Here is a 144,179-nt window from a genome sequence, read left to right on the forward strand (position 1 = left end):
ACTTTACACAAATCTACAGAGCAAAGTGAACTTGACCACTTTGCTCATTTGCATTCACTTGGCACCCCTTTTGTCAGCTCATTTAGGACTCCTTAGATGTTGGTGTAAACAAATCAACATCTAGATAGTGTACTAATGTGCTGCTGAGAAGGCCTTCTGAAGATAAGTACCTTTGATATGACCTCCTGTGACTCCCAGTGTCCCCAGCTTAGCCCCGCCAGCAGGAGCAAGACAATCCAATCCATTTGCCCCCCAGAGAGATCAAAGCCTCTGTCCCCACCACTCCATCCTTGTACCAAGGACTCCACCTTTGAAAAGTCCCAACACAAATGAGATTGCGCATCAGCCTTTGTCTTCTGTGGGGTTAAAGACTGTTTTTGAAAGGATGAAAAACAAGCAGGGACATTAAAGAGCTTGGCCGTTGAAGAAGAAGAGCCTGAGGAGGAGGAGGGCAGGATGGCATGAAAAGAGGTACTGAGTGGCAAAAAGCTCTGATTAAGACCTGATGGCTGTTAATGGGACAATCAGTAAACCACTGGGGCCATTAACGTGTCTTTGTCTGATAGCATGCTGCCCTGTTGTGTAAACCTTTGCCATTACACAACAGCTGGGGCTTTTGATGCTCTAACACAGAGACATTTGCCCATGTCTCAGGGATATACACCCATCTCCTGTTGTGGATGTTTTAAAGTATGACCAGCTCAGAGACATCTATTTCCTGCTTCCCATAAAAGCGATAGCCTGTCTGCCTTGGGCATGCCAGTCACAACCAATTCCTACTGATGGCATGAAATATGTTGGGGTTTGCCAGTCATTGCTTAAACTGTCTCTCCTCAGAGCTGCAAGTTGTTTCTCAAAGTATATGGTTTCTTTGTTACTCTCCACACAATCAGCTGTGCTAATTGACTGTGACTCCATAAGTCTGCCATCTTTCAGTGTAATATAACCAAATACAACTTTATTCTTTACTGAATAGTAACTCAGTCTGCAGAGGTTTTCCAACAAATATCTCACTGTGCAAAACAGTTTTTTTAACCTCTTTGAAACTTTGTAAATAATAAGAAAATTACATGTGTGAAGCAGCTTTGTGCAATGTGGTTGTGGCCGAGGCAGACTTTACATAGCAGCTAGGAACTGAGCCAGCTCTGGCCCTGGACCTTGTCCTAGTCTCAGCCTCAAGCTGCCAGCAGCAAGCTTTGGACCGACTATAATGAAGAGTAGGCATTTTTATCCACCGATGCAATGCTGCCCCACTCCTGTGCATCTGTTCAGTCCCCTGCTTTCCCTGGCAGAGTGGGCAGACATCGCATGCTTGGATATTTTTTTTAAAAAACAATAGTAAAATGATAGTATTTGTTTATGATGAAGTTATTGCAGCGATAGATATCTAAGGACTGGAGAGAAGGTGTGAAAGCAAGTGAAGGATACAGGTGGTGTGTGGTGAATTGCAATGCCAGGATTTTATGTTGTAATGTAGAAAGCTCCCATCCATCCATGTTCTGTACCCACTTAATCCTATACAGGGTCACAGGGGTCTGCTGGAGCCTATCCCAGCTCATTACAGGCAAGAGGCAGGGGTTCACCCATCACATATATATACAAATAACCATAACCTATAACCTAGCTTTCACACCTACGGGCAATTTAAAATCATCAATCAACCCAACATGCATGTTTCTGGACTGTAGGAGAAAGCCGTAGGGAACTCATGCAAGCACTGGAAGACCATGCAAACTCCACACAGAAAAGACTTCTGCTGGGCCTGGTAGGTGAACCAGGAACCTTGTTGCTGCAAGGCACCAATGCTAACCACTAAGCCACCATGCTGCCTGCACAAAGCTTATATAATTTAATGCAGCTACTTGTCCTGGTTAAAGCCCAACACATTTAAAGATTTTAGGCTTTTACAACTGAATTCAGAGCAGCAATTTCTCATTCATGTGGTAAATGGTCAACTCAGAAATGATATAACTTCATAGGAGATACAGTAGATCAGAGATCACACATGATAGATAGACTAACAGTGGGGATGGATCAAAGAAACCATCCATTAGCCTCCTCTGGTGAGTAAACCAGTCTCAGAACCCTTCATCTCTGACTAAAGTACGTATGAAACCAAATTAAAGACTTTGATTTCTAATTATTTTTTTATTCATGTTGTGCACTATACTGTATGTCACCTGTATGACAGCATACGGCCCAATAACATCACAAAGATTGCTTTATAGTTAATCTTAACCGAATTTCAGTGTTTATTTCCTGGAAAACAACTGACACATCCTGCACTGGGGGATATACACTAATATTTTGTCTGGTGAAACAATATCTTAGATCTTTGTCGTTTTTGAAAAACTGATTTGTAATAGTGTTGGCTGCCAGCAGCTAAGGCTACTGAAGAGGCTGAAATATAACTTACCACGCTTTTTGGGAGATGGAGACTGTTTGTTTAAAGCCATTTTCACACATCAACACAGAAATGTTAGCAGACTGAGGGGAAAGTGTTATTTTGATTATTTTTTTTCTATTTTCCTGTAGTTTCTTTTTACACTTGTAATTTGCACTTGTATTTTTCCTGTCAGCTTCTCTTACTCATGCAAATATGAGAAGAGGTATTCAAGGTGACATGTGTCTAAAGTGCTTAGTTGGCAAGACATGACGAAAAAATTATGGTAGGAAAATCAGTGAGTTTTCTTTACAGCACACCGCGAATAGTAAGTAAGTGAGTAGGGCTCCTGGAAGACTGTTATTTTAAATGTCAGTATATGATGGAAGAAAGCCCAAACATGGATGGACACAGCCTCCAATTCTGAAATCATGTTGCATTTTCTCATACATATATAGAAATATGAGACAATGACATATGCTGTTTAAAAAGGGAACTAGACAAATACTTCTGTAATGTCACCAATAGATTATTTTTTTTAAGAATGGCATTGAGACCAAATTTTCAGTGCTCTGAGTGAAACAAATGAGCAACAGACAAATTAAACAAAAACATCTGACAGCTGGTTGGATTATCCCTCACCTAACCTCACATACCAAGCCTATTTATTATCATTCTGATGGAATCCATCCATCCTTGTTTGCTGTTGGGAAAAGCTACATTTGAAGAATGTCCTGGCAGTATCGAAACAAAGACAACTGGCCTCAGGTCGAACTCCAGTATGTTTGACCTATCGGTAAGTTCCACCCCCTCCTTTGTTACTGTTGTTACTTTTTTTTTTTTTTTCTTACCTTGTCTACACACATATTAATGGTTGATACCATGCCGGTAAAAACGCAAGGCATATATATGTGCATTATTACTATATTTAATATATATCGAGGGCTGAAGAACATAACCTCCTATCTGCAAAATTGTCTGACTGGTGTTTTTCACTTTAGATGACATCACAAGGTGGGCTGCACCTAATCAGCCTGTCTGTACGTTATTTCCACCCATATAGGTATCCTTAAAACAACACAGTTTTTTGTGTTTTCCCAAAAAAGTGAAATTTTCAGATAGGAGGTTATGTTCTTCGGCCCTCGATATACATATACATACGAAACACGAAACCTCCTTTGTTACTGTTGCTAACGTCTTCTGGTGTTGTTTACAGTTTTACCTTAGGCAACTATCTATGCGAAAACTTTGTCCCACAAAGGACCACCAAGGAGCTTTCAAATGGGACAGGAGAGAAATGTACAAATGTTAAAATAGTTACAGTTGGTATTACGGTTAAATTGAAGGCGAGGCTTTGCAGATCCCAGTGCAAGTGTGAGATGCCTCATCTTTCAGTCATCCAGGATCAACTCTGCTCACGCACCACATAGTAAGATTAAATTGAGTTTTAATTAGTTTAATTTGGAAAAGCATAACATAAGATCTACTACTGAACTTCACATCTAGTGCAAGGAGTATATATGAAATTATAACACTACATAACTTCAGATATATTATTTGTTATCTGGCGCTAGAGCTGAAGTTATCTGAAGATAAGATGCAGCTCGCTACCTCACACTAGATTTAAAGAGGACCTATTATGAAAAACACGTTTTCTCTTGCTTTAACATATATAAAGTGGTCTCCCCTCAGCCTGCCAACTCAGAGAAGGAGGAAAGCAATCAAATTCTGCAGTGTCTGTACAGCCGCCTGGATGAGCCGTCCTGTGTGATGTGGCTTATACGAGCCGTTCAGATTCTGCTAGCGATTTACATCGGTTGGCCTCCGATGCGTGAAACCACGCCCACAACTAACTCCGCCTGCCATTTTTTGTAGCGGTGTATCGCGTCATTAAGGCAGCCAATCAGCACAGACAGGGCTGCTGAAGAGATAGTTCAGAGGCTGGATTTCTAATTTATTTAGCAAAAACAATCAAAAGCTTGTTTTTAAGACATTCAAGGCCTGTTTAAAATAGGTAGTAGATGCCATAATAGGTCCCCTTTAAAGTTATAACTTTGTGTCTGATGCTTGGTAGCCCACAATGTCAGTGGTGATTAATGTTGTCTATTTATAATTAAATAACTTCAGGAAACATTAGCAGAGTTAAAAGCATTTTTACTTTGATTAACATTACTGTATATTTCAGCTTAGATCATGGTAAGTTAAAAGTTAGCTAGCTTGCAATAAAATTGTCATTTTTGATTGTTCTTTTTGTACCATGTCAAGAGAATTTGTATGAAGCAATACGTGTTTTTTCTAATATGATTAATTTCACATTGGTCTCAGCCATGGCTGGTGATTATTTTTATTTCCTTATTTGTAATAGTCCTGCTCCCTATGTTACCGAAGCAATCCGCACTTTGTAATCACCCAGTGTTGGCTAAACACAACAGTTTTTTTATTTTGCCATCGAATCAACATGTGAAACAGAATATTCCGCTGTGATCGTCTGCCGACAGCTCTGTAGCTCTTTCGGCGGGGATCGGTTGAAGGAGGTGGTAGCCACGGCTAACTTTGATTGACATAGGGTGGGCGTGTTCCCTACGGCTTTCTGCAATGGCTGTGTGTAGTATGAGGTAAGAAGCTTCAAAACTGCTCTTCAAAAACCAATGGGTCATGTGACTTAATGCTTCATCCATTGTTCTTTTTACAGTCTATTTGAGGAAAGACTCCACAGAGCCGTGTGTAACCTACCCGCATAGCTGCTATGCAGGGGCATAAATCCGGCTTTAGACATAGCCTCCACAAATTCTTTGTAGAAACAGCTTGGCTCGTACCCAAGGATTTCAACAATAAGATTGACTCACTGTAAATACGCTATCCACCTTTAGTTAGTCATATTAAAAGAACAACCTCTTATCCAATGTTCAGAAATCCTTCTAAACCTGAGTGCTGCATCTCAGACTCGACAGGCCTCTGTTAGCAGTTAAATATTAGTTTGTGGCACTACATTCGCTGTACAATTATGTCTTGTTTGAAAGGTCCTTTCTAAAAGCAACATGGCAACACGAAGAAGAGTTTGCAAAGTTGCAGCTGAACAAACCACGAGACTTGTGGAATAATGTCTTTTGGACAAGCAAGACCAAAATGGAGATGTTTGACCATAATGCACGGTGCTGCATTTGGCATAAACCAAACGCTGCTTCTCAGCAAAAACACCTCATACCAACTGTCAAGCACAGTGGTGGTGGTGGGGTGATGATTTAGGTTTGTTTCACAGCAACAGGACCTGGGGCGACTTGCAGCCGCTCGCGCAGTCAGCCATGAACACCTCTGTTTACCAAAGTGCAATAATTCTTTATTTACTTATCTGTAAGTCATGTATCAAGAACTCGGCTGACACGAGGGATGATGATTTTAATCACGCTAAGAAAACAATATTTATGGCTTTGAATCATATTCTAATATACACAAAGAAAGAGAATTAAGGTGGAGTAGGAAAGAAAAAAAAAACAAACAATATACAAGAAGTGAGTGCGGATAATTATCACTATGAATTAACTGGAATGTAATATGAAACCCAATCACAGTGCAACCCACATCACCTTACTCTGTTAAACCCCTGTTTCCTCTGGTGTGTTGACATCACTCCTGTTCTACACCTGCATTCACACACTCAACACATTGTGCTGGATGAGTTGCCCTTTGTTTAATTACTATTTCCCAAGGACAGGGAGATTTACCCTTATTGCTCAATCAGACAGACAAATTCATCCCACAAAGATGAATAGTGGGCATTGTTTTTCTTTTCTACTACGTGATCAGTGCCATGAAGCAAAGGTTTGACACTTCCCAGTGAAATGTCGTTTATGTAATAGTTTGGTTTTCTTCCGAGTGCTCATTCGAGAAATATGCTATCTCTTTCATCTCACAAAATAACACGAACTGTGTCTGTGTACTCTGCCTCATTTCTTTACCCTTTTGATCTCTAATGGTTGACTTGTGAATTTGTTAACCCTGGGATGTCAGTCAGTGGTGTTTGGCAGCAGAGAGTAGCAACACCAGATACAGCAGGCCCTCCGGCACATAAAAGGTTTATTGTAAATCCTAAACTGTTAAGGGGAGATGGTATGCTTTAAGACAATGGTATGAACAAATACCAAGGATTTAAAGTTAACTTGCATTATATGTATCTTTTTATATTAAAGTCTGTTTTTTTTGTTCGTATTGTGAAAGTTAAACATTCAAGATTCACAACTTATCAAAAAGTGAGAGGTTTTCCAAGCATTTTCACGAGTTGTGGCATGTGTGTTGTTTAGACAGATCTTTGCTGGAGTTTTCAGTATGAAAACGCGTGCCGGTGGATATGCTGATTCATGGTTTGGTATGCTGTTCTTTTTAAACCGTTTAGACCCCAATATAACTCCTATAAGACTGGAAAAAGTATGCATGTGTTTGTAAAAGTGTAAAAAACTATTAAGTGTTATGTGGGGACTTGATTGTCTACATTTTGGCATTGTCGAGCATGAATTATCGCTCTTGTTCCACTGGGGTCCAAATAAAATACTGAACCTGTGTGCGTAAACCACGCACACACAAAAATATATGGCGGTCCTTGAGTTGGGGCACATGCCTGTGGCCTGTGTTAGTCTGTGGCTGGTGTAATGATGACAGGCTCACAAACACAAACACAGATTCCTGGACCCCCGCATACATGACTTGGCTGAGCCTGTGTGGTATTATTGTGCTGCTGACAGTGCTCCCATTACTCTCAATTACTCTAAAGAATGGACATTAAATTGTTTAAATAGATGTGTCTATCCGCAGCAGTGGTAAAATATAACAAAAATAGCAGAACCACAATGCAAAAATGCTCTTAAAAGTATAATGTAAAAAAAGAAGTCCTTAATGGCTTTAATTATATTCAGTTTAAGTATGATAGATACTTTTATGTAAGTAGTCATTATGCAGGAAGAATGGCTGATGGCAGCATTTGTTGCATACTATTTGGTTATTTAGTCATTATTTCTCATGCATTGACATGCACACTCTGACGGTTTGAGGCATGTGTAGTATTCAATAGATAATCATCAACTACAGCAAAATATACCTCGGAAGAGCATTTGGCTTGGGTCCTTGGTTATTTTCAATCAATAATCTTCAGTGACAATCATAGTAAACCTTACTTTATCTTCTTTACACAAACCTCAAACCTACGTCTGGGTTAAACAAATGAAGAGGTCGTTTGGTTTGCTCAGATATCAAAAGTGTCTTCTGCTGCTTTTGATCTGACAAGATAATCAAGCCAAAAGTACAGTCATTTCCTCACCATCTTCTAATCTAAACAGGTCTAATTACAGGCACCGAGGTGGATTCATAGGCTACATATTAAATCAATTCCATTGATCAACATGTCAGGAAATGGGTTGTGCTGTGCAATTGCAGAGACTGAGAGGCAAGTTTTTTTTTGTTTTTTGTTTTTTTATTTCTGGGTTGCATCACAGAAAAGTGCTACTTTACATCTCATGTCATGAATCCTTCTGCAGATTGAGTAAGCTGAAGTAATTAGAGGCTTCAGCTTGGATGGCTGGCTATCTGCTCTGCTGGACATAAAAGCATGGAAGTTATAACTAACACAAGCTAACACCGAAGATTCAACACTAATCAGGGCACACAAACTTTATTTATTATGTCTGCATCTATTTGATAAGACCCCTCCCGATCTGTAATTTAGTGTATCTGAGACAGAACCCGGGCCGACCATCTCCTGTTCCCTCAGCGGGGTGTGGACCTTTTGAGGCTTCGGTTCAGCTCTTGTTTTGTTGCAAGCATGTTTTCTGTGCATATTTCAACAATTGTGAGGGCTGGGAAGCTGGTTAGCAGATCTGGGCCAAGCCTTTAAACCATCCACCACAAAGTTTCTCTAATAACCCTTATTTTTCAGAAGCTAGCAGTCATTATTTTACTACAAGCATTTCTAACTTGTGTTGCATTCTTAGACTCAATCATTTTCACCCCAACTGCTACATTTATAGTCCCCACATACTGTGCTACAAAGAACATGTTTTCTGCAAAAAATGTAGATGAAATTGATAGACAGAAAGTTGAAATAAGGTTATCACAAGACATTTAATAAGACAAATATTCACATTTATCCATATAATTTCTTATAAAATAATATATAACATTATTTACAAACATGCAGCACTATGTCTTTATAATACTTGTGTTGATTTAATAGGACAAACAAGTGCCACCTGCAGGATATTATTTACACTACAGTAATTTACTGCAATAACTGTGGCTTGAAGTTCCATAAAAAGAGAAACAAAACAGCTCTGCCGCTACTGACGGCGTGAATCAACTCTCCAAATACTAACTTCTGATTCTTCATCTGTTGGTGGGAACTGGATCAGTTCGTGTCGCACTATTGCATCCCTCTGGGTGTATTACTTTTCCAGGATTCATGTCTATCCTTCCGGGTGATGCATTTATGTCAGCAACTCTGGCAGGAAGGAAAGTCTTAGGTATTGGGTGTCTTTTGCATGTGTCTGTCAGCATCTTTGGTGTATGCAAAGCCATGATGTATTCGTCAGTGGTTGTCACTGATTTATCGATGTGTGTCTGCTTGTGTGTGTGTGTGAGTGCATATTTCTGTCTCTGTGCATCCATGTGGTCGTGTCAGCGTCTCTGACAGGTGTGTAGGTTCCGGGCTGCAGTCCTGCTGACAGTGTGATCTCGCTCTCCTTTCTCTGGCCGGCAGACCAGGCCCTCGCCGCAGTCGCACCGCTGGAACAGCTCCAGGCCGTGGGTGCCTTTCCTGCGATGGCGTGTGCACACCTGGCCCTCTGACAGCACGGGCTTACAGATGCGAGACCAGAAGTGTCTGGCACAGCAGAGACCCTCGGAGCAGTCTGCCGATCTCAAGCACGTATCACCCTCTTGGCCTGGATATAGTCGGAGGAATGACGAGAAAACATGAAATGAAATAACTGCAAACGTGTTTAGGATTCTGTGAAATAAGATTATCGATCACGGACATGGTAACTCACCTTTGACGGGGTTAGGCTGATAGCCACTGGCATTTGGAGGCCTCTTGGCCTGATGCTCCATGGTGGTGTTGTATTTATGCCATCCAGTATAAGTGATGGATGCATCTGTGCTGTACACCTCGTTTGCCTGACACACACCTAAGGAGGTTCAATACAGTATTGGTGAGTGTTTGCCTCAGCACAGAAAGTGAAACACACTATAATCTATAAAATCAGCAACAGTATGATAATAAAAGTAGTTTTGCAGTATTTTTTTTCTTCTTCTGTGCTCACCATTGCTGCAGCGGTTTCCTGCACAACACATGGAGTCTCTTGCGCAACGCTTGCGGCTCTTCCGGCAGGGCAGGCAGACACCGCGGGCGTCGTTGCAGAACTCATCACCCCCGCACTCTTCATCATCCGTGCAAACGGCTGACTGCTGTAGTGAGATTAAAAACAACATCAGCATGCCATAAAATATATATTAGTTATGAACTTTACATTCGCAGCAGTTGGCACCGTGGCGCACGGACGTGACTTTCACACAGTTGAATGAATTAAGGCTGATTTATGGTTCCGCGTTACACCGACGCAGTAGAACCATGACTTAGGCTTTACCTGCAAGGTGTCTATCGGCACTCTGATCCCCGCGCTGCTGGACGGGGAGGTGCGCGGACTCGGGCTGACAGCAGCAGCACCAGGTAGGTTCTTGATGGAGTTGGAGTTCTTCAGGACTGCGCCCGCGTAAACATCCCCAGAGTATCCAAACAGCGTGAGAAAAACGGCCAAAAAGTGACGCGCTATCAGCATCTTCATTCTTGTCCTTTTTTTTTTTTGGTTCTGTTGCGAACAATCAAGAAAAAAGCAAATCCACCTCTGTTTTTTGTTTACAAAGAAAAAAAGAGCAGTCTACGTGACAAAAGTCCCAAACGGCCTCGATTCCTGAATCCCAAAAGTTTCCAGAGAGTTTTAGGCACGATGCTTGGAAGACTCCTGCAGGCTCTGTGAGCTGGGATGATCTCTTTATACATGCGGACCTGTTTGTCTTCCCGCCCCTCGCTGAGCGCAACAAAGGGAGGGATGGAGTTTCCAACAGAGACTCACTGTACGGAAACGAGCGTCCCTGCGCACGACCGCGTCTCCGCGCTGTTTGTGCAGCGATAAGTCCGTCTGAATACCCATGTCTAAGTCAGAGATGGGTATTCAAGTCAGTAAAAATAAATGAATAAATTAGAAACACAAGCCTCTCATATACTTTATTTTTCTCTCATCTGTTACTTGATATGGAAACCTATTTTACGTTTCTCTTTTTTCTCATTTTAATTGCCTTCATATAGGATCTCAGGTCTTGATTTCACTATTCAAAATGCACCTTAACCTTTTTTATATTATTTGTATTTCTTTTATTTCTATCTGTTTGCACTGGAGAGGTGATGCTGCTTTTAATCTCACTGTACCCATGTATAATGACAATAAAAGTATTCTATTCTATTCTATTCTATTCTATTCTATTCTATTCTATTCTATTCTATTCTATTCTATATAAAACAGAAATCAATTGTTATTTTCATATTCCCTAATTATCAGAACTCGTATTTGTCCACAGTGGTGAAGAACAGCCTTGAATCTCAAAATACTTTATTTATTTCAAATTGCACGAATTTGTCTTCATGATGGTGAATCTTTGAAGGCTGTTTTTTTTTTTTTTTTTAGGTTTCTTTGACATTTTAAGCAGACCTTTGGCTCCGTGAGGACTTGCGCTTGAAGTGACTTAGGTCGATAAACATCTTCATTTGATCCTCGTGATTGCAAAGGTGCCAATTATCCTCCAAAGAGCGCTTGATTACAGCAGGGTCGGACATCATAGTGTAGGATATGAAGACCATTAAGGGGTGTGAAAAGTTTACCGAATTAATAGACTTCCGCGGAGAGGCCTTTCAGGGCTGACTGGCACTTTGAGATTAAAGGAGACTCTGATCTGCGCCTCTTTGACCACTTTGGTGCTCCAACACCCCGGGAGTCGTCCACAGATGCTGTATTTGCTCACAGATATTCCAATTGGATCGCTTAATCCTGTCATTATTTAACATTTTCCTGGCAGATTTCCATTTTCCGGAATTGTATTTATTGTGAAGACATTTTTCAGAGTTTGGCTGAGCAGTAGACCCGCAGGTGCTGATGTGAACAGACGTGGCCAGATGTTGGCACGTGGACGTCATCTGCTGGTCGGATTTGGGTGCGAGGCCCCTCAAACTGAAGGCTGATTTATGGTTCCGCGTTACACCAACGCAGAGGCTACGCCATAGGTTACGGCGTAGCCTCTGCGTCGGTATCAGCCTTCATGCGTCAACACGCTGGATTCTCCGTGGAGGCACCGCGACTTTGCGCGTCTGAATTGCTGCATATCTTTTGAAGTACAGCATTTATCTCCACTCTACTAAATGTCAGAGCTGGCAAAGGTGAACTCCTTTGATGCACTTTGATCCCCTTTGATCTCCCAGAAGTGTCACCCTGTTGTTATGACTGCAGCCACCCTCCCTCACCCCCAACCAAACAGATTTGTTGTGCGAATAACATGGAGGCCATGAGAAGCTGAATCATCTCCACTTACCTCTAAGTGGATGACTTTAACTCCGGGGAGTGATCATTAGATCTCAGGTGATCTTAAAAGAGTTCACACCGGGCTGAGGAGGGTTTTCTTACCAGCAGCTCCCTCCTGTGGCACCAACAAGAAACTTCAAACTCCACAGCAAAAGCTTTCATTGCATTTGAAATAAGAAAGAGGCACACAGGACTCAAAAGTACTGTTTTTTTTACTCTATAATTTTAAAAATCTTACAGGTGGCACTTTGCAAATTTAATTTAAAGCTGAAAAAAAAAACAACACAAGGCGAATATCAGGTAACTTTGCAGAAGGCAGTCAAGAAAACTCAGAACCAGTGGTTGGGTAGGTGGTGACAAACACAAGGCTTTGTGACAGATACAACCTGAAGTTAACACCATAAAATACTTATATGTACAGAATCAGGATTTACACTCATTCCAGCTCTCGGCTGATAGATGCACAACTTGATTCCAAATCAGTTAGCTTGACTTCCTGAAGTCAAAATCTGCTTCTTTTTTTCATACTAAACAATGAAATGAGTTTGAATCATGATGAATTATGATGACTGCTATCCCACAGTAAAAGATTGTCAACAGTGGTAAACATGAGTTTTAAGTTCAAAACTGCAAATCATTCTCACCCTCTCTCAATGATTTCATGGCTAAAACAGGTGATGGATGTTCTGTCTGAGTTATGATTAATGCTCACTGGTGTTTATTTCAGGCCATTAGTGGGTAAGTTCTTAAGATCAGATGATAAGTAGAGAAAAGCATGTCATTGCAGCCACATCAGGAATGACAGGTTTGAATCATTTTACTGTGATTAAATGTTCCCATGAGTTAAATTAAAGGCGTAAGCAGGACATTTTATTAATGTACACTTCTGGCAGAGTTCAAATTACTAAGGATTCTCTTTTTCATGGTGATAAATGTGTTTATTAGACATAACAGAGGATGAAGAGCAGCTATCTAAGCGGGGATGTATTTGATGTGTACATGTGTCCATGCAGCATTGCAAAGGTCATGTGATATTAACTATATGCCATTGATTTAAGGCACTTGCAGTCTATTTATTCAATGTTATGGTCAGATTTTGAATGTGATGAGGTGGATGAGTTGGGATTGATGATGTATGTTTCTTTTGTTTTCTGTCTCTAGGAGGTCATTTAAAATTCCCATAAGATGATGTATAGTCAAGTACGTCTCATGATATTAAGTGTGGTCAGTTGTAGCTCCAAAAATAAGGGAATTGTACATTTGTAAAGGACAAACTTAACAAAAAAATGCCACTCACCACAATATAACATGGTCTTAAGTGATATAAAACAAGTCTTCAATCAAGTTTGCAAACTCCCGCAAGTCATCATCTTTTTAAAGAATGACGTCAAGTATTTTACAAAGTAATCAAGCACAAAATATAAGAAAAAAAAATCACGATACAAAAACAATAACCAGTACTGCCATCTCAGTATCACTCATCATAATTTATCAACAGCACCAAAGACATAGAAACCATTTTCACAGTTGTCAGAACTGTACATGAGCAAACAGAGGATGTCTGTTTGGCTTAATGGGAAGAGTCATTTAAGTGACTTAAAGACAAACCAAAGAAGAATGTAGGCAACAAAGCATTTATATGTGATTTAAAAGCGCATTTAACCCCCCCCCCCCCCCCCCCCCCCCCCAAAAAAAAAAGGAGAGTGACTTTTACTAAAGTTTAAGATGCGTTATAACTGCTAACTTTATCTGTTATGGTCTTAAGTGCATAATAACATATAGCTTCATGGAGATACTAGCTGAAATGTCATCTGCGCAGGTGTTTTATTCATCAAACTTTTAGCAGGGCACTTAATGATTCACGTCTCTTCTCACTGAATGCACAGTGTTTGTGCTTTTCAAGGTAGATTCATCTCAAATAAATTGTGCTAAGTATTGGATGTCGTCCCAGTTGTGTTCATGTGTGACAATATAACTCATAAATTCAAAGGTATGCATGTGTCATACATACTGTAAGCCATATAGGTATGTTAAATAAGGAGAAACATCAGAGACATTCAGTTTAGTCTTGAGCACTTGATACCAGCAAACTATAGTGTGTAGATCTCCGGACGTTATCATAGACTACAGAGAGCAGCTGCAAGTTGAAGACCAGGCAAAAACTGCAGCGGCGTCATATTCTCTCTCAAAGTCCATGAGATATCTCAGCAAACACTGCAGAGAAACAAGTCTAGGTAAGAAAGTCAGCCGTTTTTGCCTCTCTTTTCGGAGCATCCCTCTACCTTTTCACAAAGATGTATCCCGGAACAAAAACGTAGACAAACAATCATACATCCATTAAACATCTGGCTCCGCTATCAGCCTCTGTTGTGTGTTTGCGTGTGTGTTTGTATCCCTGCGCTTTCATTGCCTTTTAAAACTTGACACCGAAGAAGTGCTACAGCAGTCCCATTGTAAATGCTTTTTCCAGAGCCACAGTGAAATAAAGGCATATCGGTGACCCAGAAGGTTTCCCATCCATCCGTCTTCTTTTCGATTCCTTCTCTTTCATTATTTCTTTTAAAATGCAGTTTTTTGTTTGTTTTTAACAACCCGCCATGTCTTCTAAGACGGCCTCCACCCATCAAAAGCAAACAAAAGAATAGTTTCTTTTGGTTTTAAGTGGAAAGGAGGCCTTCAAAAGTCAACGTCCCAGCCAGAGTTGTCGTCGGGAGGTGGGTCCTCGTTGTCTTCTGGAAAGCTGTCGAAGTTACTTGTGTCAACTGCTGATGTGACCTGGTGACGAGGAGACAAATGAATCACTTACATACAGAATGAGCAACAATAACATCAAAAGGATTTTGGGTGTGAGAATGACCCAAGAAAAAGAGCAAATAAGGGCAACTGTAATGAGAGAGGCTGTGAAGATCAAACACTTACATTAGGGATAATAGGAGGCGTCAGTGTCCCCTTCTTCAAGCCCTCCCAATTAAAGCCCTCAAACCATCTGAACAGTAACAAAAAAAAAACATTAGCTTGTCATGACACACACAAACAGAGAAATGAATTAATAAATGTGTCTTACTTGTGCTTTTGGATGTCTTTGACTCCATTTTTCAAGTTCCCTAATCTTTCACAAGGGTTATCCCTGAAGTAGAAACACAACGTGAAGATTTAGCATAGAGACCCGATGAATGAATTTCCTGAATCAAACTGACAGAGCCTCCAGCACTTACCTGCATAGCTTCTTGATTAGGTTGGCAGCATTTTTGGTAATTTTCTTTGGAAATTCAATCATGTCAATGCCTCTCAGGATTATGTTGTAGGTTTTCATCGGATCAGGACCAGAGAATGGAGGACTGCACAACAGAGGCCAAGAAATTTAGCTTTAATTATAAAATGCATTAATGTTGACAATTTGCTTGTGCACTGGACCGTCACTTTGGAATTTGTCACATTTTTCAGAGTCTGATGGGGCTTCCAAACGGAGGTTTGCGAGGTAACGTGGGGCTTTGCATACAATACTTTATAATCATCTTTTTGCAAACATGCTCAGGCTTGTGTGTACCTGCCAGTTAAGAGCTCGAACATGAGGATTCCCAGAGACCAGTAGTCGGCTGAAATGTCATGGCCCTTGTTCAGAATGATCTCCGGTGCTACATACTCTGGTGTCCCACAGAAGGTCCACGTTTTCTTCCCAAACCCGATTTTTTTGGCAAAGCCAAAGTCCACCTAAGGAAAATTATTATTTTTATTGTCAAATTTGAAAATTAAATACATTTCACAGCAAATAAATCCTAATTTGATTCACTCATATTCTTAAACAGAATATGTTGCTGAAGAAAGTGGTTTTTCTGGCGGAATGATAAAAGGCAGTGTCAGTAGACGAATAAAAAAACTCAAAAAAACAAATCAAAGTTTTTATTTATTCAGTGATAATTCTAACATTTACAGCTGGTGTGTTCAAAATCATTTCAATATTTCTGTCTAACACTACCATATCATTACCTTTCTGTCTGTTTTCACCATTAAAGCAGGTATAAAAAAAAAAAGAAAAGAAAAGCCAGACAACCCTGTCAACATGGGCGGTGATTACATATTAAGCTCTTACCAGTTTTGCATAACCCCTGTGGTCCAAGATAAGATTCTCTGGTTTCAAGTCTCTGTAGATGATGCCTTTGGAATGCAGGTAAGCAAACGCCTCCACGACACAGGCTGTGTAAAACCTGGTGGTTGAATCCTCGAAAGATCCCCTACAAACGGACAACAGAGACCAATACATTTCAGATAAACTGAGTAAAGACGCAGGGCAGCGAAAATGATGGCTTTTCTTTTACCAACCAATCGGCTTGACTGCAGTTATAGATTCGCCGTTCAATTTCACATTATATATTTCAAAATATAAAAGAGTAAGCATAAACAGTCTCACTATAGTCATTCCAATCAACAGGTTTGATTTAACGGACCTATGTCTGATCTGGTGAGATGGAGCTTACCGGTCTCGGAGGATGGTCCACAGTTCTCCTCCTAAACACGCTTCCATCAACATGTAGAGGTACTTGCTGTCTTTGAAGGTTCTATATAGTCTGAGGGGAAAAAAAACAGTAGTTGTTGCTATTTCAAATAGCTGTGAAATTCACAGGAGGGTAAATCATTTTAGTTAATCAAATATCAAAATAAAAAGATGTTCTCTTACATCTAAAGTAATTGTTTCTATCAGCAATCTTATAGTACATCAGTGGATTTTGAGCATTGGATTGTTTAATAGAAAAATTGCAATCAAAATCAAGCTTTTGAAAAGGTGGTACCAAGTTTTTTGTTTTGTTTTAAATTGTATGTTAAAATATGGAAAGGTCATATTTTTAATACGGCCAAAGTTTCAAATATTGATCTTAATGTATTTATAACTATTTCCCCAACCAGCTGATGTTGCAACAGTTACTTTCAAACAGCCATTTCCTGCAGGGGCTACGCGCGTATGAAATACAGGCAGTACAGATCCTGCAGTCCCACAGGCTTCCTGAAGTTGAGGTTTATGGAGCGAGAGAGAAAACAGCTGAAATAATTTGTTCCAGACATGCAAAGCGACACCTGTAAATTTCCACATTTGGAAAATAGCATGAAAGCTTCCCTTAAGGATCAGAATACACATATTAAAATTTTATAATTTGCAAGTTAGAAAAATGTAAAGTTGGTTTTGGCAATTTTACACTGAAACTACTTTATAGGCTATATAAAGTAATTTTCCAAAACCTTTCATCTACATTACAGTTGCCAACACTGTCGCCAGATGAAAATGTATTCATAATATCAAGCAAATTATTACCTCTAAACTTGTCTCTTAAAGTATGCAAGAAAAAAAGAAAATAGAGAAGCCCACTTTGCACATCAAGAAAATCTAAAATATTTCCAAAATATGTTTTATTAAATTTAGTTTGCCAGACCTAGTTGGCCAGAGTTAAGTTTTCCCTTTTTCTTTGAGTAGAAACATGTCATGTTGTAAAATTTCTACCTGTGATTTTTTTTCTTATTTTTTATATTAAATGCTTAAGTATATAAGCCTGCATTCATAAAGCCATTGCCAATTAAAATCTTTTCTTGTACTTTTTCAAAGATCCCTCATTCATCTTTCATGACTTGCACGTGGCACTAGATAGACACCAAAACGGTTCTTGCCAGGACAAGTTGTGACAAAGTCAATTTGATTTTATTTCAACCAATTTATTTTGGGTTAATTTGACAAGTGAGCTGGGAAATTCATCATTATTCTCTTCATGGAACTTTGGCAAGTTTTGATCTTCAAATATTGTTAATTTTTTAGCAGCTGTTGAATATTTTGAAGGCTACCCTCATGTAGTATGTAGGACGGTTATATTAAAACATTTTTTGATGTTGACTGTGTAAAATCAGAACCACAATTACAAAAAATAAGAAACATCAAGCACGAGTATTGAATGATCTGCTGCTGGTAACACAGCTTCACCTTAACTTCTGCGCCACGGCTTCAGTTCATTATTCTTCTAATACTTGTGAAGTGTCTCCAGTATTTATGAGGTCTCTCCTTTTTTACTTGTTCAGGCAGTTCTTCGCCATGTTGAGACAAGTTAAATTAGACACTTACCCAGCCCAAACTGAGAAAGCTTATGTTCAAGCTGTCAGCCTTACTTTAAAATGGTTTAAGTACTTTTGGTGCAGTAGCCTGAAGTAAAGTGACTTCAGGCTATCGTATATGATAGGAAACCTTTATTAAAAAGGTCTGCAAGCCCCACAGAGGGCTCAGCTACTCTTGACTCGTAGGTAATTAAGCGTTGATCCTCATGGCATGCCAGGCTTATACAATTTATAGTCCATTGTGCTTTTCAAGGTAGCTGTTAAGGGCGTGTACCTAACAATAAAGTCAGAGTGGGCCTCTTGCATGATGAGCTTCTCTGAACGAATGTGCTCCTGCTGTCTTGTGTCAACAATGTGCCGCTTCTTCAGGATCTTCATGGCAAAGGTCTTGTTCTCATCACTCTTGAGCTGAACCTGCAGCCAGAGGGAAAGAAAGAGGTTCAAATGCACAGGTCGGGCTGTATGTGCGCCTCCAGTACCTGGTCTAGATAATAAAATCCCAGTTCTGGGTTCACATCATTTATAATGTTGCAGTCCGGCATCTCGTACCAACTCAACACGTCCAAAGCCACCGACTCCAAGAGTGTCAATGATGTTGAAGTCAGCCAGGTTGAGACTGAAGAAAAACGCATTCTCCGCTTCATACCTGCGGTGCCAGGAAAAGGGGGGAAAAGAAAACATGGGAAAAGGATTAGAGTCAAGATGAAGGATGAAAGGAGAGATAATCTACTTTCAACAACCTGAGACAAAATATCCGTTTCTCCCTGAGCTCATGTGTTTGCAAATCTTAGATGATTTAACTCTTAGTAATCTATCAAGGATGTTATTGAGGATGTGGAGTGTATAAATACCAACAAGTGAACAGGATGTGTTAGAGTTAAGTCCTGTGGCAAATCGCTTTGACCTCTATTTGAAGACGGACTAACTGTCCCCAGTATGTCTTGGCAGGAAAGAACAAAATGGGATGTTTGTCACACACTTGGCTGTGAAGACATGCCTCAGCTCTGCTACTGAACACTGCAATATGTCATTGTTGAGCTGCACATGCTGGCAGTGAAGGTTGTTTCCATGAGTTCATCACTTATCCTCAGATGCCTCCTGTCTTCTCTAGTTATTGTTTGATCCACACAAAGTTTCGCCAGCTTAATCTCCGGATTGGTGAGCTTAAGGCAGATTTGAGCCTGGACAGGCATTTTTGGGCCACTGAGAACAGAGGTATCGGCTCACCGTGAAGCTTTTTCAGTCACAATATCAGTCCAAAAAGGCAACTGACTGGAATGAAATAAAGAAATAAACTTCATTAAAGATTTGTTTAGATAAGTCAGTTGACTTCCTTCACGCAGCAGCAGGGATTATGTTTATTTGCCCAAAAGTAACAATGGCTCATTTTAAGCCATACTGTTCCAGCCTTGAATTGACTGAATAAAATGTCTTACTTTTGCCGAACTTTGTTTCGGATTATGTGGCCACTGCAGATGTGGGAAGGGAATTTCACTCGTTTCGGAGCCACCTCACTAATCAGTTAGACTGCATGCCAGAACAATTAAGACCTTTCCCTTCAGCCACATGCCAGTGGGAGGTGTGGTGGCACGTGTTGGCAGGTTACTGAGCACAATGTTTCTCAGAAACCCATCTGGTTACTAGGACACTCGCGGTTTATTTGTGTCTCCGTAGGCCCTACTGTAATCAAGTGACATTTGCAGGTGATCCTTTCATCTCTCTCTCTGTTCATCTGAGCTGGTCCGGAAAAGACTGTAAATCCAAAAATTATCTCTGTGCAATAAAATGACGGAAAGAAGAAACCAAGACTGAACGAATGACTTTGTTTGAGCAGGAATCTCATCAAAGTCGTGTTGAAAGATAAAGACTTTGAGGTTACACACAAAGAAGATGCATGTGAAGACTATATGATATAAATGTCTGTTCAAGCCCTATTAATAAAGGAATGTTCATAAATATATCGGAATGAATAGGAGCAGGAGTCAAAGGATGAACTGAAACGCTTAAAATAGTTTTAACAGTAGTGTTACTTGGCCAGCAGATGGCAGTGTAGATTCATTAACCGGCACAACAAAAACTTGCTGAGAAAAAACTCTATGTAACCCAGAGCTAAAACAAAATGAACCTTAGGTGTGAAGTTAGTTTTGGATGCATTGACCCATGGTTTCTGTGGAAACATTGAACGTTTCGTGAGATAGTGAAAAAGACCAGCCTTTCTACTGCAATGATTTGTGATCAATCTCAGTAGGGACACAAATCAATGATGATGTAAGGATTTTAGTAGTAAACACTGTCCACAGCTGTAGCATGAGATGTCAAAATCTGCAATATGACATTTAAAAGCAAATCTTGTTGGATTTTGACCACAATTACCTTAAAAAGATATTGAATGAAAATGCACACATGACTGAAAGGTAATCCTGGTTACTGAAAGTCTCTTACTTTACACTTGAAAAAACATGTTACTTATTCATGTTATTTGGAAAATCCATTACCAGGAATCAAATGCAGTTTCAGTGCTGGTCAAGTAGCCCCCAAGAGGGTGATAATCTATATCACTGAACGGATGAGGTCATAAAAATGATGCAATCCCCGTGGGTCTAAGTGTATGTGCGGTTTGTGTGTGTGTGTGTGTGCGAGTGCGTGTGTGCGAGTGCGTGCGTTTGTGTGTAATCATCCTCATTTACTCCACTTCCATTCTTCTTGCTCTCGTTTGACTCGAGGGACCTCAGCGAGCAGAAGAAAACACATTTGACCTTAAAGCTGGCACTCCTTCAATGCTGCTTTTTTATTTAAAAGTGTTTGCTTCTTCGTGAACTTCCACACTTTAATCTTCTGCGCTAGAGTTATATGTTGGATACAAATGAATCGAAGATAAGCAATAAAAAAAAATAATACCAGTTTCATAATAGAAAATAAAATAAAAAAAGGATTAAAGGGCAGTACAAATAACTTGTTTAATTTGAGAATAATAAACTTAGGTTTGTGGGTTGTTTTGTTTTAACAAGGCCAGTTAACAGCAAAGAGTGAGATCTCTGTAAATTTTCGATAACAATTTGTCATTCTAACGAGCCAGTTTTCATAGAAAAGTTGAAGTTACAAGTGAGTTGATCTGCTCTACTTTGTGAGACACAAAGCTTTTCTTCCCAACAGCAGAACAACAATCAAATACAATGTGTGCATACGGCATCAGCAGGGTGTCTTTGAAGAAGAAAGGCCTGCTGACCTCACAGGTGTACTTTGCTAGGTACTGTACTGCTGCAATGTGCTTATCTGCTGTGACCAATTAGAGGCAGTTTCCATCACTCAGATCTTGACTCAGGCTCTGTTCACCATGAGACAAATGTGCTCTGCCAGGGAGAGACTGACAGCAAGATACGAGACAGCATGCAGCGAGGAAAGCTACCTTAATCAGATAGAAAACTGCTTTGATGAGACGGATTGGAAGGAGTCGAGGGAACAGCAGTTCTATTTTAGGGTAAAGTTCTGTGAGAAAAACAGGACTGATGAATAGGTTACAGAGCATGCAAAGCATTGCATTGAATTAGATTTGGTCCCCAAAACACCTAGGGAAAGGGGGTACTGAGTAAAGAATGCATGAAGCAGGTTTCTGCATTTCCTCACATCAGCTGGCAGAACCACCATCACTTTTAACGAGGTATAAGAGGTACCTAAACTAGGATGAATGCCTTCTATGAACTTCTGGACCCCTATTTATGCAGTTTCCTCTTCGCTCTTTCCAATGTTATAAATGATATTGCATTGTGCTCTTTGATGACTAACTGCACTGACTGCAAAATAAAGTTGACACTCTCATCAGTCACACATTCACAGCATCATGCAGAAGTCTATCATTCCTGCAACTCATGATATTCTCTCACAAATTCACTCCACTGCAGCCATCTATCTGCATATCAGATAAGTAGTTCCAACTATCAAACCCTCTATACTCTTTCATCGCTGGGTTCTTGTCCCTCCTCACCTTGATTCACCAAATAACGCGGAGTGACTTAAGCATCAGACTGCATCAGATCCCTGAATCAACTCAAAGATCCCCGTCTGAAGGTGAACTCTGCGTTTAACGCTGCAATTGTTCCTGTTTCCATAGTGATAATAAATAAAGTGCTTTTATTTTTTTTCCTCTGCTGTTATGTTATGTAACACACCTCAAGGCACCAAGTATCAACAGCTGACCTGACGGGAGCATTCATGATATTTATGTAAGGCTTATATCTGTGAGTGAAAACTGCAAACAAGAAAGACCATGTGCATTGGTATTGATGTTATTAATACATATTCATGATTCACATTTCACTTACTTTGCTTTGGCATCAGCATCCTCATGGCCTTTAGTGGATACATCCTCCAAACCTCCAATCAGGTGCTTAAAGGAACTGAAATACAAATAGTAATCTTTTGTTTTTTTTTTTATTTCAAAAATTCACAATCCTTCCAGGTTAAAGTAATGCATTCTCCTGTAACGTACATGATGAGTTAATAGCTTAAGGGACGAAGGAATAAAGCGCACGCAGCTATTTGTTGCCTGCAGCCAATCTGTATGCATTACAGATTGCCATTAAAACACTACTAGTTATATTAAATATTCATGAGCCAGCTTTTAGAAACAAGGCTCTGAAAATCACAGGAGAGATGACGGAGCTTCCCTGAAGAGGTGTGAAACACTGAGTAGAGACTGCAGGTGAGACGAAACGCTGAGAAAAGTGTGTTGATCTCTTGACTGAATGAATTATAGAATAAAAACATGCCTTGCTCAGTGTCGAACAACCCACTGGTGTTTTATGTAAATCCTTATCAGGCACAAATGCTTGGTGATAATTCACTTCATGCTAAGATTTTCTTCCTTTTTAATGGCGTTATTGGAAAACTCACAGCAAACAAATCTTCAAACTCACATGTGTGAGTAAAGATGATGGAGTGCAGAATAATAAGATCTGAAAAATTCTACCCCACTGAAATAAAATCCAAAACAGCTGCAGCTGAGATTAGAAACATAGTTAGTTTTTCTATCATAACTCTTGTCCTTCAGTTTATCTTTCTGTGAAGTATCATCAGGAATAATTTTTACAGCAACGATAATGCCTGCTAGATTTTGTTAAGTGTCTGGCCTCTTACAGTGGCTCTTGAACTGAGTCAGGGACGGCCTGCTGCTGGTTTTGAGTACACCCTTCTTTCCCACAGCTCTTGCCATTATCTTTATTATCTTTGTCTTTCCACTTAAGCTGCACTGTTTTATGTTAAAGCATCCATGGACATACAGAAAATGAAAAAAAAAAAAGCTTGCAGAAGGTCAAAGGTTGGAAAAAGAACTGACCATTAGGTGACACATACAATGAGCTCCTTTTGAGAGGTGCAACAGTATTAGCTGCTTGTATGACAGGCAGTTGTAATCACATTTGCTGGATGACTCATTTACTCGCCTCTCTGATGCCTGTTCCCTGAGGCTAGAGGGAGGCCCTGGGCAAGATGATACCCCCCGCTCCCCACGCCAAACACACCTGCTTGTCTATTTTCACCACACTGCTTAATGCTAGAGTCTGAGATGCCGATAGACTTTTATTAGGTTTCATTAGGTATAAAGCTGTTATGAATGTATTTCAATGTGGAAATACTGCAGAATTTACTCTGGCATGGTGAAAATGTGCTATTTTCTTTGTGGTGATGAGTCCGTGCACTTATTCGGCATTCACCTAAACTCTAAATTGAACCTGGATTTAAAACCTGACACTCAAATATCGCTTGCAAAAGTGAGTGCAGCTCTCAAAAGGTTAGCTTTTTTGCACATTTGACAGGAAAATACAGATACAACCAGATCGGGCTGGCCGGACTGTAAATGTGTGTATATATATAATATATATATTTGTATATCTGGCGTATTTGGATTTGTTTGGTATGGCTGGCAGACGTTCGTTACTGTATGAGCGGGTAATGCTAAAAGCCATGAAACAACAGTGCCAAAAAGACATTATGTCAGGATGAACTTCACTAATACTCACTCTCGATCAATGACGAGACAGGTGACTGCTTCTGCTGCAATGACGCTGGCTGTCCTGATGTCCTCCCTGGTGAAATTAATATAAGACACCATAATTAGTATAGCTGTATCAGTTCTCAAACACCACATAGCTGTTATCGCATCCCATTATTACTTATTCTAAAGTCGACATTCACGGTGCGATGATGGATACAGATAAAACATCTTATTTCATGTAACTTCATTCACTCCAGGTGAAACTGGCACCCAGTGAAAGAGTTGTTTTCAGCAGATAATATTCGTACAAGACAGGCATTATTTTTTTATTGTACTTGACAGCAGGTTTGTCTTCCTCTGATGAGGATTCCTCTCCAGAGTCACCCCAGTCGCATGAATCTTCTGAGTCTGTGTCCCAAGACTCCATCCTTAACTATGAAAAATGTCCTAGAAATGGAGTCAAACGGTGCTCTGACACTGGAACAGCACGCTGAGAAGAGGCGCCCTCCAGCAAAAGACACCTTTCTGGTATTTTGGGGCAAATCTCCAGCCAAAGTGTGATGGCATCCACTCTAATATAAGCTTAAGAAATGCAAAAAAGGCAGAACAATTTTCCAGGAATATCCCATAAGGAGGGTGATTTGTGCTCTATATTCTTGAAAAATTCAAAAAGGAAAAATGTTCTGCTAATTTCCTGAATTCAGTATCCAGATGGAAGCCGATAAAAAACTCAAATAAATAGGCTATTCACTTGATTAAAAAAAGAAAAAAGAGACTGAAATGAGTTTAACTGAAGTACTACAGTAGCTGACAATCGCCTTCTGTGTCGGCTCTGATCCCACAGACATATGGCAACCTATTTCAATGAACTTAGGTGACAATTCCTCCTCGTGCCAGGTCAACACCCTCTTCTTTCCCCTCATCCAAACACACACAAGCGCAAGCCCTCTTTTTCTGGTACACTCTCAAATGCACACACACTCTGCCTATCTTTTTCTGTTGACCCCTGTTAATAAAGGTCACAGCCCCTGGGGGAACAATACATTTTAAGAATTGAAGACGAAAGCAGAAAACAGAAAACCCCCGCATCCCACTAGCTAGTCTACGCGTACAGTGTTAAATCCACCTTTGAAAAGCCTCTGGGGCTGGCAGACATGCTCTGAGCACAAAACTCTGGTAAATACCACTGACATAGACCTAATAATAGTATTAATAACTAGTTTAAATCCAGGTCAAACATTTTAACAATGTCAAATGTTGATGCCTGCTGTAAGATCCCATTTTGAAATGAGAAGTTTCTATGCAAATGTCAGATCACTCAATTCACCTCTCGCACATTTTTGTCAGTGATAATGAACTGCAGCGCCAGAGAAAAGAAAGTGTACACTGTTGCCACTAACCATGGTGACACAACAAAACAACGTAGCACATCGAGCTACAGGAAAATAGTGTTTATGTAAGCATAAATGATCCTTAAGAGACCTCAAGGGCTTGATGTTAGAGAGAGGACTGCTCCACCTGGCCCCCTACTGCCCGACTGTGGCTGAGGAAAACAACTTTGTGGTGCCCTGGCACTCATTTGTTCTATATGAAACCAAATCCCGAAACAGTATCCGTCAGTGGGATTCATTTGTACCCTGTTGAGCCAAAGTCATCCATGATGGCTCTGCACTTGTTAATCGAGGCACAAGAAGAAATGTATTGGCAAACAGACACATACGCACACTTACACAGGCACACTCAAAGCAGCTGCGCCTGGAATGTCCTTTGGACTTACACAGGAGCCTATGGTTTCGATTTCCAGTAGATAGTCACGGTGAACATAGTAATTGGACAGTGATCTGGTGTCCTGGGAAGGGGGTTATGGAAATATCGTGCGGAGGATGAGAGTGGGACTGCAGCGAGGGAGGTTTAGCCAGGGTCAGGGCCGGGGTAAGAGCAAGACAGGCCGTGAGAGTCAAGGCCAAAAATCCACACACAGAGGGCCACGGGCCAGTTTCTCAAAGGCAATTAAAGATCCTGTTTGGATTTTTCTACTTCCATACCATGGCTTCTTGCAGACAAATATGCCAACATGCCTAGTTAGGTGTTCTTGGATTTATTTCTTGTATTTTCTTGAGATTTATGGCTTTTCTTTGAACTAAAACACTTCTTTTGGAAAATAAATAATTAAATAAAACGCATTTCACAAGAGTTTGAATGCTATAGAGCTTCAGGGTTTCCTGCTGATTAGTTTTGTCACTTTTCAACATCTGTTGTAAGGAGTAACCATGACAACGGGAATGTTGTTTCCATCTGAGAACTTAGTTAAACTTTGTAAGACCCAAGAAATTCTTGAAGTATGACCCCAAATCCATGGTGTAAATATAGACGTGCTACTGCGGAGGAGCATGGCTGCAGCCTGGATACTGAACAGTTAACTTTAGGTTTCCATGTGTAATGTTGTTGTTTTAACCTTTTTATTTACTCTTATTTCCTTATGCGGGATATTCTGGGATGAGCTCGAGCTTCCCGTGACCCTGAACAGAGTTGATGCAGGTATGAAGGTGTCATGGTGTCATGGTGATAATAACGTCAAAGGACAAAGGATTTTTATGTTGGATTAGGTTCCTGACAAAACCCTCCTCATTAATCCATCTTTGGGACTGGCATGGTGAGTGGCAGTGGCAATCGGAGTGGGAGTTCAGTCTCCTGCCCACTGAGACAGTTTGACATTTTGGGAATGGGAATCAATATACAGCCACCCACTACAGCACAGCCATCTCCATCTATACAGGATGCTAACTGAAAATAAGTATTTTCCCTCAGTTTGAATAAAGTTATATATATTCCCATGTCTGAAGGTCTTGATGGGGAATGTGTTCTTATATTGCTAAGAACCTCATTTATAAGAACATTAAAATCTTCCGTTTAATGTTCTTATAAGTTATTTATTTATTTAGTATTCTTATGCTATGAGCTCTTCTTTGCTCTTCTTTATGATTCATAAAAAAAATAGAAATTGGAATACCACTCTTGTTATCTTCACACATTCTTTTGGTAGATGTATTACATTTCACAAGTTATGTTTTGTTCCATGTTTTGTTGTTCTAATAAAAAAAAAAAAAATGTGGAAAGTCTCACATGTCTGAGGTTGCCAAACATCAACAAAATTGGATTTATTTTTGTTGCCTGCTTGAAAATATAGCTTTTGTGTTGGTTTGTATTTTTGGTATGTCACACTTTAAAATCTCTGCCCAGATGTGCAGTTGACAGATGAGTCTGACACACTGGTACGCAATTGTGAAATTTTGTGTTAGTTTATGGATTATAGATAGACAAGGCTGAAACCACTTTGCAGCCCTGCGATCCCTCCTGTGGTTCTGACAAAACAAAAAACTAAATTAGCCAGTGAGAGACAGTGTTGAAATACTCCACGTTCAAAACTGCACATTGTATGCAAGAACTGTGTGTGCTTTCAATTAAAAAAGGCAAAATGGGATCTAGTTGAACAACATACTGATCTAAAAAAAATCCAAACTTTAGATCTCTCTTTTTTTCCGCTGTAGTGTACTGACTGTAGTGGTTTGATTACGTAATGTATTTAACAGCCAATGAAAAGAAATATACAGAGGATATTGATGGGAATATAAAAATGAGATGTCAAATAAGACTGGGAGTGAAAGGACAGGATATCCCAACACAGCCGTGTCCAGATCAATTAACTCCGCGTCGTCTGGTGCAGCAGAAAAACCAGTTTAAGAAACTCTTGTAAAATATAAAAATTCAGAGCCACAGTGCAAACTTGTTGGTGCTGGCTAAGCTTTTGCTACGGCCCCATGCCATGTCATCCATTAGTGAGCTCCGCTGGCAAATACGTTTTGTGAAGGGCACAGACCTTATAACAGGGGTAACATTAGCAGCCTGAGGGCTAAAGAACACCAGCACTGCCTTCAGCACTGATGTACAGCACTGAACGTTGGGATGAATGTTACATTTGTACAAAATTTAATTCCCATTTGCAATGGAGATGATGAAGCTTGTTTGCAGAGAGATTTATAAAAGACAGGCTCCATTGCAAGTGGGTTTCATGAATGGAAACTTCTGTTTGCAGAAATGCTGAATGATGACAGTGTGTATCTAGCAATCTGAAAATTAAAAATAAAATAAAAAAGGTTTTAAAATTCAGGTCCTCCATGAGGTGCTCTATTTCAACTTGGACACTTTTGCACTTGTTTTTTGTAATTTCAGTGTATAAATGTGTAAATGCTGTCAATCCTGTTGTCATACGGTACACTCCAAATACCTGGATGGTACACTGAGAGAGGAATGATGGTCACTCGATCTCTCAATGGTCACAATTAGAGATGCCCCAGACTACACGCAGGATGACTTTCGCCCTGGCTGGTATTTACTCATACTGGTTGCTGAAAATGTTTAATTCTCAAGAGTTTTATTAAGAATCCTGAGAAATCCATCTTTTCCCCATCAGTATGTAGAGCATGATGACACAGTCACTAGGGAGCATGTTGTTGAGGTTTTTCCACAGCCTGTGAGACACAAATGATAACTCATGGACTAAGAGCAAACAAAACGTTTGGGCCCACGGACTTAACCCAATGCTGTTGAGCATGCTTAAAGGAGCTTGAGGCCGGATTGTGGCAGGATTTATGAAAAAAATCCGTATACGTTTTAAGTTTTCTAGTAATAATGTCAGATGAAGCGTTCCAAACCCAAAAGAATGAGCCCTCTAGTGTATCTCTCCTTTGCCTTGAACAGGCTGTGTGCTGCAAAATGTGCTGCAATTCGGTCCCGATTTTCCCGCGCTGTCCTGCGGATGTGACGTCACATGACGCTGCATGCACGTTCTCCCCGTTCTCCCGTGCCGGCTTCACTGTTGGCTGCAGTACCCCCAACGGCTCATTTCTTAAAAGGAGCCTCATGCTCCTTTAATGTTGAAGCTAACAAACATAAAGAGGGCAAAAAAAGAGTGAGCAAAGATTTCAGCCTTTGCTATCTTTCATTGTTGATTAGGTTAATGTGTAATACTGATTACTAAAATAAAAAGAAAAGGAATTGACCAAAAAATCAGGTCTCTCCGAAAGAAAAATGCAGGCAGAGGATCTTTAGTTACCATCTTGCCGAAGTACTATACATGGTTGGACTTTCATTTATCATACTTTCAGTCAAAGAGACAACAGGAGTCCATCTTCAGCTCCAGAGATGGCACAAGCTTAATCTCTTATAAAAAGGCAAGTAAAGAAATTTGTGCCAATTTTTTTTTTTTTTTTACAATTAATGAAAATTGAAATTATGGCACAACTCAAGTAAAGTAAGTAAATAAGTAAGTAAGACTTATTTTATGAAGCACATTTCATGTTATGAGTTATAGTTCAAAGTGCTTTACATAAAATCAATAAAAACAAGCAGCAGGGGCAAAACATGGAGTAAGAAGAAAAAGAAAGTTTTAAATATCACATAGATAAATTGAAAATAATAACCCTTATGTAAAAAGAAGATATCAGTGCATTATTATTGAGGGGTTTGTGATTTAGATAGATTGTTTTTATCATGGATGGATGGATGGATGGATGGATGGATGGATGGATGGATGGATGGATGGATGGATGGATGGATGGATGGATGGATGGATGGATGGATGGATGGATGGATGGATGGATGGATGGATGGATGGATGGATGGATGGATGGATGGATGGATGGATGGATGGATGGACGACCACAGGAGGTCGCAGAGGCAGGTTGTTTGCCTATGAGTTGCCCAGCAATGGCCCTGCTGAACCCTCTGTGACCCTGAACAGAGATATGTGGGTAGGCAATAAATAACAGAAAGAAACAGGACTCTGCAGCTTCCTTCATATGTTAGCAGTTTCTTAAGAAATTCATGGTCTTAATCAGTAGTTTCACAGCGTACTTACTAGGGAATGAGGACCGTTTTCATGAGTCATTGTCCCATTTTGAATAAAGAGATATTTACATAAGGATAAGCATCGGGACATGGCTGTGTTGTGATTGGCTTGCCAGTATCTAATGGGATCAGAGCCAGACCTCCCTGAACTCCATGTGCTAAAACATCCCCAAAACAATGGCTGACAACATGATGACCATGTACATTTTAATCTATGCAGTCTACAAAATAAACTGGCACTACAACAACCCAGACCCAACACCATATACAATTTACCGGTAGTGGAAAAGGGCAAGAAAATAAGCACATTTTTCGCTGTAACTTTTCAACGACAGAAGATAATCAGTTATGTATGAGATACTGCTTATTAACCATTAGATTCTGGTTAATGATTCACAATGAACATTTAGAATTGAAATGTATTCGTATGGGTCTTTACTAGGCAACATATTACACTAACTGGGACAATAGCTGTCATTTGACAGAGGGCTAATGCTGGCCTAAAGGACTGACATGTATCACATTTCTGTCTTTTTTTTTAACTTCGCCTCAAGTCTGGAACATCCCCACAAGCACAGACAAAGTCCACTCAGCCAAAGAGGTCACGGCACATAAACTCTCTGCACTAAATGGACTCGACGCTTAAAAGTTTACACTTCTCCATGACCAGAAGAATGCATCATCGGATATGTTGTTGGCAACTTCCAAGCAGCATATCGACGTGGAAGCACATCTTTTCCTGGAACATGAGCCTACCGGCATGTACATCCAGAACAGTAGTGTTCAGTGCCATGATCACAGAGCCTCAAGAGAAAACATGTAATCCAATACTGTACTGGCAGTTTAAATACACAAACATCACACACCAGCACCACACTTAGGCTCCAACAAATCATTATGGCAAGCAGGAGGACGGACTTTGATTTGTAAATATGTTGTCCTTACAGATCAAAGACAGCACCTTCAGATGGATGGAGTAGCCTTTGAGAAGGGGTTATTGAGTTTCATGAGCAAGGAGACACATAACTAACTCCTAATTAGAAAGATGACCAGGCAGAAGAGCCCCCTGATCAAAAGCCTGCCATGAAGATGGCCAGCTCCTGCAGCATTTAAATTTGTGAGACATGCTTCACCATCAAAGGTGTAGTTGAATAAGCTTCTTTCCCTAAAGACACTCCAAGACAAAAGGGGTGAATGGAAACAATGCAAAGTAGGCAACTGGGAGGGAGCAGTGCTTCTTGAACAAATGACTGGGTTTCCTTGATTAGACAAAGCATGAGATGTCCTTGAAGATGCTTTTAAGAGCTCTCAGAATTGTACACTACTTCAGTTATCTTGTTTTTTTTTCTTTTTTGATAGAGATACACTACAAATGTAAATATACAATTATGTGGAAACACTCAAAGATGTGTGAAAAATGCTTTGTATCTATATCAATCTCGTACCGATGCTTTTAAGAAGATGGGGTTATTGACTTATTGACTGTTATTTTCTTATTTTCTACAGTAAGCTCAACAGCAGTTTCAATAAAGCGCTGAATTCCTTGATTATTCAAGCACTTCAAAACAAAAACCAGTAGAGTGACTCAAGACAGTGAAAAAATGTACTTTGTGTCATCCTCTCATTCATCAAACAAGGTATTTTTGCACCTAATTAATGTCAAATGATCACATTTCTGGTTAGAACAACATGCTCCTCCCACTACCCCTAGATCAAGCTTCCCCTGCCTGACAGGGCCCACATACATGTTAATGTTCTGTCATCTTTTATATCCTATGGTCATTAGTTTGAACATATGTGGAAAGCCCAGCCATCTGTGCAGCTCCAGCTGTTGCCTGATCGTTACATCCTGTAGTGCCGGTATCTCTTTTGAAAATGAACATGATTTTATTTGAACAATACAAACCAGGATTTATGTTCCTTGTGCTGCTGCTTTGCTTCCGTTTATCATATGTTTGTGTTTTAAAGTGATAAATGTTTGAAGCCTCGTTTGTTGCAACTATTACACGTAATGGCCACAGGATGGCGACATCCCCACTTATTTTCATGTTCATATTTTTGGCTATAGGCATGCAAATATTCAAATGTGTGTGCATGACTGCATATCTTCTGATTCCACCTGACCCTTTACAGACATAATACACTTGAGAATATTTCTGCCTCTGCACTCCCTCTGTTTGAATAATACATTTTCTTTGGAGAGGCACAGTCATGAAAAGGCAGAACAAACAGCAGGGTAAAAATATCCGTTCAGAGCACAGGTCTCTGATTCCAGTAGCTATGTGAAATATTTGTGTGCAATGTTCTTTAAGTTTAAGAGTTTGTTTTAGTAGTTGATATTTAGATGGCACTGCAGGGTGAAATGTGTTGTGACTAACTTGGCCCAGAGAACACAGTGGATGGATCAAACCCACACATCTAGAAGGATGTAGGGTCTGAAAATGATCCATAGGGCCTCTCCATAAGGGGCACCACCAAAGGTTGCTTATCAAACCACCTTAGCACACAGTTGGTTAGTGCTATGACTAATTGCAGCAACAGGGACGAAAATGAGTAAACGGGAGTTCTGTAGAATAGTAAATTAAACTTTCGCCGTAGCCCGCAGCAAAACAGCAAACACATCTACTTTGCAAAAGAACGATTTGAGTGCCGTCTCCAAAGTCTCAATCATTGATGAGTCTGAATCTTTAACTGTTGATGCCAAGGCAGATTCAAACGGACGTTGATCCTCAACTGCAGCCATCTACACTGCTTACATCCAGATTGTCACCACTCTCTTATCATCATGATGAGCCCACTCAGAGACTCTCCCTACAAGAACAGCTGGATTTGATTGGCTCCTCAAGACTTAGGGGCATATCGAATAAGCCCCAACGGATGGTAGCGGGACGTACCTTCAAAGCACATTTAGATGTGCCAGCGCTACGTCTAGTTTCAAAGACGTAGTGCCAATATCTTTGAAAAAAAACAACAACCCAAAATGAAAAGAAAAAAACAAACAAAGAAATACCTGTCAATGATCATTTTTCTGACCGCAACAGATGCTTCCACTTTGCAGTTATCCATTCCAGATGCATCAAAGGACAGACACACTGATGCCACATCTGGACGAGGTGTGATAAGGCTTCTTTTTTAGCAATAACGTGGTGTTTTTGAGTGTAGCCCATGTGGTTGCTGTATGGTGATGAGTGACGGTTCTTGAAGCAGCAATATCTGAGGGGTAACAGATCACAAACTTCCTCCAGATTCCTTGAATCACTGAATGATACTATGCACCGTACTCTAGACGACGAAATACACTGATTCCTTGCAATGTTTCACTGAATAACTTTGTTTTTTAACACTCCTCATACATTTCTTAACAAACTATAGATCTTCTGCCCATGTCTTCTGCAAAATGAATCAACCAGCTTGCAGAAAATCAACTTTGGATATGACTTGGTTGAAATAACATGATTAATATGTATTTTATTCCTTTTCTACTTCTAAATTGCCCCATGCCACCTTTTTGTCAATGTGTTGTAGGCTTAAAATGCAGAAATGAATGTATATGAATAAGTTAAATGAAGCTGACAATAAAAAGTCACATAATATTCATTTGTATTAATTCTATCTGCAAAGAAATTAAACTTAAAAACCTGCGTAAAATCCCAGTGTTTGTACATTCTACTGACTGTCCGTCTGATTTGGGATTGTGTAAAACATTTACTTCAAAATTCTTCACAGCAAGAATAGGAGTCATTGATACAAGCTTATATAGCACATGTGTATGATGTATAATGTTGACAAATCTTGGCTTTTATCAGCAAATCTCTGGTGTATCTCTGACAACATAAGCACAAGACAAAAAGAAGCTGTGAAAATTGGTAATATCTGCCAGTGACAGCCCAAATGGTTTCCTTGCTATTAAAATACTCTGACAGGCAAGAAATAATGTAAAAAGGAAAGCTAAAAGGCTGTTACATTATTGTGTGACTGAAGTTAATGGAATTCAATATGTAACCATCAAATACAAAACTTCAATGACTTATTCCCTGTGGTTTCTTTATCCGTGTAAAACTGGCTGGCACTTCATGAACATTTTTTTATATAAAAAAAAAACAAAAAACAAGAGGAGTGCAATAATCATGCTCTCATTTGTATATTTTGCCAGAAAGGCTTGAGGTTAAATAGCGGCATTTTTAAATAGTTATGGTGTTTATACAGAAGCCACTATGATTATATAAGCAATCGTCTTAAAACGCTCTTTGGGAAATTTGATCAAAACGTATTTTGAGCTGGAGGATAAATAATGGATTTCTTTGACAGTTCAAACTCTTGTTCACAAGTTCAAATGTAAACGTCGTTGCTTAAGAAAGATATAATACACTTACGCCATTTTAAATGAATGTCTCATCTGAAAAACCCAACTAACAACATTTTTCAAAAGGTTTTAAAGATTAGAAAATTCATAATAAAAAGGCTGTGACAAAAAGGGATGCAATTTTGGTTGTGTCTTATTGTATTGCAGAAAACTTTGCAGACTAGGAGAAAAAATAGTTTTAATGCAGCTTTTAGAATGATGATGTTTGCTTTCTGATGTCCAATTGAAGTTAAAGTAAGTTAAAACGTCGCTGGATCATGATGAGAATGCATTCAGCAGGTTAATCTCCCATGCATCTCACCAGAGCCCTGCTCAGTGGGTCTTACAGTTGTGGAGCTGTTACTGACAAAAAAGAGGATATTTTTCAAGCTTAAAGCTTCAAAAATAGTCTACAACTTCACAGTTTTGTTATGCAAAACAACTTCTCTGTTTCAACTTGTGAAACAGAGAGTGTGTCTGACTTTAAGCGGTTTCAAACATTTAGGAAGTGATCGCAGCTGTCAGGAAAAGTGAGTTGCAGCAACAACAAAAAAAGAAAAAAGAAACAATTGGTCAGGGCTGAAGTCTTCTAGAAATGAGAGATGAGTGGTTACTGGGATAGTTTGGAAAGAATGGAAAACAGAGGATTTAAACGAGAAGGGACAAGGTTATGAGGAACAATCTTACCCTTGCAGGGCTTTCTCTCCGAACCAGTCTCCCTTTCCGAGGGTGCGCAGGTACACAGGCTCGCCATTGGGCAAGTCCTCCCTGGTCACATTAACCTGCCAAAAGAAGAAAGAAAAAAATGTATAATAATTATAGTAATGTGGCATGAAGAGAATAAAGCAAAGCTGAAGAAAGATGTGTAGCAAGTGAAAAAAAAGGTGACGAGGATTAATTTTTTTGCCATGAAGTGACAAATTATCCGTCAAGCTGACAAATTAATCACATGAGTACACGCGAAAGGGATTGCTTCAGTGATGGATATTTCTGTGCATAATCTTTCACAAACAGGTGACTGGCAATATGCAGGACCTGAGTGCACTGCTGACCACTTCATTAGCCAGATAACATGCCAGTGATGGCACTCTGCTGTGCTCGAGCTCTTTACAAATCAAAGAAATGACACTTGAGGAGATTTATACAGGAAATTGATAGAGACAATCTTTTGGCCTAAAGAAGGGTCTTGTCTTGATCCATTAGGTGTAGCAGTGTATCCAGCAGCACACGCTGATTGACAGTGCAATTATTCACAGTCGTGTATAAACATGATTTAGCAGAGAGGATGCAGGAGAGGAAGTATATGAGCTAAACATACTCAACCAAAGAGCACAAAAGTTTTGATTTAGTAAAAAAATATCAATTATTCACAAAGGGATCAATTAACTGTAAATGTGAGGTGGCTTACATCTAACTGAAGTGAAACAAGAGGCAAAATAAAGTATCTATTCCCTACTTTGAACATTGGTGATAAAGCATACAACATCCACCTTTTTTTAAATTTCAAGGTCAGTCAAGAAACAGAAGGGAACGGTCACGACAGGGAAATGTAAATAGACTGGAATCAAGTTTTGTCAGAAGTGTGGGGAAGGCGTGTTGAACATGATAACCGGCAGAAAGAAAAAGAAGGAAAAAACCACAGGCAATAAGTGTGTGAAAGGCCCCCCATCAGCCATGAGACTATATACCCGTGAATGCAAACGTTGATTACTGTAAGGAAAAATCAAAGCGACTCCCTTCTCTAGACCACCCCCTTTGCTCCTGCGAGAGAAGCTGAACCAGACAGGATGATTGATGGCGGCCCAACATCTACCCCAAAATACCACCTCTTTGCTTCAAAGACGGGTCTTTTTCTTGTGTGTGCCAAGATGCTCTGCCTTGTGATGAGGATCATTTTGGCGTTGCAGCCTTGCGGTTCTGTCCTCACCTTTCCCTTACTGATAATGAAGAAGGTGTCTCCTCTGGCCCCTTGTCTGATGATGTACTCTCCATCTTCATAATGTGTCTGTCAGAAGGGAATAAAACACACACACACACACACACACACACACACACACACACACACACACACACACACACACACACACACACGCACACACACACACACACACACACACACACACACACACACACACACACACACACACACACACACACACACACACACACACACACACAAGAGGAGACCAAAGAAGGAGAAGCGTTATTAAGGCTAATTGTAATTATTTTGTCTCTTTTTCTCATTTTGTGTGTGAGGCCGTCTCTAAGCACTCTTAAGGGGGGAGTAAAACGGAATTGGGTGCAGTGAAATAAATCAAAATTAGACATGTTCTCTTGTTGAAACCGCAGAGCGGTGAGCTGTTATGCTGCCTTCCACCCACGGCCTGCTTTGACACGCTCTGCAACCTTTAATATGAGGACACGTGTAGAGAAAATAATTTAATAAATGAAAGCTACACCATCTCATATGAAAGGAAAATCACAGCTCCTTCCCGAGAGTGGCGTGAAAACAGGATATGCAGCCATCAATCTGTTTTCTATATCCTTAGCGGTTCTGTCCGGGGACGTGGCACCTGGAAGTTATCACAGCGTGCAACAGGCTCTGGACTGGTCATCATTCAAACATATGGCTGACACCCACATAGATAGTAAAATGCTCTTGCACTTGCAGATATGTGATGAACAGCTTTGAAAGTGGGGTATGAAATACACTGGCACACAGGTTAGAGTCATGTACGGTAAAGTAAATATAACTATATTTTAATAAGATTTAATAAGATTTGAACACTAAAAACTCCACCAGACAGTGTGTCTCACTGATGTACAAAAGTCGGTATTTGCTGAAGGATCAAAACGTAGATTCCCACTCAGTGACTCAGATTTGACATTTCATTATATTATCATACTATTTGACCAGGAAAGGTTTCCTACACCCTACACCAAGCAGTGTGGTGTTTTTCTGTCATCCGTTGTGCAAAAAAGCAGTATGTCGTTAGCACTGTGATGTAGATCTGATGCTTAATTTATCATCATTCAGTGCTGATTCTCAAGCATGCTTAAAAGATTTTTTTTTTAAGATTTACAGTAAATTTTAAAATATGCAGCACTACCATCTGAGTTTGGTTACACAAATTAAAGTTTATTTTTTTCTAAATTCGCCAAAAACCTTTTTGTGGGAAAAATGTTCACAGACATTTTTTTTTAACACTCTTAATTTGATTTTCAAGAAAAACACTTACATCTTAAATGACTCAAATTTAAAAAGTTTGTGTTTTATTTCAAGTTAAAATTTAGCATTAGGAAAGAACAGATGCTAGAGTTGCTAGAGTTGTTCTTCGCTGTAAAGGATGGGTACGCATGTAGTTATTCTTTTTGTGCTCATGCCTCACTCAATTCCTTTGTCTAAGTGAACTTGTTATAATTCTGGACTTGAAACAGTGGGTCCTTCCCAGAGACAGAGGTTTCTTTGTTTTGTTTTGCTTTTTTTTTGTTTTAACTTTTGTGCATTATAAAGAAATCAGTCTATTTAGTTTATTTATTTATTTATTTATATGTGTGTATGTGTGTGTGTGTGTGTGTGTGTGTGTGTGTGTGTGTGTGTGTGTGTGTGTGTGTGTGTGTGTGTGTGTGTGTGTGTGTATACACTTCCTAACAGGAAACCAGCTAACTGAAAATTGGATGCTAAACTTATCTTTTTAAATAGTAGAAAACCTTGATATATTCAGCTCTGCACTTTGTTGATGTTAATGCCTTACGGATAACTTGTGTATATCTCAATGCCGTTAGCACTCAGAAATCAATGTATACACAAATTAATCCTATCTCAAGTGTCTGCCCGCAGGCCTTCTCTCTTTCCATCTGCAGATGCACTCAAGGCTGGTCTGCTGCTTTTCCAATGAATATATACTTCCTCTAGGCACTATAAAAAATTTTTTTTTCCAAAGATGAGAAGAATCCTAGTTTGTCCTCTGCAAACCAAGAGGTCCTAAAACAAAAGACTGTTTTGCTTTGCCAACTTACACCTGTTGGATGACTTGTGCCCACTCAAAGTCAGATCAGGAATTGCAAGGCTGTTTCAGGTAAATGTTAAAATTATTGGTGGGAATGATTGGGAAGTTCCACTTTTCACAGTGAATAATGTAAAGCAAAAATGTAAACCTTTTTTTTCTTTAACGTTAAACTCTAAAAATAGCTTGTTAAATGCAGGTCACCATGGTAACATTTAAATCATAATGGATGATAAACTTCAGCACTGCATAATAGCATAAATGCATAACAATGTGCTTCATCTTGCTTGATTTACCCTGCTTGAAAGCTGAAAAGGCTTCTGGCTGCAGTGCACTGAATTCCTGATCAGGTTTGTGAGCTGTTGCTTAATAAGTGGGCCTTTTAGTTTGAAGCAATAACTTTTGCTTCCACTGAACCCACAGAATGTGCAGTCATTCTCCTTCTGGCTTCCTTTACTGAGTGTGATATAAAGCAAGGATGTATGTATGGTAATGTAACAGCTGGTCTATTTCAGGGTCCAGATGCAACAAACCTCCTCGAGGACATCAGCCAGCTTGCTCTGGATGTCTTCCTGTAGGCCGTGGAATGTGGGAACACTGCAAGAGAAAGAAAAGGGAGTTTTGAATCTGGTGATGTGTCAATATATCTGACTGAAACAGTCATGTTAACGCCTAAGTTGCAGTAGAAAACATTGTAGCTACTCGCTGTTAAAAGCTGTCTTAAAAAAAAAGAACAACAAAAAAAGAACAAAAAAGACTGGGTGTTGGCTTTATCAGCAAGCCCTAGACTGATATGCAAATATTCAATCCTCATTAAGATAGTGTTTGTAGTTAAAGGAGCATGAGGCTCCTTTTAAGAAATGAGACTCTCTAGCGCCACCCTTCACCACGACGGCCGTCGGGGGTACTGCAGCCAACAGTGAAGCCGGCACAGGAGAACGGGTAGAACGTGCATGCAGCGTCATGTGACGTCACATCCGCAGGACAGCGTGGGAAATTCGGGACCGAATTGCAGCACATTTTGCAGCACACAGCCTGTTCAAGGCAAAGGAGAGATACACTAGAGGGCTCATTCTTTTGGGTTTGGAACGCTTCATCTGACATTATTACTAGAAAACTTAAAATGTATACAGATTTTTTTCATAAATCTTGCCACAATCCGGCCTCAAGCTCCTTTAAATGTCATATATTTAAACGTGTGTTTTAATAAAATAATAATTTTTCACATTTTATGTAAATAAAAATGGATTTCCACACTATTTTGTATGCAGTCTGAACTATTAAGACTTATCACACCTTAAAATCCATGAAATAAGTCAGTAATGGAACATAATCTACCACTGACTATAACCACCTTCAGGACCAACAAGCAAGCCCAGTTGTCTCTTGACATCTAGGATCTTTGTTATCAAAGTATGTCCAGCCATCAGGCCTGGACCATAAAGCTCTCTGGGACTCAGACAGTGCAGGATGATGTCTGAGTCTCACAAGGTGTATAAAAAAACATTATTTGAAATTCGTCGTTCTCTCTCTCTCTATTTTCTATACCCATCTCATCCTGGGCTGGAGCATATACCATCTGTGACTGTGTGAGCGTGAGTGGCTGGAACAACCAGGAAGGAAAATCACCTGCAAGAGGCAAACCATTGATGTATAAGGTGTTTCCAAAAACTAAATGAAATTCAAGATGGGCTCTCCTTAAACTGTTTGTGTCTGACTGATTTGTATCAACAGTCCCTAATCAGAAAGAGCTGGGATATTATGGAAAATGTAGATTAAAAAAAAGTTTTTACAAATATTTATGTAGCCAAGTGAACAGGGGTTACTGTGTTTTTTGTGTAGCTGAGCCCTAATAAAATGTGTACTGTCACTTTAAGGCCAGCCAGGTTGAGAATCCTGTGAGAACCAGGAAGTCACGCGAGACCTGAATGCCTGCGAGACGTAAATGCCCGCGAACCGTCAAAGCCCGCGAATCGTCGTCTTTCTAATGCAAACAATGGCAGAGGTGTATTTCTTGTCTGTGAGAGTGTGTGATGGGTTTGAGCCGTGAAAACCTGTTATCACAGAGGAAATACGTGACAGAGTGAAAGAGTTGGAGTGGACCGGTAATTGAGCTGTCTGACGAGTGTGTGTGACTGAGAACGTCTTGTTTACTTCTCGTCGGTCGGGGTTTCATGTATTGTGTCCACGGTGTCGGGAGCCGCCATAGACGACCACGGGTCAGCGTAAGTGGCACAAAATGGCCTGAAATATTAGTTAGTTTTTAATTTCAGTGTTAAAGGCTGTTTATAAAGCTATATGTTGTGTTACCCATGTAGAGGGGAGACAGAGCCGTGTGAGCTGCATCCAGATGCAGGATGAGGCTCTGAAACTACAAGTTAGAGTAAGTGAGGACATTTTGGGTTTTGAATGTACAAGTTCATTAAAGGTCATTTAAAAGTATATTTTGCACTGAGATATTTAAGAATGTACATTAAAGTTAATTCATGGTGTTGATTAAATTATTTCATGAAGTTTACAGAGCTAAAACTTTATATGTATTGTAAAATGTGTCTGATAAGATGAGGAGAGTGGCTTAAAAATTTATTCATGTTAATTAATTTATTTTATTTCCTGTTTACCTAGGAATAGGCCACTACTGTTGTTTGTTAGTGTTTGGTTTTGATTTGTTTTTATTTTGTTTCATTGGTTTTGCTTATTTGAGACTGAGATATTCAGAGAGACAAGAAAGAACTTATTTTCATTTTTTATTTTGACTGTTACAAAGAACATTTCTCTCAAAATTAGAAAATTAATACTGTGCTCGTTTGAGGGCAGTCGGGGTAATAAAGATCCTACTAAAAAAATATTTTTGTGTCCGGTCTCCTCCCTCATTGACCTGGCCACACTAATTGGTGTCAGAAGTGGGATACCCTGTTTAATTTTGAGATTTTAGTCAGATAGAGAAACTACTTAGAGCAAACAAACAACAGTAGTGGTGAAGACTGGACCAGCGCGTGGTGCTGAAGTTGCTGTGCGGGCTGGTGATCCAGGACGAGAGGAGCGTCTGCATCGCTGACGTGGATCGCTGGAGGAGCTGATCGCCTGGTGTCCCGTCTCAGAGACATTGAACTTGAACTGTTATTTTCCTGCAATAAGATTTTTCAAAATGTCAAAAGAAGACAGGGGAGCGGCTGCTCCTGGAGCGTCCAGTGACGAGGAGGTGGACAGCGCCACTGCTTCTGTGCAGGGTGATGAAGGTAACCCTTTGGTACAGCAGCTGCAGTCACAAGTCCTGGAATTGAGTAAGAAACATAGTGAAGTTTTGTCCAGTATTGCCAATTTGGGTGATCTTCAAACAAGATCTGTTGTTTATATTCCAAGAGAAAAACACATTGTACCATTTAGTGGTGAACCAGGTAAAGATATTTACACTGTTGATGAGTTCATAGAGGAAGTAGAGAGGGCGATGAGAGCAAGGGGTTTCCGCAATCAGGATCAAGCAGATTTTGTCCTTTCACTGTTAAGAGGTGCAGCCTTAGAAGAAGTCAAGTTGTGTATGGGGGGACAGGTGTGGGAACCCAGTGACCTATTCACTTGCCTTAGGGGAGCCTTCAGGGAAAAGCGCAGCACCCCACAACTGTTGCATGCGTTCTATGCCCGTAGACAGTTAGAGGGAGAGGACCTAAGAGATTACTCCCATGCACTCTCGCAGCTGCTTAACTCCGCCCTTCAACAGTCCTCTGATGCAGTAGCTGACGCACAGTTAGCACTTAGAGACCAGTTCATTGAAGGTGTGCGTGACTCCGCCCTCCGACGCGAACTCCGAAGGCTCGTTAGAGGGAAACCGCGGTCTAGTTTGTTTGAGGTCCGTGAAGAAGCAATTTTGTGGGCTCTGGAAGACCGTCCTCAGAGCTCAAATGTAGCGAGAAGCAGAAATTTAGTCGGTGCTAGTCCCAGTGAGATGACACAACAGACCACTGACTCACCAACTGACTTGAGACTGACCTTGCAGGAAGTAGTGAAGATAATCGCACAGCAGGGTAAAGCTATTGGTGAGCTAACCAATGCAGTTCGTGAGCTCACTACCCAGAATCGCAGTACAGGTGTTGTTAATAAGGGTAGTAGACCCAAAGTGCAGCCTAAGTACACAAGCGATGGTCAGCCAATCTGTTTACGCTGTGAAGGGGTGGGGCATATTGCTAGACATTGCACTACACCGCATAGACAAGAGAGCAAGCCCAGTGTTACCTCTTCTCCTGCAACACAGGGAAACGAGATCCCTCCATTGCTATGAGCCGGGCAATGCGAGGCAAGTCAGAAGGCTCAGCAGACACTTTAACCAAAGAGCGTTTTTTTAAAAATGCTGTAGGCGAGTGTCCCGAGGTAGACATTCAGATAGATGGTGTCCCGCTGAGATGCCTTTTAGACACAGGAAGTAATGTTAGCACTTTGACAGAAGGTTTCTTCAGAGACCACCTCCATGGAGAAGAAAATGACATGCACTGCACTGCTAAATGGCTCAAGTTAACAGCTGCAAACAAGTTACCGATGCCATACTTAGGTTATGTTGAGCTTGACATACAGGTAGCTGGACTTACCATCCCAGAGTGTGGTTTTCTCATAATTAAAGACGAAGGAACAAACGAACCAGACTCCTCTCTACCTGGCATCATTGGAATGAACATTGCTAAACGGTGCAGGCAATTAATGCTTTCAGAGTTCGACACAACTCTACAGGGTGAGCTGGATTCTGTTTGGAGAGAAGCCTTCAACCGGGTGCAAGAGGCAGAGCTCATTGAGAAGGTGTCCGTGGCTCGTGTAGCTGGCAAAAACAAAGTACATGTACCTGCTTCATCCGTCTCCACCGTTCACGTGCGAGGCCGTAAAAACCAGACAGAGGGTGGGGGCGTCACGCTGTTCGAACCGGGGAACTTTCCACTGCCTGGTGGGTTGATAGTTGTTCCTACAGTGATAACATCCAACAATCACATTTTTACTGTTCAAGTAATCAACTTTTCACCAGAAGATGTCTGGCTCTCCCCGAAGAGTAGGCTTGGTATTCTTAGCCAGGGTCAGTGTGTTGAGGGTGACCCTTACGAAGTAAAGTTTCAGCGTATCTCTGCTAACCATGAGGAAGTGGTAGTTAACCGGAAAGAAGAGCAGGGATCTGACAGTGACGCACAGACTTTACTTGACCGCTTGCACTTGGGAGGTACACCAGAGCAACAGAAAGAGCTCGTGGCAGTTTTGATGAAGTACGTGGATGTGTTCGCAGCTAATGATGAAGATCTGGGATCCGCTGATCGGGTGAAACATGAAATCCCGCTACTGGATGAAACACCAGTCTCCCAACCGTACCGCCGTATACCACCTAATCAGTACAAAGAGGTTAAAGAGCACATTTCTGACCTGTTGAGAAAGGGAGTGATTCAGGAGAGTTCAAGCTCGTATGCTTCACCAATCGTTCTAGTGCGCAAGCCTGATGGAAGTTTGAGGCTATGCGTAGATTACCGGAGGCTGAATTCAAAAACAAGGCGTGATGCATTTCCACTTCCGCGCATCGACGAGAGTCTGGATGCCCTGAGTGGTGCGGCTTTCTTCTCAACCATCAATCTCGCAAGCGGATACCACCAGGTTGTGATGAATGAGAAGGATAGAGACAAAACAGCGTTCACAACACCTTTTGGGCTATACGAGTACCTAAGAATGCCCTTCGGGCTAACTAACGCCCCTGCAACGTTTCAGCGTTTGATGCAGGCCACGATGAGTGATTTAGCCTTCCAGATTGTGTTGGTTTATTTAGATGACTTGCTTGTGTTTTCTCCAACCTTCCAGGACCACTTGGAGAGACTTGAGACCGTTCTGAAGAGACTGAAAGAGACAGGTCTGAAAGTTAAAGTGGAAAAGTGTCATTTTCTCCAACCTGAGGTTAGGTTCCTTGGCCACCAGGTCTCAGCCCAAGGCATAGACACAGATCCAGAAAAGATAAGTGCAGTGAAGTCATGGCCCATCCCTAGCACTGTAAAAGATCTTAGGTCGTTTTTGGGGTTTTGCAGTTACTATAGGAGGTTCATAGAGGGGTTTTCACAGATTGCAGGGCCTCTTCATGATGTTGTAACTGCATGTGTCAAGGAAAGCAGCCAGGTCAGGGCTAATCAGCTGTTCAGGTCGTCATGGAGACCAGAGTGTCTAAGAGCTTTTGAGCATTTGAAAGAAAAGCTAACCAGTGCTCCCACACTAGGCTATGCAGATTTCACTCTTCCTTTTACACTAGAGACAGATGCCAGCAGCCTGGGTTTAGGGGCGGTTCTACATCAGGAACAAAGGGGAAGGAAGACAGTTATAGCATATGCCAGTAGGAGGCTCAGAGGGGCAGAAAAGAATGATCAGAACTATAGCAGCATGAAGCTTGAGCTCCTAGCCTTAAAGTGGGCAGTTACCGAAAAATTTAGGAGTTATCTTTTGGGGTCAAAGTTCACCATCATCACCGATAACAACCCCCTGTGCCACCTCTCCACAGCCAGTTTAGGAGCCATTCAGCAGCGGTGGGTTTCTCAGTTGGCCGTGTTTGATTTTGATGTAAAATATCGTCCCGGCAGGTGTAATACTGCTGCTGATGCCCTTTCTCGGCGACCATCAAATGGTGAGCCAGAACCCGATAGTGAGGATGCAGAATATGATGGGTGTGTAGCCATATGTAACACTCTCAAGACAGGTACAGCCCTAGACTTAGATCTAGTGACAGTAGGGGTTGAGTGTTGTAAACTCAGACAGTTAAGTGCAGCTGAGGTCAGCGAGACAGGAGCTAACAGTGTGGCGCAGGACAACACTCCCACACTCCCTGGATATTCCAAAGCAGAGCTCCAGAGCTTCCAAGAGTCTGATCCAGCGCTCAGAGTTTTGAGAGGGTTTTGGGATAAACGAAGGAAACCAACTTACCGGGAAAAGAAGACTCTAACAAAGCCAGTCTGCTCTTTGTTAAAACAGTGGTCGCGTCTACAGGAGAAAGATGGACTTCTGTACAGAGTGATTGAAGATGCTCACACTGGAACCTGCCATCAGCTCCTGCTGCCGGACTGTCTGAAGGAGCAGGTTTTCAAAAGCGTTCACGAGCAAATGGGACATCAAGGAATCGAAAGGACGTTGGGCCTGTTGAGACAAAGATGTTTTTGGGTGGGTATGTATGGTGATGTTGAGCAGTGGGTGAAGAAATGTCAGAGGTGTGTGTTAACAAAAATGCCACAGCCAAAGATTCAAGCACCACAGACTCCATTCTTGGCCACTCGCCCACTTGAGGTGGTTGCTATGGATTACACAACACTGGAACGTGCCACAGATGGTCGTGAAAATGTACTTGTAATGACAGACGTGTTTACTAAGTTCAGTCAGGCCTTTGCCACACGTGATCAGAAGGCAGAAACTACTGCTAAAGTCATCCTGAAAGAGTGGTTTCTAAAATATGGAGTACCAGAGCGCCTGCACTCTGATCAGGGCAGGAATTTTGAAAGTGCAGTGATTGCAGAGTTATGCAGATTGTATGGAGTGAAGAAAACCAGAACAACGCCACATCACCCACAAGGGAACCCCCAGTGTGAAAGGTTCAATCGCACTCTGCATGATCTTTTGCGTACACTTCCCCCTGAGAAGAAGCGGCGTTGGCCTGAACACCTGTCAGAGCTTGTGTATGCGTACAATGTCACACCACACTCGACCACGGGGTATTCACCCTATTATTTGTTGTTTGGAGTTCACCCTCATCTTCCCATTGATGCACTGCTGGGCCATGAACAGGAGAACAGTGATAAACCAGACTGGTTGGCTGTACACCAGGAGCGTCTTCAAGATGCACATGCCAGAGCAAGAGAATGTGCTGAACGAAAGGCTGAAGAGAGACTAGCTCAGCAGCAAGAGCGTGTGTACTGTCCGGACGTTGAGGTGGGACAGCTGGTTTACCTCCGCCATCGTCCACCAGGAAGGAACAAGATCCAAGACGTTTGGTCAGCCACGGCGTACAAAGTTGTTGAGATCCAAGGGACCACGTACACGGTGGAGCCCCTCGAGGGTGGGCCGGTAAAGAGGGTGCATAGGTCCAACCTGCGGCCATGTGTGGGTCCTGTGCCGGCGCCGAGGCGACGTCGCCAGTCAGCCACTCCTGTGGATGAACCTGCCCCAAGTCCCGAGTTGGAGATGGAATTCATGGAGCCTGAGTTCATTTTGGAGGAGAGAGTGACATATCCTGCAGCTGAGCCGGTTGCAACCCAGGAGATTGAGGATGTGGATCCAGTGGTTGAGACCGAATACCAGAAAGAGACTGAGAGAATAGAAGAGGGTGAGGATGGATGTGAAGAGGAGATGAGTGACGTACCTGAGGAGAGCTTAGAAACGGAAACATTGCCCTGTTCTCATCCTCTATCAGGATCTCCCTCTGCACCTGCAGAGAAGCCAGAGGAAAGGCCTGTGCCTGCTCCCAGGAGGAAAAAAGAGGGGTCGGTCAGTGGTGACACACCCATTTCCCCTCCACGAAGGAGCCAGAGAACAACAGCTGGAAAGAACAGAAACCCTTTTAACTTACCCGAGTCTGCATGCAACGCAGTGTCCTTTAGTCCAGATCTGCTATCTCAGGTGTTAGCTGGCATGGTCTTTTATTCATCACAACTTAAAGGGGCTATGGATACAGAAGTCACCGAGGACGTTGACTTGTAGCAGGGGAGAATGTAGCCAAGTGAACAGGGGTTACTGTGTTTTTTGTGTAGCTGAGCCCTAATAAAATGTGTACTGTCACTTTAAGGCCAGCCAGGTTGAGAATCCTGTGAGAACCAGGAAGTCACGCGAGACCTGAATGCCTGCGAGACGTAAATGCCCGCGAACCGTCAAAGCCCGCGAATCGTCGTCTTTCTAATGCAAACAATGGCAGAGGTGTATTTCTTGTCTGTGAGAGTGTGTGATGGGTTTGAGCCGTGAAAACCTGTTATCACAGAGGAAATACGTGACAGAGTGAAAGAGTTGGAGTGGACCGGTAATTGAGCTGTCTGACGAGTGTGTGTGACTGAGAACGTCTTGTTTACTTCTCGTCGGTCGGGGTTTCATGTATTGTGTCCACGGTGTCGGGAGCCGCCATAGACGACCACGGGTCAGCGTAAGTGGCACAAAATGGCCTGAAATATTAGTTAGTTTTTAATTTCAGTGTTAAAGGCTGTTTATAAAGCTATATGTTGTGTTACCCATGTAGAGGGGAGACAGAGCCGTGTGAGCTGCATCCAGATGCAGGATGAGGCTCTGAAACTACAAGTTAGAGTAAGTGAGGACATTTTGGGTTTTGAATGTACAAGTTCATTAAAGGTCATTTAAAAGTATATTTTGCACTGAGATATTTAAGAATGTACATTAAAGTTAATTCATGGTGTTGATTAAATTATTTCATGAAGTTTACAGAGCTAAAACTTTATATGTATTGTAAAATGTGTCTGATAAGATGAGGAGAGTGGCTTAAAAATTTATTCATGTTAATTAATTTATTTTATTTCCTGTTTACCTAGGAATAGGCCACTACTGTTGTTTGTTAGTGTTTGGTTTTGATTTGTTTTTATTTTGTTTCATTGGTTTTGCTTATTTGAGACTGAGATATTCAGAGAGACAAGAAAGAACTTATTTTCATTTTTTATTTTGACTGTTACAAAGAACATTTCTCTCAAAATTAGAAAATTAATACTGTGCTCGTTTGAGGGCAGTCGGGGTAATAAAGATCCTACTAAAAAAATATTTTTGTGTCCGGTCTCCTCCCTCATTGACCTGGCCACATTTAGTTTGACTTTTATTTCAGACAGTATGAAAGCAATATGGTTCATGTTTTGTCTAGTGAACTTAATTTAATTTGTTGGCATATTTCCATTCCTGCGTTTAAGACCTGCACCACATTCCAGTGGAAGCAGGCGTAATCATGAACCAATTCAATGCATATGTAGAAGTTTTAGCGTATAACAGACTGTAAGCCTGAGCTTAACATCTGCGATCCCTGATCCCTCAGACAACACTGTTTTAGGAACTGGTTTTCGTCAATAGCTGATGTAACCACATGGACATGAGTTACTTTAGGAAGCTACTGTCAAGACTACAATACAGTGTTATAAAATCAATGTAAAGTCAATCAATTAGTTCTTTCTTTTCTGATCACCCCAACCCCAAAGATTAAAGGGGACCTATTATGACATTTAATGTCTATTTTAAACAGGCCTTGAATGTCTTAAAAACAAGCTTTTGATTGTTTTTTCTATATAAATTAGAAATTCAGCCTCTGGGCCATGTCTTTATCTTTACCGTTTCTAACCTCATTCTCTATGAGGGATTCTGAGTGGGTAGGGAGGCTATGATGGTGAGGCACTGTGCTGATTGGCTGCCTGAATGACGCGATACACTGATATGAAAAAATGGCGGAAGCTCCGGCCGGCGGAGTTAAGCCTGAATTATGGTTCTGCGTTAAATCGACGCAGACCCTACGCCGTAGGCTCTGCGTTGGTTTAACGCGGAACCATAAATCAGCCTTTACACCGTGTCATGCATGCGATGCAAGCGAGCGTCAGCAACAAAATCAATTCCATTGCTTTATTTTCTATTGGACTGTCCTAACTGGCTGCAGCAACGCAGCGACGCAGCGATGCAGCGCTGCGCAGCCGTGGCGCGCCGTTTTGAGCTAAACATTTGTCGGACACCCTGCTTCTATTTTCTTCCTGTCGCTCACGTTGAAAGCCGATTGAAAGAGCTGTAGGAAACGGCCACGGATGGGGAACGGCTGATCCAGTTAGTTGAAATGAGAAGTTATCTCAAATCAAATCAAATCAAACTTTATTTATATAGCACTTCTCATACACATAATGCAACACAAAGTGCTTAACATAAAACAAATAAACATAAAACTTATTAATGCCCCCCCCCTCCCCCCTCCCCGCAGACACAAGCACACTACAATTCACCTAGGTTATACACACAGACACACACACAGACACACGGTGCAGACATGGCTAGGCACAGAGGATCCAAGTGAGGAAACGGTAACAGGGAGCCGTCCACGCCAGGAGGTCTCATAGCCCGCAGCTACAAGGGTTATGAGACCATCCCATCACAGAGACCATCCCGGCCCGGACGGATAGAGGAGTCCACACCACAGCGGTGAAGCCGTGGTGCAGAGCTCCACAACCATCCAGGCCAGAACCACCCCCAGGACGACCCCCTGCAGGCCAGAGTCACTCCCAGCATGGAGGCTCCCCATGAGGAAACACTGGAGATAAAAGCTGCAAGAAAGCAGGATAAGATACACTAAAAGAGTTTAAAAGAGTATAACATAACATAAAATCCTAAAAGTATGTCTAGAAAGCAAGACATTAAAAACCAAAAGAATAAGACAGTAGAATGTATAAAATAGACCATAAATAACGACTAAAATATTTAGATAAAACATGAGATTAAACAAAAATAAAATATGATAAAAAAGGATAAACTAAGTATAAAACAGAGCAGTAAGATCCAATAAAAATAAGGGCGAGCATAAGAAATTTAAAAGAGTTAAATGAGTCAGTTAAAAGCCTGATTAAAGAGATGGGTCTTGAGCCTCTTTTTAAAAACATCAACAGTCTCTGCGGCCCTGAGGTTCTCCGGGAGGCTGTTCCACAATCGGGGACCATAAAAACTGAATGCCGCCTCCCCGTGTGTCCTCTATGATTCCTCCTCATTTCACTACAAAAACCTCAATAAAGTGGCAGCTGCTGGAGGGAGATGGACAGAGAGCGTCCGATGTCACGCAGTGCGATGCGATAGTCGGACGCTCGCATGCAGTTACACGGTTTTATAGTTGTGGGCGTGGTTTCACGCATCGGAGGCCAACCTCTGCTCCTGTCGTGACGTCACGACAGGAGCAGAATCTGAACGGCTCGTAGAAGTCACATGACACTGGTAGGCTCATCCGGGCGGCTGTACAGACACTGCAGAATTTGGTTGCTTTCCTCCTTCTCTGAGTTGGCAGGCTGAGGGGAGACCACTTTATAAATGTTAAAGCAAGAAAAAACGTGTTTTTCATAATAGGTCCCCATTAAGTTGGTTTAGTCCAGCTCCTCTCACACGCAACAACCTGCCTTTGATCTTGGTTTATTAGAGCAGAGACAAGTGACTTTGACCTTAATCGTAGTCAAAAACATACTTCACATTAAGCACACATGCTGAATAAAGCTATTTGGCCCGCTGACTCAAATAATAAATTACTTGTAAGTAGAATCAATGCAGAACTGATGTGTCAGTCAAGTGAATCAACTGTGCCAGCCGGTTAACTTGGACAGATAACTTGTTCTGACAGCACTTGGCTATGTATGATGGTGAAGAAACTTAATCAGATTCAACAGTTTTAATCGCTATAAATGCTGCCATCTCTCACTGGTTATGAGTCAGAAAAAACAGAATAAACGACTCTAAAACATCACATTATTTTGGGGGGAAAGGAAAACATAGAAAATCTGTAATGATTATAATTTATTCCTCTTTTCCAGCGGCATGCACATGCAGGTGTGTGAACTAATGATACAGGGAGGCTCAGTGTTTCTGTCTTTCTGAAAAATGTCCCACAGCCAATTATGGCTTCTTGGGTTAGAAGGCTATACTAAAGGAAAATAATTTTATAAAGCACATAAATAATGAACTCTCATGTCAAACATCTGCTTTGGTGGTTAAGACATGAGACACCACTCATGTTTTGCAATTCAGTCTTTCAAATCTACACTAAAAAAAGAGAAAGTCTCGCTACTAAGATTTTATTAAAACTCCTAACAAAAAGTTTGGTCATGGCACATTTGCTTTTTGGGATTTAAAAAAAAAAATTTTGATAGAGGGAGGCGTTTTTTTTTTTCTTTTTACATTTTTTTTTTCTCACAATTACCAAAGATCATTGGGTTCATAGGCTGTACTTATGGAAATGAATTAAGTACTAATATAAGTAAAGGAACCTAATACAAAAACCATTGTACAAATTTAGTCAAGATAGTTTTGCTAACACTTTTTTTTAAGTGCATTTGATGTGCATTTGAAACAAATATTCAGTTGACACTGGCATGTATCATTTTGTTTATTTATTTGTTCATTTTTTTTATTTTAACAAGTATTTTGATGCTACTTTTTGCTCTCAGCATTCATGTTAAAATGCAAACATCTACAGCTCTAGGTAGGGTGTTATAACTGCTTCAGTTGGTCGTGTTGAAGGACTCTGTAACTAAAACCGTTGAAGCTTTATTCTTATACCCACTTAAGACACTTTAAATAATCTCTTTCTTAACTTTAGTACTTGTATGCACAGTCCACTGTTATGGAAATAGTACAAATGATGCCTTGAAATAGCTTTTTAAATTCAAAATGTGCTATAGCACCTCAGCAGTTGATATTAGAGATGAGATTAGAAAAGACGATGTTATGGTTTTGATAGTTCCTATTTTATTTTGAAGCCTGTGTCTTTGTGTTTGAGTTCTGTCTTGACTTCCCTGTGTCCCATCTGCCCTGATTGGCTGCACCTGTGTCTCGTTAACCCTTCTGGGTATATCTGGTCTTGTTTTCCCGTTGCTAATAGATCCATGGTTGCTCCGTGCTGGTCCGTAGTGTTTCCTCCCTCTGTGATTTCAGGTCTGGTTTTTTGTCGGCTTTCATGTTTGTTTGGTCAACCCTGCTCTACAGCGCTTTTGGTTTTGTTTTGGGGATAAATAAATCACCCTTTTTGAAACTCCTGCCTCCTGATCTCTCCTGCGTCTGTGTCCTAACCAACCTCCAACAGATGAGACTTTATTGGAAATTTGTGCGTAATCACAGCTCAAGAACAAAAAAAACAGAAGAGTAAGCAAAAAAGATTAGATAAAGATAAAAGATAAGATAAAAGATACAACATTACAGCGGTAGTTAGTGTTATGCATTAGAGCATCTCAGCAGCATATCAGTACACTGAGGGGAACAGCAAAACAGAAGGGAGCGACTGGTCAGCCAAGTGTGATGCAGAAATCAGATAACTGAAATAGTTGAGACAATGTAAGGGGGATGTCATATAATAGACATAAAACCAAGATTTCTCAATTCACAACTGATCAAAAAAATAGTTACATGTATAATTATTCTCATGAAATCTCATATACTGTGTTTTTGTTAAGAAGAGAGATTCAGAGTTAAGTGTTTAATTATTCCAAGTATACAGTACACAGTGATGTGTGTTATTTACTTCATATAAAAGGACTGTCTGGCTTTGAATTTGAGACATGTTCAATTGTGTTGAAGAGAAAATGAACATGAAGGAGGTTCAAGTAGCCTGCAACTAAATGAGACCACATCATGTTTTGATTACATTTTCAAATAAACATTATTACAATAATTATTTAGTGAGGTATTTTTGGATTTTATAACAACCTCCGTCTGACTAATCCAGACAAATCTGATGGATGGTTCTGGTTTAACCCAAAAATTCAGGTGGTATAAAAAAAATAGAAAATGAGCTTTGAATCGTTTTTTTTCTTCTTGATTTTGGGTTGTACAACCAAATGAAGATAAACAAATATGAACTTAATGAAATAATTTCTGTTAAAAGGTGCCTAAAATCACCATTAGAACAGAAATACAAGTTTATCTGGAAGGCACTGTATTATATTGTATCTTGGCCAAATATGTAAAACAACCCCCCCGGCAAATAAACAAAAACAAAATAAAATCCTGTTTTCACAGGATGTATCCAATTCATTTCCCAAATCCTATACTTGTGATCCGAGGTGAGAACAATAAAACCAGGAACCCCGAGAAGCAATACTTTTCTATGGAGGTAATACTGTGTTACAGTCCTACAGTATGCATCTATAAATAATTCAGAGCAAACAACAGATTGAATATAATATACGGCTGTAGTGTTTTATCTGGGCTTCCTGGCAGCTTGAATGAATGCAATATGTCTGTTATCAAGCAGACTAAATAAAACTGGCCTAATGTTTATAAAGGAGGAGAGAAAATAACCCATGCTGGTGAGCAAAGGCCTTATCTTCCCATAGCATCTCTCCGTGTTTCTCCATCTGTCCTCCCTCATTTTCCATGTTTTATTACAGTAATCTGGACCATCTTGACTCAGCCTCCAAACCCAGACCCCGACCACTGTGCTGATCCGTGTAAATGTTGCTTGCTCTACAGAGGAACTTGATAAGCAGCTAGAAAAAACACAGGCAGCTACACTTGACACAAAATGCATAGAATCCGTTGACCTGTGACGCTTATTACACAATCAATACGCTTGTGTTGTACCTTTTCTCTTCTAGATGCTGGGTTGCAGCCGTAAAAGACCAGTGTGGGGGTTGTCTCATTAATGTAGTTCTGTGTTTATTCTAAAGAGCTTAATATAAACATGTAAAGTACAAGACAATCAGTTATTATTCCTGATCTTATAAACACTAGGCAAAACAAATGTACAGAATGAATCAAGTTTAACTCACACTTTCCTACAATCATCATGTCTTAGTAATTCATGTGGCTTTATGCTTTTGTTTTATTCTAATCATATTCCATATGGTATATATAGTCATAACCCAACAACCCTAAAAATATGAGCAACAGAATTATGCAATCTGTTCACCTAAGTGAAAAACACTACCGCTACTTTTCCTAGTAACAATCCACTTAAATGGTTTGAAATACATGCTCGTAAGAGACAAAAAGTCTTCACAAGCACACTCAACTGCCATTTGGAAAACACTTTGGGATTTTTATTTTTTTTTTGGTTTCTCTTCAGTATTCCTCCTCCGCAACCTATCAGTGCAAATATATAATTTTTACAGCTCTTACAAGGTGGGCGGAAAACACACAAGAATATGCTTTTGCTTCCTGCTTAAACCAAAGCTCTCCTATCATATCTGGTTGTGAAGGAAACAATGGGAATACAATTATCTGTTTATTTACATTCCTTTCATAAATCTCTAAATGCCCTTAGATAAGTCTTTATAGCGCACATGCGGAGTATCTCTCATACTGTTATGCGACACTTGCAGCAAAAAATAAATGCTGCGCTGTATATACTTCTAAAATCTCACAAAAAAAGAGATTGGAAAAGTCTTTTTGCAGACAAAGCTACAGTAGTAATGAAACATGAGCCTTTGCTATATTTTTTTAAGTGGTTACTAATATATTTGTATTTATATATTATATATTTATAACTGTCTGAAGGTCTTCCAACTTACTGAATCCTTGCGCGTCTCAGTGAAAGACCTAACCTAACCAGAGTGTAATTCAGCCTCCCTCAATGATGGTTAGGATCAGTTTTAGCTCTATTGTGACCCTGAACAGGCTGAATCAGATATGCAACCCTGTTTGACTGTTTCAATAAAGAATTCAGATCAACCACTAGGGGTCTCTTTTCCTGCGCATTTGCGTTAAACTGATGCAAGTAAGTTTTAACAGGAGTTTGAGCATGATCTTTAGCTCAGGGACACATGTAAATGACACATGTAAATTACTCTACTCACTAATTCTGATAAGATGTAACATCATTTTGGTCCATGCGTCTCAGTTCTTCTGCATTAAAGACTAGCAGAAAATACAGTACTTTGGAGTGTATTGCTTATTCATCAGGATCATTACAGCGTGCGCAATATCACACAGTAAACTTTAGCAGCTCATAGAGGTTATTAGGACATCCTGTCTTGTAACTTTATGTAACTTCCTGTAAAGTGACAGTGCATGTCAGTATTGATAATTCAAGCTGCTCTAGATGGTTGAGGTAAATCCTTACATCAGCTCTCACATACATTTGAATGCCAACAGCATTCAGTAACTGTTTTTTATTTATTTATTATAGTGCCTAAATTATATTTTTTTGGTGGAAGTGAAATACATTTTGGACATAAAACTTACATGTAGGCTGTCCTGACTTTGTAAAGTTAAAACTGATATCTCATAGTACTTCTGGTTTCCATCCACTTTAACTCTGGATGAGCTGAACCTCCTCCTTCATCCTCCTTGTATCACTTGTGCACGGCTGCGAGTGATACTTGACACGTTCCAGTTAATCCAATACCATGTCAAAGAGCTGCTAAGTTAGCCACATGCTAACCAACAGCACAATTGGTCCAATGTGACCTAATTGAATAATCATTGTCAGTGGCTAAAGGAGATTATAGTGTGGCGCTGCTGGATTATACTGCTGCTAGAGGCTTTAGGTCTAAGGGAAACTGTACAAGTGGCTGTTTTTTTTTTGCATAGAAAGAGTGTGAACGTGAAATATGAGATGACATCCTGTCTTCTACAAAGTAAATAGTTCTTTGTGTGTTTTAAAACAAATGCAGCTATAGCCTAACTGTAAATACTGCGCTGGAAAAACAAATACTTTCTGCACATTTTGGCAGCGTCTGATGTAGCCTTCCTTTCACATGTCCTCCAGCGCGACTGAAAGGAAGAAACGGGACCCTCAGAGTTGACCTTTTGAGATTAAAGCTGGTTGATTCAGAAAGTCAATTTATTTGGTTGGAAGCTGTTTAAAACTATATTTTCGCAATTTAATGACTATAGGTGGAAGTAAAGAGCCAGATTTATCATCAAGCCTTTGCTAGACTTGCAGTTGTTGATGTTTGTAACGTGTCTGATCAGAAAGTGGTGGTTTGTTTTATTGTAATTTCCCTGAAATGCATTCCGATACTTCAACAAAAGGCAATACACCCTTGCTCTGAAAGATGAAAAAGTATGTGCTCTTATGTTTTGGGAAATTTAAACAAGCAGGTAAAGCAGAGTGCATGAGTGAAATGAAACAGGATCAACTTCTGAGTTTGGAGAAAATGGAGTGGTGTGTTTGGGATAATATAGATGTTGCATCATTTCAATAAATGGCTCGGAGACCACATTGGATGAAAGCTGAACAGAGTTGACAGAGTTTTATACTGTTATTACATGTCTCCTTTTCTCTTTTGATGTGTCTTTTTATCCTATATCTCATGTGGACCAGAGTCGACAGGCCTTTCGCAAAGCAACAGGCTCCTCTATAAAGAAGTGATTAATCTTCAGTTTTCTCTTATGTGGATATTAAAGATCAACGTCAATGGTGCAGGGTATTTTTCCAACAGTTTTAATTATACCGTCTTTGACGGGTATTAAGTTATCTAATTTACAGACAAAGAGGAAGAAGGAGGAACCTTCTGAGGAACAACTCACACATATCCTACTGAATTAATTTTGTTAATTCATTCACTGCATTTCAGATCAAAGACCCATTCAGGCCATTTGTCTGTCACTGTGGGACAATTTGCCATGGTTACCTTTTCAGAAACTCCATGTACTCCGTGTGCTTAATGAGACCCGTCCTCATCATGATCGTCTGAAAACATTGTCGGTCAATGGCCCAGAGCTTCACGTTTGTTAGAGCTGGAAAAAAGATCAAACAAAAGCAGCGTCATCAAAGACTATTTATATCCTCAGAAAATCTGACCCACACAGTGGTTCACACAGTCTCTGCATAAAACATGGCATGCAACAGGATTATATTTTGTGCACGTTACAAAATTAAGGAAGTCAAAAGGAATCTAAGAAAGAATAATGATCTCATTGGTATCATAGTGTGTGAAATGTGTTCAATTGAAATAAAAACCACTGACGTCACTGCACAGAGGTTAGGGGGAAGAAATCCATTAACCTTTAACACTAGTTACTCCAACCTCTAATCTGGCCTGCAGTGCAAAAAGGAGCCATTCAGAACCATTATGTTCTACCCTGTAGTTGAAGTTAATTGGCATATTTTGGAAAATGCTGCATAACTGGCCTGCTTCAAGTCATGCTACAACATTTTAATTGGACCAGGGTCAGGAATTCGACTTAACCATGCCATTTTCTTTTAAATTAGTTTCAGCCCTTGAGTTACTCTTTGTCCTATGAACAATTATCAAAATGTCTGATGGAAAGTTTTGTTAGAAATTACAGTTACTATGTTCTTCTGTGCAATTTCCTGCTACGATTTAGAATTAATTGTTCTCACCATGATTGTAATCTGTGCTTGGCCCGAGGAGACAATACCAAACTATAATTCTCTACACATGGAGCAGTTGGAAGTTAAAGTGCTGGGTTTTTTGTTTGATTTTCTTTTACACCTAGGTTTAATATTATGTTTTGTCGGTGCATCATCTTGAGCATCCATGCATGAATCAGTTTAAATGAATCTATTTTGTAAATGTATTTTTATTTTGTGGTATCTGTAAAATGTTGTCAGTGTCAGAGTTGTCCATTATTTATTGCTTGATGGCATTCAACACTTCTTTCTAACCTCTTATTAACATGCACACATTTTTACACCAATCTTTGCAGATTAACATTTAAAACAATTTGGGAAAAATCTGATCCAACTTTTCAATTTTTCTTCCAAACTCTTAACCATTGCAGGTCCAAGTCCTCCAACTTTCAACCTTTTGGTCTTTTCTGTCAACAGTATTTTCTCCCTTGATGCCTTTTTTTTGTTTTTTTATCAAAAGACGTTTCACCTCAATAGTTTGCTGTCTGGATGAGCAGAGCCTATTGAAAACCAGACCATGTGAGTTTTCATGAGAGCAATGTAACCCACAGCTAAATATCGTTTTTTTTTTTTATTTCCCCATTTTTTGAGAAGAGGCAAGAAATAATACAAAAAAAATTATCCGTAGCCGAGTCAAATTACATAATGATTGTCAGAATTCAATACTTCATTTTGTTAGCAACAGTTTGCAGTAATTATGGTCACTGCGTGATCCACATCATTACATAATTATATTTTCTGGAAGAAAATTTCAAATTCACTGCATCGGTCTTTAGCAATGAGAAAGAAAATGTGAGAAAATAACTGCAATTTGTCCACAGACAAATTCTAAAAGTAACCAGGGTGACTTCCAAGCAGGACACACTTAAAAGAGACATATTATGATTTTATGAGTGAGACACAGGTCAGACACTTGAATCCTTTCCCCCCTCTTTTAAAATCAGTGTTATAGCTGTGTGACACCTGCTCCCGAGGTCCAGCTACCAGCAGGACGATGTGATGTGGAGGTGCCTATAGTGAGGCTGGTTAATTCTACTCTTCACTCATGATGCCACAGTGCCCTGCAAGGCTAACTGGTTTACTGAGAGAGAAGTTATCAGACCTAATCACAAATAAAGTGTCAGGGTGTGCAGCATTTGGGGGTCGGAGTAGCCCTCAACACAAACGTTTAAAGAAAATGTTATGTTTTTCCCCTAATATCTCCCTTTTTTAATAAATCAAAAACACACAGAGCCAGTGGGATTTTACTATGTCAACACAAGTTGGTGCTCTCCACAGGGATGTGATTTTGATGTCTTTGATGTAATATCTTGCACCATTTAGGTCAGTAAGGATATGCATGAACCCATGTGTGCACACAGTAAAAATGGTCTATATGCACACACGTGCAGCTGATACCACAAATCTTCTCTCAGCAGACCAAGAGTTTGGCAGCACTTTTAAATCAGGCCGAACCACAGGAGAGGTGCCCTCGTTACAGAGAATGACACTGTTTTTACTCAGAGACACTTTCCTGGAGTAGAAACCCCATAACACACGGCGTGCCACAAAAGTGTACACAGACACAAATCTTAGAAACAGATATTTACAGATCCTGTTCAAGCACACACAGATAACAGAAAGACACTGCTATTTTTATCAGTAATCTACATGTGTTGCCTTGTGCACATATATAGAAATAAACAAGTGAAATCCCAGCCGCACTGTGGATTATATCACTGTTGCCACAGTCCTAACATTTCTGTTCCACAGTATTGCATGTCTCTTCATCCTCGCAAGCCTTGCGAAGGTGTTATTAGTTTCAGCCATATGTGGATCTAGTTATGTCTTATCTAATCAAAAAGGCTACTTCTGGTGCTATGATGTGGAAAATGGGGACAAATTACTCCAATGCAGACTGCACCCTCAACAAATCTTGTGTATAGAAATAGGTCTAAAGAGAAAAAAGGATTTGGCCCAGAAGCAACAACAGTGGGAGGTTAGACATCACTGTCCACTATAAAGTGTGCAATGGGGTGTTTAGAAAGCAAGTGGGAGCATAGGGCACTGGGAAATAAGATACTGGTATGTTGTGAGTCTTCAGGACATTCCACCAGACAGACGTATTATAGGGAGATCTCACGAAATTGCAAAGAGACTCTGGGAACTAGTTAGTCTGTGCTGAGGCTGCAGATGAATGCCTTAATGCTCATGGGTTACTAACCATTAACTTCACAGCTTTCTGGAGGGATACGGCACGATAGACGGCTGGAGAAATGAAGGATGTCATCTGGTAAAGGCTTTCAGAAATTGGGCTGTGTGTTGTTTCTATCATCATTTGGGGTTTCATGAGTGTTCTGAGCACTGTAAATGCATGACCCCGGAAAGCCACAAGTGCATGTTATGTGTATGGAGGATAGAGAGCCCAGTCTGATAGCCACCTGGCAATAAGAGCTGCTGTTACATCTGAGTGCCATGTTGCTGTTGCTCCTACAAGATCATAGTTAAGATGCTCACCACAGGCGAGCAGTGCAGAAAGTCTTTCTAATACCTGGATGAAGCTGTGAAATGGTACAAATAAAGCAAATAAAGTTGGTTTGAGAAGCTCTCTCATATCTGTCAGTTGTTTATTTGATTTGATTTGATTTGATTTGTTTATTTGCACAACATAAAAAAGGTACAAACGTTGAAATGAACATAAAAGCATGAAAATATGTGCAGGTGAGAAAGGAAGCCCTAAATGGGCTTATTCAAAGTTCTCACCAAGAAAATACATTATATTGTAATAATAGCAAGAACAAAAAACAAAAAACAGCGTTCCAAAAAGATGGATATTTACAAACAAACAATTTCTCAGTTGAATGAGTGCGTGTGCTTGCATGTGAGCATGCACATGTGTGTTTGTATGTGTGTGTGTGTGCGTGTGTATGTGCACGTGCAGAAGTGAGTCCACATTAAGTGGAAGCACTTCTAGACGCTTGATCCATAAGGCTGGTCTTCAATCTCTGTTTAAAACTACTAATAGACAGTGAGGATTTAGCAATAAGTATATGAGAGTTCCAGAGTGAGGCACCTCTGTCTTTGATGGAGAACTGACTGCTATTGGTACGACTGAATGAAGAATGGAGATCCTCAAATTGTCTGGTATTATAGTTATGAATTTGTGAATTGGTCTTAAAAAAATCTTTGAAAGTACTTGGAAGCATATTTGCAAGATAAGTGCATTTGTAAATGAAAGCACATGATTGGAGAATGTTAATATCATAGATGGATAATAAATTAAATTTTTTAAACAAAGGGGCAGATGGGGCCAAATAGGAAGCAGAAGTAGCTATTCTTACAAACTTCTTTTGAGTAATAAGTAATTTGTGTAAATTTGATGAATATGTACTTGCCCAAACAATGTTGCCATAAATTAGATATTTGCACTCAGAGGACTATTAAAGAATGACATTTGAGCAGACTTTGATGGAAAACAGTGATCAAAATACAATCTACAACTTATTGTCACTTTAGAGTATTATAGATTTGTAATAGAGCATACTTTTACTTCACACAGGTCGTCTTGCCATTCTCAATGCAAATTTTCTCTGAGCCAAACCACAGCGACTAATGGAATATATTATTCTTTTCTAAGCTTTTAACTGGCAAGTCTCATACAGAATTGTTACGCTGCTTTAGACTTACTCCGCCTGAACTGCATACATCCACTGCACCTCCTGGTAGTCAAACTGTCTGACTTCATCAGTATCATGCTCTACTCTGTATTCTTGGAGGTCTTCTCCGCTCCTCTCTGCTTCATGAATTCCATGTGCCACTTGGAACAGGAGGAAGGTCCCAGAACAGGAGCAAACTGTCCTAAATCAATTAAAATGAATATCTAGCAGAACTGGAGGTTATAAGACTTATAGTATAGCAATTTCACTGACCAGCAATGACTGTTCCCATGATGCCTTGAAATATAGGTGCAACTTTTTGACACCAAATTTAAGCTAGAATTTTAAATGCGTGGGAAAATCACCCATTACAACCCAAGCAGGATAAAGTGATCAGATTTTTGTCCACAACAATCGAGAAAATAGAGAACACCTTCAACAACAATCGCATAGTTAGCTACTTTATTGACTGTTTCTATGGACAGTGAAGTGATAAATAGTATTTCCACAATAATAAAGCCTGTTAAATTTTGTAAGGTATTATACCAATTTACGCAACAGCAGACATAGACACAGTAATAAAGCCGCACGTCACCAGGCTTTGGTTTTAATGTCAACATCAGGTAAATTAAATACCACTTTCAGCTACACAGCTGCAATAATGTGGGAGGTAACACTAGTTCTTTTTTTAGTGCATACTGTAAGCAGCTTTAATTGGGCGACTTTCCGCTACGGAAAGTTACGGACGTTTAAGTTATATGGTTTAGACAGCAATACTGGCCAAAAACTAAACAGCCTTGCTTAATGGAAGGTGAGTTGCGTTCAAAATAGTGCTGCTTGTGAACAGGTACTGAGCCAAGCACTGGTTTACAGCAGTTTCCAGTACCCACTTCTACAGCAGTGCCACCTTCGCAAGCACCAAAACAAGTTAATCATCTTTGCCTATTAGTGGCTTTTATTTTTACAGGACTGCTTCATTGCGCTATAATGTGCTCTAAAGTTTGATTGAAACCTTTTACACATCTACTTTAATTTGCATATGATCTACTACAGTACAATGTGATTGTTTTCTCTTTATAATCTGATCATGCCAGTTTACTCCAGAAGCTACAGGTCGGGAAGGATCAAAACCTTTCGCATGACTGGGACATGAATTTTTTTGATTATTTTTTTGAACGTCATCGGTTTCAATGGGGTCTCAAATTATCCCGGTTGTTTTAAAATAACTTCAGCTGACGTCTAAAGGACCTGCAAATTTGCACAGCAGAAAACCTTCACTTTTATCCAGCACACTGCAGGGCTGCTCGAAAGTGGTGCTCAAAGATTAGATCTATTTCAGCCAGTGAAGTGTGCAAAAGCCTTGCAAGGAGCCCTGCATCCTCTGATGAAAAGAAAAAACATTTGTATAAACCACCTGCCCAATGTACATCTGCATGAAAATAGTACTTGACAGAAAATATATGCTCCATTTTCCCGCTCCCTTTCTCTGAATCCATCAGTCAGATAATCAGTTTTTTATTATCTGCTAGCTGCTGCGCCCACTTTTATGACATTACTGCTGAGGTAATCACATCATGTCGCGAAGAAAATGTGTTGCAAAACCTTGGAAGTAGCAACAAACATGCATCTTTGGTATGATGATATTAGAAGGTGCATGGCTGTAAATTATGATTAATGACGACTAACCGGAGGTTTGCCAGCTCTGAGTAGTAGAGTATTCTGCATAAGCGTTTTTAAACCAGGGATTTTGCAGTGTTGGGGTTTAAGGACATTGACATTTATTTGTAAATATTTTTCCACATGTTCAAACTGTCAAGTTGCCTGTTAATAAACGTTTTTTATTTTACTTTTTGTTTTTTATTGCAATAAATAAAAGAAAATCAAACAATCTATAAAATCACTGATATTAGATCAACACTTGGTTGTTGTTGTTGTTGCATGGCAGGATTTGTTCTAATGACTGCTGTCGTTGATTTCATCTGGGAAAAACCCGCATTAGGCGGGTTTTCACTAGCGGGAGTTACGGGTAAATTTTTCAGGCCTGAGCCGGTTGCGCTTGTTTCCATTACCAGGGACAGCGCTGTAACGTGGCCTTCAGGAACCTTTACGGGGCCAAAAAACGGCCCTGTAGTAGGACTGGGCCATTTTTTCGGCCGAGAGGGGCTACCTGGTGGGTGGTCTCTGCTGATTGGGTATTCTAAAAGCAGGGAATTACATTCAGCCCTCTCAGGTGAACTTAAATCATGTGACCACAAATCATACATTTTGACCAGAGACCTTTTGCTACAAGTGCATCTGATGAAATTGGACATTATTCGAAAAAAACTATGGATGGGCCGATGAGTGGGTTCAGGTCTTGCTGTCATATTCCACCAATATAGAGGTCTTTTAATCTCAATCGCTACGACTGCGGTGTATGTTTAAAAAGAAAAGTAAGAAGCATCCGTTGTTAACGTGTTTCTTCTTCTTTTCATTTTTCTGCTGACCGTTTGCGAACTGCAAAAAATGAGCTGGTGTTCGGCGGTACTATATTTTTCCAGTCAAAGGTTCTTGTGTGGCGCTACACTGTAACGGAAACGCGGCAGCTGAAGGAGTCGAAGAAACGGTCGGCCCTGTTAGGTTCTTGTCTGGCAGGTTTACCCTGAACTCCCACTAGTGGAAACGCACCTATTCTTTCTTTCTTTTGAAACAAAGACTATGAGTTAATAATAATATTTGATGACTTTTATGTCTCGTGTCTATTGTCACTCACTAAGAAGATGTAAATAACTTATATCCACTCATAATTTATCAAAATGTACAAAGACATCCAAAATTAACACTGATCATTGACAGAGTATCGTTGTTACTGCCAGACATTTAATGTCAGAGGCCAACTCACAGGGAGGATAGCTAAACATGCGCCTCTAGCTTTTTTTTTTTTTGTCTCAGAGTCCTGGGCTTTACAACATCAGAACTTTACTACTTGCTCAATTTTTTTATTGTTAAAAAAAACCTCTGAACCTCCAACCACTATCATCTATTATAGCTCATCATAAACATACTGCAGTTTGGTCACTTTAAACAAATACTCCATCATCCTGCAAGTTTGCATACAGACAGGAACCTTGAAGTTTGCATATCAGGGGCAGAGAAGAAAAAGCTGTCTATTTTGAGCTTACGCAGCTGATTTATGAATGCAAAGTTATTATCATTTCAAACTCATATGGCGCTGTCAGAAGAGGAACTCATCATATGCTGTCTGACAGAATTTACTGAGGTCCCTTATAAACTACTTTCAGTAGCTGCTGTCTGCTGTTTTTATGGCAGATACTGTCACAGCTTAGTTCATATTAGTTGTACAACCATCATTTAAAGATCGCTCTTTAGGTTTAATTTGAGTACTCAAGCTCAAAGCACTCAACAGCATGGTGAAATAGTGGCAATAATTGTGATGCCGATGTTGATGTATGCCACTTGTAATGTTTATGATGTACACAGTATTTACCATGTCAAAATGCCAATATTACTCATTAGCAATAAAAACAGAGTGCAGCTGGCTGACGGGATGTCATCACTTTTTACAGCTCGTTGCTCATCAAGCAATTTACTGAAACAAATTAAATCTTGACCACATGATGGCTCAAAGAGGTTAAGGCTGTAAATCATTACATTTAATAATCAAAGGGGCTCTGAGAGTCAGACCCAAATGTCACAAAAATTAATCTTACAGTTACTGAGAAATGTCAATAAAATGTTAACTACATCTTGGTGTGCAAAGAAGGGGTCGTTACAATAGATCCCCAGGGGCACCTATGAATGTCAGGTGCCAATTTAATGGCCCCCCGATGAAATACTGTAGTTATTGTGATATGTTAGTCCAGACAAAGCAGCAGCCAACCGCTGGTTCCACAAAAAGTCCAACAAGCTGTAACTGCCATCCCAACAGCCATGAACTGATACACAGTAACAAAAACAAGATGCCTGCGAACAGGAAGGTTTTTCTCAAGTGCAATCATTTTTACACAAAAAGGCCATTTAAGCTGGATACGCCATATTTTCATTGACAAAGGATTACCTGAATGATACAACTCAACTACGGTAACAGATTTGTGGTTATAATGTAATGAGAGCAGTCTCATGGGTCACAGTAATTACAGTATGCTTGAGCTGTACTGACGGGCAGAAATAATGGAGGGTATTCATGTCGCAAGGCATACATAAAGATCATTAATATCATATAAATGAGAGAAATGGATATGCAAAATATTTTTTCATTATTTCATTAAGTAAGGACCTGTCCAGTGTGTACCATCCATCTTTAGCCTAAAGTAAGATGGGATTGGACACAGGAGATCCCTGTGACTCTGAAGAGGAAGAACCAGGTATAGAGGATGGATAGATGGCAATAAATAAGTTAATAAACAGTAACAGTTATAGAAGTGGACTTTAATGGCCTGACAAATTTTAGCTAGCCTGGACAGCCATACCTATTAACTCTACAGAAATTTACTCTTCAAATGGGTCTGGTATGCATTCCATGCACAGCCATTATGCACTGGTATAAAATGTACCAAACCAAATGCAATGGAGTCACAATTCAAAACAAGAAAGGTGGTTGCATGATTCCTAATAACACTTTGGATCAACAGGTTTTTCATCGCAATACTGTCAACAGTCACCGGTGTTCCTATGCAGCTCAAGCATTTTGGATGTCTTTTATTCATATGCTTTGTCTATGTCACATGGTTTGTTTCTCTTATTGGTTGTATTCCTATCCAGTGGCATCATGAGGCAGCTTCTTCTGCATCCTTTACAGCCCCCTGGAAATCAGAGTAGAATTAGCAGACTAATTACTTTAATCAAAGAGGAAGAAGATGGCTGGCTAATGATGGAATCAGAATGTTTGGGGTGTGAAAGGGAGAAACTTAAGAAAAGAAAAGACAGTCAAACTAAACAAACATCTCAAAGGTTTAATTTCATGGCAGTATGGTTTAACCGTGACATTAAAGATGATGACTGCTGCTTCTAGGTTGAGGGGAAAAAGGAAAACATGTTTCTGATTCTCTCCAGTTTTTGAACTCTGACAGCAAATTATCTTTTCAATATAAATTGCCTTCTCTGTGGTTTGTGAGATAAATTCAATTGTTTGTCGTCTTGGACATTAGACAATCAACAGAAACTATTTGCTAAGGAGGAAACCAGTCTGAATAACCTGATAAATTTCAGTCTGCCCGGCTGAAGAAACTCAAATGGAGGAAATGAAGTGTGATTGCTATTCATCAGCAGATGGGTATTTTTAGGTCCTGGTCCAGGTTGTTTCAAGTAACACTTTCTCCATATGCATGACCAGCTCTGCTCTACACTGAAATATGCTGAATTAGGGATTTGTCATGCAAATACCACAAGGCAAGGTAATGCAAGTTTATTTATATAGCACAATTCAACAACAGGGGGATTCACAGTGCTTTTTATTTTATGTTAATTTACTGCTGACAGCTTAACTTGTGTCATATCTACATTAAAATTACAACAAAGACAAGAGTGTCTCTCCTCCGCTGTCACAAAAACAGAGGATTAGTTGCCTGGCCACTGCTGTGTCATAAGGCCACCTGTCAGTCAACCGTAATGTTTTGTATCCTGCTGAGATTTAAACAAAAAACACATTTAAACCCCCCAAAAATAATTATTCTCCTGGCTGCTTTGCCTCAGTGATGAATACCAGCGTCCGTCTGTGTGAGAGCGACTGCCTGAATACCAGTGGTGAAAACAGCCAGCGCTGTTTGGAATTGCAATCTGTCTTTATTAGATTGATTTATTTTTCTTTATGAGACTTTAATTATTCTGGCAATAATCCTCTTCATGTTGCAGTTTCTGTTTCTGATAACAAAGAAATTAATTCCCTGAAACGCTGTAAGGATAATCATATAAACATTAACCAAACCTATGGGAGTGAAAGAGTTTAAAAATAGAGAAAAATATCACAATGTCTGCTTCTTCCCCTTTTTGGTCCTTTGAATAATTGCAACAATCAACTTGTAAGCAGCAGTATCAGTCAGCTGCTGACACATCCATGTTGTCACCTGTCTGCTTGAGCAACTGTTGTCAAGCAACTTGTAATTTGTTGCATGAAGTTTCATTGTAGATTACAGTTGTTCTGTTATAGCTGTTTTGATCAACCTGATTCCAAATGAGCTTTGATGCCATGGGAAATGTCAATAACAGCAGAATGCTTGCAGGTTATGTGAGGTTATCTAAAAATAGTCAGGTAAATAAGTAAAACAAAATAGAGAGACGGCACCATAAATAACATTGGAACTGGATTTTTAAACTGTTTTTTGAGACAAAGAGGTGACTTTTGAATTCGATCCAAGCTGTGCAGCGGCGCTAGGATGGGGACAGGTTTACGGTCGGGTTGCATCAGCTTTTGATTCAACAGCACAATGAAGGAGATAGATTAGGACAGCTGCTGCACTGAAAGCTCAGATACCGTCCCGTTCTTGCTTGATGTTGAAATGAATTGCAAATACTTGCATTCTGTTATCCATGGACATTTCAAACAGAACTTCTTTTTAACAAATTGCTTGTTTTCAGTAATTATTTTTGTAGACCCAAATGTATCCATCATGTTGTCGTCTCATCTTCATATGTCACTGGGAATAAACATTTATTAAACGTCTGATTTGCTGTGCAATTACTGATTTTTGGCTGCAATAACCCTTTCATTTTTCGACTCTGACTGAAAAGATGAGAAAACATTTTTTTTTGAGCGCCTCATTTTATCACTTATTACTGGAGTGGATGTATCTTGCATTCACAACATTTAATTTAAACATTTGAAATGTAATGTTTGTCAAATCTGACTCACTATAAGCCAGATTTTACTCAGTGAACAGTTCAGAGAAAGAGTGTTAAAGATAGATTTTGCAACAACACAGGGAAGTCATGTCAGCCACTGATGTGAGGAACATGTGTGCAGTCCCCAATAGCTTAGATTACTTCCCAATCTAATTGCCACGGGCCATCACCATTAATGGTAAACAAATCCAATGCTGGCCCTTGTTTTGCCTCTTTGTCTTTTCATCGCTCCTTCTCTTCGTAGCTCTTTGACGGGAGTGAGCGATGGTAATGGTGACCGTCTGTTTGCCCTCATTGCTTGTGGAAATCAAATTTATAACCTGACTACGGTCACCTACTTCACAGCCCAACAGCATCTGAGTCGCACATCTGGTCTCCAAAGCAATCTTGTCAACAAAAGCCACATGTTGAAAATGAGCTGCAACCATGTCTGAAACATAAGCTGTTTAACTGAAAATGGACCCTGTAAAGAAACAGCAGTGGGAGCTTCCTGTGCTATCATTTATTCAGAACACATAAGTAAAAAAAAGAAACTGTCATTGGCTGAAGCTCAAATGAGGATTCTTCTGACAGCTCCAGGTACGTGGCCTGCTGAGATACCTATCGGCAGTTGGAGATAGCTCGTTAGCGAGCGCCTTTGACTTTTCCTCACGTAACTATCAGATGCCAACGGACAACTGCCAAATACTTAGTGATTTCCTGCCGCCTCGTCTCTGAGCTTGGACTAAAATGTCTATCTGGGCATGTTTTCTGGGAGTATTTTCAATGGCTCATCTGTCTGTTTACACCTGCTATACCTAATAAACCACTATATCAGGTGTGTGTGTGTTTAATAAGTGGTCAGTAAGTATATGTGGGTATATGTTGGTTGGATTTAAAATATTTCAAAGTATAAATATTATAGCTTGTAGCTTTAAGAGTTCAGACTCTTGTTTATTAGATTCATTTTGGTCTCTTACTTTTTATGGTGCTTTTTATTTGAGTATGATACTATGATGTTCATTAAATAGATAAAAAAAACATGTCCTATGAATAACAATTAATGAGACCTTGAGTTGGAAAGAACAGAAAAGAAAAAAGTATTTAAGCTATTTATAATAAAAGCCAAGGTTTCTTAATGTATTTTAATTTGTCAGCCTTTTTATTTTCCAGTTCATTCTAGGATAATACTGTACATTTCCCATAATGCCTCATAACAATCCACTTGCTGCAATGCATGATGTTGACTTTTTCCAGGTATTTAATGTATATAAATTAATTTTTCACCTCTCAGATTCACATATACCCAAAAACATATATATCTTTGTAAATATTTGACAACCCTTAGATACAATGACCTTGTTTGTTTTAAACTGATCTTATAGAAATTATATCACAACCTTGTACATAAGTCTTTCACAGATGACTGATTTAAAAAGAAAATCGGTCTGTGCTTCAATCCCTCTTTTGCTCACATACTCCAGTGACCCTGTCCATCATCACAAACAGTGACAAAAAGATACAATGTGGTTTAAGGACAATAAATATCATGGGCAAGATGGCAAGCAAAAGCTGCTAAACTTATCGTGAAAGCCTCTTTTATAAACCTCTTTATGCATTCACTGCAGGCCATACAGAATGATCTTTAGTGCCTTTTTTAAAAAAACAGCAATAAAACGGCAATAACCCTCCATCTGTCTCGAGGTTTTGAAGGCAAGATCATCCTTGTTTTCTCTCCTGGATCTGCTCATAAGTCTCTGCACTCTGATTTGGTAGCAGTTTGTTCTATTAACACAAAAAAAAAACACTGTAAAAGAGGAGCTTTTTCATAAATCAATTAGTTTATAAAATCATTAAATTCATCAGATAGTCCAGTAAAAAATGTGACTTTTTTCTGAAAGGAATACCTTGGTATTCTCCTTTCAAGCAACGGGTTGGACAAAATAGGGGCCATTTACTCTTGTTATTTCAGGTGGTTTGTAACCAGATTATGATATATCATATTTAAAAAAAGCTCCTACCAAACTGTAGGTTAACTTTTGCACTTTAGGAGACAAAAAAAATAGTAAGTTGACAGACAACTATCTCTCAACCAGACAAGTCAAAGGGTAAGACAGCCTGCTGGCTGCTTTTCAGCGGCTGAATTCTGTTAAACTTGAACTGCCAAAATAGCAGCGGTGAGATCCGGCAGATGTTACTTCCACATGGTGCTTAATTAATGATTTAGATATAGCTGTTAGACAGATGGAGACATTTACACTTTTTATGATCTGTGTTTATGTCAAAGGTTTCCGGCACACACATTTTGAGAAAATATAGCCATCCGAGCTTTCATCGAGACTCATGATGTGCAAACGTGGATTAAGATTCCAGACAAAAATCCCTTTCAGGATGACAGTCAAATATTGCAGGGTCACGTTCCTTCACTGACAAATTAGGAGGCAAGTGGCTCCATTTTAAAGACCCCTCATTTATCAAAGCAACAACAAAACAACAGATGTGTTTTGACATTTTTGGGATTGTCTCTCTGTGGTGGTTTCATGATTGTTGGGAATGATTTTAAATTTTTTTTTATGTAGATTTAGTTTTGGCCACCTATTTTAAGATGTGTCTCTTTATAGGGCCTTAACGTCATATTATAATACTATTCTGTCTCTCTATAGACATTTAAGAGTTTTAGCATTCCCATCTCTGTTGTTTTGTATAAATATGTGGTTATTCACTGTTTTGTTTTTGTCTATTTTTTAAGAAGAAATCTGTTTGATAAAACAGTCATATCAAACATACAGTCATGAGCAAAAAAAAAACAAGCAATACAAATTTAATGCAAAACAGGGAGAATGCCAATAAATACAAAGGGCTGTCTTTAGTTACCTGACATTACAGGGATGAAAGATTCCTGTGCACGTTATCTAATTAGCCTATTCATATTGTCCCATGAGATAAGCATGGAAATTTCTAAGAAAAGAAGCTGCACCTTCAGGCTTGTTTTCAAAGCAACTGTTGCCGCTGCCTCTCTGGGTGTTTTAACCTTTCGAGTCATCTACAGCCCCAGAAGAGCCTCTTGCTCCAGGCTCACACCTGCGTTCCGACTTAGATCAAGGATAACAACAGCAGAAGGGACCCGGACTCCATATTCACACAAACAGACACACAAAATCAAATAAAATAAGCCACATTATCAAATTGCAGAAGACGATCACCATGATTTCAAACAGTTGGTTAGGGGCTCCTTTGGTACTCTCACAAACTTACCATCCCATTTCTTACTGCACACTGGCAACAGTGTTACCATGGCAGCCATGGAAAGAGAGCAGTTTTTTTCACCATTCAGTCCCGCTGGAATTCTTTCTGCCAAAGCCATTCTTTCTGTCTATTCAATCTGTCCTCACGTTTAGTTCTTTTTACTGTGGTGAGACGGTTAATATCCCCCCCTGTGATCCTCTTTACAAGTCAGAATGAGGTGATAAAAGTGCATCGTCACGTTTTAACATTTATTGCTTAATTCCATGACATTGTGAAGAACTTATCAGTCATTAAAATGACTTTGTCTTTTGAGCTTTGACTTGTGTGATAACTTCTGTTTTTCTCCGTGCTACAATTATACTGCTGTTATCTCTATTACTCCGTTTGTGTCCCTGCTCGCTAGCCAGCCTGTTTGCATTTGCATGATTATCTTTTAATGCATCTGTATGTCTTTCTCATTAGTTCTTCATTTCAATGGTTGAACCTCTGATATGAGTCAACACTGTAAAAATAGAATTTTATATATATATATTTATATTATCTTCCCTCATTTGCGATGTTGATTACTAAACATGAGATATGAGATTACTCCTTTCATTTCATTTGATTCATTCGAGACTTGTCAAAACCATTGTATAACAATGTTAACACTAGTATGAATTTATGTATCTACATACAAACAGATATACATACACATATACACACATACATAAGCACACATTTTTGAAAATAAATAATCCCTTGTAAATAAATGTACATAAATAAATTAATCTATTTTAACTGAATGTACAAAATAAATAAATATATAAAATAAATCTATACCCAATGTGCACGCACCTATGAACATACATACATACTGTACATACATACATACATGCACATTCATAACAATACACAATGCACATTCACACCCACATACACAGTGCACCCTGAGAGCACCCCCACCTGCCCAACCTTCCCCAGCACAGACATACACCAGCCAGGCAGTGTAGACATCGTGGCAGCGATGAAGAGCGATGGGAGGAACCAGAGCCAAACCCAGAGCATTGTCACCAAGGGCCCAACACCCATGCAAGCGCGGCGCTCCACGCAAACCCCCCATAGTCCACAAGGACCCCCAGAACCCTGCCCCCGCCCTGCCACCAAGGGGCACCAAATGTGGACCACTGCTGGAACCCAAACCCAAACAACCATGGAACCAGAGCACGGCACAGCACGACCAGGAAAAGTGAAGGAGATCCAACTACCTCCCGATCCAACTTGACTTATCCACAAACACGCACACACCACAAAATATACACTCATATGTACAATCCTATTTACAGCGTGACAGTAATCCATTCAACTCTACCTCTTATGATGAAAATCATCAGTCTGAGCCTTTTCTTAAAGGGGACCTATTATGAAAAACATGTTTTTTCTTGCTTTAACATGTATAAAGTGGTCTCCCCTCAGCCTGCTAACTCAGAGAAGGAGGAAAGCAACCAAATTCTACAGTGTCTGTACAGCCGCCCGGATGATCCATCCAGTGTGATGTGGCTTCTACGAGCCGTTCAGATTCTGCTCCCGTCGTTACGTAACGATGGGAGCGATGCATGAAACCACACCCACAACTAACTCTGGCCGGAACAACAACAACAACTCCGCCGGCCGGAGCTTCCGCCATTTTCTACGCGTCATTCAGGCCCCGTTTACACGTAGCCGGGTATTTACAAAAACGGAGGCGTTTTCATCCGTTTTGGCCGTTCGTTTACACGGAAACGCAGCTCAAAGTCACCAAAAACGATCATTTCTGAAAACTCCGGCCAAAGTGGAGATTTTCAAAAACTCTGTTTTCACGTTTGCGTCTAAACGGAGGAAAACGGAGATTTAGGCTTCAGAACGTCACATTATGCACCAGAAACTCACCAGCAGTGCGACCTGTGTTTACAATTAGTTTGGCCACCGTCAATATTTTCTTGTATTTTACCTGTTTTATATTCTAAAGTCACACTTAAAAGTAACTCCCCCCCGTCCAGCCTCCTGCTCATTCAAGCCTGTGAGCGCGTCAGCCAGCAGCATGAAGCCTGAATTATGGTTCCGCGTTAAATCGACGCAGAGCCTACGGCGTAGGGTACGCGGCGACGCGTACCCTACGCCGTAGGCTCTGCGTTGGTGTAACGCGGAACCATAAATCAGCCTTAACTGGAAGTTACACACGTGTCATTTGTTGATGTTTTTCCAGGATTCTGATTGGCTGGAATGACGTTAACAGCGTTTTCATGCGGGTCCGTGTAAACGAGGATTTTTTTGAAAACGTAGAGGGGAAAATATCCGTTTTTGTAAATACCCGGCTACGTGTAAACGTGGCCTCAGGCAGCCAATCAGCAAAGTGCCTCATTATCATATAATTATCATACCCTGCCCACTCAGAATCCCTCATAGATAATGAGGTTGGAGAATGGGAAGATAAAGACATGGCTCAGAGGCTGAATTTCTAATTTATTTCGCAAACAAAAATCAAAAGCTTGTTTTTAAGACATTCAAGGCCTGTTTAAAATAGGTATTAGATGCCATAATACAGTAGGTCCCCTTTAAACAAACTCATGCTTGGATGTTGAGTTTATTCCAGACCTTCACACCACGGACTGAAGTGCACATTCTCTTCATGGTTGTTCAAACACTCCTGGTTCTGAAGTTCAGGCTTCTCCTGTAATCATAACCGCCTCTCTATTAGTAAAGAGTTTCTGTATATTATCTGGTAGTTGCAAAATATGAGACAGTGCCAGTTTTCTGACATGAAAGTTTAAAACATTTTTAAAAATTGAAGTGCAGATTGAAAGTGATCTTATAAAAGTAAAGTCACTGTGCTTCAGCTCAGTTCTACTGCCAGCTCTGTTTATCAGTTTACTCGGTTTACTTCAGATATACGACATACTTTAATTTGTTATCTCAGAGCTAGATTAATTTATCTGAATGTGTTCAAAATGTTAAAGCTGCCACAGCTAACAACTCTGGATCCCCCTAAGCATGATGCATGGTAATCCTTTAAAAGGGGGTGGAATCATACCAAATTAAAAAGAAAATTGAAGGGGAAAAGGAAACAAAATCCCTTCTTTTCCCTCCCTTTCACTCTCATTCGTCCCTGCATTAATGACTCCCCCTTGTAAACCCTACTTACATGTATTTATTTACTTATTTATTTAGAACACCATCATACTCATACACACCACACATGTGCATACATACAAAAGCGCACTCATACACACCTGATCGCAATCTGTGCAAAAACATTGATCTGTACTGTTTCGTTTGACTGTCTGTCTTGTTTGTTTTCTAGTGTAAATAAAAATGTAATTAAAATAAATAAATAAAAGGGGGTGGAATCTAAAACAAAACAGGTGGTTTTGCATGTTGCGACCATATTATGACACTGGCATCAAAGGAAACAGAATTTTGCTGCAGATTAGTGACATTGTTTGGTATGGAGTCATCTACTGCTGGTTGAATTTGTTTGTCTCTGCTGCCTAGTGAATTATATGCTATCCAGTCCTGCACATAGTATACATCTTGCATTGGTTTATGCACTGAAGTATCCCGTTTAATACAAATAAATGTGAATGATAGCTAGTATTAGTTCAGGGGAATTTAAACATCCATTTGAACGGACACAGTTCTCTTCCACTGTGTTGTACACTCGCAAATTATTATCAGAAATACTGGCTGGCTCTGATGTTCCTGCCTCAGTAAATGACTGCAGACAAAATATCCAGCACTGACGAGATTTTGATCACAGTGATAATGCACTGTGTAGTGAAGAAGTAGATTGAAGTAGTGTGTCTGGCAGTAAAGGATGTGTGTGCATTCACTGCTCATTACAAGGCAAAAAGTGTTGAAATGCAAAGATTTGTTCATGAAGGATAAAATGGGAAATAATTCCAGATTAGATCAGAGATGTTTCAGTACCACCTTAGCAAGAGGTAGAGATAAAAAGGGCCCACTGACAGTATGTTTTATATTTTAAATAAAACAAAACATGCCATTTTCTGCCTTCAGCGCCAGCTCATGTTTAACTTGGTGCTTGGTCCTTGTTACTGTAACTTTTCTCTTTCTGCCAAAACAATATTCCCTCAGTGTAGATAGAGTGATTCCTGAGACTGTGCAGACGCAGTGTGCTACACACGCGGTCACACGTTTACACACGCTTACATGCACATCTTCCCCTCTCAGACTTGTAAGAGAGACAACTGTTTGCTCGCTCCCAGCGGAAGGAAGTGTTTTTATACGGCTAAACTATCATGCTGTCACAAGAACCATTCCAAGAAGTCTCTAGAACAATGCTATTGATGTCATCTTCCATGCAATACCAAGATCCAAGCTAAAAGATAAAAATGAGCAAGAAAAATTAAAAAACAGTACCGTTGAAAAGACGACTGAGCAGAACAAAGCGTAGTGATAAATGATGCCAATTCACATTTCAGTTGTTGCCTTTATACGTGGAGTTTTCATGTCCATTCTTGTGTACTCTTTTTCCAACAGTCCAAAACCATTTGCGCTGGATATTTGCAAATATCCCCCCCCCCCCCCCCCCCCCCAATGGCAAACCCCAAAGAAAATGACCCTGAATAGGATGAAGCGGATATAAAAAACTGATGGCTAGAGGTAATCATCAGCAATTATTAAAATGTGACAGGTCGTTACAAGAAATGAATCGTGAACATGCCAAGGGCAGACTCATACAAAACTAAAAGCAAAGGTAAAAAGGATGAGTCTTTAAGCTTGGTTTGAAGATACCATTGTTAGCGTGAGACCTAATATCCCACAAAAGACTGTCCCATGTTATAAGAGGACAGTCGAGCTTTTGTTATGAGGTGTATGTGAGCTACTGAATAGCAAGGATGATCTTCAGTCTTTTATCCATGCTTCTGCAAACTGAGCAGAATATTCGTCTGCAGTATAGCGTTCAAAGTACAGTCAGAGCTTTTATTCAGATGCGTTGTGTTAACATCGTCGTCATGACAGTATTTTATTGGTGTTTGATAATGTAGAAACACATTTCTTGTTATCCTAAATAAAAACAATGCAACTCATGAATATTGCTGAATGAGTTGGAGCCAACAGCTTGTTTCAGTACAAATAGAAGATTTCACTGAGGCGTAAAGGAAGACAGCAGCACAAGCAGCCTGTTCCCGAGAAGAAGGTGACACTCTCCTCAATAGGCGGATTTCCATTACATTTTTTTTTTACAAAACAAAAGCCACAATGCTGAAATTGCAACAAAGGTGCACTGTGGGGGGCGTTGTTTCCATTGAAGTGTCTGATCTTTTTATTCTTTTAATTCTCCTCTAATCCATCAAAACCTCTCTTCAAAACAAAGAGAAAACAAGATCTCGAAGAAGATGGACTAAAACATCTGGAGTTTTGGACAAATGATTCCAACTGCTGCTACTGCTGTTGTGAAATTAGTTAAACAGAAGATGAAGGCAGCAGATGATCATTCAAAAGTTTAGTAATGCAGTAATGCATAATGATTGATTCGTGTTATAGTCCAACTACATCATATGAATGAGGCCAAAAACAGCTGGTTAGTAGATTTTTGATGACTTTAGATTGACCGACTACATCACATCGAGTGACATGCAAATGCAAAGAAAGTGTTTCTGGCACACTTTTGCACCATACTAGACTATAAACACATCTGAAAAACCATCGTGTGAAAGCATAAAAAGGTTTGTGTGACATTTGACAATTTTTACAAATTCTGCCGGTTTTTCGCTGCCATATTCATTTTTTTCACAATTCTAGATGAATGGAAACACGACTAATGAGGAAAACCCAGTAGTCTCCTCAAAAATCCCATCCATCACTACTTCCTAGTCCTTGTTAGACAAAAATAGATCAATCTGCCAAGTGGTGAAAATCAGCCTTCACCTGTCAAAGTGCAGGCAAGAGATCTTTCATCAAAACGCATATTGATATGCATGCCAATATATGGTATAAAACTTTTATATGCAGGTATACTTATTCACAAATTTTGAACATAATACTACAACGTAATGAACATATCAATTTGGTGTTTTTAATTTTTCATGCAGCCAAAATATAATAAAATCATATAGTTATTATGTTATATATGAATAGGATGGCACAAACATATTCACAACAAAACATCAGAGTATATGTGGTCCTCACTTTAAAGAGGGGCATTACATATCTGTAACTTTGATAGAGTTCTAGATTAAATTTTGAGGCAAGCACCATATGAGATTGAAAATAGATAGTGGTTCCCTTCGTGTACAACATCACCAACCAACACCAACAGCAGCCGTCTCTCATCCTGGCAGAGGTTACCTCCTAGGGCACGAGGTTACCTCCTAGGACACGAGGTTACCTCCTAGGACACGAGGTTACCTCCTAGGGCACGAGGTTACCTCCTAGGACACGAGGTTACCTCCTAGGGCACGAGGTTACCTCCTAGGGCACGAGGTTACCTCCTAGGGCACGAGGTTACCTCCTAGGGCACGAGGTTACCTCCTAGGGCACGAGGTTACCTCCTAGGACACGAGGTTACCTCCTAGGGCACGAGGTTACCTCCTAGGACACGAGGTTACCTCCTAGGGCACTTTTCTCTAACATATTACCTTGTCTTTCATTTCTCTTGTAATTTTCCACTTTCTCTATCAAACCTATGTTTTTATCCTAAAATTTAGCTATGCTTTACGTAAGACAATAGGGGATATATGTAATTTGGGTCTTAAATTATTGTTCTAGTATTAAAAAGTGACATTGGTAACTCACAAGAGAATCGACCCACTGCATTTACATTTTCATTCTCCGTAGTGTTAAAAGTCCTATGATGATATCTTATCATTAAACTTGCTTTACTTTCAGAGAGTGAAAGCCTTTATTTGAAGAATAACTTAGATGCATTAAAGACATACTGTGGAAAATTAAGGTTAATAATGGCAAGTGGGCAGCACCTACAGTGCTGGCAGCTTTATAATCATGAGTCAGTGGGGTTTGGTGCCAACGAGTATAATTTTGAGAATATCGTACATAATCTTTAAGGTCAGTTCTCTCATTGCTGGTTGGCTCCCATAAAAGGCAAAAAAATAAACTTTAAACATCACATTAGGCCATATTAATCAGGGGAGAGTGAGGAATAAAGGTCAAATACTTGAGATCATTAAGAAAAAGGAAAATTGAAGTCAGTTTAAAATCTCTATCTCACAATGAGCATGTGACAAAGAAATACAGCTGGGTTGGCATGAATATGCATCTAACACATCTATGTATCAAGCACAAACCCGTAACAATAATGTAGCCCCATAGTCCATTGCAAAGTCAAAAGCTTGCAACTACACAACCCACAGATTTTACATATGACCACCAGCTGGTTAATGTCCACTTTATGATTGTTTTTCACAAATGTTTCATGTGGTGCTCTAGAGGCACCTGAGTAGGTTTGACTGGCAACTGATGAGTTAAAACACAGTTCCAGTGTTGTAGTCCTATTTGATGATATGTTTTTTTTTCATCCAGACAGTTTAAAAATAACCCCATATGCTTCATAGTCTTTCCAAGAACCCGCTGGGAACCAGAGAAGGCTCAGCCGGGATACACATACCCCTCACCGAGCCTCTTCAAAGAAATAGGACACACAGAACTGAATCCTCTTTCCTGGGTTTGTTGAATTTTTTTTCAAAGACAAGCTGATTAATGCACTGAACATATAAGACAGAGACAAAAAAAAAGACCATCTTCATGAAACTGTGCATACAGGAAATGATAACAATGTAATCCCCAAATGAGGCCTTTTACCCCGCCACTTTAATCTTCCCAAAGATAGAGAAAACCATCATGAAAAAGCTTTAGTAGTTAATCCTGTTTCATTTATTTCACATTTTATTTGAGTATAGCTCTTTCTTTCCCTGATTTTCCCTTTACCTGTGGATCTCTTTAAGCGTGCGGGGAAGCGTGAAGGGGAAGGTAGTGCCAATGAAAAAAGAAAAGTCCCCACCGACATTTGTCACTGATTGTCATGGAACTGAATGTTTGTCAGACCTGGCTGACTGTGCAGGATTTTCTTTGTAGATGTGACTGAAGGAGGGAGTGACGCAGTCTTGCAGAGAACAGCCATGTTTCGTGTACATGAATGTGTGTCCATTGCTGGGAAATACCCAGCAGCACACTGAGCTCCTCTCAAACACTCACTGCTCACACCTCACCTGGATTTGTTCATGCGTTTTGAAGCCTGGTGCTTCTCAGAGTGATTAATGACATTGTTATTGCTTGAAATGTATTGTAATCTCGTCCTAAACCTAGGCCATCCTACACATAAGATATGATCCTCACCAGGAGCTGAGTTTCTGTGATGATAACTGAGTTTTTTTCCCACTGCGATTATTAAGATAGAGCTTGCTGATAATCAGTCTCACTGATTATGTTAGTAGTGGTTGGCAGTGACATCATTTTCTTTGAGATGACTGAACCAAAATCAATGCCAGCATCCTGATAATGTGAGACACTGTATTACTAAGCCAACTGGTGTATGTGTGTGTGTGTGGCATGTTCTGGGCTTATACTTATTTAAATGTAAAACGTATCCAGTGTAGAATATGCGGGTAATCCTGAGCCAGAATTGCGTTTAGCCACCTCCGAACCCTCTTGGATATGCAGGATGTGCCACAGTTCCATTTTTCCTTCTTTTTGGACGGTGAAGGCATGAAAGGGATGCACAGTTCCCAGGCACCCCTTTCTGCGATTTTCACAGCAGTACTCACTGGATGAAGCAATGCTAACATCTTGCCTAAGAGGTCATGCTGACACAGTGAGGCCACTCAGCAGTGCACACCTCCTAAAGATGGCAATAAGCCCAAAATTAGACCCGTAGATGCATTTTAAGACTGGTGACCACATACTCATAAAAGACTGGCTATTTGATGCCTGCAGTTACCATGAGGTTTGAGTTTGAGTCAAAGCTATTATGACTGAATTGTCATTTTATGGACTTGGTATGTTCTGGCCATGGAAGAACGGTACAGTAATATCAAATCTGCTCCTCAACAATCTTTAGTTCACTAAAGCTGGTGTGTAAACATTCACTCATGGTTCTTATATTAGTTTTAAAATATTTTTTTCCTTTTCATTTTAGTAGATCATTACATCACTTATTTACTGTTTAGTTAAACAGTAAATAATGCAAACAAAATTCTCAGCAGGGTCCACTTATAATCCCTCCTGTTTGAAGAAATGCTTCCATTCTCATGTTTATTACATTTTCAGTCATATTATTGCGTTAACCTTTCATCGGGACTTTGAAGCTTGCAACTGTCTGGCGAATTCCAACAATAGGAATTTAACTAAACAGACTCAACTGTAACAATATTGTGTGAAAAAATATTTTATGGCCATTCCCAAGTGGTGCATTGTATGTTTCACATTTTTATGAGTCTCCAGCACTCAACGGTATTCTGATGTGCTGTCCAGGTCATCAAAACACTGACACACATAGTCTTTGTGAATATTTTTTAATGCCAAGGCCACTGTACTTCTCTCTTGTCTACAGACAATATGAAACTGTGTTGTCGCCAGTCCTTTCAGGTGACTCCATCATTTCGCTGTCAGGGCTGTCCTTTCATCATCTCTATATTTTATCTCTTATTCATCTTCTTTTTTTTTCATCCTCTCTCTCAACCAGCATGTCTCTCGACTCTTGCCGTGGGTAAATGATGTGCTATGGATTTGATAGCAAGGGAACTGTTTTATACAGTCTCTGGTGGCATGTAAATTCCCACCTCATTTACCAAGACTGGTCGAGTCAAACCTCAAATGAGGCCATAGCTCCACACTTAAGCGTCTGTATCTGGAAAATACACATAACATATTGATTGGAGCAGATTGGTGAGGGCGCAATACAGCTTGGGAGAAAGGGTTGCTCAAGATGCCTGCGTAATTTACTCTCAGGTTCTATTTTTTTTCTGGGAGATTGCAAGCAAATGTTCACACAAGAAATACCAAAAAGATGAAAAGAGGATTGATGGAAATATCATTGTCAGTCTCTCCTGGAGTTTTGCAATCATGTAAATGCAATAGTGAATGCAATTTCAAGTAATACTTGCATTACTTGCTTGAACAGTTCTGTCTAATCCTTCCAATACCAACACATACCGTGTGTAATTGTAGTCTGTGCATTCAATGTTCCTCATAAAATTGTCAAATATAATTAACGTCTATACTTATTCAGTGATCAAATTACAGGGTCTGTTTTATGAATGGGAGGTATTAATATATTTTTACCAAAAATTCTGTGGTTTGTGTATTATGACTATAATAGTGATTTTGCATATTTTAGACATTTTAAACACTAGAAGTCCCAGACAGTGGGGGTTTTGTATACCAGATACCTTCTTATTCACAGTTAGTCATACATTGACATTTGAGCAATTTTTGAGTTATCTGAATCCTATTTCAAAGCATTTGCTCCTTCTACTATGACAGATTAGTTGCACAGGAAACTACTACACCTATAATAATTGAGCGATAATAAGTATTGCACTGGCATAATCCCCTTCTACATGCCAATAAGAAAAAGCAGTTTTGCTGTGGTCAGCTAATGGTCAACTTTGACCACATATAAGGAAGTTGCAGGAGACAGTTGGTGTGTTTTATTAGCAGGAGTGAGTGTAGAACCTAAAGGCTGGACTTTTAACAGTGGCAACCTCCTGCTCAGTCATGTCAGTCCTGGTGTCAGTGATGGACCCGTTGGGGTCCACTCAGTTACCAAAATAACGCACTATACCACTTGTTGGCAGCAGCACACCACTTTCACTTTTTACCAATCACCAGTAAATGAGAGAATACAACAATGATGGATAACAATAACAAACTGAAATTAATTCAGCATTGAAAGAGCTGTGACAGTTGCAGCTCACCTGTTTGCTGCTTAAGGCAATGCTGCTGATGAAAAAGAAGACTCAAAATTAAACTGCCAAATAAAACTACCCTATACCCTAATTTCCAAACACAGTCAAGTCTTGACTCTTCCACTGTATCATTATGCATTGTGTCTTTGTTTTTCACGAGAGAAAGTTAATGGCTAGGCTTTAAAATAAACAATGACATACGTCTGAAGCTTCACAAATATCCACAAGAAGAAATTTCCACATTGCCATGATAACACAGCCCAAAACTGTTGATGGCTTGGAAGACATTGCTTGTCCGAAAAGGCTCGAGGTACATGTATACCATGAACGTCAAAAACTGAAGTAGCAGGCACTGAAGCAAGTGTGTCTTATCATCATCGTCATTATTCTTATTATGGGCATGCCAAGTAGTGGCATGACCATATTGCAATCGTCCAAAACGGCCCAAAGGGCAATGTTGCTAGCATTTTGCTAGAAAGCAAAAGTCGCAAAAATCCCACTGCGCAGCAACAGGTGTACAGCATGACCCCGCGAGGATATGGAAGAAAAAAATCGCCAAAAAAAATAAAACACGCCCGAGAAAAACCTGAAAAATGAAGGCGATATATTAGTATACAGAAAAGGTTTCCCTTTTCTTCCGCTTATTATTATTATTCCGCACTTTTCCGTCCGTCACTGCGGCCCGAATCACAACGTGCACCCATGCATTGCATACATCATTAGATGCGTCTCCATCGTGCCTTGATAGGCAGTACTTTTTGCAGTCAAAAGTGTTACCATGGCAACGCTAGTGTCTAGCAAGCAAAAAAAAGGGCAAAAATTCTGTACCTTTTTACTTGACCATACTTTATCGTAAAGACATCATTCAAATGTTCAAACACTTGGCCCGATTGGCAGTAAAGGGCCGTATAACCTCATTATGCCAATTATTAGTTTTTGCAATTTTTAACTTTCAATTTTATGTCAAAATCCAGGCCAAATGGCCCCATTCATTCGGATGGGACTATTTACCATGGTGAAAAAAACCCTCTTTGTTAACGTAGCCTGAACCCGAACATGCACCCACACATGGCATACATCAACACATGTGGATCCATCGTGCCTCGAAGGGCAATACTTTTCTCAGTCAAAAGCGTTACCGTGCAACGCTAGATGCCTAGAAGCGGAAAAAAAGGTGAAAATTCAGACGCTTATTGGTCGGCTGAACTTTATCGTAGAGACATCATTCAAATGTTCCCAGACTCGGTTCGCTTCGGACCAAAAGATTTTTCAACCTCATTATGCCAATTATTACAGTTTGTGTAACTTTCAATAAAAAAAAGAAATGTCCATTTGACTTTGGACGCTTGTTGCTAGGCAACAGGTTATCGTAGGGACATGATTCAAATGTTTCAAAACTCGCCTCGCTGTGGAATACAACATATTCAAATTTCATGAAGCTGTGATTTACATACATTTTAAGTCAAATGCCTGCCAAATGGCCCCATCCCCAAAGGTTTATTAACAACCTTTAACGGTTTATTAACAACCCTAAACTACTTCTTGGCCATTATTAACAACCCTAAACCACACCGCCTGCAGGGAGCACAGGAATGAATGCAATACAACCATAAACAACTCAAACTGACATAGAACCACCCCGAACACAAACACTACAGCCCCAAACCAAAGCAGCAAGAGGGGTCAAATGGGCAGTAGGGCATGCCCATATCAAAATTTCCTGAAATTTTCTAGTTATTACATTATGATTGTTTGTTTTTCTTTCATTGTCTTCAGCTAAACAATATATTTTACTGTAACAGAGTTATAGGTGCTTATTTCAGCTCTGGGAGTTTCATAATCTTTTAAGATAGAAAAAAGATACTTTGAATATCACAAAGACAAGATGAAAAATCTTTACTTTGTACATTGCTTTAGAAATGTTCAGCCCTAAGTATAACCAATAACTCTACCATGAGAGAGTAACATTAAAAACTGCTGAAACAGTAAACTAATTGAAATTGCAGTGTGGCAAAGCCCAATGAACTAACACTTAATTCTTGAACACGGGGCACACTAAAATGCTATCAGTGAGCCAACAAATAGTGTGTTAGAAACACCTTGGGCTGTTCTTGTCAGGCCGAGTTAAAATGCTGTCATAACTGCACTCATTTCCACTGAATGATTTGCTGCACATAATGACTCCTAATTGTCTCTGTGAGTTTTGTTTATTTGTGTCAGACTTCACTAATTTTTTCATCACAACAGTTGGCAAAAGTGTTACACTGAGAGTTTATTCTGAGGTTGAAGGATGGAGGAGGGACCCTGTATATCCAACATTATAATGGGTTCGTCATCTAAACTCTAAAGATGTAATTACTCATCCATGAGATTAAGGATATTGAGGAATGTAATTAAAATCAGTTTGAGGATATATCATCCCTCAAAGCTGAATGCACAGATCAAATTAAATTCCTTGATTGGACGCTGAACCTCAATCCACACGAGTAGCTGGATGATTTCCATTAGAGACGTTTACCTCTTATAGCCAACGTGGCAGCTGAATTCCTCTGTGCGTTCATCTCTAACGACACGCATTAAAGCCAAGACAGTCATCCTCAGAGACGGTGCCAATGACAATGTTAAAATATAAACACACCCTTGCCCATGTAGACAATTGCATCATTCGTTCCACACGTGAGCTTTTATTAGGCAGCACTGACGTACACATCTAAAGATCCCATGGCAGAGAGAACGGGCTGGTGGCATGGCAAAACAATACACAAAAAGAAAGACAGACACTGTGTCGCCTGTGAGATGGAGAGTATTTTATCCTATAAGAGTTGGCTCATCTCTCTGTGGTTACCAGTTGCCATAGCAACATGAGCTGGGAGTTCCATCAGTTTGGCTGTTCCATAGTAGGAGATCATTGGACTTGAGACAGGTCAGCACAGGGCACTCAACCGTGCAGCCGCACATTTGTTGACCCCACTTCCTCCACACTTCAACTTGCCCTTACATAAGTTTCAACTCAATCAGCCTCCATTTATTTCAATTTGAAATCTTTTACCCACCAGATTGTTACCAAAATCATCCCACCTCACCTTTGTTTTTTCATTACTCCAACCAAATACACTTTTTGAGCCATTTCTCATTTCCTGCCTCCAGTGCACATTTTTAATCTTGACACACTGTCTTACTCTCAAATGTGTGTAAACCACCATCTGCACTGTCCATTTTTCAGTCTCTTCTGTTTTTCTCTATTGAATTTACTATTCAGATTGCCGGGCTGGAAGACCACCGACTTACTCACTGTGCACCCTTCAAAAGCTTGAGCTTTAACACATGAGAGAGCAGAGGCAGAAAACCTTCACATTCAGCTTACAGGGGGTCTCGGAAGGCACTTAACTTAAGTGTTGGGAAAACACACGCTGGTGATTGGTGGTGTGAGATCATGAGTGAGGAACAATGTAAACTATGTTCTAGACACCTTTCCTTACTGTGACAGCATGATCTTGAAAGACCCTCTAATCCTTTGCACGAAGGCAACAGTGGATTCAGTGTGTCTGAATGCGTTCAGAGAACATCACAATCACTGTCATCTGGGTAAAAACACAGTCATGTGAACATTTTTCAGTCTGTAAAGACTCACTCTTGACAGTAGCAGTCCTGGTGCAGTTGTAGAGGATAGCCAGCTCTCCAAACACCTTTCCTGGCCCCATGGTGCAGAGCTTGAGGCTCTCCTTCGTCACCTCCACCTTTCCATCTGAAATGTGCACAGAAATGCAGATATGCCATTAGTTGTAGTGTCATTCAAATCAGATTTATTTTCCTGGATGGTAACTCAGGTGTGCAAGTCCATCCCTACATTCAGTTTGGATAACAAGCACACTTTAAGTGAGGAAATAGAGTCGATGACTTGTGTCTGAAGCTTCATTTCTGACTAGGTGATCTTGATTCACTGAGCTAGAAAAAACCATCCAATCATTTTGCAGTGAAGAGTGTCCAAGAATTACTCGCCTTATATCAAGGCCAGTATGACACAAGAGACCCACTTTTAAAAAAATAAAAAAGCTTTACATCTCACTGACACAGCATGATATGGCTCGAAAGCTAAGGATTTACATGTAAGGTGTTTGTTACCAAACATCACAACACTAAAATGGCTGTGTAAAGACACAATGAAGTGCTTCTGCATACCTTAAACAATAGGTAACAGGGAAGTAGACACATTTTTCAGAATTTATATTTCACCTCATCACATTCTCTCTCCCAACATGATACGTATGCACACTTGGTCCAAAGCCTTTGAAGTCATTTTTTTCTCTGCAGGAAAGTACAAAAATTCACAGAGAATAATCCCTCACCTCAAACAAACATCAGGAGACCACAGCCAAATGTTCTCTGCAGGTTAAATTACTCAGGATGCATCACCATAGTAACTGAAAAAATTGTTTCTGTGAACGTTCAGGTAACATAACACTGACTGCCAATGCAATCTGTGTTATGTTACATGAAACTGTACTAATGGTACATATTATGAGTGTAGTTTCTGATTAAAGTATAATGATTATAATACAACTATACAGCTATAGTTATTATTTTCAGACACCATATATACACTGTTATTTATATTCAAGTCATGCTCTCTTATATCCGGCATGCAGACATAAAGAACGTGAAAAACAGCACTTGTACCATCTTTTAACTGCGAGAAGACAGCATACCAAGGTCGTTCAATCTGAGCCAAATGAAACACGACGATTGACTCAAGAGTAATTTCCTATACAAATGTCTTGGTGTCGTCAAACTGCAATCTCCAGCTCCAACCGAAGTGATGTGAAGCTGAGTATGATTCAGCAGAGTTCAGAGTCAACACCTGAAACTTTGAGGCCATCGTTCATAACTCCGGTGAGATAAGGAGTTCAGGTATCTTGGGATCTTGATCATGACAGAGTGAAGAATGGAGCGGGAGATCGAGAGGGAGATCGATACAGCATCTGCAATAATGCAGACTATGTACCGGTCGGTAGGGGTGATGAGACAGCTGGGCAAAGGGCAAGGCTTTCCGTTGCTGTACATTACTACTCTCAGCTATGAACCATGGGTAATGACCAAGAGAACAATATCACTGATATATGCAGCTGACATTAATTTCCTCTGCCGGGCGGCCGGAATCTGATTCCTTAGATGATCTGGTTTGGGCATCTGGTTAGGAGGCCTCCCTTGGGAGGGGTTTTGAGAGTTTGGGGCTCCAAGGGAGATGCAAGACACACTGGAGATATTATGTCTGTAAGGTAACCTGGAAATCTCTCAGTATCCTGAGGGAAGAGCTGGGCGAGATGGCTGGACACTTTTTCTAAGGATACACCGAAGTTTCCACTTTTTTCCTCTTTAGTCTATTTACCTCTACTTATAATACCATACAACACACATCCAATTATAACTCGGAGCAACGTAGATTTAAGTAAATTCTCATTATTTAAACTTATTTGTATAAATTCATTCATGCTCAATTTGTGCTATCCAGTGCTCTTTTTTGAGTTCCATCCATCCATCCATCCATCCATCCATCCATCCATCCATCCATCTTCTATACCTGCTTTTATCCTTTGCAGGGTCACTTTATCTGTAAAATTGGAATGTACATTTTTTTTATCTCCTCTTATTAAAAATATTTTAAATGAAAAGACAAATAAATAAAACAAGAATGTTTTTGAAAACATGGACAACAGTGTGTAATCAACAAATTAACAAATATATGACAAAACTATATAAAAAACTATATGCACTTACATTTTATGTCTGAGGTATTGAGCATTAGGAATATTTATATTTTTGTTTAATAAGTGGATTTTTATGCTTTACCTTTCTAATATAATTTAACCGAAGTTGCACACATGTTCACACAATTCCAATGTGTCCTGTGTCAGAAAGTCCATACTGCTTCAAGCCCCTTAGTGCAGCTTTGAATGCATCATGCGTGCGTGTGTGTGTTGTTATCTTTCAGCATGATTTTGAGGTTGTTTGAAGACATTTTTCTGCCCAGCAGCCACCACTTTGTACAAATAAAACAAAAGAAAACACACTTCAATGTGTCTAGACAGCACACGTGTACAATCATCTAGGTGGAGCCAACAGCTGAAATCAAGTGAATCATATATCTTTCTCATACCGAGAGGCCCTTTGCCCCTGTGGCCCAGTTGCTGTAACAGAGCTTAGACAAGCTTCATTTATGTATGCTTTCCTGGAAGCTCAGAATTCCAGCAGGGCCGTATCTCTGACTCACGGAGCAAAAACCCCAAGAAAACAGCAGAAGTCTGCTCAAGGCAGCAATCAAATATGGTCAAATGATGAGGGTGGGCGAATAATCCACAAAGAAAACTGCTTGACATGTCATCTTGTTAGAAGGCCATGCCCCCCCACCGATAAAAAGCCTGTTAAAAAAAAATCTCAAATTTGTGGTTGCTTCAATCATAATGGAACTAAGACGCCCACTTTTAATCTTGCATGACAACATATTATCCATCACCACTCAGCATGATACTGTAGACTAGTTTCACTGAATTATTTGCCTCAGTTGCCTCAATTCCTGCAAGAGAGTTGAAGATTTAGGAAGAAGCGTCTTCTCCTAAAAAGCTGGAGAAAGTCCACTGAAAATTAAGTCTGACAAAGACAAATTACTTGCTGAATTTCAAAGCTTTTACACAGTCATTGCAAAACAGATGCAGTGTATATATTATTGCAGATAACTGGTGTCCTGTCTCATATGGAGGTTAGGACAGAGCAGATGTCTGACTACAAACAGTCTTCTGTGCAGACTGAGACCCATAAAATGAATTCCTGGGAGGTGAGAGGTGACGCAACAGGCTTGTTTTGGAAAGCTGCTGAGTACAGGCCGTGAGGGAACTGTTGGGAAAAGAAATAATTCAATTAATCATTTAATCGGAATTCCACAAATGATCTGTTTTTAGAAACTGCCATTCAGAAGTTCACACGCTCCCCTCCAGACATGCACACGGACACATTTCCTGTTTTTGCCTGCAATAAATCATGCTTTGTGACACTGCTTTGTTTATCGACATAGTTTCAAATTCACATATTCTCATATGCGAGGGGTTTTGAAATATAATTCAAATTTCAAACCACGCAAATATTCTTGCATTACGGAGACAAGGCAATATGAAAATGCAACTCATTTACATTTACAGAGCCTTTTATCAACACTCATGCAATGTCCAAAAGCAAATGAAAAATGTGATAAGAATATGCACATCATACGCACAATGTTTACTGCTATTAGCCTTTTCACTACTGATACACGGCAGCTCGTCGTCCTCTCCTGAGGCTGTTTCGCTGTGTTAATTGCTGTTTTTATTTGAATACTTGTAGCAGTGTGTCATAGCAGGACACATCACGACAGACCTCGAAGCACTCAAAATCAGCTTTGATTCTTGCTGAATTTCAAATTAAAATGCTTCTGGATTAACTTTGCCCCTTGCTGGTGCTGGAGACTTTGCAGTTAAATAGATGAAGAGGGATTGAAACTCTCGTCTCTGATCTAAAAGGCCAAATTATTAGCCATTTATTTTATAAACTCTGTGTTTTACAGACAAAATCTGATCTCATCTCATGTTTGTGCTTTTAGAAGATATATGATGGTACAACTTTTAATTGACCCAAACCATTACATTGAATACCAATGATCTATAACAGAAATCATCTTTCACTGACTGAATCTTCGTGTTTTTAAAGTGAACTTAAAACAACAGGATGTGTGGGAGTTCAAATCTCGTAGGACCGAATACAACCAACATCCCGTGCTGATGAGCCGTGTTCTCCCAACAAACCTCAAGGGTCAAACTGCCCAAAGCTGTCACCATCCATTTGAGCAGTGGGAGAAAACTGACACTACAGCGGGTAGATCATTGTTTTATCCTGCTAGGAGACTTTAGGCCATACAACACTCGAATTGACTACTCCGACTTGAGATCAGCGCTGAAAAAAAGAAACAACACACTCCTTCTAACAGTCTAAATGGTTTAGTGTAACTAACACCATGGGAAGAAAGCAGACTAAAGCTGAAAGCTCTTTTGGTTAAAGCGTGGGATATATCCAACAGGGACCACGGTGGGATCAGAAAATTTCAACGTTTAAAAAAAAAGAAGGAAAATCTGCTCTTTATTTAGAAAGAAAAAAGAATGTGGTCCCTTTAGTAAATCACTGAGTGTAGTCTCTTAAAAAAGAAAGACCTTCTCAGCAGTAAAAACCCTGCTGCTTATCTATAAAAATGGAGATACATATAAAACTAAAACAAATATTTTTAATCACTGATGAAGTAATGTAGGTCACATTAAATGTATTTCACATTCAAAGATTTTGAATTATAAATGTGCATGTAGCTTTAAAGCCATTTAAAGTGACACAAAGACAATTTTTAATTGGAGGTTGAAAAGCTTTTATGACACTGTCCAAGATTGACTTGCTCAGCTCAGTTACTCTTGTTTCCACTTCCATCTTCACTTTATCAGGCTTCTTAGTCTCCTCTGTCATGATGTTGGTTTTCATGCAGCTCTATGTGCTAGTTTCATCTGTGACATTGTGCCATAATACACAACTTTTGCAAGAGGTGACTGGCGCAGATTTTTGCTCTTAGTAGGGACAAGGGTCCATAAGAGACGGCACGTCCTTAAAGTAGTGAAATGTTCAGGCAGGCATCTCACCCAAGCTCCATCACGCTTCCCATCAAAATCCAACCTCTTCCCCAATTTCCCCCTGCACACATTCAACCTATGGAGGGAATTAAGTTATGTTCATCACCCCCCAGTTGCTCTATGTATGCCAAATCAATGAGAACTGATTAGACTGGAGCCTAAGCACCAAAACATCATGGGGAAAATATTCAAAGTCTTAATTTAGAGAGTTGGTGGACTGAAATGCCTTTGTGCTGCTTGGACAATTAAATAATCAAAATTCAAAAGAAAAAAACAAATTTCCACTGATTACAAATCTGTCATAAAAACAAAGACCAGATGTTTTCAGATGCAATCATACATTATCCTCCAGTTAAAAACAAAACAAACCCTCAAGTTTAAAAAAAATGCCTGAGTAAGCTGGAGCCAAAACCACAAGAACAAACAAAGATAAGAAGAGAGAAAGTCAGTGCAAGTACTATTATTAATCAGGAAGGATGGCTTGAAATGGGATCAATTTGCTTCAAGATCAGAGGACCCAGGCACTGGAAGAAAAGAAAAAGAAACCAATACAAAAAGTAGTGCCGAAGCCAAACCCTGTTTGTGTAACTGTGTGCTAACAGCAGGATGCTGCATAGACAGCCAACGCAGGGAGAGAGCATGCCATTAATGGAGTCTGAAGTAAGGATGTGTTTCCCTTGAACTATGAAATGCAAATGTTTTGGTATTCTGTAACAGAGGGCCGTTAGCTTGGTGCCCGCCACCTGCTGATGCTGCAGCGCTGTGTTTTGAACACGCATCAGCAGGGTGCACGTCTGACCCTGGTCCAGCAAACACAACTTCTACACTGCATGTGCATCTTCAGCCATCTACACACAACATAGCAAGGCACAACAGATTGTGTGCAAAGATTGCAATTTCAGATCACTATTCTTAGATACTGAAGATACTTTAATATACTATTCTGTCTTGGATCCAAGGTGTCTTTTTTTATCCCCTAAGTCTTGTACAGTCAGCTGAAACTTATACAAACCATATAACAGGTTAAAACTACACATCAGAAGGTTGCTGTTGGTTTGTTTACGTCCTCAAAGCTGATGACTGATTTAGTTTTTCTCCATAAATGTTACCTTTAACGTTGCCAGACCTGTTCACAAGTGGTATCTAAAGAGATTCTATCCAAAGAAGTGAGACGAAAATATATATTTTCTTTTTTATATAAAAATGATACCATTTTCATGGGTGGAAAACATGTGTTTTTAAGGTCACATTTATGGCGCAGGGTACAGCTGCTTTTTTCATAGCAATTATTAGACGATGTTAAACTAATATTAAAGGACATAGAGCTTTTATGAAAGGACCCATACTGTGCCCACAAACGCAGACACAATTTCCTGCTATCTTGATGAAATGTCTGTGATATGTCTTTGTCGAAATACCACAGAGATAAATTCTAAAAGCACCCTTCTCATCTGAGCCATTTCAGCTCTGTTCACACCAGGTGGTCTATAAGTGGTGGTGGGAGGGCTGGGAGGGAGATGGCCCTGAAGAAGACTCTGTTTCGGCGTTTCCAATCCACTGTAGGGGTTCAGGAAATTACAGCAAGATATCAAACTGGGAGTTAAAGTTAGGAACATTGAGAGATTCCACTCTGACCTGGGTCTCTGAAGTCTAGTCATCACTAAATCAGAACCGCTCAATTAATTACATGTTTACATACTTAGGTGGCACCAAAATAAAGTGACAAGGTTGGGTTATCCTAAAGTTTACAGTTGTAAGTAACTTTAGATATCCAAACAGATGCTTTGAAGCAAAAAATAAAAAGAAGATCAAGAAAAGGTGCGTCGTCTTGCACCTTGATGTCACGAGCAGATATTTGCTCTTAGCATGTTCCAAAAAACTATCCTTGATTGTTTCAGGCTGACAACATTTCTGATACAGCAGTCTCCCTTTAACATGTTTAAACCCTTAAACATTGATGTCACACCTTTTAAACCACATGTGCCATTATTGTTTGCCCATTTTATCTCAGGACATCCTTTCTATCCCTTACCTGTAACCGAGAAGAGAGGAATATGTCCACAGTTAGAACTAGACCAACATCTGGTAACAGACAAGTGACAGTTACCTGCCATGGCTGCGGTGCCTTCACTTCACTTTCATCTATTGTGTCTTTTTTAAGAAACAGTAGAGGAGCCCGATTTTTTAAATTGATAGGAATGTGTGCTGCTCTTCAGATCACATCTGAGGGTTTGTTATAGCTGACATCAAACAATCTTATTAAACACATGCCATTTGGAGCAAGAAAATAAGAACAAAGAAGACAGGAGAGTCTGCACAGCAAGACGAGTGAGGTGAGAGGTGTAAGAAGGCGAGCCTGAAGAGAGGCTTGAACAACAAAAGAGCAAGGCACAGGAAGGCATGGGGGGGGGGATCTGATGCTATATATGTGAGCACAGCTATGATATCACATGCCACAATATCATGATGAGATGACAGCACTTCACATCTTTTTCAGTTCAACACACGCGCCTTCATGCAGGGCTTTAGGCATGGCGGAAAATTACACTGCAGCTCTGTACAAGTGGATTGGGGCACTGTAACCAGCGTGCTGTCAACGGGATACAAAGAACAGCTGGTTTCATTAATTCTCTATCATCCTACCTTGGAGACAGCGATTGGGCACGAGCATATTGTAGCACCATATGTTTACGTAACAAGCCTTTCAGCTTTACACACGGTTACTTCAGTCAGTCAAAGTGAAACAACACAAGTTAAGTGTGACAGTCACACTCATGTCTGGACCTCCCTGTTTCCTCTCTGTTTTTTTATTTTAACATTATAGCATCCCCGGTTTCCTCCCCGCTGCTCTACTCCTCGTCAAACTCTTATCATGGAGGCTGTGTTGACAAGTTGATCGGTTGCCTGAGCAGGGGGCAGTGAAAATTATCATTTTGTATTCACACACTCAATCGCAGCCTTGTAATTAGCAGTAAGCATCCATGCTATGTGCAGCCACCGTAGCATTTCTTTCAACGCAGATCATTTAATTAGACAGCTTCAACATCAGCGTGCAGAAGATTTTGACATGCAAACTATTACAGCCTTTTTTTCCATTTCAGCCGCTTGTTTTAAACATGGGAAAGCATTTGTTGGAATATCCCGTTCATTTTCAGCCGCATGTGTACTGAAGCTGACAAAGGCTTTAGTACATGACTGCACACTTTCACTTTGATGCTGTTTTCTTAAGATCACACATTTATTATTTTGTTATGAAGTCAAAGGTTTATTTAGTAAAACTACCTTGAAAATGGGGCTGTAATTTATATTCCCATACCCTATTTCAGCTTTTGTGGTCTCTGTTGTGACTATAACTGAAAAGGGCTACAGTATGTCAGTTTTTTCTCTAATTACAAAATGGTATTACAGACAGCAATACCGATAGTAGGCTTATATTAGCAGCTGCTCAAATAAATGATATGACAACACATAAATTAACCCGTCCTCATAACAAAACAATCTTCTTTTATCCTGAGATCTCAGAATGATGAAATTCTGATCATGAGATAGTGGCATTAAAGAATCATTTCAAGACTCCTGGATATATGCACAGATATTCAAACATGCAGCGTTTAAACGCTCCACTTGCATGAAACATTTTTTTCTTTTTTAATTCTGGCATTTAACCTAAAGGGATCTTAGTTTTACCTGAGTTTAACTCAGGTATAAACATGTGTGATGTAAAGGATCACACAGCTTTCACAGCTTTAGCTCAATTGCTGTGACTTAAAAGAAAAAAAAAAACACCTCAACCTCTACAAGTCTTTTTTGTGCGTGGTTGATTAAAGTTGAAATTAAAGTGATTTTTTTTTCATCAAAATAAGAAATGTATTTCACCCTGCACTCTAATTTTTATTCTTATCTTTATTTTTCATAAGTATACTCAGTTAGGACAATGCAGTCACATGATGCACCCTCTTGCAAGAACATCTGCTTGGGTATAGGTTGGTTGATGTCTTCAAATTAAAGACTATTTGTAGTGACCTGTTTATTCACCAGGAAACACAAATACAATCAAGACTACAAATGACCAGCTATAATCACTCGCTAAAATGCACTGCCACTTCTACCAATAAAAGCGGCGCATTAAAGACACAACCTTGAGGATGAAGGAAACAGAGCTCATTCAAGGCTGCTGTGATGCCCTTTCATGTGTTGTCTGACTGTGTAACTTAAAGTCCCCCTTAAGATGTCAGTGCATATCAATAATGATGATTCAACACAAACCTGAGAGAGCTGAGGATAAAAATCATAAGCTCTCTTTCATAACATGCCCTTTATTTAATACAATAATTAAGTGTTACTTTTGTTGGTGAATGTGTAATCAGTTTCACACTAACTTCAGAGGATAGATCTTAAAATCTTACCGTACTTCTGTTTACAAGGCAGTTTAACTTTGAATGAGTTGGATCCACACTCGCTTCGGTGACACTGCAGTCACATCAAAATTAATTTGCTGCCACCGATGGCACTGAGCGCACGTAACATTTGTACAATGTTTGTAATATTTGAGCGTATCATATTTGAAATCATTGAAAGGACAGTCTCTTGAAATGTGTCATCTCATTTCCAGGTGGATCCTAAAACACATTAAACTAAACACAACAACAAATTTGAACATGGATGTAGCACAAGACATGAGTGTGAGCAGACATCAATATTAGACCAACACAGACAGAACGCTGCAGCGCAAATACAGGTATATTTAGGCTAATTGGTGGCCCTAAACCGACCTTAAGAGTGAGCGTGAGTGAGGGGGGTTGTTTGTCTCTGTGTGGCCGTAGGATGACCGCCACCCTGCCCGGGGTGATGCCAACCCTTCACATGAAGACCACTGAGATAACATGACCCTGATTGTGAGGAAGTAGGTATACATAATGTATGGATAAACACAAATACATACATTTTAGAGCTCAAACCTCCATTACCACCCACACACATAATAAACCAGGTAATTGATATGTGGAAGCCCAAAAACAGACTTTTTAGTCAATAATATATATATATATATATATATATATATATATATATATATATATATATATATATATATATAAATATAAAAAACATAATAATTTCTTGTAACAAACCAGTAGCTCATATGTTTGCTAAACGTGGTGGCGGCATGAATAACAAACATCTCCACTTTGGTTTGTTTACATGCAGCTTTGCAAACCTAGGATGTTCCTGTGTTGTATTTAGAGAGGGGAAATCCCTCTTGGTGTTCCCTCTAAATAAGCAATGCATGTACAATATTGTTCTAATGTTGCTGTTTACCGCTGGTATTTTCAACTTTTACATATGAATATTGAAGTGAGTTTAAGTTTTGGAGAAAAAGTAAAAGGATCAGCAGTGTCAGCTGCTGGATAAGTGAACAGCCACTGTGATTAGGATTCATCCTAGGGGGACTATATGAAATTTCACAATAATCTCCCAATAACTAGTGAATTATTTATTTCTGGACCAATGCATGAGACTGTGATATGCTCTGGTTCATTTAGGACTACACGCTGATTAATGACTCGAAAATTTTTAATCTCCTTCGGCTCATGAGATCATTTCAAAATCCCCTGCAGAACGTTCCAAGGGTGCTTTACTATCAAGCTCAGAGTAAAGCTCTTTTTCCTTACATTTGGAAACATTGTGAGGATGTTCTGCTCTGCACACATACATGCTCAAATCAGGTTCAAAACAGGGCACAATAATTAAGTCTGACTTTCTGAGGTGAAGGATTTTACAGATGAAATCAAAGATGAATTATGAATTACAGATGAATTATAACTCCATCGTCTCAATAAATAAGTGTCAAGTGACAGAGGGGAAAATTTCAAATTAACCCTCGCCCCAAAGTCCCATAAACGTCCTCAGGTTTAGCGCCATTATTGACAACATTTTTGGCTACTTTCCCCAAGTGTATGTGTATGTGTGTGCAAGTCTTGCAGTGCAGGGAAAGATTTGTTTGTGCCTGTAGCAGAGCAGATTTCTTCTCACCCGTCTTTTATCCTCAGGCTGAAACTCTGCAAACACAACTTATCCAGCCACAGCAGACTCTATACTGACTGCCAGTCTGTGACTACCACCTCCTCCTCAATGTGTACATTCACGCTCACATGACTCACAGCAGCAGAAGGTAGGCACACTATACCTTACATGTTTTAGCCAAGTAAGGAATTTCAGACATTTGCATAATATTCAATTCATATCATGCTCTAAAGCTCGTTTTCTTTCAGCATCTGCCATCTGTTCATCCTCCTCGACTCATCTAATGTCTCACAAACACAATACTTTCATAGTCTTTCCAGATGAGGAACTCGCAAAAGCAACGTTAGCCTCAAAGGGGATAAAGGCTCAGGGATAATTCACAAATTACTCATTAATTCCTACTCTCTTTATTTATTGTAGGACACAGAGCCACAAAAAAACAAAGGCTATCATCTGGTAATCAGAGATGGAAAAGACAGTAAAAGAAGAAAGATAAAGCATAGAAAATATATGAGAAAGCGGGAATAAAAATGAGATAGAATAGAAGGAGAGAAGAGTAAAAAGGGGAATAAGACAGGAGAGAAAAGAGGTGATGAGGAGGTGGACAGTGACAAGAGGACAGATTGGGGTCAAAGTTGGTAAGATGTGAGGAAGGAAGCGTGTCTGGTCTCATGCTCGGACACTTTAAATTGAAAACATGGAGCAGCGAGTTGGTGCTTGTGAGGGCAAGAGGGAATTAAAGAGACAGAAAGTTAAAAACGAAACTGCTCAATATCGGAGAGGGTAAAAAGCATAAGACACTCGCTGGAGTAACAGTTTTTCCTCTTTGTGTTTCAGGCAGCTGGGGCTCTGCTCGGTACACTGCGCGACACACATTCACGCACCATTTGCACATAAATGACACACTAGCCGATGTTGATTCTTGTGATGTACTGGAAGTCGTTGAGATAATCGAGCTGTTATATGATCATAAAAACAAACATTTCTGACAATCTGCAAGCCACCTGAATGTGTTGGCAATCTTTATGCAATTCTTACTGTTTTGCCTTGTTTATCCAGACACTTCTCTCAACTGCGCTGCGATAGGAATAATCCATATCTGATGTAGTTGTTAACCCGCAGAGGTTTCACAGTACACCTGATTAATCACTCTCGCAATCTTTAAATTAGCAAAAGAAATTGCAAGATGCCAAAAGTAAGCTAATTTTCCGCTGGTACTCTCACCCAACACCATCTCAACTGTACCACTAATCAAGTGAATAACGGGATTATTACACGCACTCGTGCAGTTATGGGCAATTCTTCGGTTGACAGTAAGTTAACATCCATTTTGCTGTGATAAAATGTAATTACACACATTTTGTATTTCATTTAATAACATGCACATATGATTTTATGGTGAATATCAGTGGGGATAACATTTTAGCGGACAGAAACGGGACTACTGAGGCCGAGAGTTCTTCTTGATGCTTTTCCAAATACAAACCCCTAAATACACCTTAATGAGCCTCCACTGAGAGCTTCATTAACGTCTTCACAGCTTGTAAATGTGATTGCGTTTCATGTCAGGGATCACACTGCACATCATACCCCAAATATTCAAAACTTCTAGCCTTTGAGTAAGAGATAACTTGCTTTCCAAAAGTCTATAGTCAAAGATGAGGCATTTCTATAATATCTAAAAAGTCATCTTGGATGTATTTTAAATCAAAAGGATAAGGGTAAAAATAAGAGTTTGGGCACCCCTGACATTTATAAGCTAGTGCGTTTTGCTCGTTTTTTTGTTTTGTTTGTATGTTTGTTTTATTTGTGGGACAGTTCTGTAAAATAGTGTGAGGTCTACACATACATTTTCAATTACATATCGGTCAGGGGACTGTGAAGGCCATGGCAAATTCTTCTGTATTGTGCTTTTTGAAGTACTTCATTATGGATTTTGAGACAATTCTGTCCTCTTGGCTTTTTATAGACACTGAAGTGTTGGTTTTCACACATTACTGGTATTAAATAGAATCCAATCTCTACTTTAACAATGACCAATAAATCTTGTTCATTTCATGAAATTCTGCTCCCGTCCTGTTCCAACAAATGGTTGCTCAGTGTAGCCTAAAAGTTTACTTCAGCCATCTGCAGAACATTCCAAAATGGGATTGTTTAGTCTTGATTTGAAGATAATATTTGAGTTGAGAACACAGGATTCTTTTTCTCTTTAAACAACTCGTTCGTGATGCTCATATTTGTGCAGGTATGGCTGCACAGTGAAGCGCCACTCGGGAGTCTGAATGTCTGAGAATCTACCACAGATGGGAGTCTTCTTTAAAAGCTAACTTTAAAATACAATTACTTTCTATCATTAAGTAATGAGGTGATTTTTTAGTCTTCTCCATCTTATTACACATCATTTGTCTTTTTTCTTTTTCCCGAAGTGCTAGAAAGCTGTGGCTTGTTCATAACCTTTACAAAAGACAAAAGTTGAGACCAAGGCTCTCCTGTAACAGAGTCTGACAATCCAAGACCTTGGCAAGTTATATAAGAGACCAAGTCTTTTGTAGGACTTTTACCCAGTGTACCTCCATGTTTTGATTCTTTCACTCTCTCTCTCTCTGCTCCAAAAATTGAAACTGAGCTGCCCACGACATCTTTTAAGCAGACTGGATGAATCTGAGCCTCGGCGGTGGCTTGCGGCTCATTATTAATCTGCACAGCTGTGTAGCAGTTGCCTGAAATGTAAGCTGGCTGCTGTATTCTCAGGGACCAATCCAACCCAAAACTGTGAGGCTCAACATTTTACTTTGCTGTACCTTTTTGCCCCGAGATGCTTCTTTGACAGCAACAGCAGCATCAGTTGGAAGCCTGCCTTAGTTAAGTTGCCAGGCAACAATGCAGTGCCCTGCGTTTGTGAGCTCAGGTTTCTGTAACCTAGTTCATTCTTTAATTTACGTCTCCCTATAAATATGTGACACAACTAACTGTATTTCTAGTAAAACTTTTCTAATCTGCTTTACACGTTGCATCCTTTTCCACCTGTGACACTGGGTCTCTGTCAGGTTCCTCTGGTTATTTTATCTCAAAGCTCAAGATGAGCGACGAACCCATCTTCCCTTACTCTGCCTCACCGATCACAAGGAGCCTTCCTCTGAGGAATCCAGCCCACAGCACAGCAAGAGGATGAGTCCCTTAACCCGTAACAACTGTCAGACGCTCACACAGAGATATTAATTGTTCTTGTCTCTTGCTGATTTTTTTTTTAAATTGGCCAATCTTCATACTGGCTGCTAGAAGAGTTGGTCCTTTGGTCAGCTAATATTTTGATCTTGGTCATCAGGTTAAATGCAAAAAGAAAATGACAAGAAAAAAGCTAAGGCATACTTTCAGCTCACGTTTTAATGATTGATAATACAATTGAACACTTAAGACTCCTTAATTCTCCTTTTTAGAGACGAGTGTGAAGCCAGTAGTTGTTATTCTGAGTTACGTGTCAGTAGCAGAGGGGAAGTGAAAAGCAGGAGCTGTTCTGTGTCAGCTTTAAAACTGCAAATTAACATGCACCTGTGTCACATTCAGACATTAAAGAGTGCTATTTAAAATTCCCTCAAGCCTTGAACCATTTCAAGAAATTAGTCAGACTATTGTTTTTGTTTCACTTCTTCTCAAACCGAAGTTCAACTTAAATAATTGGGACTGTCCAATTTGAGTCGAGAACATGTCAAATGCCAGGTGCACTCTCAAATCCTTTAAACACACGCACCTGAGTAACGTAATCCACAGCTTCACTGAATATAGCTGCCTGTCAAAGCAGCTGTCAACATCTGTGAGGTCTTGGGGATTGGAGCTGACTCTTTAATAGTTCCTCTGTTTACACTCGTCTGTCTGCTCTCCCTGTACGCTCACTACAATTAATCAATTATACAGTCAGGACAATCAGAGGTTTTCGTGCCTTTGAGAAAGCAAACCGGGAAAACGGTTGTAATTCAGACCCAAGAGGATGTATGTGTCTTCCCAGCCAGGATTATTGTCCCTTCTTTAGATGCACTCGGTTCTCAGATGAGGTGAGAGATCCAACGCAACCTCGTTGGAGAAGATCTGCACTAATATAGCCTGTCAAACCTTTATTTTAATCTGTTAAAGAAAAAACAGTTTAAGCTCCAGGTTTAAACATGAAAGCTGGGAGAACAAGTGGTCAAATAACCAATTAGCAGATCAAGCAATCGCCAACAACTTTGCAAAGTAACAATCATTCAAGCAATTCCTTCTGCAAAAATACCTCTTATTCTCACAGCTCAGCTTCTCTAAAGGGACTGTGTCCTCGCCTCTGTGTCCTCTGTGAACATTGGTGTTCAAAGGTTAATCTGTTTGCACATTTTAAGTTGGTAATTTTAATCACCGGTGTCCTCCAGCCCCCTTTTTACTCCCTTAAAGTTTGCTGCCCTCAAGTTGAAAAGTGTCTGGTTCAGCTATTTCTTTTTTTTATCTGGAAAATGCACAGAGAGCGGCGTTGTTGTTTTTTTTTTTTATATAAATGAACTTACTGTGGACTCCAGGACTGCTAGTGGGCTGATCTGGTAAACTGTGATGGGCATTTTTGCAAACAACCTGCTTTTTGTAGTCCAAATCCTCAAATGTACAAAAGAGGATTAAAGGAACACTATGGAATTAAAACATATCTTATCCTTGTTTTTAAGCACAGTTTCATTACATTTAACTGTTTGATGACTGTGAAGAAAATTGTGGGGTCTGTTTAGTCTAAAATACTTGCCAGTAATTGGATGTGATTATATTTGTAATTTTCATCATCATTATACACCTGTATGGGTCTTTGTGGATGACACTGCCAATCAAAGACTCAAGTCCATCTCCATGGAAACACGGGCCATGCAGTCAGTATTTAAAGAGGACAGATGCTCGTTTCAGGGCACTGGTGGAGGCCAAAATACAACAAACATTCATTGTGGCATCTGTGGTTTAGCAGAGAGACTCGTCAGAACGCCGAGCCAAAGCCAGAATCCACTCAGCTCCTCTGGCTTGTGTTCTGTCTGATTTCCAATTATCAAGTAAATCTGCAACAAAAGCTCTGTGTGCTTTATGTTGTTTGAACAGAGAGACTGGGAATATTCTCTGGAACATCAATCTCATCTTTCACAAGGGAATGTGAATTGTAAGTTCTTCATGTCTGTCACTTTTGAAGTAATTTCTAATGCATCATTCATACAGCATTAGGGCGTGTTACAATGGCACATGTGTCGGTGGTTCACTTGTGCCTCACATAGCTACAGGGCGCATAATGAACCACATCAGCCCCGTGGCAAAATATTAATGACTATCCTGCCTAGCGTGTGTAATAAATGAGTCATTGCTGGAACAATGAAAACTTCATTTGCCAGGAAAAGGAAGTACAGTGTCGAGTTTACGGTGCCGCGTGTTTTACATGGCATGGCACAGTCAGGCTTCCTGTCAGAGCGGATTAAAAGGTGAACGACTGCGATGGACTTTCACAAACCTTGGCTCAAAGTCATCCCCCTTAGGGTGCAACTGAGGACATTTGTTTCAATGTTAAATAAGGCTAAGAGCCGTTAAAGTGAAAACTGCTGGCAGAGGAAACGCTGGGAAGCGAGAGAGAAAGGACAAAGGAAGACAGAGCAAAGCAGAAAAGAGTTAGGAGCTGTCATAAGAAGAGATGCCAACACACATCTTAGGATAAACATACTAAGCTTGCCGGGAATGTTTGAAAATGGAAAATAATTAACCAGACAGCTGACATCAAGTGGCACATGACCACTGTTGGACTGAAGCCTTATTTCCAATTACCCTGCAGCTCTTTTTCGATCACTGTAGAACCCCCTTGACAATTAATTCTCTCACAGATTTGATCATTGTTTTCCCTCTTTCTGTTGCACTCAATAAGAACCAATTCATCATGTCACTGTAACACTTGCCCATTGGTAACCTAGCAAGACAAGTCACCTCTGGCTCAACAAGCCCTTATAACGTGGAGAGATTGAAATTCACTGGCCACAGATCTGAAGGCTTTTTCACACTCCAGCTAACTGTAAAAACTGCTTCTTTTTCCTGTTTTTACCCATTAGTGTTGCACTCCAACAGGTCACAGTGGTGTAATAAGCAACGATATTGTTTCTTCCTTCTTTTACTCAGGTCCGATAACATGAACACACAATTCCTGATTATGCTACAAGGACATATGTTTCAATCATGGATGTGCAGGCCAAAGACACGTTTTGCATAGGATTTTACATATTTGCTTTGCATATTTGATCTATGTCTGTAGACTGCAGATAAGGGCAACAAGTTATGCCCTTTTTGCAAAGGAAACTAAATGAGTACTAGACGGTCCACTCGGTTAGAGCAAAAGCACCAGTAGGACAGTCTAAAAATACTCAGGGGTTAGTGAAATCCTGTCTTTAAATCCTACTTAAGTACACCAAAATGTGCTTTCATTCGGTGAAAAATGTCCCCTGTGAACAACAATGTAAGTCATAGTTAACCAGTGAGTCACGGCCGCAAGAACCGAAGTTCTCTGGAGGCAAAATCAACTAAAGCTGAACCGGAGTTTTAGAAGAACGAAAATCAAACAGTTTTTTTTTTTTTATTAGATTATATATTTATGACAGAACTGCAATAAAATTACTGCCTTCATGTTATAAAACGGCTGCCCCTTGCCTACATGCAGGAAATGTCTCGCCAACCTCATAATAAAAGGAGGTGGGCAGCAATAGAGGCAACAATCAATTTTACTGATTCAGCCTCCATAGTAAATATCAACCTTTAAATGCCACAGCTTCTACAACAGCCAATAAAGTCAAGATTCCCAGTGACTCTGTTCTCTTTCTGCCATCCTGTGACTCAGCCACAATTTTCAGACTCTGAGGAAAACGTATACAGTAATTTGAAACTTAGTTGTTATTAACAGATTGATTAATGAAACCACAATACAGAGTCAAATGCAGCTTTTTTAGTGGCTGCTAACAAAGATGTTTCTTGAAGGCGCTTTGACAATTTCTAATGAAGCATTGTTCCAGTTCATCCAAATTGCAAAGTTTCTGAGTAAACGCCACATATTCTCAATAGGATTGGGATCTGAGCTCTAAGAGGGCCGCTCCATGACCCAGATTTTAGCATCCTTACAAAAATGTGGTCAAATTTAGTTGCATATTTTGGGTTATTATCTTCTTGGAAGACCTAGTATTGAATAAATGTTAGACTGGCAGCAGATTTCTTTATCTTATCCCACAGAATATCACCATAATCCTCTTTTTCTCCACGATCACATGCATCCAGACAAGGTTCCCTGTGCCTAAAGCAGCAAAACAGCCCAATTGCATTATGCTCCCACTAACTTATGCATTCCCCTGGTGGAGGGACGGATGGATTCAATTAAACGCCAAGAAACTCTGGAAGCAACATCTGTCTATTACAAAAAATAAATAAAAATCCACAATGGACCAATTTAAGAGACCAGATGAGCATTTTGCCATGGGACCTAGAGTAATCTGACATAAAATGTCACTGGCGATCTGTCAACAAACATTAAAAAGCAGAGTAGATACATAATGACCCAATGATATTATAAAGAACAAGAAGACTTTTTCTCTGAAAAAGTGGTGAAAAGTACTCATAACTTTTTGGTTTGTTTTTGTTTTTGTTTGTACTGTTTATTCCGAATATGCCAATTACCAGGAAGCAAAATAATAAAGCACAGGAAAACCGAAAATAAATGACATATTCGAAAAGGAGTGAGAAGAAGCATAGCTTATTAGCCTTATTAGCTCTCACCCCTTTGTCTAAAATAAAATATATATATATATATATATATATATGTATTATATATATACATACACACATACACATACACATACATAGGCTACATACTGTATCCATATATACACATACACACATACCTAAACATACCTACACATACATGCACACATATACACATATATATACACACATACATACACACACAGGCTTCTCTGCCTCTCATCACCATGCCATATCAAATGAATGATAATAAACAATAATCATTCATGAACTTTATCCTTTGTACCCTCTAAACAACATATTTTTGTACATTTTCTTGAACGGTTGGATATTTTAACTTTGTTTGAGTTCCTCACTTAGGTTGTTCCATAGCTTGACACCGGTAATAGATATACAGAAACTTTTCAAGGTTGTTCGTATGTTTAAGATTTTGAAGTTATGTTTCCCTCTTAACTGATACCCTCCCTCCCGATTCCTAAATACATTTTGGATATTTTCTGGTAATTGTCTGTTTTTTGCTTTATACATGATGATTGCTGTTTGGTAAGATATGATGTCAGTGAATTTCAGTAGTTTTGATTGTATAAAAAGTGGATTTTTGTGTTCCAAGTAGTTGACCTTATGAATAGTCCTTATTGCTCTTTTCTGCAGGATGGTAAGTGACTGTAATGAAGTAATTATTTCCCCAAATCTCAGCACAGTAATGTAAATATGGCAAGACCAGTGAACAGTAAAGTGTGCGAAGTGAATTGTGATCCAGTAGTTGTTTTGCTTTGTGTATGACTGCAATGCTTTTTGAAACTTTGGACTGTACATGTTTGATGTGTGGTTTCCAACTCAGTCTGTCATCTACTGTAACCCCAAGAAAGGTGTTTTCGTGCACCCTTTCATTTTCAAAAATAATCAAATTGACAAGGTCAAATTTTTAGACCACTGGAGGGCCAACTTTTTCATTCCATTACACCTCTGTAAAGTTCACCTCCTTGATCAATTACATCGCCCCGGCACTGACTGAGGCCATATTCACTCAGAGGTCAAATTTATTGTCGGAGGCAACGGCTCAATGAACATTTTACTACTTTGGCACTTGTCACAAATTATAAAGCGAAAATGCCCTTTCACAGGAATCCAGCTGGTACTAGAAGGGACGTGTGCTGCTGTTCCTGTCATCCGAGCGTTCACGCTTGTATTTAAAGAAAAAGAAAGAAAGAAAAAGAAACCACTTGCTGAAGCAATACTTCTGAAAAGGAATGAAGCGGCCAGCCCTCAGTGGGCTGGCGGCTTTATGCACATAGAATCAATGCGATATGAATGAACCGTACGGCATCACAAAGTGCTGGAGTTTTATTTTGTGGCTCTGCAGAAATCCGTCAATAATGTCCTTTCATTCCTGCTCCACGATTGTTCTGATGAGGTTTTTAAAGTTAGACATCCCAGCAGATCCAGCAAAAGTTTTTTATATACTTTCTTCTAGAATCACTCTGCTTTTTATACCTGTGGTGCTCACTTGTTTGGATTTGGGTCTTTTAAGAATGCAGATTTGAAATGTGCAAGTGTGTTTTTACCTTCCATGACGTAGACCAGCGAGCCCACATCGCCCTCCTTAATGATACAGCTGTCCTTTCCATACTCCACAGGGTACATGCAGTCCACGATCTCTTGGATCTGTGAGAGCTCCAGGTTCTTCATGAAGTCATTGTCCAAGATGGCCTCTTTGATGAGATCCTTGGACCTAGAGGAAAGATGAAACGAGATATACCAAAATTATACAAACACAGATTCATGTAAAAACTGCTTCTTTGTTCAGTGTTTCACATAATGCCCTAACATGAAATCATCATGTTGAAAATTACAGTCTAAATTTCACATAACAGCAGCTTTTCACAAAGATCCTCATTTCAGAGACATCAAGGTTAAACTGTTTTATTCTCTGCAAATGCCAGAACAGGTTGATAAAAAGCAAAAACCGTGTCTAAAGGAAGCAGATTGTTTGCCATTCAGGAGCTGCTTCTCAAGAGTTGATTTCCTGAAATCGCTATGAAACAAAACATTAAAAAAAGCCAAGTGAATCATAATTTAGGGCGCGAGAGAGCTTTGTCATGCAGACTAAAAGGAAAAGCAGGATCGATGTTTGGATGATAATGAGAGAAGAATTATCTCTGAAATGCAGTACGTATGAGATGCAGGTGAATGTCACGAGGGGAGATATTTGTGAATAGAAGGTGTCCGAGCCCTGACAGCAAGGTGAATGCAAGTCAGATATGTGGCGAAGTTTGAAATCTGAAAAGCGTCAGTCTGATCCTCGTGGATGAAGAAAAGCGAGGAGAGACGTGAAATATCACAGGGTGAGTTGAGATCACTCATTCACGGAAGTGTGTCATCGCCACAGTCTGGGCTGCGCGGCTGAACGCTACGCAGAAGGTTTTGACAACCTGTCAGCTGAATGAATGAGGTTAATAATATGTGTCAGCAGTAATCCAAAAAGGAAACTACTCCCACTCAGAGGAGGAGCATTTAAACTTTAACAGTGTTCAAAAACTATATGGTGGACTCCCCTTGTTGCCGTTTCGAGTATGCTGCCCTTGCTTTAGTGTGGCTTTTTTGCACATCTTCTGGAAACAACCCGGAGGGCATTGACAGCCAGCAGCGAGTCCTCCACAAACCACACCACCACTCAAACAGACCGTCAAGTACAATAACGGCAGTGCCCAGCTTTATTTAGATCCACGTACCCAGCTCCATGTCTGTGTTTTTAAAACAAACTCCTCCGCACATTCGTGTGTTTATGATCTGTTTTAAAGTCAGCGCCTTACTGCTCCTCACGTTGAGCTTTTATGGTCACATGGACGTGCTTCGACAATAAATCTGCAGAGACGCAAACATATCTGACTGTGTTGCTGTTTTAGATGTTTTAGATGTAAAACTGATAAACATACTGCAGCAGAGATGCCAGGGTCTGCTGGGAAGCAGCTGCCACATCTGGCGGCCGGTGTGGACACCACTTCTGAACGTTGCAAGGTTCAGCAGTTCAGTACTTCAGTTTGTACAACCAATTAAGTTGTTGGTTGTGGTTTAGTCTAACATGCTTTTATATATATATGTGGCAGGGTTCTTAAAATGTGGGCTCTGCATTCAGGAAAACACATAAAACACCTAAACTTTATTCTTTTTTAAAACAGGACTCCTGGGATTGAGACAATTCTCGCCAGAGGTATATAAAACCGGCTATGCTTAGACTAGGAGCCACAGAACCATCATAATCATAAACAACAGCAACTTGGGAGGCACAAAACATAAATATTTAACCATCGCAGTCTTTGGAGGTCTAAAACTGTCATAACTAGAGATTTTCGGTTGGGTTCTGAGTGTTTTTATGTTCTTTTCTTTATAGTCCCTCTGTGTTTTGTTTTTCTGCTGTTGTTTTTCAAGGGAAAAAATGTTGTATTTTCTGGATGTTTGTGATTTTAGTTTCCCATCCTGTCCTTCCTGGTCTGTTTTAATCTCCCCCACCTGTTTCCCATTGGCCCTCCTGTCTGTGCATCTAAATACTTTATCTTCATGTCTTTTTTTCCTCCTCTCCTCACCATGTCCATCATCTTTCTGTGTCTACCCACCTTTCCTTCAGTCCTGTGTTTTGTTACTCCTTGTTTTGCTTATTGGCTTAGGTTAGGTTTGTTGGAAATATCTTGTTTCGATCATGTACTATACTTAAAATTCAAGTAGACTTTAAAGAAAGATGAAGGGAGTAATAATATAAGTTTTCAACTTCCAACACCTTTGTTTTAAGGTAACATGCAGAAAGAAATGATCTATTTAAATTGAATCTTAGGATTGATATATTCATCAAAGTAACAGCTCAAAATCCATTTTCATTCCAGCAGGTGGTGTATATGCTGCCTCATTCCAGTCATTGTCCCAGAGTCAGCCACTTTATAAACAATTTTGAGACATGAGAAAGACTAAGGAGATTTGAGCAAAGAGTGTATAAGTAAGTATCTGGTTAGGATGCCGCTGGGGAGATATTTTAGGCATGTCCAACCAGATGGAGACCCCGGTGCAGACCCAGGAAACACTGAAGGAATAATGTCTCTCGGCTGGTTTGGGAGTGTTGCTATTCTCTGGAAGAACCACAGCAGGTGGCCCAGGAGAAGGAGTTGTGAGCCTCTTTGCTGAAGCTTGTGCCTCCGTGACCCAGACTTATACGCGGAGGTTAATGGCTGGATGCAAGCCTTATATAAATAAATCTCTGACAGTGTTTATACTGCAACAAAAGCCTCCTTTAGATATTTTAATTTTCCTGCTGAAAGTCTAGACAAGCTGCCACAAGAAATTTAAAAAGAGATAATTAAAGTGATGCACCTATTTTATAATCTCAACTTGCAGTCTGTGCTAAAATCTTTTCTCTTCTTTGGCAAAAAGAGAAGATAATTTGGATATAATCTTGACAGATCTCATTAGGTTTTTGGAAACTGAATCTTAATAAAGAAGTGCAATATTTTCTGGACCGTGAGGGAACTTACAAAGAGACCAGTGCTTCAAAAGTGCTTTAATTTCATGCATGGCTGTAGCAGAATTAAAGAGATATTAACTAAATTAACAAGAACAAGCTGTATTTTTTTTTTCCTCCAAAGCTGACCTCCAGCACTCCGGAAATGTGCCTCATTGACCCTTTTTCTGTTATATTTACACCCAGGAGACTTACAGCCGTTCAATCCTGATCTCAGCCATCGTTGAGCAACCTCTTCCAAGCAGACCCTTATAAAAACATCTGCCTCCCTCTACTTTTCAGAATGACATATTTGCTTTCATCCACGGGTGAAGTTTGGGCTGAGCGAGTTCAGCCTTCCTTAAAAGGAGAAAATATGCTCTTTTAGGTGGAAAAACGAAGAGGGGTGGCAGAGGCTAACAGAAATGAGACAGGCTAAGAAAGAGGGATGGATAGAGCATGTGTAGAGAATGCTCTAAGAAAGATGAAGTGGGTCAGAATGAAAGAAAAAAAACTATTGTTCAAATCCAAGCAGTATTGTCTCTGCACTTCAACAACAAAAACATCATTGAAATGTAACAATGCCCATTTTGCTCGCAAAGGCACTTCTGTTCATTATTTTTTTAATGAAATTTGAATGATAACAAAATAAATGTTAGAAAGCTTTAACACATGAACTTGAAACTAATTTGAATTCAAATAATTATTATCTAACTTAAGAAAAAACAAACCTTTGTAAATTGCTCATGCAAATGTGTCCAAACAAACTGACAAATAATGATCATGCTAATGAGACAACAGTACCCAAACACTAATTTGCTTTGCAAAGCATCCTCTCCTTTTCCATCACATTTTCTGAATGTAGATGCTTTTTTTTAGAAGGGAGGTAATCAACAAATGTCATTCTGTAGCAAATGAAGAGCGTGACATGGTGTGGCAGACGCTCAGCAGGAAACTGGGATTGCCGTCAGGGATCTTGAGCTTTAAACAATGTTTTTTAGTAAGAGGAAGGTCATTGAGAAGATTATCGACCAAACAGCCATCCCACAACACCTTTTTTGATAAGTTTGTCTAAACTTATGCAGTTCTTCTTACCGATAACATTACCAGTGAAAACAACATCTTTACAGAACTAACGGTTCCACTACTTTTTGTATGAGGTGATCTTCTATACTTCAAGTCAGTGTTTTGCTAAGACTCAGAAAAATATCTGTATGGACAGTGATGTATACTTATAGAATAAAAGGCTTAGAGTGAGGGTGATCATCATTATGAAATTGTCAACTGAATGTGTTTTCCCTATTTGTCATTTCGAAGACACAATCTGAGACTAACTTATTTTAAAGGCAAAACATTAAAAAAAAACGAGACAAAACCAGAATATGATACATTGTTTTGTGTTTTCTACAACACAATCTGCTGCTTTCAAGGTTTTTTATTTGTATGGGCTAAAGTTCATTTAATGGTAGAAATAATACTTCACATATCAATGCTTTGAAGCATGAGGAGTAAATATTTGTATTATCCAGCAGGCAGGAAGTTCATAATATCTCAAACCCAACAGACAGTTGGATGAGTCACAGCAAAGAGCTTTATCTCAAAGCCATGCTCAGTAGAGACCCAAACCTGCAGCAGATCTTAGCAGGAGAGAGTGTTTGCCTGAGTTTGCACATGGTCATGGAGCCACAACTTGTACAAAACCACCATGGGAATAGTCCACAGAGCTACTGCCACTGGGACTGCAAATAATGTTTAACATTTCGTAGTTGCAGACATAACGCAAGTAATATTTTCACTATGAATGTCCGTGTTTTGCGTGTGTGGGGCAGCGCCTCTTCTATGAGCGCTACAGGTGAAGGACCTGCTGCGCCACAGACAGCATTACGCACAAGAATGAGAAAGAGGATAAACTCACGGGCAGGGAAAAAATATATATTGTGATCATAGTGAGAAGTAAAAGTTGAATTCGGACACCTACTCTGGGCTTTTTGGGTAGAAAGGCAGGGTGACATGGCTGAGATCTTGGATGTCGAAGGCGGTGGGTTCGGCTGAGATAGCCTGCCTCTTGGTGCGCTGCTGCTCCTGCAGCTCGCTCTGCTTGTTGACCTGCTGGGTCGCCGGCTTGATGACAGAGCGGTATTTATCCAGTTCGTTCTGTAATCTCTGTATGAGCTCGTCTTTCTGGTCCAGCTCCAGTTCCAGCTCGTCGATGAGCGCGTCCCTTTGGCGCAGCTCCTCTATTTTCTCCTGGAGCGCGTACTGGAGGTCGCGCAAGGTGCCCATTTCGAGCGGGTTGTACACTGAGCGACTCGCCACAGAGTTTTTACCCGGCGGTGTGCGGTCGAGTCTGTGTCCGCTCTACTCTGCCACGCGGCGCGCAAACTTTATCCGGCATGAACAGTTTCAGTCGATGCGGATTTGACGCTCGGAGGTGTAGTCGGTTGTTGCCGCGACAGCCAACGTGAGCCCATTAAAAGCATCTCAAGTTGAATTTCCCTGTGCTTCCTCTATCTCACTCTCCCTCCCTCCCTCCCCGGTTAGGGGATGTGACAGCGGAGGACTCTCCTCCGAGCGTGCGTCAGGCTGCGACCCAAAGAGAATTGTGGAAAAAAAAAAAAAAAAGAATCGCGGCACTACGCAGCCTGTCACTCCAGAGAAATCTACCCTCGTCTCACATGAATGATGAAGTCAGTGAGAAATCCACAGTTGGGTCGTCGTGCCTCAGTAACTCGCCGCAGGGGCTGCCAAGAGACAAATGGATGAGCAGCGAAACCGTAATGAAGTAGAAGGTGGTGGAACATAATGTAATGAACCTCAGCAAACATGAACAGCCGCCAGAGTTCTTACAAACACCAGGAAACTGGACCATATTACACCGGTCATGAAATAGCTACACTAGGGCTGTTCGATTTTGCCCAAAAATAAAATCTCGATTTTTTTCTCTCAAAATCCGATTTTCGATTACGATTACGATTATTTTGTGAATTGACAAAAGGCAAAGAAATGATTTCAAATTTGCTGTTTTTTTATTGAACATTTGCCCCATTGGGCTTTAAGTGCAAACTTTGCTCTTATTAAACCAAAAATGAATGAATAAAGTGCAAAACTCTGTAAAATAAGTTGAAAAAAAGTTTTAAAAAATATAATAAAATATAAAGTTTTATCTCTGAAAAAAAAATCAGCAAATCAGCACTTGCAAACATACAGTAAGTTATATTTCCAATTAAATAAAACAAGACATTTTCTAATTAAACTAAACTGGATCTTTGCATGCTAAATAATAATGCAACCCATGAAGGAGGTAGAGGTGTGTAATGTCAGTCATTACATTTGCTAATCACATTTGCAAGTTTTTTGCAAGGAACACGAGCCGGTCTACCGCATCTGGCTTGAGGGATGCCCGGTGGCATGTTACAACGCCCCCTCCTACACTAAAGAGCCTCTCCGATAGGGCACTTGTCGCAAGTATTGAGAGGTATTTCCATCAATCATTAATATGTGTGCAGACAAGGTAAAAAAAAAAAAAAAAAGGGAAAAATCGATTTTACGATTTTCACGTTTTAACATTGTTCTAATTACATAATCGCGATTACGATTTAAAATCGATTAATCGAACAGCCCTACAGCAGAGTTTAACAAGTTTAACAATATGAGGACACGTGATGATATATGAAATAGACTTCCAACACACTTTACAAGCACTACAGGTGGTCCATTTTACTCCTCTGTGATCAAAGCAAAAGAGTAGTTAAAATCTCTTCAATCTTGCTGTCCATTCTCCTCTTGTTCTGTTATTGACCCGTCCTCTTTAAATTGTCTGCCTTTTAATATGAATGTAAATATGAATAGTTTTTAGAATGCTTCATCAGCTTGCATGTGTATCCTTTATTATACAATAATCAGCTGCTTTTTGTTTAATTTTATTTTTTGAATTACAATCCTGGGGAGCACAGTGGCTTGGTGCTTGGGCTTAGCACTGTTGCCTCACAGTGAGAAGGTTCCCGGTTCGACTCCCAGGCCCGGTGGGGGTCTTTCCACTGGCTTCCAGTGAGTCAAAGGATAGAGTTTAAAATCTTACTGCTGGTCTACAAAGACCTGAATGGTCTTGGATCAAAATACATGCTTGATCTGTTAGTTCCTATGAAGCTCCCAGACCCCTGAGGTTCATCTGGATCTGGTTTGTTGTGGTTCCAGAACCAGAACCAAGCAAGGTGAGGCAGTTCAGTTATTCTGCTCCTCACCGGTGGAACAAACTTCCTGTAGATCTGAGGTCTGCTCCAACTGTCAGCTCCTTTAAATCAGGCCTAAAAACATTACTGTTTATTCAAGCGTACTCCTAAATTAAATACTTACCTGCTGTACTCATTTACACTTATTTTTAACAACTTGTGCTTTTTATTATTTTACCTCTTTTCTTACCATTTTATTTCATTTATTTGTTATTTAAGTGTACTCTTAAATCAGCAACTTGTGCTTTTTATTATTTTACCTTCTTTTCTCATAATTTTATTTCATTTTATTTGTTATTTACTGTCTAATTATGTCTTGCCGCTTTTAATGTCGATGTAAAGCACTTTGAATTACCTTGTGTTGAATTGTGCTATATAAATAAACTTGCCTTGCCTTAAGTTGGGGAAGGAGGTGTTTTTGTTTGTATTGTGCTGGGCTGTTTGTATGATCTCTATCATGAAAAACATAGAAAAGACTTGGAGAACATGCTTAGACTTATTCGCTCTGCGAATAGTAATATTATAAAGAATAGATCAAGTAAAGGCACAAAAAGCAGCAGAAAATGCCAACGCTGTCCACCGCAGCTTCACATTCCTGATCTAATCTGGTGTTGTGTTCACTCCGAGCGCCACTGGTGTCTGTCCACTTGATCCCACTGAGTCACCCGAAGCTCAGCGAACAGCTTTCAACCCGCTGGTGCGGCTGGACTAATTCAGTGGGGGATAAACTGTCATGGGCAATCATGGCAGTTACTGATTGTAAAAAGAAAAAGAGAAAAAAAAAAAAAGCAATTTCTATTCTGGGGTGCAATCAGGCAGTTAGTTCTAAGAGCTGGAACAAGATTTTTCTCGGACTGTGAGATAACCCTGGATGTTTTTAGGTGGTATGAGGTATAGTTTTTCCTGACATGAGGCACATAAACAACTCTGATTGGAGACAGGTGCACTAATAAAAGATCTCAGCTGCCCTCTTGTGGTGGATTAGGAGATCTACTCTGGGAACCAAAGAGAAGGATGAAAGGGCAAAAGAATGATAAGCATCAATTGATTCCGCTCTGTAGTGAGTCATATTGTTCTAAGAATGAAAAGTAGTTATTGGTTTTTTGTGTGGCTGCTATTAAATGAATTAAGGGAGACCGGATTTTCCAGACTAAATATGAGACTTTGAGTATAAATTGCATTGCATATCAGCATCAAAGCAGTAAAGTTATTCTCAGCATCTAAACTTTAAATGACATAAATAACCCACAATAAACTTCTGTTCATTTACCGCACACAATTATTTAGTTATATCAATATTTTCCTCCAAATTATTTTTTTTCTTGTACAAACAAAAACTTGCAATTGTCTAATTAAACCAGAAGCATTTCATCTTTGAGCTAATTAGACCCTGTTTCTTTTATCTCAGTCAAGGGAAGAGGGGACACAGCTGGAGCAGCAGTAAGGTTTACTTCCTGTGCGAGGAAACTGCAGGTGCCTACAGGCTGGCATCTCTGGATCCACCCAACATCAGAGGGCCCTCCCACTGTCCTTCAAAGCTCCTCTGCGCTTTAAATTTCACCTCTCTGGCCATCCAGCTCAGCCCTTTTCCTATGCAGATCAATAGAAACAGGATCCGTTGCTCCATTTTGCTGTAACCCGAGCAGCGGGGCGGGCCGCCGCCTGGTGCCACGTCCTGACTCTAATGGGAGGGCAGGAGGGTGGGATGGGGCGTGGGTGGGTTGGGGGGGCTGGGGGCTTCTGCACTGTCTGTGACCCCGCACACCGGTGCCAGCAGCCATCAACCCGCTGCTTTGCATGATTACAAATACGTCTGCGTACAGTTCAGTGTAGCCTATGGTCACTTGAAGTTAACCTGTTTGTTAAATGAAACCCATTCAAGCCTTTCTTCCTGACTCATCAACTAAACTGAGAAAACACTGACTTGAACATTATCTGAATGAACGCTGAGTCTAAACTACAGAGGGTTTGACATTGGATGATTGCAGGCCTTTTTTGATGGTCTTAGTCGTTATTATTAGTCATTTTTATCCATAATGTTGGGCTGATTAATTCATTAGGCTCACTTATTTTATTTGCTTTTTATTTATTTGTTAATTATTACAGAGCATTTATCCCCCCTGATCCTGCTTAGTCTAACAATCATCCAATGTTATTTTTAGTTTATTTTATTAAGATACAAACAGAAAACACATTTGCAGCAGATGGCAGCAGTAGATGGCAACAAATTATCATTTGGCCAATTATTGCCCATTTTCCAGTAAATGGCATATAAGCAAGCCCTATATTATTAGTCAACCTCTAGATAATATGTACAAAAGAATAAAACTGAACAGTGTTGAGAGCAAAAGGAAGTAAGTCCAAATTTGACCTCCCTATATATATATATATATATATATATATATATATAATCTTTGTACAGGAATATACACAAACACGCACACACAGGTACTTTAGGCATTTCATCTGCTAATGAGTACAATGAGAACCTTCCCTGTCTGCAGTTTATTAATGCAAATGAAAACTGGAAGTTGTCTGGACACCTAATAATATTAACGCTACCTTCTGGTGCAGTCAACACTGTGACGCTGAGCGTGCATGTGAGAGATGTTAAAATGACAGTTTATCTATTCCGACAGATTAAAGAGGATAAAAGGAAGATGACCCAAAAGATAAAGACAGAGCACACTTCTGTGAAACTTTCCCTTTCAGATATACCCAAAATTGTTACATTGAATAGAGTAAAAATATATTCTAGTTTATTATATAAGATTACCTCAGATGCAGGCCTCATAAGGCACCCCTAAAATAAGATATAGTGAACCTGAAACAAGCACCTCAAGGTGATGAAAGAAGCATATGGCCAAACAGAGCGTTTTCTAATGGTGTATTAAATATCCTCAGACATGCACTTTGGGTCCTCAGCATCCAGCTACTAAAAGCCAATAATGCATAGCACTTCCTCCAGCCTATATCCTGTGGGACTGCCATGATGGATCTGATCAATTAGGAGCTCTTTCTGAAGCTCGTCTTGGAGCTGCGTCATCGGCTCCAAGAATGAAAGTGCTCATCCATTCATGGCACAACATTCAGTTCTACCATTTACAGGAAAAAGATGTGAGAAAAGTGAAAACAGAGAGAGAGGAATCTCAATGAGGAACACAGACTATAACCGTGTGTTAAAAGTGTGTAGATTTTATCGATGCGCGCATGCCAAATTTTCACATTGGGAATAGTAGCCGAAGTTAATAGCTGAGTATTTGTTTATTTGATTGGATCCCCATTAGCAGCTGCACAGCAGCTACTAATCTTCCTGGGGTCCACCCGTAAGTTCGTGTAGAGTAAATAAAAAGTTCAACTAAAATACAAATTATAGTGATAAGGAAAACTTACACTAATGATGACAGCAACCATTGCAGCAATAATTAAAACTATGATAACAATTAAGTAAAATTACAAAACAAAAAAAACAGAAGCAACAAGAAAAAATACTACCCAATAATAAATAAATAAAATGAAACAGAAATAATTATCTCATACATCAACTTAAGGAATAAAACAAAATAAAACAGTAACAACAATCTTAATCATCATCATCTGTGAGTGTGTATGTGTATGTGTCTCTGCCCGTGCCCTCGTCGTGTGCCTTCTACCTATTACTATATATTACTATATAGGCTTCAAACGTAAGATATTTTGGATTGAGAATGTGAAATAGAAATACATAGACACTTGCACAAAAATAAAAGAAAATAGGACACACAGGCACATGGGCGTAGGAGAGCAAAGTTAAGGCTGATTTATGGTTCCGCGTTACAACAACGCACAGCCTACGGCGTAGGGTATCGCGTACGGGGCGCGTCGACGCGCACCCTTCGCCGTAGGCTCTGCGTCGATGTAACGCGGAGCCATAATTTGTGCTTTACCAGTCGGACTTGGGGAACCTCCGGAGCGGCTGCCTGGACAGGTCCTGGTGCGGCTGCGGCTCCGCGGAGATGCCCTGCGCCCTGCGCGTCCTGGGGCCCAGAAGTTGCGCGCTGGGCAAAACGGACTGGCATTTGTGCAATTTTCTCTTCAGTTCGTGAATTTCGCCCTCTCGGTCCGCAAGCCGCCTCTCTAACTCCTTTATCCTTTCCTCCTTGAGTCGCAGTATCTTCGCAAAGTCGTCCTCCAGGTCACTCATGTTGAAAACTGCGTTGAACTTTTTTTTATATATATTCCTGAGACGTGACCGAGCGCGTATACACTCCCAGCGCTCACGCAGGTTTACGGGAGAAAAACGGCCACAAATCTTCCACTAGTGTGATGATGCTCCGTTTTGAAGTCTCCTTCGCGTGTTTATTTGGGCAGAAAAGAGCAAAGCGGGGCGCTTAGAGCCAAAGAGCGGGCGGCTGATGGAGCAGCGCTGCGCCACGGTCTCCACCGAGTCTCCGGGGAGCCCAAAGATGATTTTTCATTGAGAAACCAATTACAGCAGCTCTTCCTCTCAGAGGGGCCAAGCGTGCCATCAAAGTTGGCACGAAAGAGCGGAGGCAACTCCTGTAGTTCACCGCCTCTTTACGCTGCAAACACGCCACAGAGGAAGCCCTGCTGCTGCTGCTGCTCCTGCTGCTGCTGCCGTCCAGTATTTGTTTACCATTTATGCTCACATCCCCTTTGGGCGACAAAAGCGCACACATCAACTCCCTGACCTAACCTATCGCAAAAAAATCAATTGTTCTGGCGTCATGGGACAGAGGACTGAGCTTCTGTCTGTTTGTAATGTTCACTTATGGAGTAAGCAAACATCAGTGAAGTGAAAGTAATTTCACGTATGGAAAATTGGCCCTTTTATTTCCTCGTAACTTGGCTTATGGTTATTTGCTGCCATGGCAGTAAATTAGCGTTACTATGAAGATGTATTTGGTTTGTGTCCAAGTCTATTCGTTTTACATATAATGGCGTATTGTAAAGTACAATCCACTTAGACTGATACACCAGCAAAATGTGTAATCTAGACTGTACACGGAAGCATGCCGGAAATTAACAATAAAGCAAAATGTTTATTTTTTAAGCACATAACAAAACACTTATCTACAAATCCACTGTAAAAGTAAAATTAAAGGAACACTATGTAACCATATCCCCAGTCCAAATGGAAGCTAAGCCTAATGGCGCTTTTCCACTAGTACCTATTCAGCCCAGCTCGACTCGGTTTGGCGCTTTTACACTAAGGGTCTAATCATGCCGAGTAGATACTTTTTCTGTATCTACTCTGCCGAGGTTCTAAGCGGGCTGAGTCAGGCTGTATCTGACGTCATCACACTACATCCCAACGATTGGTCAGTGGATTGGGAGTCAGACGTCTGAGTCATGATGTGAACATCGTTTGAAAAGCGAGTCTGACAGCGGCTTCTTGTTCATTTTATTCAACAAGCAATGGCAAAAAAGTCTACTCCGTCGTCCAACTCTGAGGTGCAGATATTCCTAAACCTGGTGGCTGAGGAGAGAATTCAAAGGGATCTAGATGGGCGATAAGGAACGAAAAGATCTACCAGAAGCTTTGTCAGTCCATAGCTGCTCGCGGCTACCAAGTGACTTTTCAGCAACGCCGACACAAACTAAAAATTAAAAAGCCCTGCACCGCTTGAAGCCTCCTCCAGGTTCTACATCTTTAGTGTTGTTTTCTTCTTCTTCGTTTGTCACACAATCAAGTACGTATCAGCAACTTTGCTCCAACCCCACCTATTTCTACTCCGGGTACTGGATTGTAATGAAAAAGAAACTAGGCCAAGTTGAGTCGAGCTGAGTTGAGATGAGTCGAACCGTGTAGGTACAAGTGGAAAGGTGCCATAAGTGACCACCATCGTCCTCCTCCCAGGCAACTCCATTATTAACATATTCACAACAGTGACAGTTCAAATACAGTGATACCATTTGGGAAGAACAGGCATTGTAAGGTTAGAAAATGCTAGCAAAAGTAGTTTAGAGTTATTTTCAATATTGACTCTTATTTAGCCTTTTTTTCTTTTTTAAATACATATTTTTCGTCGATTCCACATGTTTTTTTGTTTTTGGAGGGTGCTGTTGATGGTGGGGCACTTAATGTGTGGCAGCTCATTCAAGGTACATCTTGTCTGATATTCACAAACACACTACACCATCTGACAGCAATTCAGTCAGCACACAGGTCCCCAAAACATTTTTGTCAACTAAACACATGCTGAAAATGTGGTGCAACCGAGTACAAAACATGAATTGTTTATTGGAAAATTAACCAAGAGAAATAACACCTGGATCAGTTGTTAGTGCGATCATTTGTCAAATAACAAAAAAAAGATGGGTAAAAATACGTGTGAAGCAGATTGTCTGAACTACAAGAGCAGGATGTGATTTAAAAAAATCATTGGTAATGGAAAAATAAGTTGTTTACTCAAAAATGAAGGTGCATTCTGTTTCTTTGAAGGTTACAGCATCTCTTCCTTACTCCAAGGGACTTTATTCCTCACTGTAACGTATTTTCCTTAATGGACATTCATTAGAAACTGCACATTATGTCCATTTCTCTCATCCATTATACTGTATTCTGCCATTGACTTAAGACAGGTGGAGACAAAAAATCATTGCATTTCCTTCAATGATAGCCAGTGGAACTGCCTGTAGGAGTCAACATTGTTGAGTTACTAACCCACATGGGTCAGCAACTCGTCCCCCACTGCATATGAAACTGTCTTTCCCACTGCTACTGAAGCAATGATGATCATGGATGCCATGACCACACCATGTTGTCACAGCATTGTCATGTCTGCAGTGTTTCAGACTCAACATATAGTTGTAGTTGACTAGTTGACTGAGAGACTTGCCCACTTCAGTGTTTTGGACACATTCTGAGAACACTGTAGTGGGTTCCCCTCTCTCCCTGAAAGGACAATTATACTCATTTGGTTCATTTTTTAATTATTTATAAGTGTCATTCTTACATAATACTGGCTTTAAATAGAAAATAGATTTTCTTTTGTGTTGTTTCAGTCATTAAAGTGATCAGTTGCTGTTGCAGCAGTGTTCATCACTTTCATCCTCAAAATGTTGTGTAGACTAAAGAGACTTCAGTATAATACAGTAGATCATCACTTCTTTTGAAGTCATATTAATCACTAAATCAAGCGTGCCATTTTCTTTGCGCCATTTTTCTTAATCTATTTCAAGTGAATGAATTAATTGAGAGGAAAAAAATGGGTGAGCTCATGGATGCTAGAGGGATGTTTCATCAAGACTCTGAGTTAAAAATAGAGCGAACAGATCTTCATTTTGCTGGCATAGTTCAACCCATCTCACTATACTGCTTGCCTTCTTATTAATTCAGCCATCTCTTACTGGACTTGCGATGGGTTTGTGTTGCAGGAAAGCATTGCTTGATGCAGTGCATCTATTTGTGGAGTTTTATTACACAGTATTACCTGCTTGCTTCCTCCTGGGTAACCCCAGGTACCCATATGCATCTTGGAGCAGGCTGCCACCATGAGAACTGGTTTTAAACCTTCGTCTCCTATGTCACACTTGTTACAATCTGCTCATCCCCTATCTGGCATGATAATTGCACTGAAAGCGATGAGGCTTGAATTGCAGTGGGTCTTGCTACGAAACACATAGGATGTCTGTTGAGTGCCCCACATGTTTTATAATAACTGTGAGTAGCAAAGTGAATGCAACCAGCACTCAAAGACAAGGTGAGGACCAGAGCCACGCTGTTATCAATGTGGAAAGCAGTCACCGATTAATTATGTATGCAGCACACACTGTGTCCATTATGACAGCGGTAAATTAAGTGTCACCTTCTGTCACTATGTCCATATCAATAGAGAATATGTGTGCAATGAAAGAACACATAGAGGGGCATCCAACTCAAGAGGGTGGACAAAAAGACGCAGAATATCATCAATCAGTTTGTTTTTTGTTTTTTTATTACAATGTCTTTGATGTACCTCAAAATCCTTGTTACGCTTTCACCACAACTATATTAGTATAGTAAGTGTGTACAGTATGTTGGACACGTCCACACCAGACTGTCTCCATGTTTACAAAGAGTGAGTAATGCTGCGTTACCAGTTCCTGCTTGTGTTGTCTGAGTACATGGGTCAACTCCCCGGGATGTTGTGGGTTAGGTAATGGACGCTGAGTTGACCTCAGCACTTCCAGAGACTGATGCTCCCTGGGCATGGACGTCACCGAGTTCATAATTTCTCAATGTAGCTGCACAGCAATGACGCGCTTATGTGCTGCCTTTGCAGCATTTCTAAAGCATCTTTTGCACAGAGAAAATCCAGTGCCCTCTCATCAGCCTCAGGGACAGATCAGCTTACGGAAGAGATGAGGGCAGACATTAGTCACCGCTTTACTGTAATACACTCACACACACTCATGTACACAAAGATATCCACAGAAAGAAGAGGGAGAAATATCTTGGGTTTTCCCAGACATATGCTTGTACATCATTATCAACCCCCACACAAGCAAAACAGACAAAAAACATTATGTAACCATTCACAAAGTAGAATCCCCGCAGACACTCAGTCATGCCAGCAGCTTGCATGGAAACCTTAGAAGGGATTACTGTAAGTGCAGTGGCTGAACCAGTATGTAGTTACACTTCTGGAGAAGCGTCTCCCAGGAGGGCATGTGTCCCCGCTGCTGGTCCCAGTGAGACACCACCAGCTGGCTGCCTGCCGGGGCCTCATGTCCCACGGGAGATAACAGGACCTCTGGGGGCAGGTAACAGACTGAGGACAGAAAAGATGCATTTTCCCCCAAGCAATTTAGTTTCTATAGTCCTGAGAAGTGGTACTGCAAATCCTGCACTTACACAGCAATAACATACAGCAAACTCACATAGATGTGGTCGTCCATTGTAATATGAGCTGCTGATTGATCACGCGTCTCACAGTGGAGACGGATAGAACTAGAGCCAAGGAAATTGGCTTAGCATACGCAGTAATGATACTTCCTTCCTGTCTTCCTGCATTAGAAGCATCAAAATCAGATACTGTAGGTTAGAAGAAGGTGCGTTTCTTGAGTGTTCTTTGGAAAATAGCTTTGGGTTCAGAAGTCAGGATCTGTTTTATTGGTTATTACGATTTAATAAATCCTCAAATGGTTTACTGGAGAAGAAACCATTCATTCATTCATTCATTCATTCATTCATTCATTCATTCATTCATTCACTCATTCATTCATTCATTCATTCATTCATTCATTCATTCATTCATTCATTCATTCATTCATTCATTCCATCCATTAATCCATTGTCCAAGCCTGCTTTAATTTTATTTCATGTAACATGAAGCCCATCCCAGTCCTCTCTTCCCGGAGGAGACATGGGATACATCCCGGGACAAGTCACCAGTCCATCATGTATACAGTATGCAGCTTCAATCATTACATTTTTATCAATGGTTCACACGACTGGTTTTCATTCTTATGCAAAGGGATTTACTCAGTGACAATCCCATGGTAATTTAACAAAAGACTCAGCTATCCTAAGCTCTTAGAAGCTTAGTATTGTCATTTTAACTGTTATATTTAACTCTCAAACGGTCTTTCAGCCAAAAGACTTACAGAAACCCTTTTGTACTGTTACAGCCTGCAGAGATGGGGACACGAGTCTGTAACTTGAGCTGGAATCATACACACCAGTAACTCAACACTTTATTTGTAATTGTCCAAAAGACTTGACTCACATTTATGATTTGAGAGTTGTGAACATTGTTTAGTATTTAATTATTTTATTATAATACCATGACTTTGATAATGTTCCCTTCTATATCATAAAATGCAACCTTGTGCACATGTACTGTACACTACAATTGTGGATGAGGAGCATCACAATGACTAACTCACAGTCTGCTGCATCAACTATACACAGGGGAAATAATTGATGATTGCAGAATCACAGCTCCTTCATCCATTTTTCCAACACCTCAAAACTCATTGAGATAGGTCATTCATTTAATAGTTTCAATTTGATAGGTTAAACATTTGACATTAGCACCATGGACTCAATAAACCGGAAAATGAAAGCTGTCTTTGTCGCAAAGGGAGGTTATATTAACTAAACTGGTGTTAACTGAAAATGTTATAAGGATCAAGGATGATTTGCCTGACATGCTTGTTCATAGTTCACATTTAGTGCTTACTCTGTGGTAACAATAGAAGCACTTGGGTAACTTAATTATCCCTGTTCTGTAGTATCTCATTGGATTACCATTACATGGGTTCAGAGGTGAGAGGGATATTAATTCAATTATAAGATTTCATATGTGATGACGACTTTTTACATGCTCTAAATTATTTTAATAGAGTAATGTAATCTTCTAAGCTGACTGATGAGATGCAAAAGATCACAAAACAGTCAATGCAACTTTAACAGACTTGAGCCATTACTTGAACTTGCCACATGAAGACTTGATATTTGACTTGAATTTTCAGGGAAAAAAGATTTGCAAGCACCTTTGACATCCCACCTAATACCAAACAGCTGATGCCATGATGCAGGTTCTTCCTTCAGAGGTAAAAGTTAGTGTTGGACTTAGACTGGCCCTGTATGAAAAACACAGGTAAGTGAACACTTATGTTAAATAATGAAATCCAGATTTATGTTTACTTTGCAAACAAGCGTACTTGAAAAAACGTCTTATTAAGGGAAGTTGCACAGCAGAACCTCTTTTCACCTTTTCTTATATACTTAATTTCAGATCGTCTTAATATGCAAAGCCTGTGCAGGTAATTGGTTTAATATGGCAGAGTGTAAGGCAGGAGCTCATTCTTGAGGTGTGCCATACTAGCAAGGAGGCAGATATTATCTATTTGTGATGAGGAGGAGGCAGAAGAAAAGACTGCATTGCAGACCAGGTGCTTTAAGAGCCGAGTCCTGGAGAAAATCAGCAACGTTGGCGTCTGTCTTCAAATTCTTCTCCGCTTTCAGCCGTCTCCATCTATCAAAAGCATCTCCTATACAAATCCTTGTTTTATTTCGGACCTTGTCACGACGTAACTTGGATTCATAACAAGGTCTTTTAGGTTTTGGAAAGCACATTTTTTCATCCAACACGTTCGTAGCGGCTGCTGCGATAATTAGAGCCGAGCTGGCAACCCGGATGCCGAAACAATACTGACTTGGTGATTGGGAGATAGGTGGAGGGTGGAGCTTCAGGCCAAAACAAAAAATGACAACATCTACATCACTTGAGGGCTGCAACTCCTCTTTTTAAACGTGAATATCCTGGCTTGAGTGCTGTTGTCAGTGACATAAGTATTTGAAATGAACATAATTTTTAAATGTCTGTTGACATATCAGGGTCATTTTATGATTCGTTTTATTATTGCTCTTACATACGGCTCCTTTAACATATTCTCAAGAGGAAAGACTCCCTATCAGAGAAGCTCAATTCACATCTTTTACAGTTCCCTCTGCAAAGAAATTTACTTTTTTCAAAGAAAGAGATATGTGTCATGCTATTCTCTTCACCCAAATCATAGTTTATAGGTGCCTAAACCAAACTAAACTCAAAACTAAGCCCCCATAAGGCCCAAGCTTCAGAATAAAATTGAAGAGAATATGACATACACAAGTGACCACATTTGTTGGTACATTATCTTGCATTCTCTGTCAGAAAGTCCTTTTGGACACGTGAGACAAAACTAAAGTTTTTTTGGTAAGTCACCAAAGAATCATCTCTATGTTCACAAATGCAAAAAATTAAAGGGGACCTATTATGAAAAACACGTTTTCTCTTGCTTTAACATATATAAAGTGGTCTCCCCTCAGCCTGCCAACTCAGAGAAAGAGGAAAGCAACCACATTCTGCAGTGTCTGTACAGCCGCCCGGATGAGCCGTCCAGTGTGATGTGGCTTCTACGAGCCGTTCAGATTCTGCTTCCTTTCGTTACGTAACCAAAATGCAAACCACAGCCACAACTAAACACCGTGTCCTAACTGCATGCGAGCGTCCGACTATCGCGTCGCACTGCGGGACATCGGACACTCTCTGTCCATCTCCCTCCAGCAGCTGCCACTTTATTGAGGTTTTTGTTTTTGTTTCCTACAGCTCTTTCAACCGGCTTTCAACGCGAGCGACAGGAAGAAAATAGAAGCAGGGCGTCCGACAAATGTTCAGCTCAAAACGGAGCGCCGCATCGCTCGCGGCCAGTTAGGACAGTCCAATAGAAAATAAAGCAATGGAATTGATTTTGTCGCTGACGGTCACTCGCATCGCATGCAGTTAGGACACGGTGTAACTCCGCCGGCCGGAGCGTCCACCATTTTTTCGTAGCGGTGTATCGCGTCATTCAGGCAGCCAATCAGCACAGTGCCTCATTATCATAGCGTCCCGCCCACTCAGAATCCCGGATAGATAATGAGGTTAGAGAATAGGATGATAAAAACATGGCTCAGAGGCTGAATTTCTCATTTATTTAGCAAAAACAATCAAAAGCTTGTTTTTAAGACATTCAAGGCCTGTTTAAAATAGGTATTAAATGCCATAATAGGTCCCCTTTAAGTGTTCAAAGAAAAGAACGCCCGTACCTACTGTGAAACATGGAGGAGGCTCGGTTATGTTCTGGGACTGCTTCGCTGCATCTGTGTACAGGGTGTCTCGAATCTGTGAGCTGAAGGTAAATGTGCTGCCCAGGGTCCTCCAACTGGATAATGACATATAACAGACAGCTAAAAACGCCCAAGAATGGCCAAGGAGAAAACATTGGACTGTTCTGAAGTGGTGTTATGGTGTTGCCGTGTTCTAGGGATTTGGCCTCCCATTGAGTGTGTGTGTGTGTGTGTGTGTGTGTGTGTGTGTGTGTGTGTGTGTGTGTGTGTGTGTGTGTGTGTGTGTGTGTGTGTGTGTGTGTGTGTGTGTGTGTGTGTGTGTGTGTGTGTGTGTGTGTGTGTGTGTGGAAAAAGCTGAAACATGCAGTCTGAAGAAAATACCCTCCAAACCTGAGATAGCTGGAGCAGTTCGCTCCTGAGTGCTCTCTCTGTCTTCCAGGTATGCTGGATGACTAACATTTCTAATGCTAACAGCTTCATTGACACGAGGAGGGGGGTAAATACCTGTCTGCAGGTGCAGATGTTTCATCGAGAGTTACAGAAATTACTTGTTTGCATTGATTGTCTGAGTAGATTGTGCAACAAATGTTAATTTGAGGGCCCCATCATTTTTGTTCAGGCCCGTGTCAGCTTTAATAAGCCACCAGCACCAACAAAACCCATAACCCATAAAAGTTTGTTTAATAAATTGTGAGAACTGTCAAACAATCTTCAAAATGAATGCATTATATTCATCATTTTGAGACTAAACACGGATTTAGGAGGGAACTGTGACTGAAATAGAAACTGCACTGTATCTGACAGCGATGTCACAGTGAGAGCGAGAAAAGTAGCTGGTCAGGTGTGACAGAGAGAGAGAAAGAAATGTGTCTCGAAGTTGAACAGGGAGTTTCAAGCGTCACCGGTTGAAATGCCTTTCTGCTCTCTTTGTCTTCCAGGTGTGCTGGATAACTAACATTTTTAATGTTTACAGCTTCATTGACATGTACGTTGGCCCTGGGAGCTCATGGTACTTGCTCAAGCAAGGAAATTAAGATACAGCAAAAGTTTGAAAATTTAAGTAGCATTTTGGTCGAGAAAAAAAAAAATGCTGCAGACGATGAAACACGGATGGAGCACTTGTATTACTTGAAAAAAGAAAAACTCAAACAGCACAGAAAACAAAATATAAACTGTCATGCAGTGTGAAGTGTTTAATAGTGGTTGGCTACAGAGTTATTGTCCTGCTGATGGAGGCGTGCAATCATGAAACACTCCAATGTGGCGTTCAGGAGGTCATGGGCACATGTAGTTATCTGTAAGATAACACACTCCCAATCTGTCTTTCTACAAAGCTGCATTCCAGCAATTTGTTCTCTTCCTAGTGTTGAGGCTCACTGCCAAGGCGTTCTGATGATATTCTTGACCTCACGACAGTGGAGCTTTATCTTCAAGCTGTATCTTTCATCAAGGAAATGTCAGTTACAAATGACTCTGGATAAATTAAATATCAATTGCATGCACATAATGGATGTTTCCTATTGATGTCAACAATGAAGTCAGTCTTCTGTGTTGGTGATTTGATACAAATGACATTAGCAAATATTAAGCTAAAAAAAGAGACATTTTTGTTAAGATTAGGAACATTTAGATTCAGAATGATGCAGAAAAGCTACCTCATGCATTTTTTACTTCAAAGGTGGATTATTGGGTCAATATCTTGAAATAATTCTCTGACAAGCTTCTAACTGCTCCAAAACCCTGGTGATAGAGATCTGTTAAGAATCAGTCAGAGAGATTATATTTATATCTTATTAGAACCTTCCTCACTGGTTCCCTCCATGATTAGGTAATTCATAACTTTATTTTTGGTGTCTATGGGAATAAGTTTTCATCCTATGTTTTCTAGTCTCTTGCTTGTTAGCAAACTCTTTTAAAATGTCAGATTGAGAAGCTGTTACTTGTTCTTTGTTTATGGTGTGTCAAATTTAGGAAAACATGCAAATGGTTATCTATAATACAAACAAGGCAAATGAGGTAATTTAGGTGCAGTTTGTTTTGTTGCAGTGAATCACATCTTTTGGTGCGTAGGTGTTTATTACCAATCCAGGTCATGACAACCCAAAGCATTTGAAAACGAATAAATGGCTTATTCTGTCTAAGATGTTTCACTTTACTTTGCTTCACTTCAGACAAGAAGCTAAGGATCTTCTAAGGATGCCTCGCTTCGTGTCTGGGGGTTTCCTCAGTTCTAGCATTGAATATTCATAATTTATAAATGGCAAATGGATTTTACTACATTGAGCAAAAAGCTTTGCTGTGTCTATTGACCACTGACATTTTTTTTTTTAATTCTTCAAGCACTTTCCCACTATATTATTATAGGTCCAATTTGCAAGTTGTCAAGCTTGCTGACAAAAACTCTTGATAAGAGAAAAGGCTCGCCAACGCATTGCACAACTGTCTGATGCTAGACAGCTGTGACAGAAGGCTGTTGACAACCTCACACCCGAGTTACAGCCAATAAGAAAGCAAGGAATTGAGTGAGGTCACAGTGAAAAAAGGAAACCCTCAAAGCAAGGGCAAGAAAAGCTATACAGGGTTCAACAAAGAGCACGAGTGAGGAACAAGCAACAACAACATGGCAATAAATCATCATCCTTTCTTTCCTGAGTCCATTTCAGATAAATAATTTTCCATGTCTGGGGTTCAGTGTCGTCTCCAAGCAAATGATGGCTCTGTCTCCGGAGGCACCTTTATGAATCATCAATATGTGTCCACTGATCCAACCACCCCGTCGGTTGGTCTTTGCGGTTTTTTTAGTAGGGGATTTGCCAACATGAAATGTTTTGCTAACACCGTTCAAGGTGCAGATTGATGTGAGGGCGCCTGTGGAGGAGAGGGAAGGAGTGGGTCAGTGACATGCATGACTGCAGTTACTCACATAGTGTGAACATTCCACCAACAGCATAAAAACCTGAAACTCCTCACCAGTCAGTAGGAACACTGCAAGCCTTTTTGACAAGAGGTGAAACATCTTCAATAACCAAGAAAAGAATTCCACTCACCTTCTATCCAACCACCCACGATCCTTAAGTGTAGACTTAATAACTCTGCTGGACTTTTACTTGCACAAAAAGCTATATTATCATTTGAAGAAAAAAAAAGACTATGTCCTCCTTATAATCTTGCTCTTTCCATAGAACAGGTGACAGAGCACTCAGCTATTTGCCTCCTCTTCTGTGGAACCAGTTCCTGCTCTGCTTTGAAGATGAGGCTTAAAACCCTCCTCTTGTTGATGCAGGAGGTCTGACCCCGAACCATCACTCAGGCTGCTGGAGATCATTATATGATGCACTAAGAAGATGTCCTCTCCTCCCTCAATATATTTATGTCATTACTGCATGTCATTTACTTTATGTCAGAGGTGTCAAAAGTATTCACATTCATTAATCAGGTAGAAGTACAGATACTAGAGTTTAAAAATACTCCTGTAGAAGTTGATGTATCAACTCAAGTTTTTTACTCAAGTAAAAGTATAAAAGCACTGGTTTCAAAACTACTTAAAGTATAAAAGTAAAAGTAATGTAAGGGGGAAAAAAGCCATTAAGGACAAAAGCCATTGAAAATGAATGCATCTTAGTATAAGGCAAATATATTAAAGAACCATATATGTGTACTATTGAGCATTAGCATGTGTTTCAGAGAGCAGGAGATATGATGACTAGTTGCCTATAAGTATTGTAATGGTGCAAAAAGTCAAACTTCAGAGGCATGTTATCATTTATCCTAACCTTTATTGGAATGTACATCCAAGTTTAGTTGCAGGAATCTGAGGGAACGGATGTAAGAACAAAACTGGACAAGAACATCTGAAACAACCACAACCAAATTCACTCTCTCCGGATGGAGCAATTTAACTGGAAAGTACAGATAATTGCGTGAAAATGTAAGGAGTAAAAGTAAAAAGTCGTCTGAAAAATAATTACTCCAGTGAAGTATAGATAACCAAAATGTCTACTTAAGCAAGATAACGAAGTATTTGTACTTTGTTACTAGACACCTCTGCTTTATGTCTTCATATGAATAGAATTTGATTGAATTGCTCATGTTTCCCAGTCAGTAAAAATGTTCTGAATGTACTTGCCTGAATGTTTGATGGATGACTGGAGTGGACGGACGGTAACAAAAAGAAGACATAAAAACAAACGGACAGCAATTGTCATGAGTCTTTATGCCTCAGCCTGTCATTCAAATGCATCCAGCTGAGACAAATCCCAAGACTGTCAACCCCTTTTTTTTGTGGAGAAATGAAGGCCAGTCTGCCAAGCTCACTGATATGGAACAGGGTTTTATTTATTTTTTTGCTCTTGCAAGATTCTCAGGTGTAAGAGGCGTCCCGGGTGAACTGACCTTGTGATGTTTTCACTAAATACATAAATTAAATGTTTGCTTACGATGTCCTTGCATGTGTTTCTTTTGACCAAACTGGAGCATGCGGTGGTTTGGAGAGCTGACACACAGGCTGTGTGTAATTTATAGTGTAAACAGCTTCTAGTCTTGCTCTGATTCTTTGTTAAACCTGATACCAAATTGGCTTCAAAAATGACTGAACTGCTCACATTCATGTGGATAGAGGAACAAATAAAGTCTTGCCTGTAGCGCCTTCAAAAAAAATGTTACGTAAGTCGTTGAGAATCCTGCTGTCACGTCCCCTCCCCCAAACACACATACACACAGACACAGCTGCTGCACTAAAGCAACAGTCTAATATGACTGACATCTCTTGTTTAGACAACAGTCCTCCACTCGGATCATGATTGACAAGCCAGTCACCTGTGCCACATGTAGGTGAAGAACTGCCCCAAAGCCTCAGCTGCGAAGAGTTTTTTTTATTGCAGCTGAGAGTATTTTGCAGACAGCAATAGTTTGTGTCCCTCTTTTTCATATGTGATGATATAAAAGCACCTGAGAGATGAGTCATATTACTGGACAGCTGGGAACCGACTAACCTGCCATTATCAGGCCGTTTTGCAAGGAATGTGTTTAATGGAAACTGGTCTGAGAGACGGAGAGAGGACATTCTTTACCATGTGTAAACCATATGGAGGCTATACAGTGTGTCAAGCTTTAGGCATAATAATCTCAGCTGTCTTCAGCTGCTCTGGAGGGGAAGTGGGGGCTGAATGCAAAGCTTTAATACGCTGTGGGCTGATTCGGTTGTGTACAGTAATTTAAGACCATGTCTTATCCACATACTGGACTACTCATACATTTGGTAGGGCAGTATTTAAGCTGTGATAACTTGCTGAAATATGTACCAACACTTAACACCCCCTAAAAAATTCAGTATAACCATTTAAGCCCCAAATATGTTAATCATCCTCACAGATTAGTCAGAAACAGCTCCACAATTGTAAAACCACACAGACATTTTTTAAGAAAGCACTGAAATACATCATCACAGCCTCCTGCCTGTCACTGAACGTGGTCTACAAACTCTCAATTAAGTTTACTGCATTTGAAATACATAAATGCTGCATACTTTCCCTCGTTCTGCTTCTAGGTGGTCTTGTCAATATATTAACGTTTGACAAAATGAAACCGTTGCTTTTACAAGACAATATCTACAAGGATGCAGGGTGGAAGAGATAAAGAAAATGTTCTAACAAATTGTCATTCAGTTCAGAATGAAATTGAACTGAACTGACAGCTGTGTAATTTCATTTCCTCCTAAAAATTATAAGACTTCATGTGTAAAGACATTTTTTTTAAGTAAAATTTTTCTACATTTCCCTCACTTTTACGAAAGTTTCATTTTCTTGAGCTTCAACTGAATGTCGCTATGGAGAACATAGAGTTAGGTCCAGAGGTATTTGGACAATGTTATAAGTCAGCTTTATATACCAACCACCACAATGGATTAACAATAAAACAATTGTGATTTAATGAAAGTGGAGACTTTCAGCCTTAATTTAAGAGGTTTCACTAAAATATGGTATGTACCGTAGGAATTTTAGGAATTACAGTCATTTTAAGCAAAGTACCTTGTTACAGCCGCTGGGCTGCCCTTTTCGTTCCTCTGCATCAAATAGTTTAATTCCAGGTTTCATTTAATCTCATTCTTTCAGTCCCTACCTATAGCTCATGTTCATAGATGAGGGTTGAAACAGTAAACAGAAAGTCTTAAGTTTTGGCTCGACTCTCTGTTCACCACCCCAGGCCGGTAAAGATTGCACATTGCTACAGATGCTGCGATGTGAGGCAGCGATGTGCAGTAATACTCAAAAGCAAAGATGCTCCAGCAGTTCTGAAAGATGTATTTTTACTTTAAAAACAGACTTGAACGCACTAAGGTTGTATTGTCCTCCAACAATGTGCATTATGAATGAACAGGAAAAGTGTTGCTTTTGGCAAAGTCAGAAAGAGAAGATCACACGTTTGCAGTGAGATAAAAGGTTTTATCTGCTCCCATCTGTTGTCCCTGTGCTTCTTCAAAGCTCTACGAGAAGACAGGTTTCATTCTTATAATATTCAGTAATCCAAACTTGACTTGGCTTGATCTTAAAAGCAGACACTTCCTCTGATTACAGGAGCATTGCATCATCTTGCTCCTAACTCCTGCTGCTTACAAATTAGCATGAGGAGGAGGCAAAGTTACTGCGGTGAGGGAGTGAGCCAAATCAAATAAATGATATAGATACTTTAACTGGACTCTTGAGTGTGTCAGATCACTAGAATTTTTGTTATTCATGTGTAAAAGTGATTGTTGAACAGACGGACAGACCATCTTCATATGTATTGTTTTATTTTTTTGAGAAAGGGGCTTGGTATATAAGGCTTTCTTCTTCTTGCCCCTTTTCCATCATGGAATGGAACATATGTGAACTATTTCCATGATATGGAATAAATAAAAATGAAATGAAATGAAAATAAAATAAATAAAGTCAGTATTTGGAGTTAAGAGATAAATTCTTCTGAATATTTTTTTTCTTGCGCAGGACATTTGAAATCATTTATGTTAATATATCTTCATTTTTAATTAACATGCTAATTTTGTCCCCGTTCAGGAGAAAGCAATCACAAACACAATTCCACCTGATGACAGTGTCTTCTCCAAGTACAAATGCAGACCATCAAATTATTATTTTTGTGATATTAAAAGATAAATCAGTTCTGAAGTTTAATATATCTACATAAAATGAAAGAAAATAGATGTTGCTAATCAAATGATTAAATATAAAAATAAATAATTATCGACAAATGTGACCACCTCTATAAAAGCAGAAAGATTATTCACCACCGAAAAATATTCAAGAGAGTTGTCAGTCTTCCCAGGAGTGGAGATCAGACTAAGTTAACCCCCAGGTCAGAGTTACAACGCTCCAAGAAATTAAGAAAAAAAAAAGCAATATTTGAGACTCTGTGGACCTCAGTTAGTGTTAAATGTTAAAGTTCATGACAGGACAACTAGGAAAATGTTGCACATGTATAACATGCTTAGAATCTCAACAAAGCCAAAATTTGGCCATAACGCACAGCACCGCGTTTGGCGAAAAAATATATCAAATCTCTGTACAACATTATTTTCATTGTTGTTAAGCATTTTGTACTTTTTTTTGTGTTTTAGGACCCCTTAGAATTGTGATTACATATTTCAAGGGGCTGATGGTGTGGAGCTTTCAGCTCTTTTTTAACGCGATGCCAAAGAGGAGGGATATCAGCAATAATCTAAGTGAAGCAACGTTTGCTGTCTATCAATCTGAGAAGGGTTGCAGAGCCATTTCCGATCCATTTAGAGTCTATTGTTCTGCAGGGAGAATGATTATACACAAGTCAAAAAAGCTTAAGACTGTTGCCAATCCTCTCAGCTGTGGATCTCACAGGAGGTTAACCCCAAAGTCAGACTGTGCAAATGCGCAGATGGCAAAAAACCTCAAGAACATAATTAGAATGCAAAAGTATGACTTGTTTGAAGAGCCTGCCAGGAGAAAGCTCCGTCACTCTTAAACGAACATGAGGGAATGACATTGCTTCTCGTTCCCTTCCTCATGTTTCTGTCTCCCCCTGTCTGCCGTGTATTTGCATGTTCTTATCTAGTAGGTGTGGTGCTGATCCAACAGTTGACAGACCTGCATCATCAGTCATCAATAACTGCATTGAATCAACAGCTGGTCACCCAGCCCTTGCCAGGTTGGCCGTGTTTTCTCTCCGGTTGAGCCATCCTCTCTCCCTGCCTTGCCTCAACTTACCGCGTGTTTTATTCTTCTCTTGTAGCCCTAATTGGAATAAATTTGTTTTGGAGAAATTTTTTCCCTTGCTTGTCAAGTAACCTCATGCTTGTATGATAAAACCTTGTTGCATCTGAACAAACCACAAGACTTCAGGAACAATGTCCATTGCAGCAACAAAACCAAAGTGGAGATGTTTGGCCATAATGCACAGCAGCATGTTTATTGAGATCCAGCACATACAGTAGATACGCACACATGACACTGACTGTTAAGCACGGTGGTGGTGGTAGAGTGATGAGGTGGGCTTATTTTGCAGCTGTATCTCCTTAGAATCTGAGAGTCATACTAAAGAAGGGTCAAATATGAGCCTATCTGTACAACTTAAGCTTGGGTGAAATTGTCCAGCGCAACAGAATCATAATCTCTACTGCATCAACAAAATACAACAAAGTGGTTTCAAAAGAAAATGCAGGTGAAATCAACGATTAGACCTCAGCCTGATTGAGATGCTGATGTGGAACCCTTAGGGAGTCGTGCACAAATGGATGTTCATGTTGAACTGAAGCAATGTTATAAAGACAAACGTGCCAAAATTCCTTCTCCAACAATATGAGATTGACAACATCTTAAAAACACAATTACTTTAAGTTATTGCTGTGAAAGGTAAGTTCATCACCCCCAATATCACTTTATGAACCCGATAAAAAATGTTTCAACTGAAGCTGTACCTAATTTTATTTTTCAAAAGTCATATAGAAATAAAGTTTTTTGATGATTGTATAGCCATGAAAAAGAAATTAAAATATCCAATATCCCCCCCTTGATAATTGTATTTTAATTGGTACTGCTTTTATTGAGTAAATGTAATTTTACTGTTCTTTGCAAGCAATAAAGCAGAGTAGCAGTTGTGACCTGTAGAAATATAAACACATCCCGTGGCCCCCAAATTTCCTCTTGTGCATGCCTGTCTCCGCAGGGTTCTCTGCAAACTACAAGCAATCTCACAACATTAGGAGGGAGATGATATAAAAGCAGGACTGAGGCCCATACAAGTGTCCGGAGCCAGCTCTGACAACAGTGGCTCGGCACTTCAACACGCTCATAAAAGCTTCTAAAGATAGCCCAAGCCAGTGGTATGGACGCCAGAGAATCAGGAGGAGACCCCCATAGACCTGACAAGAAAGGCTCCTGAAGTGGTCTAGCTTTCTACGCTCCTAATTAGTTGCCCCTTAGCCCATCACTAATCTTAACTCCTTTCTCGTTATGTGACCCGTAGACCTGTCTGTACAGTGTTTTGCTTCACACTTCGAAAACTCTGGAGTTTATTTTTTCACGGTTTAAAGCAGGACGAGCTAACAGTACAACTGTACGAAAGCCCCCTCCTGTCTGCAAGGGAGATCTAGTCTGCTTTGTACCCAAAGGGCCTCAACATTCCAGGCTCAGCTGGACATTCACCAGGCCACCACCTGCAGCACGTCAACAGACTACAGCAGTCTGACAACCCCACCCTCCTCTGTGTGGAACCAGTTTCTGTCACCCTGAACTGGAGGGTGCTGCAAAAACAGTTCTTGAAAGCACTTATGGGACCTGTTAGTGATTGCTGTCAAGTGTGAAACTGAAAAAAATACCTAAAAAGGCATATTTCAACAGCAGAGGCAAAAAGAAAAGTTCTTAAAACATAAAACAGATTTTTTTTTTTTTAATAGTTTTAACACCAGGAAATGACAGATATCTAGTTACATTAAATAAATGATACCCAGGGATGATGAGGATAGAGAAGATCAGTTAAAGCTACTAATGAGAGACAGATGTGTTTGACCGACTTTTGCCCGTAGCTCTGTGTGCTAACAGTAGGGAAGAAACGGCCCAGTGATTTGTTTTCATCCGTCACTTCTGAGCGTGTGTGGGAAACGTGCCCACACTCTGCCTTTCACTCACATCCACTATATCTTCATAAAACCACAGCGGTCTTTTGTTTTTTTCTTCAATGCTTTGCCTCGTTCATTTTTATTGTCTTGCTTAGATAAGTGAAAGTCAGTGCGTGGTGGGCACTGTGAGCCTAAGTGCTTTCCTAAGTTCTCTCGATGAAAAGATTAAAAGACCTTTTTTTTAAATGCATCATTGATTTACTTTAGTGATCAGCTTTGATGTCTGATTTAAGAAACCATCCTTCAGTAAAAAGCAGCTGTCTGACTGTTGATTATTTGCAAATGAAATGTGTATATTTGCATTTCAAAGGCAGCGCTGCTAGATTTTATCCAATGCTCCTCTTGGATTTGTTGCTGATTTACACTGTGTTTCAGTTGCCTAGTACCTGAAGATGCCCTCTTCGGGAATCATTTTTAATCGACATCACATGGCACCAGAGGAGCTCAGAATAACAGGACAGGCCTGTACTGCCAACTCCCCACTAATACAATAAGCGCAGGCTGACCCTTCTTTGTCTGAGAGTGTGAGATTTATTAACTGAAACAGAGAGGTTTTTTCTTTCCATTATAGATGCTTGGATGCTTTTGTGCCAAATATTAATTACATAACAGCGCACAGCGACTTCAGCTCGCATTTAATCAAGATAGACCCCGTGCAAGTGCACTAAAAATCTGAGCATGTTTTCTGGATGAGAGCATATTGCCATTCACAAGTGAAGCGCGGGGGGGGGGGGGGGGGGGGTTCAGCCTGAAAGAGTGTTTGGAAATGTCTGGTTAAAAGTCAGGCATGACTGCCGGGAAAGTCTTCTTCATCTTCCAGGTGGTATCAGTCTTGGATTGCATGTGCAGCAGTAAATCGGTCAGGCAGTTCTCCATTAGTACAAACCTCTGACCCTGTATGTGATCACCAAGACAAACAGCACTTCTTATCAGCCATAGCTGCAATATCTGTGTGATTTCTACCGTAAATGTTAAAAGTCATGATTAAAATTCTTCTTGCAAGGGAAAACATGCATTAAAACAATGGTCTTTGGAGTTGAAATTTGAGGCCAGTTCAGGCACCCTGAAGATGAGTTGTGGTATCTTCAGCCAAGTGTGTTCCTGTTTCTCTGAATCCCAGATGCATATCTTATGAGGCTGGACATACGCCAGTAACTTGCTCAAGGACCCAGCTTGCAGGGTGGATGTTTCCTTGCTTAAACAGCTTCAGCTGTACTCTCTATATAAGGTCATTATTTTCTCCCTAGTAATTCTGTAACCCACTGAATAAAAATGATAGTCACACATAGCATTCCACAAGACTTTGTAGACTCGTGGACGATATTTCTGCCTTCACCTGTATTCTGTTCAAATGCCACCCCAAAGCTGAAAAGTCACAAAGCCATGTAAGTTTAGAGGACGCTCTCTGCCTCTGTGGCTCTTGGTTTTTTAAATGATCCGTGTGGAGCTGTTGGGATGACAGCTGGGCTTGATGCGGGGCATCACTGCACAGCAGTTGCAAAGAATCATCACGAATGCTTCGCACCAACCAACTGAGACTCATCACTGAATGGAAAAATAGGTGGAGCGAGGCCTGCTTTCAATTGGCAATGCAATTGTCTGCTACATTTCAAAAACATCCAGAGCTGACTAATTCCCTATTCATCTTCCTTTCAAAGAACATATTCTGATTCCACAAGTCCAGTGGGAGACAAATGTTTATTTCCAATGTGAATACATTGACTATTTATAGTGAGCCTCTACATGAGGTTGTGAATTTGCCTAATAGACAGAAAGCAGATCACTGCATGAGGAAGACACATAGCAGTTCCCACAATGCCCTAACGCTTATTTGGTAGGATGCAGTGGATAGATGGATGGATGAATGGTGAGAAATATTTCTAGTTATTACTGAAAATGGTCATTGTCGACTGTATTAATTGCATCAGGCAATTACCGTATTTTCTGGACTATAAGCCGCTACTTTTTTCATAGGTTTTCAACCATGCGGCTTATACAAAGGTGCGGCTATTCTGTGGATTTTTCTTGCACCGCTAGGGGGAGTGCTAACCGGAATTAGAATAAAAACTAAGACAAAATAAATGCAAAGAAGAATACGCTACTTCTTCTTTAACAGATAGAAGTAGGTAGAAGCAGATTTCCAACAGATAAATAGATAAATAAATACCGGTTATTTTCTCTTGATTCTGTCCAGTTTTAATCAGCAAAGTTGCTGCCGTGTTAAAAGACACTGTTAGGAAAGGATCTATTTAGGTACAAACATGTACATCATTTACAGTTCAAAATGGTTCTGTACATGTAGTAAATATCTAATCTAACAACATAAATATCTGTGGCTTGCATATCTTTTCTTTTTTTTAAATAGAGCGGATGCGGCTTATATACAGGTGCGGCTTGTATATCTTTTTTTGTTGTTTTTTTTTTTAATAGAGCGGATGCGGCTTATATACAGGTGCAGCTTATAGTCCAGAAAATACGGTATGTAACAGCTGTCTATGGGACATATGTGGGGTGGTGGTAAATGATATAAAATCCTTCAGTGGCAGAATCAAATAAGGCTGAATTATTATAGTATTTGAAGGAGAACAGATTAAATTAGCATTACTCTGATAGACTGATAATCACTTAGAAAGATAGGTGGTTTCCATACAAATAATACAAGCGGTATCTAAATGACTGGGATCAATCACTCTGACATGTGCTCACACAAACATGTTTGTATTTGAACCCTTTTACAAAAAGACAATGCTCATCACCCAGGGATCCAAATATCTGTGAAAGGATGATGAATTGAAATCAGCCATCCAGATAGAGTGAAGATGATTATGTTATCTATTCTATCTTCCCCTTTAGCACTGGTGTACAGGACTGTCAGCAGATGGCACAGAAACGGTTTCCATGAGTCGTGAGAGAGTACATCAGCTGGCGCGAGCTGAATTTTGACATGTTACATCACACAGTATGTCATTCTCTAAAGCGTTTCTAAGCTTGGCTAGGGAGCAAACCAGGATTACTGATGTGATATGAGGCATCAGGACATAATGCCCTATTTAAGAGCAAAAAAGCAGTTGAACTGTCTGGATCAACTCTCAGACTCTTATATCCATCTGACTGAGCCTGCAGTGGGGACCTCCATCCTGTCATATTGGCTATAATAACTGCCAGTAACTGAGTCACCTCCCAGTGGTAGATGGACTGAAATTGCAATCCTAGTCCAAGCAGTCAGATGAGGCATTTGGGAAGAGAGTTGGCACAGATGACAGTGTTGCAAAATGATCAAGCTCTGAAGACAAACTTGCATTGTGCGGAGGGAGGGCAGGGGTGATGCGGCTGCCTCTTTAAGCCTTTATCGCTACACAAATACTGGAGATGCTGTGAAAGCCTGATGTTGGAGGGAAGGGCATAGCATCTCACCACATACATAACATAATGATTCTGTGTCATAAACATAACTGCCATCATTACAAGTGTGATTGGATTCAGCTGAAGGAGTCGCATTCAAATTCAAACTTATTTTGATTACATCTTGTCTCTTGAGATGAAGCTTGGAGAGAGAATCTCCCAGTCAGGCAGTGCATGATCCCTTATATTTATAGGCATCACATACCAGTAGAGATGACAATTGACATCATCATCTAATAGTCAGAGGGGTTTTTTTTTTTTTCATGTAACATTATTCACAATTGCAGCTATGCAATTGCTAAAAGCATGAGGACTAAAGTGCAGAATGTTATTGTACACCTAGTAGCAGTTTTATTACCCAAATCCTTCTTTCTCATACCACCCACTTTCTCAACCATCCATTAATAGACGAAACTCCATTTGTGCTCCAGCAACATTATCTTCACAGACTAAGTATGGTATTAATGGTGAAAGATCGCAGCTCTGCTCAGAATAGAACAGCATTTATGTGAAACCATGAATCAGACAGCTGTTGCTTTTTGGCAGCATAACCTTTAAAAAAAAAAGGGGGGGGGGGGGGGGGGGGGCAGGTTACTCCAAAGCAGAAGACAATGAATTATGATGCAGTTATGCAAATGTATAAGAAATGTTCACATATTGAAAGACAGTCAGTGGAAACATGTCTATGGTAGAGTGGTTGGAGCGTAGAGTGGCCAGATTGGCAGACAGGATGTTAGCTATGTGAATGCCAGAGCATCTTCTTTTTCACACACCATCACAGCATCTTTTTCTTAAAATCCTTAACAGAGCATGAGCTGGAATAACTCAATCAAAGTCAAAAAGTCACCAAACATGCAGCACATTTTCACACTCAAATACTGCAAGGCAAACGCAAGGCGACAGTAATTAAGACCACTGTGTTTTCATCCTGCGCACCTGCATAATTACATTATACTCTCAAACACATTAAGCGCCTAACTGTCTGGAGAGCATCACTCTGGCCTATTTAATGAAGTCAGCTGAAACTAAAACATGTTCAGACTCTCGTCTCTTTCCCTCCCTTCACACACTTTCGTGTACAGTAGTAATGAGTGGGAGTTCGGCTTGGCTGGCCAACCCAGCCTCTGTGGGGTGCCAGTATAGTCTCCTGTGGGATGAGGAGTCAGCTTAAAATAAACATGTGCCCCTCTTTAACCGAGGAATTATGAGGAACTCTTACTCTCCTGGCAGGCGTCTGCAGAACTCTCCATATAAAAGATCTAGCAAAAGTTTATCACCGACTCGGGTCACGATCTAATTAATTTTATTTGGGTCTCTTGCTCCCCTAGAGGCTGTTATGGCTAAAATCCACAACGATCAATCAGCACTGGGTCAGTTCTTTGATAATGCCCGAAACAAAATCCTTGGGTTATGCTTATTTAGAGCTCAAAGAGAACCGAAGCGCTGCTTTTTCAACAAAATCAGGACAGGTTTTGATGTTTGTTTTTGTTGTCTGAGCGACTCTCTTTGTGCTCAATGACAACTTTGCATCAGGACCATTAAAGGATGTGGGACTGGTGGAAAAAAGAAAAAAAACACTTGTTTGAAGTAAAAGAACTTTATTATTATATATATGTATATCTTAACTGCAATATATGTCTATTTATTCAGCACGTCGCTTTCAACTTAGTGTATATTTAACTGCATCCTGTCTATTTCACTGCATCACTGTTACTGATGCTTTTCATATTCATATATTTGTATTTGTAAATTTGATCATAGTGTTTTTGTATATTTGTATATTTTGATATTTTGACATGGCATTTATTGGATTGCTCCAACAGTATTTTGGTGTACTTGTACAATGACAATAAAGATTTATATTTATCTAAAATGAATTCACATTGCAGGGCTGAATGAATCTCTTTATTCACCTTCGTATTGGAAGATATATTTGCAAATCAGTTTGAGCATGAAGGAAATACAAAAACAGCGAGTTGCCAGAAAGCTCTGAAGCTGTTGAGCATCATCCCAGTCCTCCTGGCCGCATGTCTTTCCCTTGCTCTCTACTCCACTTTTCTGTATATCTGCTTTGAAGCCTGCGAGAACCACACATTTGTTGTTTGTTTTTTTAAAGGGGACCTATTATGGCATTTAATGTATATTTAAAATATTTTAAGCCTTGAATGTCTTAAAAACAATCAAAAGCTTGTTTTTTCTACATAAATCAGAAATTCAGCCTCTGGGTCATGTCTTTATTTTTACCGCTTCTAACCTTCTTCACTATGAGGGATTCTGAGGGGCGGGGCTATGATAATGAGGCTCTGCGCTGATTGGCTGCCTGAATGACGTGTAGCAGGGGAGGGCACAAAGCCTCGCTCCGGGCAGAAGAGCAGCCGGCTGCGTACACTATTAAAACGTGTCCCATGCGAGCGAGTTTCGGCGAAAAAAATCAATTCCATTGCTTTTCTTTTTTTTGTATTGGACTGTCCTAACTGGCTGCGAGTTTAACGGTTTCAGTGTGGACAGAGAGCGTCCGATGTCAGGCAGCTCGACGCGATAGTCGGACGCTCGCATGCATTTATGACACGGTGTAAACGGATCTTAAAGCCTGAATTACGGTTCTGCGTTAAATAGACGTGTACCCTACGCCGTAGGTTCTGCGTTGGTGTAACGCGGAACCATAAATCAGCCTTTAATTACCTGAAGGGGGGAACGGGTCACCTCGTCTTCACACTAATTCACACAGGAAGATTTAATTGAATTCTAAACAGGTACACCACAGTTATTTACTCCGATTCCTCCTCGTTTCATTTCTTATATTACAAGACAAATGAATTATGTTAACTGTAAAGAAATAACAACACAATGACACAAATGACAACTTTATTGTTAAAAAAAAATAAAACATAAGTTGTATATAAATAACATTTATGCAATATTGCTGGCTCAAGGAAGGGCCGATGCAAAACCTCATTTCTACTGTCCCTCGTTGGTCAAACAGCCACCGCTTCGGAACAATGGCGGACGCTCTGGCCGGCGGAGTTAGTTGTGGCCGTGGTTTCAGCAGCGGAGGCCGAACCTCTGCGCCTGTCGTGACGTCTATGTCCGCTTTATCCTGCACAGGGTCACGGGGGTCTGCTGGAGCCTTTCCCAGCTCATCACAGGCGAGAGGCAGGGGTTTACCCTGGACAGGTCACCAGTCCATCGCAGGGCCACATATAGACAAACAACTATGCACACTCATAACTACAGGCGATTTAAAATCATCAATCAACTTAACTTACATGTTTTTGGACCATGGGAGGATGCCGGAGTACCTGGAAAAAATCCACACGAGAAAGAGGAGAACATGCCAACGCCACAGAGACTCCTGCTGGTCCCAGAAGTCAAACCAAGAACCTTCTTGCTGTGAGGCAACAGCGCTAACCGCTACGCCACTGACTACAACATATTAAGAAGAAAACAGCATATTTTTTTTTATAAATGGATGATCCAATCATGGTCCAGGGTGTCGCATCATCTCACCAATATGTGAACAATGTGGTTTTGTGGTAAGAATAAACTTTATTATATCATTATATAAATGCACTGATTAAAATTCCTCCACAAGCCTGATGATCTAGATTTATTTAGATGATTTGATGAACTGCAGCCATTCCTAGTCAAAACTTCCCAGAAACAAGCTACACTGTAGCTGTAGCTGCTACAGGCTTCTCAGTCAATGCCACACAGCAGACAGGCAGAGATAACGACACGTGCCATTTACCTCAGGCGATGGTAGAAACTAAAAACTAAGAATAAAAATAGCAGAAATTTCAGATTTCATTTGTCAAATGGAAAGAGAAAAAAATACCTGCGCATGATGAATACAAAACAACAGACAAAACAATTCTGCCGTCCCAAGTTACCATCAGTTACGCACAAGTGTGCAGGTGTGTGTGTGTGTGTTATTCAGAGTTTAACTAAACTTTTGACAAGAAGATTTGTTGAGTTCACCTCACTGTGTCCAGAAAGCGATGCAGCTGTAAAAAAAAATGTTGTACATGAATGAAGCATTGAAAACATGTTGGTCAGCTGATGAGCAGCTTTGAAGCCTCTTTTTTTCCATCAACAAAGTGGGGCTAACAGTTCCTTACGCTGACTCACATCAGAAAATAGTAAATGTTATAGTAAACATAACTTTAAAAGAATATTTTTGCCATTAATCACAATTCAACTATTAAAATCTTTTGATTAAGCACATTTCGAAAATGAAATTGATTGACAGCCCTAGTAGAAACATAACTGCTCAGATCATATCAAACATACAAAATAAATAAACCCTGGAACCCACAGACATTGCAATGCAGTGTCTTGACATGCGGGAAAAATAATAACATATGAGAGTCTATGAAGGAGATCTTGTGCAATTTTGAACCTGGCTGAAATCGCCCCAAAAGGTGCGGGATGATTGATGGTACGGCTTTATGCTGATTGAACAATAACACACACAGGTAGCTCAAACTGTCAAAACAGTCACGATGGCCATAGAAGCTTCATGAATGCTTTTCCTAGTGGTGGCCTGTCATCCGATCAGCTTTATAAACAGCACACCTCTAGCTGAGATTTTACATATTTGTATTTAAATTATATTTAATTATTTAAAGCATTTTTCTACATCACCAAACCAAAGAATACAAGTTCAGTCAGAAACGACTGACTGCAAATATTTGACAAACCTGGGCCCCACGCTTGTGAGAGGCTTGCGGGAATCTTTTAATACACTTTGTCTCTTTGCTATTATTACAACATCAGAGGGAGCTTTTTTTAACTACAGTAGTATTTATATAGAAACAGTGTGATGTAGCATTTTCATAAACGGAAACAAACACAAACAAAGAAATATACCAGGGAAGGATTTTTACTGGTTCTTCTTTTTCTGCCGGCT

General features: G+C 40.0%; 2 protein-coding genes across 3 annotated transcripts; both read right to left on the reverse strand.

The window, feature by feature from the left end:
• Window positions 1–7,860: 7,860 nt before the first annotated feature.
• On the reverse strand, window positions 7,861–10,415 carry LOC133463586 (dickkopf-related protein 1-like). The gene is made up of 4 exons (XM_061745181.1): window positions 10,012–10,415; window positions 9,688–9,832; window positions 9,415–9,552; window positions 7,861–9,309 (listed from the first exon to the last, which is right to left on the reverse strand). The coding sequence occupies exons 1-4, from the start codon at window positions 10,207–10,209 to the stop codon at window positions 9,044–9,046; spliced, it is 747 nt and encodes a 248-aa protein (XP_061601165.1). The 5' UTR covers window positions 10,210–10,415; the 3' UTR covers window positions 7,861–9,043.
• A 3,282-nt stretch (window positions 10,416–13,697) lies between these two features.
• Window positions 13,698–117,719, reverse strand: LOC133463243 (cGMP-dependent protein kinase 1). 2 transcript variants are annotated; one of them, XM_061744663.1, is made up of 18 exons: window positions 117,074–117,719; window positions 105,998–106,164; window positions 85,577–85,690; window positions 56,602–56,707; window positions 38,863–38,926; window positions 36,250–36,327; window positions 35,010–35,104; window positions 24,099–24,164; window positions 22,404–22,478; window positions 18,634–18,730; window positions 18,359–18,498; window positions 16,470–16,559; window positions 16,085–16,226; window positions 15,542–15,705; window positions 15,210–15,332; window positions 15,059–15,121; window positions 14,914–14,980; window positions 13,698–14,769 (listed from the first exon to the last, which is right to left on the reverse strand). In XM_061744663.1, the coding sequence occupies exons 1-18, from the start codon at window positions 117,328–117,330 to the stop codon at window positions 14,671–14,673; spliced, it is 2,007 nt and encodes a 668-aa protein (XP_061600647.1). In that variant the 5' UTR covers window positions 117,331–117,719; the 3' UTR covers window positions 13,698–14,670. The 2 variants fall into 2 exon arrangements, with proteins under 2 accessions (XP_061600647.1, XP_061600646.1); XM_061744662.1 differs by lacking the exon at window positions 117,074–117,719 and adding an exon at window positions 110,897–111,382.
• Window positions 117,720–144,179: the final 26,460 nt, after the last annotated feature.

This window comes from Cololabis saira, chromosome 17, assembly GCF_033807715.1.
Source record: "Cololabis saira isolate AMF1-May2022 chromosome 17, fColSai1.1, whole genome shotgun sequence".
In the NCBI taxonomy this organism is placed as follows: Eukaryota; Metazoa; Chordata; class Actinopteri; order Beloniformes; family Belonidae; genus Cololabis; species Cololabis saira.

Bases quoted from the DNA above. Each gene is read 5' to 3' on its own strand.
- LOC133463586 (XM_061745181.1), bottom strand. From the start codon at position 10,209: ATGAAGATGCTGATAGCGCGTCACTTTTTGGCCGTTTTTCTCACGCTG. The intron at 9,553-9,687 runs GTGAGCACAGAA...GAACCTCCTTAG, and splicing joins AGGAAACCGCTGCAGCAATG to GTGTGTGTCAGGCAAACGAG. The intron at 9,310-9,414 runs GTGAGTTACCAT...GACTATATCCAG, and splicing joins TCAGCCTAACCCCGTCAAAG to GCCAAGAGGGTGATACGTGC.
- LOC133463243 (XM_061744662.1), bottom strand. From the start codon at position 111,201: ATGGGCACCTTGCGCGACCTCCAGTACGCGCTCCAGGAGAAAATAGAG. The intron at 18,499-18,633 runs GTACGAGATGCC...CTCTGGCTGCAG, and splicing joins GCTTTGGACGTGTTGAGTTG to GTTCAGCTCAAGAGTGATGA. The intron at 16,560-18,358 runs GTACACGCCCTT...TTTTCCCCTCAG, and splicing joins CACTCTGACTTTATTGTTAG to ACTATATAGAACCTTCAAAG.